This window comes from Felis catus, chromosome B3 (genome assembly GCF_018350175.1).
Source record: "Felis catus isolate Fca126 chromosome B3, F.catus_Fca126_mat1.0, whole genome shotgun sequence".
Lineage (NCBI taxonomy): Eukaryota > Metazoa > Chordata > Mammalia > Carnivora > Felidae > Felis > Felis catus.
The window spans coordinates 46,491,570-46,635,748 of record NC_058373.1 but is presented as its reverse complement, the minus strand read 5'-3'; the positions used below and the strand labels follow the sequence as shown (position 1 = coordinate 46,635,748).

At 41.6% G+C, this 144,179-nt stretch overlaps 1 protein-coding gene across 8 annotated transcripts; it reads right to left on the bottom strand.

The window, feature by feature from the left end:
* Window positions 1-24,869: 24,869 nt before the first annotated feature.
* On the bottom strand, window positions 24,870-125,308 carry ALDH1A2 (aldehyde dehydrogenase 1 family member A2). 8 transcript variants are annotated; one of them, XM_019832353.3, is made up of 15 exons: window positions 124,478-125,305; window positions 120,969-121,096; window positions 87,713-87,817; window positions 87,390-87,530; window positions 84,055-84,184; window positions 71,549-71,610; window positions 69,407-69,535; window positions 69,167-69,280; window positions 38,438-38,540; window positions 36,549-36,733; window positions 35,023-35,187; window positions 34,179-34,336; window positions 33,757-33,831; window positions 26,816-26,984; window positions 24,870-26,722 (listed from the first exon to the last, which is right to left on the bottom strand). In XM_019832353.3, the coding sequence occupies exons 4-14, from the start codon at window positions 87,462-87,464 to the stop codon at window positions 26,819-26,821; spliced, it is 1,362 nt and encodes a 453-aa protein (XP_019687912.3). In that variant the 5' UTR covers window positions 87,465-87,530; window positions 87,713-87,817; window positions 120,969-121,096; window positions 124,478-125,305; the 3' UTR covers window positions 24,870-26,722; window positions 26,816-26,818. The 8 variants fall into 8 exon arrangements, 7 of the variants coding, with proteins under 7 accessions (XP_019687912.3, XP_019687913.3, XP_006932563.4 ...); XM_019832354.3 differs by lacking the exon at window positions 124,478-125,305 and adding an exon at window positions 122,964-123,774; XR_002158345.3 differs by lacking the exon at window positions 120,969-121,096 and adding an exon at window positions 29,041-29,102 and having other exon boundaries at window positions 124,478-125,308.
* Between the last annotated feature and the right edge of the window lie 18,871 nt (window positions 125,309-144,179).

Here is a 144,179-nt window from a genome sequence, read left to right as displayed (position 1 = left end):
AGTAGCTTCCATGTCTCCTTACCTCCAACATTACCACATCTGTTCCCACTGACAGACCACATGCTGACTCCAGATCAGTTACAAGCCATTGTTTTCCTGAAGGTTTAAGAGAGCATCCTCAAACCATACCCAGTGGGAGTCTGGAAGTTCTGATTTAGGCTAACTTGTCTTTTGGGCTGGCCTCACACAGTCTTTGAGTAGTAGATCCTGCCCTACTCCTCCATTCTTGCTATCTCCTAAAACACCTTTGTTCCTGTTTGGGGGCTCCTTGAAAGTCCCATATCCAAAGCTGTTATGAATATTTGTCACCCCCCAAATTCCTATGTTGAAATCCTAACCTCTAATGTGATGGCAGTAGGAGGTGGGGTTTGGGGGTGATTAGATCTAGATGCAGTCATGAGGGTGGGGTCCTCATAAGGAGATTAGTGCCCTTATCGGAAGAGGAAGAGACACTGGAGCTCCCTCCCCATGTTCACGCACTGTGGACAGGCCATGTGAGAAGGCGGCTGTCTGTAACCCAGGAAGAGGGCCCTCACCAGACACTGAATCTGCCAGCACCTTGATTTTGGACTTCTAGCCCCCAGAACTGTGAACAATAAATGTCTGCTATATAAGCCACTCAGTCTATGGCATTTTATCACAGTGGCCCAAGCTGAGACAAAAAGCCAGTTGGCATTCCTCAGGATTCTCACACTCCCCATGGGAAGTCAGAGCCCCATCCTGTCCACCATGCCCCTGGCTCGGTGCTGGCAGATGCTAATGGGCCATTCCTCTTCCCAGGCTTCTCCCTGCTCAGAGGTACAGAGTGACAGTGACCGCTTCATTTGCAGTTTGGTCTTTATCCGTGGGGGACGTTCATCCCTGGCTTCTCCTGGAATCACCTGGGTCTGTGCCGCTGTGCAAATGAGTATTTTTTCCTAGGATGCCACATCGTGGTCTATGATAAAGCCTATTTTTTTTATTTACGTGAATTTGATTTTGTGAAAAAGCTCTGGTCTTTTTATGTTGTATGCACATTTGTTTTCTTCCTGAACCGTGTTCATTACAAAGAGTTCTCACTTGAGTTTCCACCCCCACATTAGCCGAAATTGTACTTCTCTGCCTCCATTCGGGGTGGTGGGCACCATCTTCCTATCATTTCTCTGTGATGCCCCCTGTTTCTCTCTGGCAAGTAAGGGAGGGTCTATTTCAGTTCTTCTCTGTGGGCATGGTTTTCCCTCAGACTAGAATATTCCTTCTTCCCCAGTTCCTTTCTCCAGCTGGTTTCTGTTTGTCTTCTACATCTCAGCTCAAAGTTCCCCCAGGGAGTTCATTCATTCATTCATTCATTCCTTACACTATACCATTTCCTGGGCCAGATACTGGAAATATAATAATGAGCCAAGACAAGCATGTCCCTTGTGGGGCTCACTGTCTTATAGGAACAGCTAGTCAAGTTGGTGGACATAGGAGTGCAGCTGTGATGAGCTCCAGGAATGCATTACTTGGGAACTGGACCTAGTTAAAGAGGTCGGGGAAGCTGTATGAGACAGCAGGAGAGACATAGACATTCCAGGCGGAGGAACAACCCATGGAAAGGTCATTTGTCAAGAGGCACAGCACATACCAGAGCCTGAACGAGGGCTGGGGTGGCTGGGCCAGAGAGTGCGACTGTGTGCATGATGAGTCTGGGGAGGGAGGGCAGGGCAGAAGATGCAGGGCTTTGTGGAATATGCTTTGGAGCTTGTTTTGATTCTAAGAGCAAAGACACATTGGGGTTGTACTTGTGGGATGGGGGTGGGATTAGAAGGGTAGAGGATGAGAGGTAAGGGATGGGGTGGCATAATTAGGTTTTCCTTTCAGACTATCTACCCTGTGTAGGGTAGATAGCAGGGTCCCCGTGGTGGGAAGGTAGATCTGGTGGGCAGGACTACAATGGTGTCTGCAAAAGGTGATGATTCTGCTGGAGACCAGGGCAATGGAGGTGGAGATACATAGGGAACAAAATCAAGAGGGTCTGGCAAGGGATTGGTCATGGGGAGTGTGGGGTTTGAGGATGACTCCTGGGTTATTGGCTCCCACACGGTGGGTGGGGGTGCTCTCTGAGATGGGTAGGACCCCAACAGGACCTGGTGTGGGAGGCCAGATCATAAGTTCTTCCTGTAAAACCACCCGGCACTTAGCACTGTTGTAATTAATCATTATCTGCGTAGTGATGTGTTCATTGTATGAATTTTCTGGAAATTATTATCTCCATGAGGGTGGGACTTGAATTGGTCTTATTCACCAGGAAATCCACAAGGCCTGACTTGCTGGCATTAAGCAAATGTTTGCTGAATAAATTAGTGACCATCTGCCTCACTCTATCTGCCCATGGGAAATCACCGTTTGAAACATTCACCATTTCTGTAGCCTCCATGCATCCCAAACAGAGTTTGTTACTAACTTCACATGTTGGAGTTGAAAAGCACTGGGCTGAGAGTCAAAAGATCTGGGTTGGAGTCCCACTAGTTATGTGCTGTGCTAGCAAAAGGTCTATAGACAACTCAGAAATATTCAGAAATATGTTTCCTCTGGGGTAGAGGAACCTGGAAGCCAGGCCAGTCAGAGTATAAACACGGTGAACCAAGAAGCAAAGATTATTGTTCTGAAGGTGTTAGCTCTAACACGTCCTTCAAAGGCTCATTTTATTTCATTTCATCCTTTATTACTTTTCAATTGTGGGATCCTAGAGGAAGTTGGGAATGGATCAGGGATCTCCCAGAAGGGGCTAAGTTTTCCCTCAGTAGTGGGGCTGCCCCAGAAGGAATTTCTCTAGGAGACATTTCCCCCAAGAGACATTTACCTCTCATCATTCTTTCTTTGGGAAGAAGTCGGATGTCAGAGGGTTCAGGGTGTGAGCATTGAGTCATGGAGGGAGGGGAGGAGCATTGACCCAGCCTCAGGAGTTCTGGCTGCAGACCCGACCTGCCCTATGACTAAGGACATGCAACCCCTGTCCCAGCAGGGCCTGAGTTTCTGCACATAGAGAATGAAGAATTTGCAGTACTTTAATGCTCATTCCCAGGGTGAAGCTGTATTTGAGGGCGTTGTCGCAGAAGCAGGAAGAGATGGTAGTTTACAAGATCAAAGTCAAGGTGGGATGAGGCTGTTGACCTGAGACATTAGGAGGCATCCGTTCAAATTTCCAGTTGCCTGTTAGCTCATCAAGAAGATGCCCCCTGAACCAATGTAAAGTAGGTCCCCCATTATTTCTTGTCATAGTGCCCTACTTTAGGAATAAACCATAAAAATTACACAATTTTAAATGAAGTATTATTTGTTTATGTTTTAAACATGTCTCTTATGTTTTAAACAGGGTATAAGTTTTATGAAATGCCTGTTCTATATGAACAGACTTTAGCACAGGGCCTGCCAGGCATGGATTAAGTGGAGGTCTGTTGGGTGGGTGGGTGGATGGATGGATGGATGGATAAGTGAGCATGGAAACAGTTTCCAAGCCTCAGCATGCCCTATTGTGCTGGGACATCTGCCTTCTCCTTCTTGATGAGTTGACTCCCTCTTCCCCCAAAACTGCTCTCCCTCCCTGAGGGAGAAAGACTCAGAGCTCCTCAGCTTGCTTCCCAGACTTGGCAACCAGACTCTTTTTACTGAATATGTGGCCGCCATCCTGACAGTCTTTGCTTTTATTATTAGAGGGTTAAAAATTAGGCCAATCCTGAAGATTATTTCAGGGGGACCGGCTGGCTCCCGATTTCTTGTTCGCCAGAAGTTTGTCAAGACCTCCGAGACTGTGGTTCTGACAGTGACAGCGGGCCCATTATTTGCGTCCTTAGGTGTCAGGCCCGTGCTGAGCATTGCCATCCATTCTCCCAAGCCACCCTGTGATGTAGATGCCATTCTTGCCTTCGTTTCCCGTATGTGAGAGCACTGAGGGGAACTTGCCCAGGTCACGCAGAGAGCAATGGGCTGAGCTAAATTTGGATCCAGAAGTCTCGGTGTAGACACCACTCCCTTACCCATTAAAATAGATTTCTTCTTGTCCTAAAAGTGTGTTCCTTTCAGTTGAGTTGGGCTCCAGCTGTGAGATTTCTATTCTAGGGTTCATATTGGGTCTCTAAGTAATGCCCGATTGCACAGTGAGCGGGTGTGGAGAGGGCTGCTGTGTCCCAGGGAGAGGAAATATTTTGATTTCTGAGTGTCAATGGTGCATACAAGTTCTGCAGATTGTCCTCCAGGGGTGACAGGCTGTGCTTTCAGGAAAGGCTCAAGTGTCCGCTCTGGATGCAATCAGCCCAGGAAGGAGGGGCAGGTGCCCAGCCCCCGAATGCCCGGTTTGCGCCTGGGCAGCTGTGGCTCCCACACCGTGGCTTCTCTGACAGAAGGCCTGATGCTGAAGGTGTGCTGCAGCCGAGGTCACCTCTTTCTCAGTGCGTGTATTTCAATTTTTAAAAACAAGGATAAAAAAGGAGCAAATTCAGGAGTTAAGTTCAAAAGCGTGCCAAACAGCAGACTATAGCATGCAGAGGATTGATGAGTTTTTCATACAGCACCATCTTAAAGTAACAGAAACACTCCCAAATTAGTGCTTTTAACCCTTTTTAAAAAATTGCTTGGATTAAGATCAAATCTTAAACAAGCCTGGAACCAATATGCTGTTGTTTCTTCTGTTTGTATCAATCTTACAGCTGTTGCTTTGCTAGGATTAATTTGTCTCTGAGGGGTTTCAACACTATCCTCCCTGGTGTATTTTCAGAGCCCATAATGTCATGTAATCGGGACCATGTTATTTTTGTCTGAATCTCTAGGAGTGATGTAAGAGGAAAAAGGAAACTAGCTAACTCCCAACCATTTGACCAAAGGTTAAATTAGTCTTGGCCTTTCCCCAGCTGGACAGAATGCTGCTCAGTCAAACATTTATTCCACCCAGCAGAATGGAAGTCCTCTTCCTTTCTCCCTGAATTGTTTTCCTTAGATATCCCTCCCCCATAGTGCCCCCAGGTAATACGGCAACATTCTCATGCCCCTCCCCTTCCCCACCATCTTCTTTTTGCACATTATGGGTCATTAGCACTGGGGTAAACTGTGTTAGAAAAGTCAGACCAGGTGGAAACAGATCCTGACGTCAGAACTGGAAATAAGCTTTTCCTTAAGAAAGGCTTCAAGCCATTAAGTGGATGTGAGGAGGATCCCCTGCTTGCCCCTTGGCCTCATCACTTGCGCAGACACCCAGTTTTGCCGGGATCTCAGAAACACCCTGATGACTCTGATTGTAGCTCCTTCTGAAGCTGCCACGCAGGGCAAGTCAAACACCCCACCCAAGCCTGGTAGTTGATCTTCTTGTAAGACACATAGACATGTTGACTTTCATTCTATCAAACTTACTCTTCCTGCAGTCACAGGAAGCTCTCTTGGGGCCTGAGGGTGGGTCTTGAAAAATTAACATCTCTCCATTGACACCATCTGTTTTGTGCTTGGAGACACTTCCCGGCAGGAGTTGTGGCTATTGAGTGATATGCCAGGCCCAGGGAAATAGTCCTGTTTCTTTTTGGTATTTTTCTTTAGCTGGCAAGCAGAAATCCATCCAGTGGCAGACTTCAGCTTTCTGAAAAAGTGTCTTCTCTTCCAGGAGTAGGGACACTGGGGTAGAGGAGAGCTGAGGCAGAGAGCCTCTGGTGCTAGAAGAACTGTAAAAGCAATAGCTAACACTTATTAGGACTTCACTAGGTCTGGGCCAAGTGCTTTCTGTGCATTGCTTCCTGGAGCCTGTGCAGTGATCCCAGGAGGCAGGTCCTTTTGTGGTCCCCATCTTCAGAGAAGGAAACTGAGACTTAGAGCTTGTGTCATGGGTCTAACATCACAGAGGCAGTAGGAGACCAGCCTGGGGTCGCTGGGACAGGCTTCTAGGCTGCTCCACACAACTTCCCCAAGAGTGGTCTGTGCACTGAGCCTCAGTTTCTTTCTCCCTGAAATGGGAACAGTAACATTTGTCTGTCCTACAAGGGTGCTTACAAGACTGGAGTGAGGCACGGCAGAGAAAAGAACAGCACTGCGAAGCAGCATGCAAATGGTTTTGCTTTTATTTTTATGGCTGAGAAATGATGAGCACCAGGGACCCACTGCCTCACAAGCTTCTGTTTGTGGTCCGAGCTTTTATAATTTGCAGGATAGTTTTTGGTGATGGGGGCCCATGTGATGGTGGTGGTGATATTTTAATTCTCAATGGATGAGTGTAAAAAAGTAGGAACAAGAAAACAGAAAAGGGATCTAAGAAAACAAGGGCCGCGTGGTGGCCAGGAGAGAGGAGACAAGATGTTTAAGAATCAACCCTTGATCAGTTATTTTCCCTCTCACCTCCTAGCTTGAAGTCCATTTGGTCATCCACATCCAATCAAATTCTGTCAAGCGCATTCTCCAAAGAGCTCTTAGATCTGATTTTTCTCCTTCCTTTCTGCCACTGTTTTGGTTCTGGTGCCCATCACTACTCACCTTGACTTTTCTTACCTTTTTACCTGCTCTCCATGCATCCAATCGTATTTTCTTCCTCCATTCTGCCATCAGAAATCTTACCCTTCAAGGGCCACACCATCTATCTCCTTAAAAAATAAAATCTAAATTCTGGGCATGAGTCCCTACCCTTAATGCCCTTATGACACAGACCCTGCTAGGACCTGCAGACTCAGGCAAATGACACCTTAGTCCTGTATTCCAGCCACACTGAACCACTGGCCACTGCCCGTGCATGACATTTACTCTATGCTTTTAAGATTCAGAAAGTGGGAAGGATGTCCTTCCCTTCCTTACCCAGCAAACTCCTATGCATCTTGCAAATTCCAACTCATGAATTGTCCTTCTGTGTATTCTGATGGCACTGTGTTTGAATTATCCAATAGTATCGTAATTATTTAACACTTGTCATTCTTCCTGAGGGTTTCTTAGCTGTGGGAGCTATTTATTAGTCTCTATCAATCCCCTGTCTTAGAGATAGAAGGTACTTGGTAGAAGCTGTCTGAAAGGTGAATGAACCTCTAATATTGGGGTTGGGTTTGTGTAAGATGGTTGGTTCTTCCTTCTTGTCTTTACTGAGTTCACTGGCCGTGTTCTCCTACAAATTTTATGATTTTTCCAATGACTGTAGAGAATGTATTCGTGCCTCATGATGTGGTATGGCTATTTCTGATTCTTCCTGAGTTGGGGAGGTGGGTGGTATGTAAAATATCTTAAAGCATGCAAGCAAAAAATGCTTTTTCAAAATGTGATGTTTATGCCCAAACAAACACTTTTATTGAACTCTGAAGAGTCTTGGAAAAGAGTTTGGTTCAGCGCAAGGTTTGAACAAAATCTCTGCCAGCAAATTAATCCAGGGAAATGAACCCCCACACCTCCCTTATTCTGCCCTTCTCATTGGTTTAACAAAAAGGAATGGAATGTCGTTGACAACACTGTGTTATCCCAAGGAGCGAGATTCAGAGCTATCCTTTCCATCAAAAAGAAACAATATAAACTCTGCAAGCTGAGGCATATTTCTGTTATTTTTTCATGAAAACCTATTCCAGTTCAGTGGGTTAACCACAGCTATTTTGGAGATACGCTGCATTAAGTGCACAGCCCCAAAGCCAAAATGTCATAGACGTTTTAATATTTTAATTGTTCTAGTTGATATTCATTGATATACATATATATATATGTATATATACATATATATAGATATATACACACACATATACATATGTATATATGTATCTGAATTTTCTCCACTAACCAGCATATATAATCATCTGAAAATAGAAATAGATTTAACTTCTAATTTTTACTAGTCTGACTACAAATGGGAATTAAGTCGTGTGTGGTCAAAAGCAACAGTGACAACTTGAGCCAAGTTAAAATGAATAACTTCCACAGAAAGCTTCTCCTTAGAAATATTTCTTGGGCTTATCCAGAATTCTAGGTAAAACCAATTTATTTTCTGGGAAGTTACTATACTAAGAATAGTTATCTGGTTCAGTGATTCCCAAACCCTAAATCCAGGATTAGCACAGGGTAGTGGACGTTTGAATCTCAAAAGGAGATTTTCACAAATTCCCAGACCCCACCCAGATCCATACTGATTTGATGTGTCTGGGGAGAGTCTGGAAAGCTGTATTTTGCAAAGCCCCAACTGATTTTGACGCAAAGCTGGGTCTGGGGTCCACCCTCACCCCTCCCTTACCTTGCACAGATATAACTTAAGGTCGCACCTTGGTAATTCTTTAAGTGGCAGCTGTGTCATTGACCCAGAATGTGTGTGGCAATACCCTGCATGTTGGGGTTCCATAGCAAGAGCCACAGACTCAATGAAAATGTGTTTGTCATTCAGAGAGCTGGAGTTTGGTGTTCATGGTTCAGTCAACAGCCTCTTCATATGTAAGTGATTTGTCACAGATTACTCTGGAGTTATTCTGTCGTGCAAGAGAACTGGAATGGCCAAAGTAAAACCACTCCTCAGCAGCCTCTGCTCTCACGAATCCTGAAGTTTTTCTCAGATCAGAGCGGGAAGGATCGAGGCTTTCAAGCGAGACTCTTCATCTGGTACAGATCTGGCCCATGCATCTAAATGCTAGGGCCTATTCTACAAGGCCAGCAGAAACCAGAGACCTCAGCCCATTCTCCATGCTGCAGGACAGAGCCTGCCTGATGGATAAACTCACTTGGGAAGCTCCTCAGGGGTGAATGGGGGTACAGTTACTGTAGAACACCCAGTAAGGGCTGGACCCTTTTATACTGAAAGCTGGATGAAGCAGAAACATAGCAAGTTACTGGAGGATGGCTCAAGTCCAGGGCAGCAGGTGACCACTGGACATCAAATCATGTCCTTCACTATGAATCATGGAGCATTTTAGAAGTCCTTCTTTGTCATCAGATATGCATAACAGATTTTAAAGAATACTTTAAATATTTAAATTATCCACACAAAAAAAATGGAGAAAAAAATGGTTTTAAAAAAATCATTCTGACTGAATGTACTATTCCCATCTAGGCAGAGAAAGTAATCTAATTTTGGAAAAAGATAGCTTAATCTTTATCTTCATCTTTCTTTTAGAGATAAGTTGGAATGGGTAGACAGAGATTTGTGTTTTTGCTTTGAAATTTTCTTAAATGTTTCTTTCTATTTGAGAGAGAAAGGAGCATGAGTGGGGGAGGGGCAGAGAGGGTGGGAGACACAGAATCCGAAGCAGGCTCCAGGCTCCAAGCTTCCAGCGCAGAGCCCGATGCGGGGCTCGAACTCACATATTTGGAGATCATGACCTGAGCTGAAGTCAGAGGCTTGAGTGACTGAGCCCCCCAGGGGCCCCTATTACTACTTTTTAATAGCCCCTTGATTTCTTATTATGAAATGCATTTCTCCGGAGGAAAGACAATTATAGAACTTGAAGTAGCACGAATCCAAGTGTTCAGCAGACTTACTCTAGTAGCAGAGACCATTTCAAAACCTCAACAAATTTTACAAGCTTCACCCTTGACCCAGGTATTTATTATATCTAGAGTTGTCTAGAGACAAATCTGAGAAGCATTGGTCTTCAAGGTGAAACGAACCTCAGCAAGGCCCTTATCCAGTCTGAACCTCAGACGAGGTACCAGAGCCCCGAGCGGCTGTGTCCCGTCTCACGCCACAGAGGTGCTGGTGGCCGTCTGGCTCTGAAGTCTGGGATCATGATAACGCGCTCATTGCGTGGCCCTTCCTCTTCAACCGAACAGTTAACCCTGCAGTGACAGCTTAAGACCCTTCTACCAAAGGAAACAATTGTGCTGCTTACATGTGTTTCCTTAATGCTGACAATTAACTCTGTCGTTGTATAGTCTAGTTTCAGTATCTTCTGTTTCTGCCCAGTCTCGAGAAATCGGCAATTTTTAAAAGAAGCCCTTTTCCTGTACCATGTTTAAGGCAAAGGAAGTATCTGAACGGCCAGCACATGCTCCATCTTTCTGTTTGGTAGATGTCAAGAACAGTGCCTGCGAGGATTCACCCCTTTATCTGGTCACCACCTTGTTCTCCGCTTGTCCTTCAGATCGGAGAACAGCTCAGAGTACTATCTTTTCACTCGGAGGAGACCCCATGGACTCCCGCCCCGAGCAGCTGTCATGGAGTGTAGGCAGTCACTGTCTTTCTTGTTTCCCTCTCCCTTCCTTCCTACTCTTTCCTTCTTTCTTTCTGAGAGTTTGCCCCACCCCCACCCCCTGGGCCAGATATCTGCAGCCTAAGGTGTATTGAGTGAATCCCACACCATGTGTGGGCGGCTGGAGGCTCCCCTCACACTTCTCCCCACTTCACCTCATATTGGGGACATTTGCAGTACAGCCTGCCACCGACGGGTAGCTCTTGCCATCTGAGTTGCCTTTCGCTGCTAATTTGGTATGCATTCTGCTAACAGCGCATTTCCTGTTTTTTAAAGAACTTAGTCTCTTTCGGTGGCTGCATTAGTACAATTTTCCTCAAGGCTGTGGTACTATCTTCTTTCCTTTTCCTCCTTAGCAGTTTTTCTGTGACGGTTGCTCTGATGGGCCGATGCCCTGGCTCCGGGGTCCAAGCCGAGACAACCACCCCATCCCCAAAGGGAATTCACTTCACGAAAAAGCTTTCGAAACAGGAGTTCTTGTCCGTGGCACTCACTGGTTATTGTTACAAAAGTGTCTGAGTTCTTTTTTAGGGTGGAGAATTTCAAAAACCTTTTTGCATACAAAGAGCTATTCCCTGACATCCACTGGCCTCACCAACAAGCCCCGAGTTAGGAGAGAGATGCTGAAAGTAAATCCCGTGTACCGATGCGATGCGTGTGCTCAACCACTGCTGGAGGCGCTCAGACGCTGCAAGAGGAATATATGTCCAACCACATTCTCCCATCCGCGTTTGAAATATGGTAGATCTGACCCAGAAACACAAAAATGCTCAGATGCTATTGTGAGAATCTGGTCGCCCAAAGTCCTCCAGGAGGCAGTGGGCTTCTGAGAGCTGGCTGCGTGGAGAGGTCAGGGCTCCATCTATCACCTTCACGGCCGCATCCTGAGCGGGGGTGCTTCCCGGGTGGGGGGTGGGCTCCGCTGGGCAAACAGGCATCCCATTTGCATTTCTTTGTTGCGCTGTTTGCATTTTGCACTTTACCACCTGTCTACCTAAAGGTAGAAGTTCATTAAAATGTCCTCCAGCCTGCGCAGTCCTCCTTCCCAGGACATAGGGTTTCCCTTTTCCCACAGGAATCTCCTCCCGGGCTCAGTCCTTACTTCAGGGAAGCCCAGGCAGCTCTTTTTCCTCCAGAAAGCAGAACTTTCCACTCAGAAGCTTCTCCTTTGTTTTCTGAGCCCCTTCTCCTTCTTCTCATTTTTATCAGTAGTTTATGTCTCCCTGGACATGCCTATCCCCACTCTGAGAAGCCTCCCTTGATAAACTTTGTGGATTAGAGTTAAGCTCTCGGCTCTATTCATATAAACTCTTGGATGGACAGTGGGTCTGACTGGATGCACAGCCAACACATCTCTACATTTGAAAGCTGAGCATCTTTGTGTTTCCAGAGACTTCTACCTGGAGGCAATGCACACTAACTCCCATAGAGAGGAGTACTTTCTTCTGTGTCCTCTCCAGATGCTTCTGGACCTATCTACAGATGACACCCTGTGAAGGGGAGCCCCTCACATAGTTCACCCTGTGTCTGGATGAGCTTTTGAAACTTTTCTTAAAAGTTTACTTGGTGGTCTGTATCAAGTTATATCTATCTGCCACACCAAACTAGTATAAAGGTGTAACAGTTAGAAACAATGATCACTGTTTCATAATGATACTTTGGACCTTTAATATATCTTGAGTGGAAAGATTTTTCTATAGGAATGGTAACTGGGGTGCCTGGGTGGCTCAATCGGTTGAGTGTCCAACTTTGTCTCAGGTTATGGTCTTATGGTTCGTGGGTTCAAGCCCTGCATCAGGCTCTGTGCCGACAGCTCAGAGCCTAGAACCTGCTTCTGATTCTGTGTCTCCCTCTCTCTCTGCCCCTCCCCCACTTGTGCTCTGTCTCTCTGTCTCTCCTTCATTCTCTCTCTCTCAAAAATAAAAAAAATTAGAAAAAAGGAATGGTAACTATTTTTTGAAAAGCATCAGGACGCATACTCTGTCAACTAGTCAAGGTACTTGAAAATGGTTCTGCCAGAGAATATCCGAAGTGTGTGCAGTTACCACACAAATGTATGTTCTCACAACAGATATTTTAACCTGTCTCTGTCCCAACTCCACAAAAACAAAAACAGCATTCCAAACTTTTTCATTGTTTTGGGGATGCCTGGATGGCCCACTTGGTTAAGTGTCTGGCTATTTGTTTTGGCTCAGGTCGTGATCTCATGGTTTTGTGAGTTTGAGCCCCACACTGGGCTCTGCTCTAATAGCACAGAGCCTGCTTGGGATTCTCTGTCTCCCTCTTTCTCTGCCCCTCTCCTGCTCACCCTATCTCTGTCTCTCTCAAAATAAATAAATAAACTCAAAAATTTTTTTTCTTTTTTTTTTGAAGTTAATTTTAAAGTTGCCATTTAATTTAGTAGAAAGTTAAGTCCTCTCTAAAACTCTCAGGCATACTACTTAAACTCTGAGTCTCAGCTTCTCCCTCTGTAATTTGGGGATAATGATGACACCTGCCTCACAGAGTCTTGGGGACTAAATAAGGTAATAAGTGAAAGTGCTCTGAAATGCAAATGTTGGTTGTGAGTGATTTATTTCCTTTGACCGGGAGCAAGAAGATCCCCATAATCACCATTTGCCTCTGCCCACAAGCAAAATATTCATGCCATGAGTCAAGCTTTTACTGGAGTTGTACTTTTCCTAAGGAAGTCTGGTGATACGTATGTAAAGAAAGAGACATTCACATTTCACAGGCACAGAAACGAGGCTGAGTCTGACTGTTTTTATGCCTTGGAGAATTTGATTTTGTATTCTTAGAGCACTAAGTCTTGGAAACCAATGGAAAGCTCACTAACTGTGTTGCTTGGACAAGCCATTGAATCTCTCTGGTCTTAGTTTCCTTACCTGTAGAAAGACTTTGGGCTAAACGTGGATCTTCCCAACTCCACTATAGGTTGACTTTTGCTGACCCGTTATAGGAAGGAGGGTAATAACAGTAAAAGCTACATTACTGACCCTTTCCGCATGCCATTCTGTCGGCTCATCTATCCGCACAACATTCTCACAATAACTACTATTACGTTTGTATCAAGGATGAGGAAACTAAGGCAAGACAGGTTATATGATTTGGCTCTATCCACACCAAGAAAGCCATGGAGCCGGGGTATGTACCCAGGCTGTGTGCATTTTCACCAGGAGTCTCAGCCACACTCTATGCTGAGATAAATTTTATCTATGTTAAATTTGTATTCATTTAACTTACCCATTTAAACAAATCTATGGACACGTTCTTAAAAGAAATGAAAACTTTCCTGATAAAGCTTGAGTGCCATTTGACAACCCCACGCCTATGCCAACCTCTTCTCCATAGGTAACCAGTGATAGACATTTGGCGTGAGTCTATGTCTTTTTCTATACGTTTAACACGATGCGTGTGCACTATGCACATATATGGCATGTTGGTGCGTGTGCCTTAATCTACATGGCATCGTGCTTCATGTATTGTTTTTGAATAGCTTTCTTCACTTAACATTATGTTTAAGAACATATTGTTTCCCCTCTTCCTGGTACATGGAAAGGAGCCAGTAGGTGCGGTTTATTCTCCGCAGAGCTACACCAAAGTATATTTAACTAGTATTAATGGCATCATGTCATTGTGAGTCTGCACTGTCATGATTACTAGTGAGAATGGGGATCTTTTCGTATACAGACTGAACTGGCCTTTTGTATTTATTCTTCTGCGAGTTACTATTCATATTATTTGTCCAGTTTTCTATTGGCTTGCTTTTTTCTTACTGAGTTCTAGGAGCTCTCTATGTATTCTGGATGCTGATGCCTTGTCACATATATTGCAAATATTGTCTCCTAGTCTTCCGGATGAATATATTTTTTAAATCCCATCTATTAAAACGCTTACCATGTTCTAGGCTTTGACGTGCATTGACCATAATCCTTGTAATGTTGCAGATTGTTACTCTCCCGCAGGTTCAGAGAACAGCATGAGCTGCAAAAGATAAGCATCTTGCCACAAGTCACACATAAATGGCAACACCAGTATTTGAGGCCTGCCTGTCTGAGTCCAGACCCGGTCTTACTACCACTCTTGATTTTATCTATTCAAACAGTTTCATGTGGCCAAACGCAAGGATCATTTAAAAAAAAATTTTTTTTAACGTTTATTTTTTTGAGATAGAGAGAGACAGAGCATGAGCAGGGGAGGGTCAGAGAGAGGGAGACACAGAATCTGAAACAGGCTCCAGGCTCTGAGCTGTCAGCACAGAGCCCGACGCGGGGCTCAAACTCACAGACCGCGAGATCATGACCTGAGCCGAAGTTGGCCGCTTAACCGACTGAGCCACCCAGGTGCCCCAAGGATCATTTTTTAAATATCAGGTCATTCTTAGAACACAACGAATTTAAACTTCTAAATTCAACTTGTAAGTTCCCCTATTGTCCGTTAAGGTCATTTGGTGTGGCAATATGCAAGCAGGCCCCGGAAGTATAAATGCAACCACGAAAGCTTTGCGGGTTGAAGCCAAGTCTTACTCATATGGTGCTATTGCTGCAGTGCCTGGCTTGCGGGGGCTCTCGATGAAATGAAAGGTTCTGACCACAGCAGGCAGAATTCTACTTGCCTGGTGTTGCCACCATGGAGGGACTTGCGTTCTTCAGTGTCTCTGGGAACGTGTTTCCACCCTGGATCCTGGGCTGAGATCTGTGGGTGGAGATCCACCTGCAGGGAGCTTCCTCTTCGGTTCCACTCGCTGCTCCTCCTGCATTCCAGAAGAGCAGCTTGTGGCTTTCAGTCCACTCGCCAGCCTGGCACCCTTGAGAAGCCTTGATCAAAACCAGTGTATCAGGGTCACAGAGCAAAGGACAAGTAGACTGTTGTACTGAGTTTCTCTTCAAGAGCCTCTCTCCCAAAACATGCCCACCTTCCTCCTCACAAGGTCCATTAGCATTTCAGAGGAGAGTAGGGTAGCCATCATTTTTATTGGCTGTCGTCGATGCCTGGCCACCTTTCCCTGCGTTTCCAAATCAGTCTTCGAGGCTCTACAGGCACGTTCTGCTTTGCTTATATACACTTTGGATCTACCCTTGCCTGATGGACAGATGTTTTCCTCTTGAGGCTGATCCCAGGTACTCTGGGTTTTCTCTTCTTGCTTATATCTGCACTGTTTTTTGTTTTTTTGTTTTTTTGTTTTTTTGTTTTTTCCCTAGAAGCTACTGTGCTAGAAGAAGTCTGTATGAGGCTAAGTAAGATTCTGGGCTCTGGACATACCTCTGAATCCTCTAACTGTGAGCCATGTAGCAAGTAAAAAAAAAAAAAAAATGCCTGATATGTAGATGGCTACATAATAAAATCAGAATGTTCTCACTCTCTGGTCCCTGCCCTTTATTCACCCTTCTAAAATCCTCTGTGGAAGCAGGGAGGTATTTAAAAAACTCCAATGTCACCTACTCTATAAAATTCTCCCCACCGCCCTCCCCCCAAACTCAGTCTAGCTCCTGCTCACCTATCAAAACTGACCACTTCCCTCCTCTGCCTTCTCACTGCAGTTTTTCTTCTTCCTGGTACAGCACTTATCCTATGACATTAGTGTGAGTGATTTATTTCTCTGTCTTCCACCTTAGAAGGTGGGCTTCAGAGGACCAGCTCCTCCCACCCTCTAGGTGTTCCCAGAACCTAGTACAGCGCCTAGCTCACAGGCAAGGAGCGGTCATCCTGCTGAAAGTATCAAGGAAGGATAGAAGGAAAAGGGAAGTCGGGGAAGCGGGGCTGAGTTCAGGCAGAGGGAGCAGGTGCCAGAGGAGCTAGGAACAATAGCCGTCGGGTCAGCCAGGCCTAGTGGAGGAGACAGTGGAGGGAGGACAGCGGTAATGGAGATGTGTGGCTGGGCAGAGGCCGGCAGGTGAGGGCCCCGACAGACACTCTACCTGCTCGCCTGGAAGGAGACTGGTCCCCGGATCCTGTGCTGCCACTTGTGATTTCTTCTCCAATCTCATCGCCATCAACGAAACAGGATTGGCCAAGCCCCTCATAGCGGGTAGTGCTGGGACTGAAGTGGAGCGTTGCCGATGAGGAGGCCGGCCGGCCGAGGGCAGGGCGCCAGCACACGGCCGAGACCAGAGCCCGGGTGCCTGCCCTGCGAGTCAGGGCCCTCCAGCCTCAGGGGGCTGCCCCTCAGGCTCCAGAGCAGGAACCATGACCTCAGGACCTCAGAAGATTCCACGCATATGCTCGCACACAAAGCCGGACTCACGGCCAGCTACGAGGCAGGCCAACTGAATTGGATGCTGAGAAACAGGAAACAACCAAGCCATGAAGTAAGCTGATCCGAGTGTTGAAAAGATAATTTGTCCAGAAACAGACCCCTGGTGAAGCTTCCCTGTGTTATTTATTAGCTAAGGGCAGAAGGCTGTGGAAGTGACGGTTGCTGGGACTATTACTGGGAGATCTTTAAGGCCATTACTGACTCAAGTATCAGGAACGAAGACGCTTTCGTCTCTAGAATTTCCAGCTCCTTTTCTGGGACGGTTTTTCAGACCCGAAATCGGTCAGCTTTGGGAAAAACGATCCCTATGCGTAAATTTGGGGTGCCACAAAGGATGGGAAGAGGAGGGAAAGAGGCAGGACCCACAGCAGAGCTCGAGTCTTCCTGGGTGCTGGGGAGAGGCAGGTTTTACTTGTCAAGTTTCCCTCCGGGGCAGCGCCGGGATCCCCACAGTCTTCTCCCAGCACCCCTGAAACCATGGCCGGGAGTTGGGCCTCTAGTGCAGGAGAAGCCCTTCCTGGCCTGGCTCCATGCTCGGGGAGAACTCAGCTCTCCTGTCCACCCAAGACGCACCAGAGCCCTCCCGTCCCTGACAGCAGTGGCCGTGAGCAAGACAAGGACACCAGCAAAGGCCAAGCATGGAAGTAAGAGCACCGTGTACGAGAGCCTGTCATAGCCCTACTGCTCCGTGAGGCGTGATGTTTTACTGTGTCTAAGCCTCAGTTCCCTCGTCTGCAGGGTAAGGAGGCTCTGGAGTAGACCCCCGTCCCCCCAACGCCTGTCTCGAGACGAGCTGCGCCACAGTCACTTGGGCCACATGTTAACAATGTCCATGGCATCTCGGGAAAGATACCAAGAAACCGATAAGGGGTGTGCTTCTGGAAAGAGGGCTGGGGACTACCAGGACAAGGCTTTGGAAGGAAATCTTCCCATACACAAATCCTCTTTCTTTTTCGTGTGTGATTAACGTTTGAGCTTTAAACCAAACACATGCAAACAGCTGTTCAGTAATAACCTGAAGCGATTCACGTTTAAAGCAAGACAAACCACACATACAGATTTCCAGGCCAAACCTCAGTCCCACTGAATCAAAATAGCCACAGAGGAAATGGAGCAGTGTTTTTAACCAATTCTCCAAAGTGAGTCTGATGCCAGGTTCAAGGACCCCTGCCTCTCCCCACCCACGACCCGTAATTTACAGATAGAAAACCAAGCTCTGAGTGGGGCCAGGATGGGGCCAAGTCATACTGCTGCTCAGAAGCAGAAACAGCAAAAAAATCAGATCTCCACACCATGACACCCTCACCCTCACCCTGCTGCGGCCCCCGGCGTGTTTCCCTCTTCATTCTACTTCTCTACGCAAGAAAGACTTTCCTCATCTCAGCTCCCTCGCCCTTCAAACCCTGCTTTCTTTAAGCTGATCTGGGAAACTGAGTGATGATGTGTTTAGTGGGTACTAATGGGCTAATGTGTTCTATTAAAAGACTCTGCTTGAACCCTTCTGGAAACATTTGCAATTAATGGCTATGTTTTACTTCTGTAAAGTAAGATTGGGGATTCAGTATAACAAGTTTCCAAAAATTCCATCCCAGGTGGTAGAGGAGAAAAAGCATCGGACTGAAGTTCTGGGCTGAAAGGTTTATTTACCGTGTGGAAGTCATTTCTCTCTTTGGCTCATTTTCTACATCCGTCAAATGAAGGTATTAGACTGGATAATCTCAAAGGTCCCCTTTAACTCTTAAAATCCCATTACATAACCCTGTCTAAATCTTCCCTTTCTGGCTAAATCTGTATCTTCAATGATAGGCACTAGAAAATACAACTTCCCCTTTGGAAAACAGTTGCCGGTGACCAGATTTTAATGAGGGTGGGAGGACCATATGTGGCAGGTTGGGGCATTGAGGACCAACTGCATACTTCAGGTTTTTCCACAGGCTTTCCTTGGATGAATCCTCTGCCCTCAGCCCTTCAGATCTGTTCACACCTTGGCATCCACCCACCAGTGAACCTTCCCTAGTGAGTAGCTGTGTCCAACACCCCCGGGCTCTCCCTCCTGACCATGGAGAGCCCTGGCCCTGCACAGTTTGGTGGCTGCGGGGACCTTCCTGTCTTCCTCAGCTGAGGACATGGATGTGTGACTCAAACTCACGTATAAGCACATCTTCCAAAGTCTTAACGACCTTCAAAATAGGAAAGAATTTAATTGGAGGGTATGGGAACTTCTCTCCTAGAGTAGGGCTTTAAAGGTTACCAAAACATTTCTGAACAATGTGTTGAATAGACAAGACTAAAACTGTGGTTTAGTTTCCTGAAAAGAATTCCTGACAAGCTAATTTGTTACAAAGTCCTTGATATCGCTGAGGGTAAGTGGAAAAACATAAAGGACAAGTGTTTCCAATATGTATGTGGCTTTGCGCATTAGTTTATTTGTTATCTTTGAGCGAGAAATGAAAAAAAAGAAAAAAAAAAGTCAAATCAGAATCCTGGGTCACCATGGCCCTTGGGATTGAGTGAATTTCCAGGGTGGTTTTATTTTCCTTAAGTTTTTTAAGGTTATCTATTCTTCTTGTGGGCAAGCCTTGTAACTAGTTTGGAAGAGTAACAGTTTCTTGTGGGAATGAAACAGACAAACAGAAGAAAGTGTTCTGGGCAGTTTTCAGTTTTGTTTTCTGCGGTCCTTTAGGCTTAGCTGATTGTACCAAGGCCTCTGCTTGGGAGAGCGTTCTTGTTTTCAACATCTGGGCCAAAGCAGCCCCCGCTCCTCTGAAAGGGCCTAGAATTTCAGAGGCACATTTTGTAGCTCTGGGGAGAGGTGAGGCCTTCCCACAGTTATTGCCCTTCCAGAGGTGTTACCATCGCCTTCCTGAGAACCTGGGCTTCAGTTTAAATGTTCAAACAGGCAGGTGACTCCCTCTAGCACACCTAGGCAAAACCCCTACCCCAATGTTATCGGAAGCAAAGATAACAACAACGATAATGTTGTAATAATAACCTCAACATAGCAAACACTTAGCACAAGGCAGCAAAAGCCTCTTCTGAGTTAGTAATTGCCTCCTTCACCAACATGGCCCCACTTGCTACCTGTTCTTTTAAACAAAGGGGAACTGGAACCACATCTTCTGTGGGACACAATCTCTAGATCTTGGTGACAGGGCATGCAGAATAGAACTGACTGGTCACAGACATGTGATTTTCAATGATTCTATCCTGCCATCCTTCCAGCATTCACCAGAGTTCCTGGTTCCAATGCCACTATTTAAGGCCACCAGAGTGCAGGTGTCCTCCTGCCTGGCTTCTGCATGGGAGCCCAAAGCCATGGATGTGCTAGACTGAACCTAAGGGACTGTGAAATTTATGACCTCTATGGGACTAGAGCTCTCCTGACTATGGATTTGTTTATTCATCGCCGCCATTTTTTTGAGCCCTTACAGTGGACCTCAGTAAGCATTTTACACACATCTCTTATTCCACTCTCATGACACCTGTGTGAGGTAGGTAATTTTATTACCCCCATTTTCCAGGTGAGGAAACTGAGAGCTTGGATAGTTAACAAATTTTCCAAAGCACACAGCTAGTGAGAGGTGGAACACTCCAGAATTTTGCTGCTTTGCCCGCTGGGAATCTCTTTATGTTACTAGCATAACTGTTACTAACAGTTACTAACTCCAATTCCTGGAATCAGAGTGTGTCAGATCTGAACTTAAAAGAGTAGTCATGTGGTGGGTGCATATCATGTAACACACACACACACACACACACACACACACACACACCCGTGGTCCCCAGCCTTTGTCTGACAAGCTCCTGTCCCCACCTCTCTTTGGCAAGGCACACACAATTAAGGGCTGGGAGTGGACATTGCAGCAGCCTCCGAGAGTGTTTGTGGCCATCACACCTCCCTCAGGGCCACTAGGGAACATGAGCTAATTGTATTCACAAGTGGCATCTGGAATTTATCCAATTTTACTCGAATTCTGTGTTGTTTATGAATGAACCTAACTTGGGAAATGGAGACTGAGATCTCAGCTGTTTAACCAACAAAACTTCCCTTGGGTTTGCCAAACTCTGGCAAACTTAAGAAGCACTATGGGTGCTTGTTCATTGCTGCTTGGCTCTCACGGGAATCTCTGAAAGTTCTCCCTCTAGGTCACCAACCAAGAGGAACTGGGAAACGTTCTACATTATCCTTCCATAAATTGGATGTATCTGCTTGGAATTAGAAGAGGTCTTCCCAGAGCCCTGGAATCACTGCGTTTGGCTCCAGATGGGATGGCTCCAGACTCCTGGAGGAGTCTATTCTTTGCAGCTCACGAGTGCTTGGGCTTAGAGTACTTTTTATCCTGCTCATAACATAAAATAGGAAGCCTATGGCACATCTCTGAAGCAGACTGGGGAAACCGCTTCATAAAAGAAATTCGGCAACTCGAGCCCACTTGATAATAACATCTATTTGGGGAGAAGGAGAGGAGGGACAGGGACCTGCTCTTGAGAAACAAACCAAAAAAGCAAGGCTCAAAGACCCTGAAACCATGAAGAGGCGCTCATGCTCCAGCAGGAAGGGGGCCCAGGCTGGGCTGGTTTCAGGTTCCTCCTTGCTACATAGATAAATGGCCAAAGGAAACATTATCTAAGCAGTTTCACATCAAAGGCTACATGGCAAGCCGATCTTCCTGTTAATCTGGCCAATAACCAAGTGAGAATTAGACCATGTACGTGTTTAGGAAGAGGGCTCATGCCGTTCTGGACTGGACTTTCCCATGCTCTCACTCCCAGCCAGCACCACTGAGGAGCAGTTGTTGTGTGAGACATTCGGGGAGGCACCGGCAGTCCGGCCAGAGCCTGCAGGCCTCATCATCACCCCACGCGGCGTCTGAACAATGTGTCGAATACACAGGACCGAAATCTGGGGAACGGCCGGAGCTACGTGCATCCCCCTCGGTCCTAGCTGACTTGAGGGCTGCACGTGTGGCCCAACTCCAGGCAAGGCGGCCTCCCCGGAGACCCGAGGAATCCCACTCTAGAGAGTCAGGGTCTGGGTGGTGGCCTTAAAGCTGAGTGAGAAATGACAAATTCTGGTGTCCTACGGATTGATCAGCAAAGCAACAGGGTCACTTTGTTATTACTTTTTGTAGCTTAGAGCTGTGTGTGTGCATGACGCTTCGGAGCGACCGAAGAAACTGACCATTCATGATGTTTCATCCCCGCACGGCATGGTGCGAGGACCACCTAAGTGAAGGGACTTCCCCAAAGACACACACAACTTCCTGTAAAGGGACTACAAGGGAGGGCTGCTGATCACTTTTCTGACCCTCTCATGCAACGTGCTTTTCCCCACACCGCGTTGCTAGTTGGCTGTCACTCTGGATTACCAACAAGACGATGTGAGAAAGGGTCTGTGTGATCCTTCCGTAAACTGGATGTATGTGCCCGGCAAGGAGTTACAGTGAGAGAGCAAAGCAGACGTCCCACAGTTATGGTTATCCTGTTAGACTGGAAGCTTCACAACATAGGAGCTGTGCCTGGCTGGCTTTGCACCCCAGCATCCATGCCAACGCCTGGCGTCATAAACATTTGTGGAGGGAAGGTGATGGAAGACAGGGGAGTGGTTTCTTAGGGTCAGTGGTCTGCAGTGTTAGCTCTTTCCTGATCGGATTAACAGAGACCCCTACAAACAGTGAGAGCACCTTGCAGAATGTGTTACTTTCCAGGCTCATTCTGGCTGCACTTGTTTCCCACTGTTGTTTTCTTTTCATTCCATTTTTAATTCATGCGATTTTATAATTGTTTCTATTATTCCTAGTGTATTTCAAGCACTGTGATTGACTTTAAATATCTTGGGGATATGTGTCAACAGCCCTCTCCCAAAAAATACCCTAGAAAAACTAATAATTACATAAACACACGTAACTGGCAATGAACATTTGTTCTGCCCTCAGCTGCAGAGAATGCAGCCAGGATGGCACTAAAACTGTGAGGAGACTTTCCCCAACAGTCCCGCTATGCCTCCTCTCTAGGCCTTCCCCAGCTCTACCCACTTTTGGACACTTGTTCCGAGGCCATTCTCCCCCTCCTGACCTCAGCCAGCTAATCCAGCTCTAGTTTCTTCTAATCAAAGGGGGCAAGTATCGAACGGGAGTTCACATCCTCTGTTTCCAGGGGGCTCTAGTGCGGATGAGAGCGCGGAGCAGGATGGAGCAGAGCAGGGCAGGGCAGACGTAGACAGACGCTGGCTGCTTGGTTACGAACCCGCACCACGGCTCAGGAGAGGCGGGGGCTCTGCTGGCTGCTGAGCACCGTGGAACTCTGAGAGGCCTCCCGGCTCACGGCATGAAGCGTGTGCGTGGCAGTGGCTGCTTATCACCTCTCTCGACTGACGGCCACCACCAGCCTCCACTTTGTAAATGAAGAGATAAATTCAGAATCCCTTAACGTGGGGCTCCTCAAACCATCAGGCTCTCAAGCCTTTGGCTGCCTGCCCTCCTTGAACGACATGGGACGACATGGTTTCCTCCCAGTTCTCTGACTGCTGCCTCCATTTTTTTCACTCGGCTCCTCCTTGGCCCTGGTTGTTTCTATTCTTGCATTCTCAGAACCATCGCTTTCATGGTCATGGCCCAGTTCAGTTTCCCGGGCCAGGTTCCAATCTCTTATCTCCTCCACCTGCCTGCTCCTCTGGCTGGATATTCCTTCATCACCTTCAAAATTACATGTCCAAAGCCTGATGTCAAGATCTTTCCCTAAAACTTTGTTCCATGTTTCAACTTCTGCACTGATGGCACTGCCATTTCCTTGTCATCCGGGCTTGAAGATGTACTCATTTACTTTTCCTTCTTTCCTATTCATTCACTGAGTTCTCGTGACTTCCCCACTGACTTGTTTCCTCCCTTTCCATCCCCTGACCAAGCTGGGATAACGCCACACTCATCCTGTAACCAGTCTGCTTCTCTGCCATCCTCTCTGCTCCAGACCAGCATGCTCTAACCACCGCTCGCTCCGTCATTCTCCAGCCCCCATACCACCAGGGACCCCATTTTCTACTACAGTACCTGGAGCTCTGGCTGACCCTCAGGGCCCTCCACATTCTCAATGCTCCCATCTCCTCACAATCACAAGAGCATACCTCTGCCTCACCTCTGCGCCTGTGCAGATTACTGCTTTTACCAAGGACTCCTTCTCACTCCCCTGCCTACTGAAATTGCACTCCTTCCTCAAGCCCAGATCAAAGCCCACCTCTTCCGCTAGCTTCTCCCGGAGTGTCCTCTTTTCTTGGGCATCTTCTTATTTTACTGTAGTCTAGTGTACTTACTCTTTCTGTTCTTTAGTCCCTACCTTATGATTTTCTTGCCCTTTAGGGTCTAAAATGGCATGAAAAAGAATGAGATCATCAATACGAAGGCGCTGAGAGTGTTTTGGAGGAAAAGGTATAATGGAAAGCTCAGGGATTAACAGTAAAAAAACGTACAGTGGTGATGACAAGGATCGAGTGTCTCTGTATTAGTTTCATTACTGACATTTGTAATGCTGTCTTTATTTGCCTTTATATTGATACCATAAAGGGATGAGGTTTGAGGATCTTTATGCTTTGAAGAACCATCAAATTATGTCTATCTTACTCTGGATTCCCATTATCTAGAAGCTCCACAGTGCCAGCTTCCAAAGGACTTTTCAACGATGACTCTATGCCCATCTGGTTCTCATTTTCTTCCTGGTGACTGAAAGTAATGAACATGAAGTAGATTCATAGGGAGCCTGCATCTTGTATTTCAGAATACACCCCAGTGCCCTGGGGACTGCGCTCCCCAGGTTCAGTTTCCTCCTCTGAGGGACGAGATCTCAGCAGTCAGGAGAGCAGCACGACTCTCTACCCAGTCTGATCCCCTTTGTGGCCAAGTCATCAGTTTTTGCTTTGTCTCACATGACTAGGGCTCAGGTGAAGATTCCAAGCGTTGGAAGGAGGGGATGTGCAGGTCTGAAGAGTGGAAAGCACTCCCCCAAAGCTCAACTCTGAGAACGCAGAGCAAACAAACTCTAGCCGGTAATACAGTCACCATTCACAGCTTCCTTCTTACAGCTGCCAAAATACTGCGTCAGGTTGTCAGCTTTTGACTTCATTGCACCACAGTAAATAAAAATAAAACCACTGCCAAATACCATCAGCAACGCGAGCTCTGTCATGTAGCCGTGACGGCGAGGACGAGGCCCCGAGGCTCCTTTGCGTTTTGAATGAAGTCATTTCCCAGGCTTCATAAATGATTATACTTGTTTGCCACACAAAACTGTATGTATACACCAATTCTGAATTGTGTCAGAAAACAAGGGTCTTGTTCACTTTACTGCATTCTGTAAAAATACTCGCCCAGCCTTCTGGTCAGTAACCAGAGAAAACAGCCCGGCTGAAAGCCCCAGCCACTGAGAGAAGGACCCAAGTGTACTCAGTATGACACAAAGATTTATAAACACAGCCAAATAACCCCAAGGAGTACACAATATAAATGCTTTATTGCTAGCACAGAGGTTTCTTTTTAAGTAAATTAAAAGAAATAAATCTTCATTTTCACATTCTATACTGCAGTTGAAAGGTAACTAGCTGGTTAATGGATATGTTCACTTGGACACAAGCTATAAGGAGAGCATGACAGTCACATGGAAGGGCTCAGAGATGTGGCGTCTCTCAAGGCATCGGGCCACTGAATGCACTGCCGTTCGTAAATAACAGCGAGGAGGGATTTCTTTTAAACATCATGAATAGACAAGACTTATAAATAGAAACCCGGGATGGTTAGAAAGCAGAAACCCATTAAATACAGAAGGCTATATATGTGTTGGCCATATTCCACGTACTCTAGGCTATGTTTGGTACTTTTAAATAAATGATCTCCATCTACGTTACAGACCGGACTGACTTCGGCAGCCAGGAAAGCGGAAGGAGGAAAGGAAGGTGATGCTGTCCATCAACCGGTGGATGCGGTGGATGCGGTGGATGCGTTGGAAAGCAGGAGAGGAGGGTGTGACTGGAGGGGAGAGAGGGGCACCGCTTGGTGCCTCCCCCTCAGGAGGCTCCTGGGGAGGCTGGGAGGGAAAATGCCGCGTGGACGTGGACGAGCCGCTGGACGAGTCGGCGGAGGTCTGGTGGAGCGTGGCAATCGTGGCACGCTGCAAGTCTGCGAGTGACACGGAATCTGCAGGCTTGCTCAGGTTCTCCAGGGTTACTGCCAGTGGATTTAGGGCACGATAGGCCAAAGTGACAGCCAGAGCACTGGGAGTAGCAGTGCTGGGGCAATGGGGGGCGGGGGACAGAGGCTGAAGAGTCCAACTGCAGAGATAATTCACTTAGTAAGAATTGTCAGCCAGTACTGAAAATGAAATTATTTCTGCAAGGCCCCCAGCATTACCTTTTACCAAATTCTTGAGCCCAGCCATTCGTTTCTGGGTTGTTAAGATAAGCTTTGGAAAAAGATCTTATCAATCTATGAAAAACAACCCCCCCTGCCCCCACCTTATTCCAGAATCACCCAGAAGGAAGTAAACACACGCGCACCCACACGCCCCAAAGCCAAGCAGCCAGATCAGAAGTTGTGAAGTACATAGGATGATCTCCAGATCTCCATCTTCCTGCTCTTTTGCTCGTGTTATTTATGGATGTAAGAAAGCCAGACTGGGTCAGGAACGTCCCCAGTTCTTGCTTCTTGGTACATCTGCAGTGTACCAGCTCCTGGCATTTTCAGTCTGGTCTGGCTCTAACTAAAACCATTTCATGTTTTGCTTTGAAGAAGTGGATAACATGAAATGGTAATTTGGCTGCAAAACCTTGGAAAATTGTTCCCGGCCCAAACATCTGCCCCAAATGAGCTCAGCTGAGATCTCCTTGGAGGGGTGGGAGGGATGGGTGAGCAGAGAGAGGCTGGAAAGGGGAAAATGAAGACAATGGAAGGACAACCTTCCCTCAGGAGGAAAGTTCTTTGTGACAAAAGGCGCCAGCCCATCCCTCTGGAGAGATCGAAGTCCCTGACAGCTACTCCTCTGCTCTCCGTCCCCTTTCCCCAGTATTTGGTATTATTCAGGTGAACCCTTACAGAGTGCCAGGAAATGGTGCCCACATGGTCTGCTTTCATTACCCACTGACTGGTCTGGCCTACGTGTCATTGTTTCACTTTAAATAAGGACCAAGTACGGACTTTGGATTCCTGAGAGCCGGGCCCCCCAGGGAGAGCAGAGAGGGAGAGTCCTGCGGGATGGCCTCCACCTTCCCCCTTGGCCTTCTTAGGAGTTCTTCTGAGGGATCTTTACTGTCACCGTCTTCACCTCCGAGTACTCTCGCAAGCCAAACTCCCCCCTAAAAGGCAGAAATAGGCAGTATCAGACACCAGAGGGCTGGGCGGCCCGGCCTGAGGGACGCCAAGAGTCCCGAGAAGAGGAGGGTTATCACCTGCTAACAGCAGGCCCTGGGTTTCCATGTAGAAATGTCTGATGAGTGGACAGCCCAGCTCTCCTCTGAGGAGCCACAGAGAGCTGTCATATCCCGAGCAGTAACCGTTTCTTGACGGCAAAGACTGATTGTCTCCACAACATTGCACAGAAGGGTGCAGCACTGCCACCTACTCAGAGAAACAGGCATGTGGATTAGCCTGGGCCAGCGGTCACACAGGCCCTGAACTGTGCCCCTGGGTGGGCACCGTGGACAGCAGTGGACCAGGCCCAGGTCTCTGCCGCCGCGTCTCTACCGCAGGCAGCAATGGCTCCTGGGGACGATGGTGTGCCTTCCTCCTCTAAAACCTGCTCCTGCCACTGGACACCCCCTCATGTGTGTTTTCCAGTTGCTCCCCTAGAGATCTAGTCTACTTTAGCTGAAAGAAAAGCATGAGATTTCCGGGCTGGGATCCCCTCTGTCTGATGTTCTAAATTCCTTTTCACTGGACCTTAGACTTAACAAATGGAAAGGAAGACCTAAAGGCTCACCAGGGAAGAGCACAGATCACCTGCAACGCTTAAAAACAATCCTGATACAAGCTGCCCACATGCCCACAGAGTAAGGGCAAAGAGGCAGGAAATCGAAATAACTGACAGAAAAGGAAGTGGTAGTCAGCTGGTTCCCCAAGACTCCGGGGAAACGTTTACTGACTGGGAGCTGGGTCACCTGCCTCGGTGGGGACAGGAGATACAGCCCTTCCCAGCCCTCCAGTCACTCAGCTTGGGTCTCCAACCACTGTCTTCAGGATGCTGGGGTGTGGCCACGTCTCCTGGCCACAATGTTCCTTTTCTTCACCTGTCTGTATTCCCTTCTCATTTCACTTCATTGTCACTGCCCTTTCCCCCCCTTTTTTTTTAAATCTCATTGTAAAATGAAGCACATTCTATTTTTTTTCCATAAAAAAAGTTCAACTTTTTTTCTTCTATTCTTTTTAAAGTCACTTCTCTGGGGTGCTTCTCCTGGCTCTCTCATAAGAACTCCTCTCTCCTCCGTGTTCACAGCCTCTACCACAGCCCCGTCGCCTGCAACGGGGCTGCCTGAGCATCTGTCCCCTCCCATGGAGCTGTATCTTACTGATCCTGCTTTCTGCTCCCCCCCCCACCCCCCCCACCCCCCACTGCCAAGCCTAGAGTACAGCCTACAGCTCAGGCTCAAATACAGCACTTGTGGAAGGAAGGAAGGGAGGAAGGGAGGAAGGCTTCTCCCCATCCCCTCTACCCGGGTGGATATATCGCCTCTGCCAGGAAAAAATAAAAGAACACTTAGAGATGCATTTGAATAAGAAAATATTAATAAAGGCTGTCTTTAAGAAACAGTCATGTGTACAAGATACATTACAGTAACTGGGCTTAACAACCAAGAAACGATTCATTCTGCTTCCTTCCAGGAATTCCCATGCCCTCACAAGGCTCCAATCGCTTTGCCAGCAGCAACTCCCAGCACCGAGGTCACCTGAGTTGTTACGGCCACCGCCTCCCCACCAGGACATCAGAGGCAGCCAAGGAGAGACCAGGACATGTGCGCTATTCTCTTGTCTGCATTGACCATCTTGCTTACAGGAATGAGAATAAATTTGGGACTGTCCCGTGCCATTCAGTGTAAGATTCCCTCATTAGCTCTTTTCAGGCCCTGAGTCTTTATTACCAGCTCAGCTCTGGCTCTTTCTGGACTTTTTCCTGCCCTTGGGCAATTCCGAAAGTGTCTCTTCATCACAGACATCATCTGCCTCCTGTTTGAAGTGAGGTTACTCCCTTCTTGTTTTCTGACTTGTGCACGCACATGGGGCAGACCCTGAACCACTGTCCTCCCCCTCAGACCTCTAAGTAGGTTGTGACAAATGTAAGAAAGTCTAGAGTCAGAAGCGTGCTGGTGTGGTCGCCTTCGAGTGTGGCTGTTGGGTCCCATAATCTTTGGGTGCGTGATGCCATGGAAAACCGTCCCGGACTGGAGGAGCTCTTCCCCTGGGTCCTGGGGCAGCCGTCTGCCACCATGGTCCACACACAGCCCACTCTGAGAATGAGGAGTGGGCTCGAATCTGCCAGAACACCTGGAGCTGGGGAATGCCAGCTCAGCTCTGCCATTAAGTGGCTGTATGACTCCAGGCGAGCCACCACTCCCACCCTTCTGGTGCCCTGTCACCTCACGGGCAGCAGTTCCCGAACCCCAGCAAACATAAGGATCACCTTTGGAGCTTGCTTCGTTGTAGATTCCTGACCATCCCACCAAAGCTTCTGTCTCAGTAGGTCTGGGGAGGAACCCAAGAGATTATGCTGCAGGTTATTATTTGAGCCACCCTTTGAGAAACACTGATGTAAAGTCTCTGAGAGCCCCCAAGCTTCTCAGAGCTATTTGACCACCTCATTCCAGGGTTTTTCTCTCAAATTTGCTTAATCCAGTTAAATTCTGTGGCACACAGGGTTCCACGGGGAAGGAAGCTTCAACCACACAACAGGGCAAAGGCAGACACATTGTCATTGATCTCTCTGTGTGGTCGCCTTCATGGCTCCACAGTGTGTTGGGGCTCAGGCACGCTGAGATGCCTGTATCCCTACTTCTGAGCCAGACTAGGCTACATTCCCTAACGTGAACCAAACTTGGCCTACTTACAGGTAAGGTAAGATGTTACATTTTGGGGTCTCTCAGCCAGACATTTTAGAAAATCACTCCTAAAGCAAAAAGGGATTTCTGTTTAGGATGTATCTTTCCCTGCTCTTTTCCCTCCTACAGCAGCATCGTTCAGAGCAGGGTCTCCAGATCGCCTGCATCAGAATCATTCCAGAAGCCTGTTAACACTGCAGCCCCTCAGGCCTCGCCCAGACTTACTAGAGAGGGGGTTCCCATATAGGCATGCCCAGCAAGCCCCTTCTCTGACTGCAGGTGACTTTTGGTGCACATGCATGCTGTGATGCAAACTTGGGAAGCCCCGATTTAGAATACCCTAATAATGCATCTCATCTTCAAAGCTGTGTCCTTAGTTTTTAAAATGTTGAGGCTCACAGCTTTCCTCCCACCCCCTTAGTTTGTGACATGTATTTTATAGCTTGTCTCAGGGAAGCTTAAATGAGGAGTAAGGGAGAGGACAGGAAGAATGAAAGCGGGGGGAGGGGTAGCTGCAGGCCAGAATTGAGGTGAGCTCGGCCCTCTCTCCGGCCCTGGGAATCAGTGGCCAGCCTATCAGGTAACCTGTAGAGGGCAGTCCTCCACAGCTCTCTGTGTGGGCGGTGGTGGGTGATGTGGGGGACACCTCAGGGGTTCCCACAGCTCTCCTTGGAGTTTGTCTCTAGAAGGTGCTACTTCTCTTCTCTGTGTCTCTTACAAGTGGGCAAGGAGGGGCCAGGAACCAGAGCCACATGAAGTTTGCAAGGCCATGAGATAAACACTACTGTCCAGAAGAAGGTGAGTGGAGTTTTAAGTGAGAAGGAAGGATGGGGGACCACGAGAGGCCGGGTTCGTTGGCTTGAAACTTTTGTGACCACTCTACGTCATTTAAAGAAGGAAAAAAAAAAACCCCATGTTTTGGGAGCAAGTAGGGACAAAGAATCATATAATTTAGACAAGATGAAGGGAGTCTCATCAAAGGGCACTGTTTCCTAATTATTTTTTAACTGCACTGGAAAGGCCAAATCATTATAGCACCAGGAAGACAAGTTGAGAAAGGCTGCTTTTCAGTCTCCTGGGCCACTGTCCTCTGTGTGGTTCTGACACAGCCAAACCATTCTCTGGACCATCTTTCCAGGGGAGGGGAAGGTTTCTAATGGGGACAGACTAGACCTGGACAATGTCACAAGCCTTCATCCTGCCCATGCTGAGGGCCAGGGCTAGCCTGGGACAGGCTCCATCAACCAGTGATTATTTATTATACTTTATGCTCATGATTCACTCTCTCAGTGATCTGTAGCAAAACAGCGTGAGCAGCATTCCCAGAGCCAGTGACTGCCCCAACATTTCGGAGGTGTGGAAAGCACAAACACAGAAGCAGTACATGAAAGGACAGGCTGAATACATCTTGAGAAGTGGAAGCAGAACGTTAAGGCCATAAGCAAGTTAAGAAGAGATACCCGGAGCACATGAAGACTTTATGAAAGCTGAAAAAATACTAATAACTGAGCAAACAATTCTGGTTCTGGCTATAAAGCAAGTGGGAAGTACTGAAGGCCAGAAGCAAGGTTCAGGCAGGAGCCACCTCTCCCTGGCATTTCCAGAGATAGAGCGTAAGCTGATGATACTAGCTGGAACTCAGGAAAAGTTCTGCCACACTTCTGAGCTAAGACATGTATTAAGAAAAAGAAGGATCGCCTCCATAGCACTCATCTACTTGACCAACAGTGATGACAACAGCTAACATTTCAGAAGGTCTGGATGTCTGGGATACTCAGTCCTACCATTTAATCCTCACAGAAACCTTTTGGGGTAGGTGCGGTGATTACTCCCATTTTATAGATGAGGAAACAGAGGTTTAGTGAGATTAAGTGATTTGTCCAAGGTTGCACAGGCATTAAGTGGTAGAGCCAGCATCCATCTCTGAAGCAATGTGGTACCAGAAACTCTACTCTTCGTCTCAAAGCTATGCCTGACTTACAGTGGAATGGCCAAGGGCTAGAAATGACCAGCTAAAGTATGTGAAGCATGTAAATCCTCTGCACTGGTCTTACAGGTTCACTGTACTTGGTCGAAAAAACCACACTTCTTTCTCCCCCAATGCCTCTACTCACTCTTTCCCCACTGTACCTTGCTTTGCCCCTTAACCCTGAAAACATACTTCCCTCTCTCTGTCTAGTCAAATGTTCCTCTCCTTTATAGGTCAATTCAAGTCTTCATATTTGATCGTATCTAAAGGTTTTCCAGACTTCTACAGTTCACAAGGATCTCCCCCCATCCCTAAACTCCACTATAACTTTACAGTCTTTTCTGGAATTCTTTGGATTCTTTCAATGTTGTAGATTAAATTTATCCAGCAAAATTTCTAGTGCCTTAATGAGCCACATCTTCCCCCACAGGTCAAGCACAACGCTTTGCACATGGTATATGGCTCAATACTTTTAGTAGACTGATTATGGACTAAGCATTTACTCACAAAAGGATGCATTTAAGAGTGGCAGAGGGGAACGGACATGGAAGATGTCTCCTCTTGTGAATCACAGGATTTTAAAAACATGGAACCAGCTGCTTTCAAAAGGAGGGAAAAATTTTTTTTGGATGGGGGGAGGGGGTGCATCAGCTTAGAACAACCCTGGCTATCATTTACCCTTGGAATGCTGCTCAAAAAATCCATTTATAAGGGCACCTGGGTGGTTTAGTCGGTTGAGTGTCCGACTTCAGATCAGGTCACCATCTCAGAGCTCGTGAGTTCGAGCTCCACATCAGGCTCACTGCTGTCAACACAGAGCCTGCTTTGGGGATCCTCTGTCCCCTTCCCACTCTGTCCCTCCCCTGCTCACTCTCTCAAAAATAAATAAATCTTAAGAAAATCCATTTATATATGAAGGCTGCAAATAAAATCCCCTTGAGTGTAGGTTTTCTTTGTTACAGTCCCATTTTTCAGGTCCTTTGCTTTTCAGGAGGACTCTTCCCCACTCTGATCTGATCCCTGAAGACTGTCTGTACCTGGCCTGGCTGCTTCCTTGGCTGGATATCATGGGAGCCACTTGAAACCTACGTTCAAACCTCACATCTGCCACTTACTGGCTGGGTGACCTGGACAAGCTGCTTAACTACTGTAAGCCTCAGTTCCCCGTCCAAACCATGTGGATGTGAGGGGTTAAGTGTATCACTTCCATTTCATCATCGTGAAAGTCGAATGAGACAATGTTAGGAAAGAAGCTAACATAAAACCAAATACAGAGCAGGCATTTAATTAATGATATCTACCACGACATACTTGCTGTTTAGGATGTATCTTTCTCTGCTCTTTTCCCTCCTACAGCAGCATCGTTCAGAGCAGGGTCTCCAGATCGCCTGCATACTTGTAACCGGTCTTCCTCCTCTAGTCTTTGCCAGAACATCCTCTATATGCCAGAAATTTTGGCCTGAAGTCCTTTGATATCTCCTCAGCTCCCATAGAACACTTAAGCCCTCTGTGACTGGGTTCCAGCCACCCTTCCCACTTGTGTCTTCAGCAAGCCCCTTCTTGTCATCTTATGTCCAAACCTGTGGTCCCAGACTCAGAGAATCTACAGAGGCCAAGCAGGTGACATGAGCCAGTGGACTGGGTATGTGTAAAATGACTGACCACCAATATTCAGCCCCCAGAAGCCACAGGAGTGGTGGGGAAAGAAACAGATTCCAGAGCTCACAGCTGTAGTGATTTTGCTATGGGGGAATGAAAATAAGCAAGAAATCTAGATTTTATGGAGAGCCTCTTCATTTTTGAATGCCAGTTAAAGATTTTAAAACGTTGTGAGGCAAAACAAAACATTTCTGCAGGCCAGATTTGCCCTTGGGCTGCCAGTTGGTGACCTTTGTTTCAAACACACCAAACTCTGGGACGCTCTGAATTTGCTGTGTCTTCATGCCTGTGTTCCTGCTACTCCCTCTGCATGGGAGGACTGCCCCCCACCCTCCAAAACTGAAATGTTATTTGTTCTGTGAAAAAATTAATGGATTCTTTCCTCAGTACTTGCAAGATGTGTGACACGCTTCTATTAATAAAATAGCCCTTATTATATGAAATAGATGGTGCATTAATTTTTCTCCATTCCCACTTAAGGTAAGGGAGCTGTGTTCTAGTCATCTTTGTAGCATGTAGTACAATGCTTAGCCTATAGAAGTATGTGCTCAACAAAATGTTTGTTTAATGAATGGATGAGGGTAAGAGAAATCAACAATTGTGTGACTACTCCTCTATGCTGGAATCTGCAATCCCTATTTCTCTGCAGGCACCAGCAACTTTGGACACTTACATTTCTCTCCCATTTCCAGACATCTTGAATCCCCCAAAGGGGCTCTGGGCATTTAAGGCATTGTAACAATTGATCCTAAGGGAAGAAAACATAGTACCGTTAGTGCTGAATTCCACTTGCACAGAAATGGTACCACTGGCATAGTATTTCCTTTAAAAGTTTTATTTTTTTTAATTCCTTTTTTTTTTTTTTTTTTTTTTTTTACATACGGAAGATGTTTAATCTAAAATTTGCTTTAATTTCCCGATCTGGCCAGGAATGGGTGTATATCCATTCTCGGGGGGGGGGAGTTTCCTTGCCTTTGGTATTCCCATCCCCCCAGAGAATGTGCTTACTTCACTCAGGTTCTGGAGATTATAAGGTCCCCACACAGCCACTGGCATGCGTTACGGCTAGAACAATGACGCTGACTCTGATCTTACCAAACAGTCCCCGCCTGCATTGCAGAAGACACCGTGAGGGCCTTGTTGATGTCATTAGTGAAGACAGCTGCCACAAGTCCAAAGTCTGAGTTATTGGCTCTTTCGATCACTTCATCCATTGTCTTAAACCTCAGAATCTCCTGAACGGGGCCAAAGATCTGCAACAAAATCATTTGACCCGACACAGGGCTGCTTTGCCAGCACCTTTACAACTGCTTTCCACATTGCAAAACAAGTTTGCTCTGCTTTCATTATTTAAACTTCATTTCAGCTTAGCAGCACAGAACTGTAAAATAACCTTTGGCAGAATAGGATTGTACATGTGTCTAACCTTAGAGTTTGTTCAGGACCCTGACTCCTCCACCCTCCCTGGCATCACTCGATTCTACTATTAAAGCTGCCTTCTCCATGATTCTCCAGACACTGCTCCAGATCTCAGAACTGCTGGTCTGGACTGTTGGCTGATGTGCTCCTGGTTCCTCTCTCACACGAACGTGAGGATGCTTGGGTGCCTTCTCCTTCCTGGGGAACAGCTTAGTAACCTACATCTGAAGGAACAGACCTGTTGCAAGTGTATTACTAAGGCCAATGATTGGCTTTATGGTGACTGTCCTCTGGACTAATAATAACTGCAATCATTTAGCAGGTCACCTGGCCTCCATCTAGCTTGCTTGCCTTTAGATTTAACATTTTCTTGAAAGTGAGATTTTTCATAGTGATGTTTATAGCTGTTACTGAATATATATAAAATATAAAGAGCTAAAGCTAGAATATCATGTACTAGAAGTGCTCTGGAAACCATTCCAGAAAGATGTGGCTTTTGTTAGAACCCCACATTGGATACCTCCTCCTTGGCAATCCGCATATCATCGGTGACATTGGAAAACACCGTGGGCTCTATGAAGAATCCCTTTCGGCCCAGTCCTTTGCCTCCACATTCCAGCTTGGCACCCTCTGCCACACCACTCTGGATGAGTTCCAGGATCTTGTTGTACTGTTTCTTGTCAATCTACAAAAGAAATTTCCTAATGACTCCGTGTAAAGTAAGTGGGTTCTCAAGAATCTCTCATCTGCGATTTTGTTTCAAAGCTCCATGATATCTAGTCCTATCACATGGAACTGCTGTCACTTACCCATTCTTCACCAACAAAACATGTGGTTTTTTTATGGTTCCACCCAGCATGTTGGGAGCTTCAGCAAATTACTGCACTGATGACAGTGTGAGAGTGCCAAATCAGAACTATCAGACATAGGCCATGTTTTCAGATGATAGAGAACTTGGCTAATTGATTAGTCACTGTTTACAAATGGGGGAAAACTGACCTCTACATCCAAATGAACAGTTCAGCAAGTTGTACTGATACTAAAAAGATGAAAACAATAGGTGAGCTATATGGCGCCACACATCAAATCCTATTGGGAAATATTTTTAATTGGACCTCCTATTACACCCGAAGAGGAAAAGATCAAGTCCAAAGAATGAGGACTAACTTTCTATTCCATAAAATAAAGTCAACCTTGCTCCCCAAAAGTCATAAGTATCACTCAATTACTATGGTTAAAAACCTAAATTCACTTGGGTTTAACTGCTCATCAGTCATCTTTCAAACGGTCCCCCAACCTAGGTGATGTTGTTACTTATCAGGAAGACCCACACGCTAGAGATCTAGATGCAATCTGGTCCAAATAGCCTTTACAAATTCTCGGGCTCTATCTACAGTTTAAAACCAGAATTCTATATGGAAATATGCCTTCATGATTGTGGAGAACCTGCAGGGCCAAATAGTGTGGACTGCAGGGACTTTTGTGGCCCTCCCCACCCCATCCCACCACATGAAGCATTCAGGGTAAGAGAGAAACATAGAGCAGAGTGGAAAGGAGATAGCCCTCATTTCCTACACATTTACAAGCCACATGGGACCTCCCCAAAGTAGGTCAGGTTGGTGGAGAGATTCCTCAGCCACTGAAGAAGGATATGTGGCTTCTGGGAAAAAGAGATGTCCACTCTCCCTGACAAAGGCATTTGTAGAGGGGTCTTGAAGGCCAGTGATTACCACTGGGTCTCAGTTCTCAAGGTCAACATCCATCTTGTCATGCACAGGTCTTTTTTAGAGCTGAGACACTCCAATTTACCCCCAAAGTTCAAAGTATCCTTAAGGCAACCCTAATCCCTTAGTGTTTCAGGGATAAAATTTAGAAAGGAAGAGAGAAGTATGAGAAATAAGAATGTCTCACCAGCTACATTTCTAGCCATGAAGACAAGGTGGAAGAGTAAGGAGGAAGCAGAAAAAAGAAGTTGTTTCTGGGGTCCCACTAGAGTGTCCAGTGTTCGCCAAGGATTAAGAAAGCGGATGTTTATTATTTCTCTACCTGGGGTCCCTGCTCAGTGGTGGGATCAAAGGGACTCCCCACTATGCGCCTCTTGGCCCGCTCCACACTTCTTCTCACAAACTCCTCATAGATGGACTCCTCCACAAAGATGCGAGACCCCGCGGTGCAGCACTGGCCTTGGTTGAAGAACACCCCCTGGTGAGCCTGCTCCACAGCATAGTCCACTGCAAGAGGAAAACAGCCACGTCCTCAGCACTAGTTCTCCTGCGGAGGGGTGTGTCTACAGAGTCACCTCCCATCCCTCTCCCCAGAGCCCTAGGTATAAATGCCACGCTCACCGCAGAGCGTATGGTGAGTAGGCAGCACCGGGCAGAGCACTGGATTGAGAACGCAGCTTAGGTGGAAGTTCTAACTAGACCCTGATGTTACTTGCTATGTGAACGTGGACAACTTCACTTCTTTGAGCCTCTTTCTTCTTCTGTAAAAAGAAGGACTGGACCATGTCATCTAGAACAGGGGTCTCAAACTCCAGGATGCCAAGGGGCTAGGCAGATAATGTAACGGTAGGAATCTGCCAGCTACTGAAACGATCTGATGGAGGCTCAGAAGGAAAGACACTACATTTGGCTGTTGCTCTGCGTGAATGTAAGCCACTGGCTGCCAGATGGTCAATTTTAAGAAAAAACAGAAGTCAGTATTTTTAATGTGCAGTTTTTCTTTTTTCAAGTGCTGTGTGACATTTAGACAGGTAAACATATGTATGCCTGCATCCTGTCTATGGACTGCAACGTGCAACCTTACCCTACAGAACCTTGTAGCTGTATGCTCAATTTGTATTTTGTTGAATTAATAAGCTACAACAGAAACTGATCTTCTTGAAAGTCACCAAGTTTCCTCTATATTTACATGGGATGGTGTAATGGCATAAAACTTTTTCATGTCGTAGCGTATCCTTCAAGATAGGACTAGTAAGTATGGTGTGTTAGTTGCTAAATGACTGACTCCCATCAGTCAACCAGTGGTGTGAGTGGACGGCCTACTCCCCAAGAGAAATTTAGGTGTGAGAGTTGTGATCCCTCGGACAGCCAGCATGAAGCCGATGCTGAACTCTCTGCGGACTCCAAGCTGGGGCTGAGAGTCAGACAAACTGCTTTCTGATCTCTCCAGTGATGAAAGGGAAAGCAGCTGCGCCTGGCAGGATGGGAAGAAGAAAAAGAAAGAATGAAAGAGACTTTGGAATGGCATTCCCTGGAAAGCTTTTCTAAACAGAAAGGCCACACCTAGGCAGGATGGACTGCATGGCATCATGCCTGGAGACATGGGATTTCCTAGGTTTGCTGCTCCATGCTGCCACGGAGTCCTACCTCCAAGGTGTAATCACCTGACGGAGGTCCATTCATACGGGACTTACCAAAGTAGGTTGTCATTCTGGCTGAAAGTCATGGAAGCAGCAGAGGATGGGGGCACTAAACAGAGAAGGGGTTGGGGGTCTGGGGAAATGTTGGCAGGCCTAGTGAACTAGTATTTTTTTAATGATCTGCAGAGCCACCAGGCACAGTCGAGAAGTTTCAGATTTCTTGCATCTCGGCAGAGAGAGGGTATTTCAGCCATTCGGAGGCTTAGGCCACTCCCCTTTGCACTGCACAGCCCTGAGCAAGCCTTCATCTCTTCTACCCTGCTCTACAGCATCACAGAGTCAAAGCAGCTCATTAGTGTCCAGAAAACAAACTCTGTTCAGCTGTCAACTGACAAGCGTTCTTTCCCAACATTAGTCTATCTGCTCCTTAGAAGGAAAGATCCACATTCTTCTACTTAAGTGCCCCTTAGTCTCCCAGATCCTCTTCTTAGTGTCCTGTCAAAGTGGAGATACAAAGAGGGCACCGGAAGGCAGTGTGCTGGCACATGTATGAGATCTGTGGGTGACTTACAATCAGCATCGGCAAAAATAATATTGGGGCTTTTCCCTCCAAGTTCCAGAGTTACTCTCTTCAAGTTACTTCTTCCAGCTGCTTCTTGGATAAGCTTTCCAACCTGAAAGGAAAGGAAATGGAGGAAGGTTTTGCACACCTTGCAGCTGAGACAGTCAGTGGCCAAGCCAATTCTGGGCAACAGTAATTGATCCTGCAAGGCAAACTAACCCAGTGGAGGCGGCAGGAATAACTCCTGTGGTCGGGTTGGGCGGACGAGATACAAATCAGCTGGGATGCAGTTTAATGTCTGTGCTGAAGTGAGTTGGAAGACTGCTTTAGTTTCATGATGGAAGGAGCATGGAAAGAGGGTTTAATCTGGAATCTTAATCACTGGTCTCCAAAAAAGCCAACTGGCTCCACATGAAAGACATGATACATGATGAATGTAAAACAAAATCTTCATGTATTTAAAAAAAATGCCACATATGACTTTAATTACAGGGCTCAAAGAAAATATAGATGTTACACCTTTGCCTCTGCCTAGGTCTAGAGTAGAAGAATTCCCGATGGCTGAAGAACTGTCTATACTGTGCAATACCTATTTACCTAGAAGCCAACCAAACAATAGGCTGAGTTAGAGATAGCATTTACCATGGTGTAAACTCACACTTCCAATGAAACTGAAAGTGTCAAGATGGAAACAGAAGAACACACTGCCTCAGTGATAGAAATGCTGTCCACTCTTTCAGAGTCTGCCTCAGCTGAACAGTGTTTCCTTGCCCAAGGGAATACCCTCCCGTGGGTGGCCTATCCACCGATGGCAGCAGGGGTGTAGAGGCCCTTGCTCTCAGCTCACCACAGGACAGCTCTGCAGGACCATGGATGCTCCGCCATGCTGCATGTGGTTGGCGGACGTTGTCAGGCCTGCACTGCAGTTCAGCTTCCCCTGTGCCCACTCCCCTTCAGCAGCGATCCCTAATACATAACCTGCCTGGCAAACTCCATCTCAGCAGCTGCTTCCGGAGAACCTGACTCGTAACAGGGTGCTACTCTACTATCAGGGTAGAGGTCACATTATGGGAAATACCAAGTCCCCAAATTGCCCATATGGGCAGTTTGCTCTTGTTGGGATCAAAAATGCTACTGAATTCTACTGAAAATAAAATATTTTAAAAGCCTGGAGAAAAGAAATGCTAAATTTGAGTCCCTCCAGCCTCTTGTTGAGATCTTCAAGTAGGACTAACAATTCCTCAGGCAGGGTAGTCATGGTTAAGAGAAAATGTTCTGGAACCTGGAAGTTTTCTACTGATTTTATTGCTTACCAACTGTTTGACCTTGGAAAATTTATTTTACTTCTTGGAGCCTCGGTTTCCTCCTCTGTACCTGGGGCTAAACATAGTATCTACCTCAGAATTCAGTTGTCCTGAGGATTAAGTGAAGATATTTCGTCCTTAAAACCCTCCTCGTACACAGTGTGCCCACTCATGGTAGCTACGTGAAGGCGGGAGAAGCCAGGCCACTCTCTTTCCATGTTCAGTGCAGAGCAATGGAGGTGATCGTAAGAGGAGCTACTGCTAAGACTTTCCAAAGCAGGGCTCCCCCCTCCCTGCCCCCACTTCCCCCAAACTGCTTACGCTTATCAGTTGCTTCAGGAAAATACTGGGGAAACTCTCGGACTTCCTTCAGTTGCCAGTATTACTCACTCACTGGATTAAATGCTTTTATGTTTTTATTATTACTCTACCTTATGGCAAAAAATTTAGAAAATGTACTTTCACTCCGAGGAAACCTAACCATGGGGGAAAAATAGTGATTTCTCTGGAAGAGCTAGAATTGGTGTTTCTTAGTTTACAGGACAATGCTAGTTTCCAAGAGGTTAAGAAATACTGACATCCGGCCCTAAGATTAATGGGCAGGCATCAGCCCACCAGCCAGATGGTGCCTCTCCTGCCGTGCCAGTTTGTCTGTCTTCTACCTCAAGGCAAACTCCCTAGAAGACAGGCTAATAAAGGCCCTGTTCTCAGGAAAACATGCTTCCTCTTCTTCAGGAAGACAATGTATGTACACAATGGAAAGGAGAATCTGGCCCTCTGTTCTGGCAAGAGGACAGCGGTCAGGTGAAAACCGTGACTGACGCCTGAGATCCCTAGCTTGAGAGGGGAAGCCTTCAGAGGAGGACAGCTGGGACAAGAGCACCATGGGGACCCCCCGATGGCTGTCCTCTGTGACTGATGATTCTCCTGAGGAATTCGAGGGTTCTTGGCTCTCTCTGCCCTGAGGAATCCATGTTGATGATGACTCATCTTTAAGTCCAGGAAGATAAACAGACGAGTGCTTTCTCAAAGAAGGCAATCACTGGAATTCCCGAACTTATTATTAATTATATTAGAAAATGAACGTTTACTGAGCTGATCTATGTCAGACATTTACATGTAATTAGCTCATTTAAGTCGCTCAAAAACCCTACATAGTAGATACTATCTCATTTTAAAGATGACCAAACTTACGAGCTGGAAGTCAATGGATGGTACCATGTTACCCAGCAGGTGGGCTGGCAGAGCCTGTCAGACCCCAGGTAGACTGATGCCAGGGCACGAGCGTGAATCACTCCCTCTATGCGCCTCCCTCTCAACTTTCCGCCTTCCTTTCTGTATTTCCTGAGCACCTAATGTGTGCCACTCACCACCAAAACTTTGTTCCTGAACTCCTAATTGTATCCAGGTGAGTAGGAATATCACCTTTTATAGATACAAATGATGATCACAAACCATCAGTTGCAAAACTGACATTTTTGCCTTCAGAATGACATTAAAAAACAAGCAAAATCAAGGGGAAATCATGGGTTTCACACACAGTAAGATGCTGAATAAATGTTTGGGGTTGGTAAAGAGAGTGCGGGCCCAGCTGGCATTGCATTTCTGTTAGCCCTACTCCTGACATTAATCAAAAAGTTCTAGGGGCTGGTATTTTTTGCCACTAGGAATGTTGTCCAGTGATTATTTTCATGGCTATGGTAACTATACAAAAACCTTGCTCAGTCTATGGTCATCAGAGAATACCTAAGAATAATTTTTCCTGTGTCAGTGCTTTGCCAGCCTTTCCTTAGAAACCAAATTTGTGCTAAACATTGTGAGGCAAATCTCAGATGAATAATGCCTTTCCTCTTCATCTTTGGAAGAAGGTCAAGTTGCAGCTCAGAGTCAAGAAACAACTGAATGTGTTAGGCCACGGGAGAACCATTCCCATCTGGAGGGGCCTCAGGACAAGACACTGAGGAAATGCAGTTTTCACCGATCCCCTTCATTCAACACACATATTCCTGGTTCTCCAACTTCGTGCCGGGTGCAATGCTGTACCAGGAAGGACCTCACAGCTAAGAGGACTCCCACACAAACCTAGCAGGTGCTCACTAAGTGCAGCTTTACAGTCCACTGGGACAAAAATCTGGGTCAGATTTAATATTAGATAAGAGTGGACAGAATAATGGCTCTGAGGTACTTTGTTATAAGCCAGAGTCAGAGCTCTCCCTCCGGTCTTTATCCACAGATTAGGGCTTTGGAGAACACGTTATTACTCATGAATTCTCTCCGCGAGTGGACACAGGTTAAATGACCGCAAATGGGAGGCACTCCTCATTATCATTACCAAGAAGGGGAAAGAAGTGACGGAAAGGAAAACAGATACAAGTCCAAAGCAAGAGATTTTTTTTTTAGCAAGATTTTCTTAATAAGGAAAAGTAATATTTAAAAATCAAGTGTTCAAGTGAGAATTGACTCCATGTCTGCTTATAAAATTTGACAGGTCCCGTGCAAACCGGCCAAAAATACGACCTGTACAAAGCCCGTACAAGGGTTCCCAAAATTAGAATCTACACAGTTAGACAATGTCAGAAAGAACAAAATACAGACACCACACAAGGGCCTGGGAGAGGCAGTGAGTAGTACTCCTTGGGAGTATGTGTGACCCTGGTCACGGTGAACCCCTGTATGCAGGATCAGAAGGCAGAAGTGCACGGAGAGGTAAATGGGGCCACAAGACACACAGGTCTTGTGAGTGGTTAAAAGTCAACTCAGTAGGGATAGATTTATAAAACCAAGTCCTATTCTGATCAAATAGGCAACATCTCCCACCCCATCACTGACAGGCTGGCTAACTGCAACCATATTCAGGTTTATGGATTACCCACAGGTGTCAAGAGACCCAGGTACTACACACTGGCATGGTGCCCAACTTCTCCTTCAATTTGGGAGTGACACTTTGGCTCCTGAAACCTCAGTTTCTTCATGTGCAGAATGAAGGCACAAGCCAAGTAGTTCCTCTATTCTTAGTACTCGAGTTGGCTGGAAGGGTTTTAAAAGACACATAGGGCTCCCGGAGCCCCTGCCTGTATTTAGAATCTGTCCACCGTTCTTCTGCATTTTTCTTGCTTATGGAGCAGAAGTAGCTTTTCATCAAAGCATGCAGCTGCACAGAATGATAGAAAAACCTGATTTCTTTTTTTTAAGTTTCCTGGACAGAGGTCATTATGAAAGAGTAAGTGATAGTGTTCCAGCCACGTGGTTTCTTAACTTTGCATTCCCTGTAGTCAGCTGTATCTGTGTACCCCAAACAGGCAAGAGCGGGAAGGGGGGGCTCCCCCACACATATTGGAACTGGGCTCATTCTCAGCAGGAATGTTGGCACAGATCGACTCTGACTCCCATCCATGTTTGGAAAGGCTTCAGGATTGATATGAGGAGTATCCCTGGAAGAGCCACAATGTACCAGAACACGTTCACGGCAATGTGGCAGGGTAGGGAAATGCAATTTGGTGCTTTGCGAGGGAAAGGATTCCTCATACAGGACAAAAAAGAACACAAAAGGCCTTTCCCTGCCCTCTTTATTTAATGCTGCTGCTCCCTGAACAGTGTTCCTGAAGCTGAGTAAACTTTTTACTAATTAGTGAATTACATCTATTAATAAGGGTGGATTCTTTCTCAGAGACATGCCTCCTTAAAAAAAAAAACAAAACAAAAATCTCTAGTACAGAGTTCAGTAAGCTGGTTGGAGGATGCCTGCTTTTTGGAATATATCTTCATTTCTTAAATCTCTAACAGATCGACTCTATGGCTTTTTCCCTCCTCCCCTTATTTTTCACTGTTGTGTTTACTGGCTAACTATGATGGAGACAGGAATGACAAAAATATATGTCATTGGATATTTCTTGCCTTTCTGAAATACCTAGAAAGAACAGGCCAAATCAGTCTGTTCAGATTTCTACCTGAAAGTAAAAAGACTAAAACAGTTAAGCAGTTCCTTTAATTTCAGTGACAACAGCAATTTCAAAACTGTCAAATTCCAATTATGAAAACCAACATGGCCACTAACAACCAGTCCTATCGCACCTGTCCCTCCAGTCACATGAAACCATATGCCCTTGCTGGAACATGCCTCTGTGTGTTTGTCCAGACGGTTTCATCTGCTTAAAATGTCTTTCCTCCCCTTGCTTACTTGATAAAATCATTTTTCCTGACTTATTTCTGCCACTTCCTCTGTGAAGCTAGCTTTCCAGACCCACCCTCCCCACAGGTCTGGTCTCTGATCCAACAAAACTCTCACACTGTTCTTAATAGTTGTCTTCCAGCCTGAATTCGTGAACAGAGAGACTTTACCTTCCTACCTACCTACCGGACATACATATGGAAGATTTTCCTCATTTGTTGGGTCACTGCACCAGAATATGACACCTGTTCTAGGAGGTCTCTTGGAATCAGAGACCATGTTAGAGAAACAAGTGAGAGAATACAAGATGCTTGTGTCCAAGGTAGTCGTACTTTGCCATAACTAGCAGAATAATCTTGGGCTTCCCTTTCACTTATCTTTGGCTTAAATTTCCTCATTTTTAATGAAGGGAATGACTTCATCTAACATTGGCTGTACCGCTCCTAGAGCACTTAAACACTTTTTCTATATCTGGGCTCTACCTCAAGAGATTCTGATTATTTTACTCTGGATTATTTGTAAAAGTTCCCAAGAACGTTCTAATTTGCTGCTAGGGTTAAGAACCTTTAAGGGCACTGCTCCCATACTTGTCTCTAACCTTGCATCATTGGTTCTATTTTGCAATTGTTCAACATTACTGTTTATTGAACACATACTCTGTACTGCTTGTTCTCACAAACATTACTTTACTTAATCTTCATCCATTTCTGTGAGGCAAAATTACCCCCCCCCCCATTTTATAGCTGGGGAAAAAAAATGTGACTCAGAGAGGTCAAGAAATGACTTGCTGACAGGCATCCACTGAGAGGCGGAGCCAGGACTGGACTCAGAGTGCCCATACCAAGCCTAGGGTTCTTTCTGCTCCACTACGGCTTCCCTCTGTGGTTCTTACTTCTCTTCTCCGATGCTCTCCTGGGGATTAGGTCCCCTTTGCTCAGAGTAGAATTCTGACAGCTAAACACTCTATCCACAGCTAACAGATATTCCAGATCAACTGTCTGGGATACTTAGCCATCCTTCTGTTAACTACATAGGACTCTCCCTTTGTATTTCAGATAACTAAAAAAAGTCAAGATTCTGGTTGTTTTGGTTTGCTTTGATAGGAAGAATCGTGGAGTACTCAAGTCACTGGTACTACATTTCCCACTAACCAGGTGAACTGAATGAAGGGATGGGCATCATAGGACCTGCTCATCATCACCCAGAGCTCCAAGGAGAGAAACCCCTTGCAGAATAAATAATCTTGGCGAGCAGGCAGAGGCCACAGCATACTTTTTCTTATTCTTCAGTACTCAAGTTTTGATTTAAGAATTAAGAAAAGGAAAAGAAGATACTTTAAAGCCTGTACATCCAGGTGCTTTTTGACACATTCAACTGGTATTTTTGATTCAAATGCTGGATGGTTTACTAGTAGACCCCTACAATCTTAGAAGGAGGCTCATGAGCTTTTTTTTTAAAAATAGACAAAACGATAGCAGGGCAACTCCCCCACCTACAAAGAGGGGCGAGGCTACAAGTGGAAAGAGCTGACCCAATTCATTACTCAAGCCGCAGCGAGGGTGTCTACACCATGCATTATGACATTCATCTCACTTAGGAAGTGAAGGAGAACCCCGGCTGCGTAAATTAGAATCAGTGATAATACAGCTGTTAGCCACAAACATTTGTTTGGCACGAATCAATCTGGACTCTCCTGTAGTTTGCTTTGATGGTCTCTCTACTATCTTGTTGACTAATGATGAAATCATGGTTTGTTAATCTAACTGAACAAAGAAAACACCACACCAAGCAAAGTGCAAACTGCTTTCCTGTACTTTATTGAGGTTGTTTATTCACTCTGTGTTTATAAGAGCCCTTTTATATTCACTTATTAAATATTTACATGCATTGCTTATGTATTTAGCTGCATAAGGAGAAATTAATCCTATCTTCCATCTGAGTAACTCTGTTTGTTTTTCAAAGGCCTTTTGCTGAAGTAAAATGGCAAGCAGCCACCTCAAATAAGCTTCTTGTTACTGTTGTAGACATTCTGTGATGTACCAGTAAGTCACTTCTCCCTAGGGTAATCATACCAGGGGCCATGTTCAAATTCATATTTAAGTGACATGTTCCCTCTGGAACAATCTATATAATTTCCCAAGGAGCCTACGAAGTTAAAAGAGAATAGATGGATAAAGAAGTAAAAACTGATGAAAGCAAGCTGAAAATGATTTGGGGAATTATGTGATCACTTGATTTGCCTATAAAAATTCTCTACCCACCACCATTAATATGGGGAATTATAAGTTGGCTTTCATATTCTAGACAAATGCTTCTCTCTCAGGTCTTCTATTATCTATCTGTCAAAGATACTACTCCAGAAAAGAAACTAGGAGATACTCCAGAGGCCATAGCAGTAGTTCCCCTCTAAGTGAATGCAAATGCCTTTCTAGAGAGAGAAATATCAAATATAGATTTTGTCATAAAAACTTAGTGAAATGTGCTTTATGCACACTGCAATAGGCTACCTCATGTTGTGAGTATTCCTAAGAACAGAACACTTCACATGGCCACCTTCCACCTCATTCTCTTTCCCGAACTTTTCTTTTTCTGCCTGTCTGTGTGTCTCTCTCTCTCTCTCAGTTCCCTCCACTGAATATTGGCATCTTTGAAGATTACGTATTTAGTTTTTAATGCTCTTCCTGTTAAGATGGAGAATCTCCTATGTTATATTATATAAAGCTACAGTGACCAAAAATAGTGTGGTATTGGTGAAGGGACAGACACACAGATCAGTGGAACAGAACAGAGTCTAGAAAGAGCCCCATACAAATATGCACAACTGCAGCCTGAGAAAGGCACAAAGTCATTTTAGTAGAAACAAAGACCATCTTTTCAAGAAATGGTACTGGAACTAGTATTATCTACAAAGAAGTTACTTCCTCACTTTACCACATGCACAAAAATTAAATAAAAATACATCATAAACCTAAGTGTTAAACACAAAACTATAAAATTTCTAGAAGGAAACATAAAAGAAAATCTCTGTCATGTTAAGTTAGGCAAAAGTTGCCTAGGCATGACACCAAAAGCCTGATCCAGAAAATAAAAAAATAATGAATCAATACACTGGATGCCACTAAAATTAAGAACTTCTGCTCTGCAAAAGGCACTGCTGAGAGAATGAAAGGATAAACCACACACTAGGAGCAAATATTTGCAGAGCACAATGGACTTGCATCCAGAATACACAAAGAATTTTTAAAATTCAACAATGAAACAAACAACAAAACAGTAAAAAAAAAAAGTGGGCAAAGATTAAAACACACTTCAACAAAGAAGACACACAGATGACCAACACACACATCAAAGAGATGCTCACCATCACTCATCACCAAGGAAATGCAAATCAAAACCACAACGAGATATTACCTCACCTCTATTAGGATGGCTACTATAAAAAATACTGGAAATAACAAGTGATGGCAAGGATGTGGAGAAAAAGAGAACCCTTCGGCACTACTGGTGGGAATATAAATTGCTGCAACCATTATGAAAAACAGTATGGAGGTTCCTGAAAAACTTAAAGATAGAACTACCATATGATCCAACAACAATCCCACTTCTGGGTATCCTTCTGAAGAAAACAAAAACACAAACTAGAAAAGGGATCTGTACCTCCATGTTCACTGCAACATCATTTATAATAGCCAAGATATGGAAACAACCTGAGTCCACCAATGGATGATTAAAGAAACTGGTATATATTAACACTGGAATATATATTCAGCCACACAAAGGACTAAAATCTTGCCATCTGTGACAACATGGATGAACCTCAATGACATTGTTAAGTGAGATAAATCAGACAGAGAAAGAAAAATACTGTAGGAACTCTCTTATATATGCAATCTAAAATAAACATATTATATATTTATATGTATGTATATATGTGTGTGTGTGTGTGTGTGTGTGTGTGTGTGTGGACTCTTCCAGGACCATAACTGTCAATATGTATGCACTCAGTGTTTTAGCTACTGTGCTTTAGAAACTAACATTACAGTGAGGAGGGCCAGAATCCAAAAATTTTAAATGTGCAATGGAAACACCACACAAAACCAACTAACTCTATATACAAGCACACATATGCACAAGTGATGTGATCCTGACAATGAGAAAAGCTCCCCAACAGATGCACCAAGATCACCTATAAAATCTGAGTGAATTCAATTTCAATTGTGCCACATGGTATGTTATGTCGATCTACCTCATGATAAGGTATGGGCTGATAATTACCTAATTTCAAATACTGTTAAGGATAATTAATATATACAATGTCTGATTTCATCCCCAGCCCAGAAGAATCATTTATTAGCCAGCAACAGGGTAATTGTATAACAGGATCTTACACAGATATTATCTAGTTTAATGCTCATAACTGCTTGGCAAAGTAGGTGTCACTCCCCCCTTTTTCTAGAAAACAGGCTCAGAAAGCTAATGAATAATCAGATGGAACTGGCATTAATTACATATCTGTGAAATAAATTTGTAGCAAAATTTTCAAATGGGCTTCTATAATTTTAAAAACCTTTAAATAAATGTGGTGCGTAGTCAAAAGTTCCCAAGATATACATATATTTAAAAAAACCACTATGTTGAGATAACACTATTACATTTATTAGGATGGCTAAAAATAAAAATACTGACCGTACCAAATGCTGGAGAAGAGGTAGGGGAGCTGGAAATCTTAGACATTGCTGGGAGGAATGTAAGGTGGTACCACCACTTTGGAAAATAGTTAACAATTTCTTAACCTACCATACAATCCAGCTATTCAATTCCTAGGTATTTATCCAAGAGTTAAGGAAATACACACACACATACAGATGCACAAAGAGTTGTACATGAAATGTTCACAGGAACTCTAATTTGTAGCAGTCCCAAACCAGACATAACCTAAATGTCCACCAACAGGTGAATGACGAACAAATTCTGGTATATCCACAAAATGGAATATGACTCAGGAACAAGAAGGGATGAATTACTGAGATACACAACAAAACGGATGGATTTCAAAATTACTGTGTGAATAAGAACAGCCAGACAGAAGAGTATATACAGTGTGTTACTATTTATATGAAATTCCAAAAAGTGCAAACAATCTACCATGGCAAAAAGCAGATCCATGCCTGAGAATGGGCAGGGGGTGGAGGGCAAAAAGAGGCGATCACAAAGGGCCAGCAGGAAACTTCTGAGGGAGATGGACTTGTTGCTATCTGAACTGTGGTGGTGGTCACAGAGGTAGATACATATGTCAAAATGTATCAAGTTGTACATTATGTGCAATTTATTATGTATCAATTATACCCCAATAAAGCTGTCAATAAATACACATTAAACAATGAAAGTGTTATTTTATTAGAGCAATTATGTCATACATCTATTTGTTGTCGTTTGGGAACTGTTGGGGGGAAAATTATATTGAATCTACCGGACTATTTAAAATATGATTTAATGGTTTTAATTAAAGTCAAATGCCTTAGGAATAAATTAATTACATTTTAAAATAATTGGAGCTTGACAGGGAAAGAGAAGTGAAGAGAAAAAAAGAAACTTAAAGGAAAGCAAAAGGTGGTGAAAATAAAGAACAGATCAGAGGACAAAAGAAGAGATTACAATTAGAACTAAAAAGAGGCGGGGCACTTGGGTGGCTCAGTCAGTTAAGCATCCAACTTTGGCTCAGTTCATGATCTCACAGTTCGTGAGTTCAAGCCCTGTATCAGGCTCTCTGCTTTAGATCTTCTGTCCCTCTCTCTTTCTCTGTCCCTACCCCCTGTGCACCCACTCTCTCCCTCTCTCTCAAAAATAAAAGTTAAAAAAAAGAAAAGAAAAAGAGGCAACACGAGATAATAAGTCTCAATAAGAATGAAGCCACCATACTCACTACAGAGGTTGACCAGTTCTCATTTATCTGCACAGAAGGCAGGAAACAATCATGATGCTAAGGACTCACTGGCCAGATAAGGGAGGGGTGGGCACTCAGGCAGCAGAAACAGCACATACTCAGTCACAGAACTGAAAGACACGGCCCGTCTCGGTGTCTGCAAGCAGTCTGGGAAGGCTAGAGAAAGGGGAAGTTGTGGGGCCAGGTCATGAACCAACTTGTCTGTTACCTGAAAGAATTTTGGATACCCAGGTAGAGATGTTTACTCTACAGATAGAAACAGAAGTCTCAAGCTCAAAAAAGTGGTTAATAATTACAGTGAGCTATTTCAAGGACATATTCTGACACACTGTGTTCACTCATAGGATTATTTCATATTGACAAATAAAAAATTAAATGGACCAATTAAAGTTAGTACAAATGAAAAACCTTTTGTACTGATGGTCTTATGGGGAAGGAAGAATTAGAGTGGAAAATAAATGATGGTTAAATTCCAAGTTCAGAAACCAACATTGATGACTGAAATGAAACTTGCACCTTCTCTTAGGAATAGTGCTTTTCTTTTAATGTTTATTTTTGAGAGAGAGAAAGAAAGAGTGTGTGCAGAAGTGGGGGAGGGGCAGAGAGAAGGGGACAGAGGATCCAAAGAGGGCTCCATGCTGACAGCAGCGAGCCTGACGTGAGGCTAGAACTAACAAACTGCAAAATCGTGACCTGAGCCGAAGTCGAAGTTGAATGCTCAACCGACTGAGCCACCCAGGTGCACCAGGAATAGTGCTTTTATGCAGTAAAAGCTAAGTCAACAATATATATATATATATATATATATATATATATATATATACACACACACACACACACACACACACACACACATAAAAGAAGAAAATGTGACCAGCTAAGCCTGCAGTGTCAAATTTTCCATGAATTCATCAGCTGATTCTCTGGGTTCTCTTGAACAGCCACTGCAAGGGGCACATGATGATGCCATGGCCTTGGAGCGGGGCTGAACCTAGAAAACCCTCTGGGGAACAAGCCTGGAGCATAGAAGAACTAGCAAAAAGAGGGAGGAGTAAGCAATCTTGCCGATTGTCAGTTCTATGCCCTGTGTGCCAGGGAAACCCCAAGGTCATTTGTAAAATAAGGAGTGACTTAAGGGCATCTTTACTCCTGCAAGGAACACAGTAGAGGATCAAAATACTTACCGATGTAAGAGGACTTGGAGTTCTAAGATTATCAAAGTCCTCTCTTTCTGGCAGCTGGCAAGCCCATTAGCACCCTTCTGGGCTCCAGGGCTGCTCCAGCACACGGGGAGCAAGAAAGAGAGAAATGTTGCTACACACAGATTGAGAAGTGGCAGAGGAGGGCCTGGATTGCTACATACTTTCCTCTTATGACCACCTCTGCTGTGTCCCAGAGGTTTTGGGCTATGGTGTTATCATTTTCATTGGCTTCCATGTACTTTTTTAATTTCCTCTTCAACTTCTTGGTTAGCCCATTCGTTCTTTGGTAGGATGTTCTTTAGTCTCCAAGTATTTGTTACCTTTCCAGTTTTTTTCTGGTGGTTGTTTTCGAGTTACACAGCATCATGGTCTGAAAATATGCACGGTGTGATCTCAGTCTTTTTGTACTTGTTGAGGGCTGATTTGTGTCCCAGTATGTGATCTATTCTGAAGAACATTCCACGTGCACTGGAGAAGAATATGTATTCTGCTGCTTTAGGATGAAATGTTCTGAATATACCTGTTAAGTCCATCCGGTCCAGTGTGTCATCCAAAGCCATTGTTTCCTTGTTGATTTTCTGATTAGATGATCCGTCATTGTTGTAAGTGGGGTGTTGAAGTCCCCTACTATTATGATAAAATTATCAATGAGTTTGTGTTTGTGATCAATTGATTTATATATTTGGTTGCTTCATGTTGGGGACATAAATGTTTATAATTGTTAGATCTTCTTGGTGGGTAGGCCCATTAATTATGATACAATGCCCTTCTTCATCTCTTATTGCCGTCTTTATTTTAAAGTCTAGATTGTATGACATAAGTATGGCCACTCTGGCTTCCTTTTGGCGACCATTAGCATGACAGATGGTTCTCCAGTATGATTTGGTCACACTAGCCTTCTACCCCTTTTTTCTCTCTCTTCATCTTCTGTGATTCTTATGATTCAGATGCTTTTCCTTTTTAATGAGTCACTGAGTTCTTTAATTCTTTATTTTAATTTTTTAAAATGTTTTTAAACATCTAACAGTAAGAGAGACAGAGTGTGAGCTGGGGAGGGACAGAGACAGAGGGACACACAGAATCTGAAGCAGGCTCCTGGTTGTGAGCTGTCAGCATAGAGCCCGATGCGAGGCTAGAACTTGTGAACCACAAGATCATGACCTGAGCTGAAGTCAGACACTTAACTGACTGAGCCACTCAGGCACCCCCCTGGCTTTCATTTCTTCCTGCTCTTTCTTTTGGGGTGAATTCCTTCATTTTGTCATTTTGGAAGATTAAAAGAACTAATAAAATAAAAAATTAAAATTAAAAAATTAAAAACAACACAAAACATCAAATAAAAAACAACAACAAAAGCAACAAAGACTACAAAGGACCAGAGAACACCACCAGAAACTCCAACTCTACAGGCAACACAAGGCAATAAATTCCTATCTTTCAGTACTCACTCTAAACGTCAATGGACTAAATGCTCCAATCAAAAGACATAGGGTAACATAAGAAAACAAGATTCATCTATATGCTGTTTACAAGAGATCACTTTAGACCTAAAGACTCTGTCAGATTGAAAGTAAGGGGATGGAGAACCATCTGTCATGCTAATGGTCGCCAAAAGAAAGCCAGAGTGGCCATACTTATGTCATACAATCTAGACTTTATAATAAAGACGGTAATAAGAGATGAAGAAGGGCATTGTATCATAATTAATGGGCCTACCCACCAAGAAGATCTAACAATTATAAACATTTATGTCCCCAACATGAAGCAACCAAATATATAAATCAATTGATCACAAACACAAACTCATTGATAATTTTATCATAATAGTAGGGGACTTCAACACCCCACTTACAACAATGACGGATCATCTAATCAGAAAATCAACAAGGAAACAATGGCTTTGGATGACACACTGGACCGGATGGACTTAACAGGTATATTCAGAACATTTCATCCTAAAGCAGCAGAATACATATTCTTCTCCAGTGCACGTGGAATGTTCTTCAGAATAGATCACATACTGGGACACAAATCAGCCCTCAACAAGTACAAAAAGACTGAGATCACACCGTGCATATTTTTAGGCCATGATGCTGTGTAACTCGAAAACAACCACCAGAAAAAAACTGGAAAGGTAACAAATACTTGGAGACTAAAGAACATCCTACCAAAGAACGAATGGGCTAACCAAGAAGTTGAAGAGGAAATTAAAAAAGTACATGGAAGCCAATGAAAATGATAACACCATAGCCCAAAACCTCTGGGACACAGCAGAGGTGGTCATAAGAGGAAAGTATGTAGCAATCCAGGCCCTCCTTAAGAAGGAAGAAAGGTCTCAGATACACAACCTAACCCTACACCTAAAGAGCTGGAAAAAGAACAGCAAATAAAACCCCAAACCAGAAAAAGACAGGAAATAATAAAGATTAGAACAGATATCAATGCTATAGAAACCAAAATAAAAGGAGAACAGATCATTGAAACCAGAAGCTAGTTTTTTGAAATAATTAACAAAACTGATAAAACCACTAGCCAGTTTGATCAAAAAGAAAAAGGAAAGGACCCAAATAAATAAAATCAAGAACAAAAGAGGAGAGACCACAACCAACACAGCAGAAATAAAAACAACAATAAGAAAATATTATGAGCAATTATATGCCACTAAAATGGGCAATCTGGAAGAAATGGACAAATTCCTAGAAACATATACACTACCAAAACTGAAACAGGAAGAAATAGAAAATTTGAACAGACCATAACCAGTAAAGAAATCAAATTAGTAATCAAAAATCTGCCAAAAAACAAGAGTCCAGGGCCAGATGGCTTTCCAGGGGAATTCTACCAAACATTTAAGGAAGAGTTAACACCTATTCTCTTGAAGCTGTTCCAAAAAGTAGAAATGTAAGGAAAACTTCCAAATTCTTTCTATGAAGCCAGCATTACCTTGATTCCAAAACCAGACATAGACCCCACTAAAAAGGAGAACGATAGACCAATTTCCCTGATTAACATGGATGCAAAAATCTTCAACAAGATATTAGCCAACCGGATCCAACAAAACATTAATAAAATTATTCACCACGACCAAGTGGGATTTATACCTGGGATGCAGGGCCGGTTCAATATCTGCAAAACAATCAGTGTGATTCATCACATCAATAAAAGAAAGGAAAAGAACCACACGATCCTCGGGACCCCTGAGTGGCTCAGTTGGTTAAATGTCTGACTTCAGCTCAGGTCATGATTTCACAGTTTGTGAGTTCAAGCCCCGCATAAGGCTCTGTGCTGACAGCTTCGAAGCCTGAAGCCTGCTTCAAATTCTGTGTCTCCTTCTCTCTGTTCCTCCCCCACTCATGCTGTCTCTCCCTCTCTCCTTCAAAAACAAAAACATTAAAAAAAAAAAAGAATCACACAATCCTCTCAACAGATGCAGAGAAAGCATTTGACAAAAATACCACCTCCTTTCTTGATAAAAACCCTCAAGAAAGTAGGGATAGAATCATCTACCTCAAGATCATAAGAGCCATGTATGAAAGACCCAACACTAATATCATCCTCAATGGGGAAAAACTGAAAGCTTTCCTCCTAAGGTCAGGAACACAACAGGGATGTCCACTCTTGCCACTGTTGTTCAACATAGTATTGGAAGTCTTAGCCTCAGCAGTCAGACAACGCAAAGGAATAAAAGGCATCCAAACCAGCCAGGAGGAGGTCAAACTTTCACTCTTCACAGATGACATGATACTCTATATGGAAAACCCAAAAGATTCCACCAAAAAAACTGCTAGAACTGATCCATGAATTCAGCAAAGTGGCAGGATATAAAACCAATGCACAGAATCGGTTGCATTCCTATACACAAATAATGAAGCAACAGAAAAAGAAATCAAAGAATAGATCCCATTTACAATAGCACCAAAAACCATAAAATACCTAGGGATATCTAACCAAAGACGTGAAAAATCTATACACAGAAAACTATAGAAAGCTTATCAAAGAAATTGAAGAAGACACAAAAAAATGGAAAAAGATTCCATGCTCCTGGATAGGAAGAACAAAAACTGTTAAAATGTCAAAACTACCCAAAGTAATCTACATATTCAATGCAATCCCTATCAAAGTAAAACAAGCATTCTTCACAGAGCTAGAACAAACAATTCTAAACTTTGTATGGAACCAGAAAAGACCCTGAATAGTCAAATAATCTTGAAAAAGAAAACCAAAGCAGGAGGCATCACAATCCCAGACTTCAAGCTATACCACAAAGTGTAATCATCAAGACAGTATGGTACTGGCACAAGAACAGACATTCAGATCAGTGGAACAGAATAGAGAACACAGAAATGGACCCATAAACGTATGGCCACCTAATCTTTGACAAAGCAGGAAAGAATATACAATGGAATAAAGACAGTCTCTTCAGAAAGTGGTGCTGGAAAACTGGACAGTGACATGTAGAAGAACGAACCTGGATCACTTTCTTACACCATACACAAAAATAAACTCAAAATGGATGAAAGACCTCAATGTAAGACGGGAAGCCATCAAACTCCTCGAGGAGAAAGCAGGCAAAAACCTCTTTGACCTTGGCCACAGCAACTTCTTACTCAACACGTCTACGGAGGCAAGGGAAACAAAAGCAAAAGTGAACTACTGGGACCTCATCAAAATAAAAAGCTTCTGCACAGCAAAGGAAACACTCAGCAAAACTAAAAGGCAACCGACAGAATGGGAGAAGATATTTGCAAACAACATATCAGATAAAGGGCTAGTATCCAATATCTATAAAGAACTTATCAAACTCAACACTCAAAAAACAAATAATCCAGTGAAGAAATGGGCAAAAGACATGAACAGATACTTCTCCAAAGAAGACATCCAGATGGCCAACCGACACATGAAAAAAGGCTCCACATCACTCATCAACAGGGAAGTACCACAAGAGATACCACCTCATACCTGTCAGAATGGCTAACATTAACAACTCAGGCAACAACAAATGTTGGCAAAGATGCGAAGGAAGAGGATCTCTTTTGCACTCCTGGTGGGAATGCAAACTGGTGCAGCCACTCTGGAAAACAGTATGAAGGTTACTCAAAAGATTAAAAATAGAACTACCCTACGACCCAGCAATTGCACTATTAAGTATTTATCCAAGGGATACAAGTGTGCTGTTTTGAAGGGGCACATGCACCCCAATGTTTATAGCAGCACTATCAACAATAGCCAAAGTATGGAAAGAGCCCAAATATCCATCGATGGATGAATGGATAAAGAAAATGTGGTGTATACACACACACACACACACACACACACACACACACACACACACACACAATGGAGTATTACTTGGAAATCAAAAAGAATGAAATCTTGCCATTTGCAAGTATGATGGAACTCGCAAGGATGCAAGGATGGAACTCACAGGTATTATGCTAAGCGAAATTGGTCAGAGAAAGACAAATATCATGTAACTTCATTCATATGAGGACTTTAAGAGACAAAACAGGTGAAAATAAGGGAAGGGAAGCAAAAATAATATAAAAACAGGGAGCGGGACAAAACAGAAGAGACTCTTAAATATGGAGAACAAACAGGGTTATTGGAGGGGTTGTGGGAGGAGGGATGGGTTAAATGGGTAAGAGGCATCAGGAAATCTACTCCTGAAATCATTGTTGCACTATATGCTAACTAACTTGGATGCAAATTTAAAGAAAGAAGTGGCAAAGGAGTCTCTACGGTTCTTGTCCATGAGATATAGCTTCAGGCGACAGGAAGAGTCTCAGCACTTCACGGGCGGACTATAGAAGTGACATATTCTTCTGAGAAACATAATCAAAGCATAACTCTGGCCCCCATGGTAACAGTACCCCTGCGTTCAGTGAGTGTTTTCCCCAATTACCAATACTGCATAGTTGTGTGGTATAGTATAAGCTCTTGGGAAGTTTTGTAAACTTCTAAATAAAATAGAGGCACTTTTGTTGTTTATCTTTTGAGAAGTTCATGGGTGAAGGGAATGCTTTGGATGTCTTTGCTGTGCTAAACTGATTTTGAATTCATTTGTTTTCCCCCTTCAGGTGCTTAGAAGAGCTATCATCGTTGGAATGAAATTACAGACAGAGCAGACACTGGGAGTGGCGGCTGTCAGTTCACACAAAGTCTTCCCTTGCACAGGTTAACAAACTCAGGGCTGTAGTTGTTTTCTTAAATGCATCTAGGAACATGTTTTGGAGTATGATCCAACTATTCAAATTATGTATGAATCACAGTGATTCCTGAAAGCTAATGAACATAAGAACCACTAGAAAAGCTTATCAAAATAAGAATACCTAGACCTCATTTCCAAATAATCTAACTTAGAAGCTCTTGGGTGGTGCCCAGGAATCTACATTTAAACAAGCCTCTCGGCCCTCCCCCAATGCCCCCTCTGCATCCCTGCAGGTGAGGTAGTCCTTGAAGAGCTACTGGAAAGCAATGGTAACCACATTACACTTCGCTGTGAAGAAATTCTCCCTGCACCAGATTTTTGTTCTGGCCAACACAGGATGTGGGAGTGGCCCGTGCTCCAGACCAGTAGCAGAATCAGGAGTTTCTTAACAGGTACTAAGTGTCCTTTTCCGGCACTGCTCTCTAAATCAACTACACTGTTCCACTTAAAAAGAAAACAGGATTCAAAATCAGTTTATCCAAGCAAGCATTTGAGTGATCTTTTCAAAAAGTAAAATAGAACAGCAAAAACAAACAAACAAAAACCTCACATTTATTAGAAGACAAAAATATTCATAAACTATAAAAGCTATAAAACAAACAAAAGGAAAGTAAAACTGCCAGAGGACAGTAGGATTAGTTTTCGACAGATATATTCTTTGCAAATGGAAGTTTCGGATTCAGCTAATATTTACTGAGTTCTTACAATGTGCCAAGCGACAGGACTGGAACTTTCAAATGTGTTATCTCAATTGGTCCACAAATAAATATGTAAGGAGTTATTATTCATAGCCCTTCTTAAGAGATGAAGAAATGAGAGGTCAGAAAGACTAAATAATTTGCTGAAGGTCACACAGCAGGAGATGTGGGATTGGATCCAAGGTTGGTTGAATCCAGCCCCCTTCTCTTCTACCCCACTTTCCCAAGAATAAACTGTTCTATAAATTTCATTTAAAAATAATAGAAAACAATGACAGCTAATATTTACTGATCCTTTACTAAGAACTACGCCTTGTCCTAAACACTTTACATATACTCACTTATTCCATCCTCACGGTCCATGAATTAGATACCATCATCCCTTATCTTCAGACAGGAATGTGAGAGCTGGAAGGATAAAATACTAACACATACTGCGAACAAATCCACACCATCATTATAGAGGTTTAAATTATGTCCAGTGTTCTGATATGGATCTGACAGATCTTATTTAATCTTGATTACTTTTAGTATGGCTTGAAGACCGTGCTTGGATTTTCTTGTTGTAAAAGGGATTTCCTCTGTTTTATTTTTAAGAGGCCAAGTATGGTGTTATGATGCAGTGTTCTTTCAAGCTTTCATTTAGCAAAAAAGGAGTACTTTATTTTCCTTTAAGAGGTTCTAAATAAAGGACTGAAAGAAATTAACTCAAGCTGAACTACATACATTCAAGCTGAACTAAAGTTTCTAAACTAATGTAAGATTCTGGAAGGAGGTCTTTGTTATCATTAGACTGATTGGATTGATTACTAACTGTTTGGCTTAGTTATTAACTTTGCTTTTGATAAACCACTGGATAGCTTTGCAGAAGGAAATTAACCTGGCCTGAATACAGGTGAGAGTAACACAATCTAAGCAGTAGAAAGATGATTTATGAGAAATAGGTATAGGGGGAAACCTAATATTTTACCTAGCTTTTGCACACTTTTGTGTCCTTTAAATATTAAATACTTCCACTAGGACACTGGGATTATGGGTTTAGCAGTCACTGAACATCTGGTGTCCAGTGTTGGCTCACTCTACCAAGTGTTTGGGGCACTAGGAAATCAAACACACACCACTTCTCAATGTGTCCCATCTGCCATGATGTAGGTTCTTAGGACTGTTTTTTTTACCCCCATCTCTAGAAAGCTTTTCACTTCCAGAAGAGACTGTTAAGGATACATACTGAATTAGTATAAAATCTACAGCTCTGGAGTTTAAATACCTGTTAAAAGTCAAGCTGTCTGAAATGACAGAAAAATGAAAACTACATTTGCTTTTGAGGGAAACAGTGAAACCTAATCTCCCATTTTACACCATGCCAGCAAAACGTGGAGCGAGCTTGTTCAAAGTGCTGGTCCTTAATATCAGGCTTGGGAAATGACCCTGAGAATTGAATGGATACCAGTATTTGTTGATTATCTGCCAATAGCAAGTGACACATTACTCACAAGGGTCCCCGCAGCTGGGGCTGCTTTCCTCCAAGTCCTTCTTGTACATCGGTCCCCGTATGACTATCATTTCATTTTCTTCAAAGAGAAAAGGAAGACAGACCTACATTTCTCTGGGCTGTGAATACTAACAGCTCTGGAATTAAGATGTAGCATTATCTTTTTCTTAAATTATTATCAATCAATTATTGTTACCTTTGAATGAAGCTACTTTTCATTTGAACTTCAATATCTTGAACTAATGATATTGTGATGGTGTTGAATGGTAAAAGATGCTGGCTACACTTTTGAGCACAGCATAATCGTCATCATCACCTTCTGGCTTGGAGAGTAAGCTTTTTTCTCCCCTCAAATTCAGTCTTTATTTTTGGGGCTAACAAATATTTATAATGCATGTTGACTACACATCAGATACTACTTGAGGTAGTGAGAAGAATGCCTAAGATCGACTCTAAAGAGACCTCCACCCCAAAATCTGCATCTATGGCCAGAAAGTGTCATCTGAAACTAAAGCTAAAAAAAGTCAACACAAAAGTGATAAGCAAATATTTGAGTTCACCCCAAAAGATTAAAAATGAGTTACCTATGGGACAAAAATAATATACAAATATTCTATACCAAACACACCAAGGGCTTTTCCTGAATCCAAACATCTTTAGGATTGTATTCTTTAGACTTTCTAATTGTATCAGCTTAAGTAAAGAAATTGATAACCTCACTGATTATAATATATTCAATTTGAGGCAATGAGGATGAAGATAAACTATGAGAATAAGTGATCTGCTGAAATCTAAAAGAAATCAAATAATGGTATCAAATTAATCAAAAGATGTGACAGATGCTTCTGCTTTTGGTCGTAATGGAGTAACTGGCACTGGACTTGTCCTGCTACTGAAAACAACTAGAAAAGTATGTGACACTGCTTTCTCCAAAGTGGACATGAGGCGGTATGGGACTATGATCCTAGAGATAAGAGAAACACGTAAGGGAAAACCTTTCTGCCAAGACTTTCTCGACTGCAGCAGGGGGTGGGGAGACCAAAGGAGAACATGGTGGTCTCACTAAGTTGATGATAAATATCAGAGTATACAGGGGCTGCAGTGGCTAAAATGTGAGGGGCTTAGTACCAGAGGGAGAGAATGAGGTCCAGAAATCTGAACAGGGGGGTCCCTTGAGTTCTGGCTGAATGCTAAGCTGGGAATACATAGGGTGAGACTCCATTAGACTGAATAAAGAAGGAAGACCAGGTCATCTGTATGCTGAATAATTCCCAGAGTTCATACAGGGCTGGGAGACATTGGAGTTCAGACCAGCTAGAGTGGAAAGACCTTGCTGAACACCAGGAGCATTTGGCAGAAGCTCCAGAAAGATCTCCATTTAGTAATCTTAGTAAATTTTAGTAGTTAGTAAAAGATAAAGTAGTCCCAAAACAGCTTAAAATTGTCAAAAAGGTCAAGCTGTCCAGCAAGTGACTTAACCATTTGTCAAAAAACAAACAAAAACCCCCAACATTCTTTAAAGAAAGACAACAAACTTCACATGGTAACAAGCCTTTCAAAAATTAACAGACATGCTCAACAAATGGTGTTGGGGAAACTGGCCGGTGACATGGAGGAGAAGGAAACTGGACCACTCTCTTACACCATACAGAAAAATAAATTCAAAATGGATGAAAGACCTAAATGTGAGACAGGAAACCATCAAAATCCTAGAGGAGAACACAGGCAGCAACCTCTTTGACCTTGGCTGGAGCAACTTCTTACTAGACATGTCACTGGAGGCAAGGGAAACAAAAGCAAACATGAATTACTGGGATTTGATCAAGATAAAAATCTTCTGCACAGTGAAGGAAACAATCAACAAAACAAAAAGGGAGCTTCCAGAATGGGAGAAGATATTTGCAAATGACATATCTGATAAAGATTTAGTATCCAAAATCTATAAAGAACTTATCACACTCAACATCCAAAAAACAAATAATCCAGTTAAGAAATGGGCAGAAGTCATGAACAGACACTTTTCCAAAGAAGATATCTAGATGGCTAACAGACACATGAAAAGATGTTCAACATCACTTATCATCAGGGAAATACCAAATCAAAACCATGATGAGATACCATCTCACACCTGTCAGGCTAAAATTAACACAAGAAACATCAAGTGTTGGCGAGGAAGTAGAGAAAAAGGAACCCTCTTGCGTTACTGGTAGGAATGCAAACTGATGAAGCCACTCTGGAAAAGAGTATGGAGGTTTCTCAAAAAACTAAAAATAAAACTACCCTACTACCCAGCAATTGCATTATTATCTATATACCCAAAGGATATACAAAAATACAGATTCAAAGGGGTACATGCGCTTCAATGTTTACAACAGCATTATCAACAATAGCCAAGCTATGGAGAGAGCCCAAATTTGTATCAACTGATGAATGGATAAAGCAGATGTGGTATATATATATAATGGAATATTACTCAGCCATCAAAAAGAATGAAATCTTACCATTTGCAACAATGTGGATGGAGCTAGAAGGTATCATGCTAAGTGAAGTAAGTCAGTTGGGGAAAGACAAATACCATATGATTTCCCTCATATAGGGAATTTAAGAAACAGATGAACATATAGGAAAGGGGGGGTGGAAAAAAGAGGAAAGAAGGAAACAAACGACAAGAGACTAACTAGAGAACAATAGAGATAATAATAGAGAACAAACTAAGGGTTGATGGAGGGAGGTGGGTGGGAGATGAGCTAGATGGATGATGGTTATCAAGGAAGGCACTTGTTGTGATGAGCACTGGGAGTTGTAAGTAAGTGATGAATCACTGAATTCTACCCCTGAAACCCATATTGCACTGGATGCTAACTAACTGAAATTTAAATTTAAAAATAATAAATAAAATGCTATGGCAATAAATAAATGAAGAGATCACATGTTTAAATATTAAAAAAATTAACACTCATGGGGTGCCTGGGTGGCTCAGTAGGTTAAGCATCTGAATTCAGTTCAGGTCATGATCTCACAGTTTTAAAGTTCGAGCCCTGCATCAGGCTCTGTGCTGACAGCTCAGAGCCTAGAGCCTGCTTTGGATTCTGTGTCCCTCTCTCTTCTACCTCTCCCCGACTTGTACTCTGTCTCTATCTGTATCTCTCAATGTTTTAAATAATGTTTTAATGTTTTAAATAAACATTAAAAAAATTAACACTCATGAGAAAAAGCAATATGTATATATATATGTGTATATATATATATATATATATATATATATATATATATATACATTTAAAGAAAATAAATATATATTTAAAAAAATAATGGTTGAAAATTTCCAAATTTGATGTAAACTATAAACTTATAAAGCAATCTATAAACTCATAGGTCCAATATTTTTCAATGAGCCTCAACTAGGAAAAAGAGACAAAGAAAACTACACATAATAATCCAATTATTGAAAACTAATGAAAAGAGAATATCTTAAAAGCATCCAGAGAAAAACATTATGTACAGTAAAACTAAGATCATGACTGCTAACTTCTCATCAGAAAACGATGTCAGAAAAAAATGAGAATGACACCTTTAAAGCATTGATAGTCATAAAACAAAATAAAATTGTCAAATAAGAATTCTAGATTCAGGAAAAGTCATTAAAAAAATGAAAACAAAATGAAGACATTTGCAGACAAAAGCCAAGATAATTTGTCACTGACAGAGCTGCACTCTAAGAAATGTTTAAAGGAAGATGGTAACACGGAAGGAAAATGGTATTGGAAAGAAACCTGGGCCTACACTAAAAAAAGAAGAGGGCCAGAAATGGCAAGTTTGTGAGTAAATACAAAATAATTCTGTTTTCTTGCTTTGAATATTTTTTTAAAGACAGCTGTGTTATCAAAAAGTATATAACATATGTAGTAGTAAATTATAGGAAAACAGCATAAAAGGATGGTATGAGAAGTGGAAGAATTCTGTTTTACAGTCATTATATTATGTATGAAGTAACAATGCTATTTAATGATAGGCTATGATTAAGACACATATTGTACTTACTAAAGCAATCACTTTAAAAAGAGGTATAGCTAATAATCCAATAGAAGATAAAATGGAGTATTCATTTCATCCAATAGAAGGCAAAAAAAGGAGGACCAAAGGAACAAAAAAACAGCTGGGACAAGTAGAAACCAAAAATCAGGATCGGAGACTTACACCAAACCACATCAATAAATCTTTCACACTTGATCTTAGCCAAAAGGCCGAGAAGCGATAATAAATCTTTCATATTAAACAACAACAACAAAAAAACCCCAACACAGGAGAGTACATATTGTATTACTCCATTTATATAAAATTCTAGAGAAATATAAAAAGGATCAGTGGGTTGCCTGGGGCCAAGGGTGATAACCACAAAGAGACATGCAAAATCTTTTTAGAGTATGGAAATGTTCTGTATTTTGATTTGGGCGGTGATTATGATGAATTTTGTGTGCATCTGGTACTTAAATGGGTATATTTTATTGTGTGTACATTATACTTCAGTGAAGTTTTTTAAAAAGTTGAAAAAAATCTTAAATGGCAATACAGAGATTTGAACTCAAGCGGCCCAGAAACAAGTGCTTACGTTCTTGCTGATATCACTAGGCCACTTCTTGTCCAGTCTGAAGGATTAGGTCATGCGTCAATTTAACTTTCTGATACATGATGTTGTGACTTTAAAAACCCTGCATGACTGACAGATAAACGAAGAGATTTGCCTGATGTCCCAGATGAGAAGTCAGTCTTGCACAGAAAGCACATGCCCTCAATATTACACACAGATAATGCAATGTCAGTCAAAATTTCAATGAGAGTTTTTGGGAGGAAGGCAAAGTGTTTAGAAAATCGATTTGAGGGTGCCTGGGTGGCTCAGTCAGCTAAGACTCTGATTTCAGCTCAGGTCATGATTTCATAGTTTGTGAGTTCGAGCCCCACGTCAGGCTCTGTGCTGACAGCTCAGAGCTGGAGCCTGCTTCAGATTCTGTATCTCTCTCTCTCTCTCTCTCTCTCTCTCTCTCTCTGCCCCTCCCCAGCTTGCTCCCTGTCTCTTTCTCAAAAAATAAATAAAAAACAATAAAAAATTTAATAAAAAGAAAATCAATTTGAAATTTTACCTGAAAGAACGGGAAGAATAGCTAAAAGGTTTTGAAAAAACAAATCAGAGGGTATCTTGCCCACCATACTGCAACATCTTTCAAAACCCTGTAATTAAGAGAATCTGGTGGGGTGCCTGGGTGGCGCAGTCGGTTAAGCGTCCGACTTCAGCCAGGTCACGATCTCGCGGTCCGTGAGTTCGAGCCCTGCGTCGGGCTCTGTGCTGACAGCTCAGAGCCTGGAGCCTGTTTCCGATTCTGTGTCTCCCTCTCTCTCTGCCCCTCCCCCGTTCATGCTCTGTCTCTCTCTGTCCCAAAAATAAATAAACGTTGAAAAAAAAAATTAAAAAAAAAAAAAAAAGAGAATCTGGTACTAGTGAAAAAATAGACAACATTTTGAGTCCTAAAACAGAAGCATGTATATAAGGAAATTTATCATATAATGTTAATGTTGTATTCAAATTAGCTGCAAAGGGATAGAGTATTTAATAAGTGGTGTTGAAGTAACCAACACTCATTTATAAAAAAAATAGTCAACATCACTGGTCATCATGGAAATACAAATTAAAAGTACAATGAGGTATCATCTCACTCCTGTAAAATAGCTAAAATAAACAACACAAGAAACAAGTATTGGTGAGGATGTGGAGAAAGGGGAACCTTCTTGCACTGTTGGTGGAAATGCAAACTGGTACAGCCATTCGGGAAAACAGTATGGAGCTTCCTAAAAGAGTTAAAAATAGAACTACCCTAGGATCCAGCAATCACACTAGTAGGTATTTACCCAAAGAATACAAAAATACTAATTCAAGGGGATACCTGCACTCCTATGTTTATAAAATAGCAGTATTATCTACAATAGCCAAATTATGGAAACAGCCCAAGTATCCATCCACTGACGAACAGATAAAGAAGAGTAGGGGATGTGTATGTATGTATGTATGTATAGGTATGTATATATAATGGAGTGTTACTCAGGCATAAAAAAGAATGAAATCTTGCCATTAGCAACAGCATAGATGGAGCTAGAGAGTATTATACTAAGCAAATTGAGTCAGTCAGAGAAAGACAAATACCATATGATTTCACTCATATATGGAATTTAAGAAACAAAACAAAGGAGCAAAGGGGAAGAAAAAAGAGAGAAAGAGGGAGAGGCAAATCAAGAAAGAGACTCTTGGAGCCTCCTGAGGGGCAGCTGGTTAAGTGTCCAACTCTTGGTTTCAGCTTAGGTAGGGATCTCAGGGTTAGGAGATCAAGCCCCACCTCAGGCTCTGTGCTGAATGTGGAGTCTGCCTGAGATTCTCTCCCTCCCCTGCTCATGTTCCTTCTCTCTAAAAAAACAAACGACAAAAAGAAATGGATTCTTATAGAGAACAAACAAAGGGGATGGGTAGAGGGATGGGTTAAATAAGGGATGGGGATTAAAGAGGGCACTTGCTGTAATGAGCCGGGCATTGTATGGAAGTGTTGAATCACTAAATTGTAGAGCTTAAACTAATACTACACTGTATGTTAACGAACTGGAATTTAAATAAATAATTCAAAAAATAAAAAATAAACAAACTTAGGTCTCATCTTTCATTACACGTGCAAATAAATTCCAACCAAGTTAAAGATTTAAACAAAAACAAAACTATAAAAGAAAATATTAAGGATCATTTGTATAATCTTAAAAGGGTTTCTTTAAAGACAGCCGGAAACCCAGAAGCCATGAAAAGAATGAAAGATATGACTAGAGACAAATTAAAAACTTGTGCAGAGCAAACACTTCTATTTAAAAAGAAAATAATAAAAGCAAAGAGAATACATGAGAATATTTGAGAATATTCGCAGAGTATTTGCAAATCCTACAAGGAACAAAAGATTAACATACTTAATATATGAGATCTTATAAATGAAACATCACTCTAATGCATTTTTGGTAATAAGCAAATCAAAGCATAAACATCCTTTTATTTTATAATTTCACTTTTAAACTGCATCTAGTAGAATGTCTAATATGTATATGAACAAAATTTCACTTAGATCTCCAAAGATTTTCATTTCAGTGGTCTGTATAATAGAGAAAAAAAAGTGAAAAAAAAAATCCAAAAAACTGAAATGTACATTAGCAAGGATTAATTAAACTATGATAAACTGATGCAAGAGTATTCCACTCAGCTATTAAAATGAATAAAAGAGGTCTATGAGTACTGACATACAAGGTGCCATATCTCATTTTATATATTACGATCTCATTTTTATTAAAAAAAATATATTACAGGGGTGCCTGAGTGGCTCAGTCAGTTAAGTATCCAACTCTGGATTTCGGCTCAGGTCATGATCTCAGGGTTTGTGAGTTCAAGCCCTGATGGCGCAGAGTCTCCCTCTGCCCCTACCCCGTCTCAAAATAAATAAACTTACAAAAATACATTATACTAGAAAGCCCTTAACTGACTCAATCAGGACCGCCGATTGGTTAATATAAAGAGGTTGAAGCAGGGAAAGATCCTTAAGTATTTCATTTTAATTCATTCTCTAGTTTTTGATATAGAACTAAGAACTTTAATTATAGGTTCACCTGTCCTTTCTGATGAAACCATACTCCTAAAATACTGTTTAGGGTTTCTGGTTTCAGTTTCCTTAAAGTGGAATGAAGACTGGGGTGCCTGGGTGGCTCAGTCAGTTAAGTGTCTGAGTTGGGCTCAGGTCACGACCTCACAGTTTGCGGGTTCGAGCCCCGTGTAGAGCTCTGTGCTGACAGCTCCGAGCCTAAAGCCGGTTTCAGATTCTCCCTCCCTCGTTCATGCTCTGTCTCTGTCTCTCTCAAAAATGAATAACATTAAAAAATTAAAAAAGAAATTTGAGCAAAGACTTAAAAATATTTGCAAAACGATCTAGGTGCACATTCTATCTAGCATATTTTCCCCCAATTTTTTTATTATTGCCTTGCCCAGTCCTAACTGACTGCAGTTTCTAAGGCATCTAGCTCTTAGCAAATCTTTTCAAGACACTAGACTTAGTTTAAATAGGAACTATATTTTCCTTTCACACTCACAATTTGGTTTACATATTTCATTAAAATTGCGAATTACTATAATGAGTACAACTAGAATAAAAGGTTTGGAAACAAGATTAACTCTTTACAAACAGAAAACTCAAGATTCTCTAAGTTAATATTCAGGTTTATTAACCAATCTCTTACGGACATTTTTTGACATGAGTCAGTTTAACCAAGTATCATTAAATGCGCTGATATAATCAGGCCCCTAGGCCTGTGCCATCCAGCGTGGTAGTCACTAGCCACATGTGACTACAGGGCACTCACACAGTGGCTAGACTGAATTGAGATGTGCTGTAAATGTAAAATACATGCCAGATGTCAAGGACTTTGAACTGAAAAGAGCATGCAAAATACTGTGACAATGATGTTTTTATATTAACCATAAATTGAAACGAGTATTTTAGATATACTGGGTTAAATAAAATAATTATTAAAATGAATTTCACTTGTTTCAAAAATTTTTAAGTGTGGCTAATAGCAAATTTTTCATTACAAATGTTGCTCTCACTGTATTTCTGTTGGGTGGCACACTGTTCCTCGAGATCTACAAACATGCTTTATTCAAAGGTGGTGTCATCTGGGAAGTTCTACTTGAAACAATGAATCAGACTCTCTTTTTTATTATCTCTATTACTTGAATCTAAGACACTGGTAGTAACATTTTATAAAAAAATTTTTCTAAGCAGACTTATGACTCCGTATCAGGGGTCAATAAACTATGGCCCATGAGTCCAACTTGGCCTCCTGCCTACTTTAGTAAAGCCTGCAAACTAAAAACAGTTTTTGTGTTTTTAAATGGTTGGGAGTGGGAATCAAAAGAAGATTAATATTTTGGGATGTGTAAAAATTATATGAAATTCAAATTTCACATCTATAAATAAAGTTTTATGAGCCCGTCACCATGCTCAGCTTCTACATTTCCTACAGCTGCTTCATGCTTTACAAGGGCAGAGTGGAGTAGTCGCAACAGAAACGGTACCACCTACAAGGTCTACAACATTTACTAGCTGGCCTTTTCCAAGAGAAGTTGTCTGACCCCCTGCTCTTTACCATCCCTATGGCTCGTGGACATAGTTACAGTTGCCAATGGCACCTACAGGATGTGGTGAAATAATGAGGAGAGAGAACTGTGTTTCCATTTTAATCTCAACTGGAGCCTAGATTCCCAGCTTCTTAACCTGCTTCTGCCATTAATGCTCTTGACTCCAAAAAGTGTTTAGAACCCCAGCTTCTGGGACAGATTTTGTTTGTTTCTTTTTGCCTCTGGTAAGTGTTCCTTTTATTTCAAAATATAATAGGGTTCCCCACCCCTCCCGGGACAGGTTTATAAAGATGGCATCACAGAAAAAAACACTCAACAACCTGCAACATCAAAAGACCAACGCACAACTTTGACATTCGCGAGCATTCTAGCTATGATACCAATGCTGCCCCTTTGAGGGCTTGGGTACTCGCTGCTCTTTTGGTGTCCAGCCTGTAGATAACATACCCAGTTTTCTTTCAAACCCTCTACTCCTTTGCAGGACTGTTCCTTGACCCATGGTTTCTCAGGTACCTACCTCAGTTGACCCTGTGAATGCAATCTTGTCTATGCCAATGTGAGAAGCTATTGCCGCCCCAGCCGTTGGCCCGTATCCTGGCAAAATATTGATGACTCCCGGCGGAAAGCCAGCCTAACAAAACAGAATTGGAGGAAACGTGGCTTGTGAAAGCTGATGAAGCACATTAAATCGGCTATGCTCCAGTAGGCCCCAACTACAAGGGGAGTGGGAGCCACTCCCAAGGTTGGTTTCTCTTACCTCCTTGATGAGGGCTCCCATGTAGAGCGCACTGAGTGGTGTTTGTTCTGCTGGTTTAATAACTACTGTATTGCCACAGCAAAGAGCTGGAGCAATTTTCCAAGCAAACATCAGCAGGGGGAAGTTCCACTGAAAGGAAGAAACTCAAGGTTGATAAATGAAAAAATATTCCTCTACTGTTTTGTTTTCAAGCTGTGACTGCTCAGATTTCTCAGACGAGGCCTCAACATAAATCTTGTCCCACCACCAAGTATCGATGTTCGGATATTTTAATTACTTCATTAAGAAGAGAATAGGACCGACCTGGAAAAGCTTTCCTTTTCTATTGGGCAAATTATTATATCCCAACTTCCCAACTACCAAAAGAAATCTCCTGGCGAAAAGGGAGTCTGAATTTTTTCTTTGCTTTGTTTTGGCTTTTCATTGCTGTCATTTTATGTTTTTAAAATCGGATTTTGGTTCCAGTTAAGTACTTGTCTATGAAAACTCTCTCTTGCATTTGTGATTTTTTACACCAGGAATTTCAGACTGGCTTCAGAGCTCTTCAGTGTGGAAGAGTGAGATGAGAAACGTCCAGTTGTGAATTATATTTAAGTTAACGCGTATTTCAAGGTAGCGCCTTTTCTTTATAGACATGTGGTGTCACAAAACATACACAAAAGAAAGCACACCTACTGATGAGGATGCAACAATTTTCATTGTCTCCCTTCTATTGCAAAATAAAACTAACAGACACTGAAAAATATATGTTGAGTATCTGAATTGGGGGCCTAAAATGGTTTAAAGGGATTTTAAAAGCATATTAAGCTTGTATTGTCATAAGCACAGGGATGAACCTCAGTACTATCAGGTGTCATTGATAGTTTCATTAAGAAAGAAGACAGAAATCCTGGTCCCCTGCTTCAGCCCTTGACCACAGTGTGTTTCTGCCTGAAGCATCTCAGCTGCCACCCTTGAGAGATTCCCACTGGCCCTGGCAAGCTTGCAAAAATATACAAGTGTCTTGCCTTCACCAAACACCCAATTTCTTTTCCCCTTGGTTGTTTATAAACTTGGGAGTCCACAGTGATGTTTTAATTCCATCTACAGTATATAAATCTTGGAGTGCGGTAATTGAGCCTGAGCTGGCTGACAAGTGGCTCTTGTCCTGGCAGTGAAAGCTGGAGCCCCAAGAGTGTGGGGAAGGGCAAGGCGAGCAGGTTTGAGTTCCCGCAGTTGAGGTGACAGACCTCACCCCTGTTCTGATCCAAATGGGATTACCCTGGGTGGCACAGGAGCAGCAGAACTTACACCAACCTCTCATTTTCTGTTCCATTCTCTAATAAATTTCACAGAAACCCACAGCTTGCAGATCAGTTAAAAAAGTACTAATACCTCTCAAAGATCTTTGGCCCCCAAAGCCAAAGATTACCTTCTCCTATATTTTGAAAAGAGAAAATTTCTTGTCTATGCTTTAAGAGTTTAATTTGAGCCTCCCCTGAAATCCTTGCCAGAATGATTACTAGTACTGCTGGAAGATTCGGTGATGTTTTGTACAGTGCCAAGGCTGTGTATGAGAGAAAGGGGGAAAAAAAGACAATGTTTAATGTTCCAATCCAAACACTAAGCACTACATCTATTTCCCTTTACAAGACATACAACAGCCCGGCATGGTTTCAATTATGACCGTGACGTTAATTGTACTGCTGTGTCTTCTGTACAGTCTTCTATCTAGATTCTTGTGAAAAGAAACAGTGGGAAAGAATGGGATTAAAAGACCATATAAAACAATATGCCTGGAAAGATGGTGAGTCATAGTTCTAAAAAATAAACAAGCAAATATAACAAAGCATTAATTTTCCATAAGCAGAATGGACATCCATAACCAAGGGCAGGTTATTAATACACTGGGCTTTGCTTTGCTTATTTTAATCATGAGAATTCCACGGCTTGAGAACTCAACTCCTGGTAACGGAGCCGAAACCCTATTAACCTGTTCAAATAAGCATTTGCAGGGAGGCTGTTAAAGATATGTCAACAACATGAGCTCAGTTTTTTTCCCCCAGTAATGGAAAGCACACCTCCTGAGGTCCATGTTTTATGTATCTCTAAGAGAACTGGTTCAAATGAAAATAAATATGAGGCGTGAGGAGATACACTCACCGGGATGATCTGTCCACACACTCCTATGGGTTCGTGTCTTGTAAAAGTAAAATAATCTCCATCTGAAAGAAATGAGCAGGATCACGACAAGAGAATTCGGATTAGGAAAAAAAAAAAACCGCAGAGGGAGAATTTGGGTGGCAACCACAAAACCAGAAATAAAGTTGAGAAAACATCCTACTCAACCATATAGGAAAGCTGGTAGAAGAGCTTATCACTTGGCCTGGGGTAGCTCCAGATATGGCTCCTGGACACCCAGGGTACTGATGAGGGAACCTTAAAGGCGAAATGAAAGACAAGTTTATGACACTAGAAACAGTCTTCTGAGGAGGTGGGGGGAGGGGAGAGAAGATGGGAAGAGGGGGGCTGGGAAGTAGAAAACAGTAAGTTCTAAATTTTATGTTAAGTATTAAAATGATACTTAAATGGGGGTGCCTGGGTGGTTCAGATGGTTGAGCGTCTGTCCAACTGTTGGAATCGGCTCAGGTCATGACCTCACAGTTTCATGGATTCGAGCCCTGCGTCTGGCTCTGCACTGGCAGCACAGAGCGTACTTGGGATTCTCTCTCTCTGCCCCTCCCTTGCTTGTACTGTCTCTCTCTCAAAATAAATAAATAAAACTTTCTAGACAATTAAAAAAAATTAAAATGATACTTAAATGTAAAACAGTTCTTTAAAAGCTGAGGTACCTTAACATTTTAAATAACTTTCTGCACTATTAAAAAAACAAAAACAAAACTAAGTTAACACGTTACTGGGTAAGTTTAAAATGGCAGGCAACTAGAAAAGGTGAGTAGTAAAAGTAAGGTCTTTTTTGTAACTCAATCCAGGTGTCAAAACAGATTTTCTGGGCACTGGGGAGGCCAGACATCTTCAGGCATCTTTCAAGAAGTCAAAAGTCCGCTTCAAAGAAGATTCCATCAAAAACCCAAAGACTCTGCCCTCAAATTAGCCATGGAAATGAGGACAATTTAATAACCTTATTTTCCCTATAGGAGCAATAGGCAATTGGAATAATTACCCAGGAAATCCAAACCAAATTTTTCTTTAGAGAAATGCCATTATATTTATCTGAATTATTTTAAATGGTTAATTGAAATAACCAAAGAATGGCTTGCTTTTAGCATATGGCTCTTCAGTGCTGGTACTGGACAATGTCTTTGTTTTTCCCTCACCTGCCAACCCTGTGGCCACTTCCCTCATATTTGTTTTCTGTCTCAAAAGTTGTTCCCAGTAAAGCGAAGACCCTCAGTTACTACTCGTGACGAACACTCCTATTAAGGATGAAGTAGGGACAGGAGTGTGTGGGTTGGGGGAAGAGAAAGAACGTGATGGTTTATCATTGTCTCTCAACACAACTAAGCCACTCATAGTTCTCACACAGAATTGTTTTAATTAAATACAAAATTATGCATTTAAAAATAATTGAAGGTCTCTCTCCCCTGAACCTCGTTTCCCAGAATCTGCAGCAATCTGTTGCTTCTGGGTCTTTTCACAGAACTTTTTTTCACATACAAGTATATACAGCATCCTTTTATTTCTGCCCCGCCTTTTTAAAAAATATAAATGTGATCATATTACTCACAATCTTCTGTATTTTTTCTCATGTGTTTTCATATATAGCTTACACATCTTTTCAACTGCTGAATGCTATTCCATTGGCACACTGCATAACCGTACTGCTGTGAACTGTCCTGAGGGGCACAGAAATTGCTTTCCCTTTAGGCTAATATAAATAATGCTTTAAACAGGCTCATTGTATATGATCTTTGCATATCTGGAGAATTGCATGATTAAAGTGAATATGCATTTTACATTTTGATAAATACTGCCAAATCACCCTTCAGAAAAGTCACACAATTTTTTAAGAAAATCTTTAAAAGCTTATTCTTAGAGAGAGAGAACACACGAGCAGGGGAGGGGCAGAGAAAGAGAGAGACACAGAATCCGAAACAGGCTCCAGGCTCTGAGCTGTCAGCACAGAGCCTGACGTGGGGCTTGAACTCACTAACCACAAGATCATGACCTGAGCCAAAGTTGGACGCTTAACTGACTGAGACACCCAGGTGCCCCTGAAAGTCACACAATTTGTTACTCCAACAACATGGTATTTTTCCCTATCCTTCAACATTGTGATTTTTCAAACATTTTAATTTCAGTCAACCTGACAGGTGCAAACTGGCAACCTGTGTTGATCTGTGACGAATGGTAGATATTTGGCTTGAAAAGCTTTTCATGTTTACTGGCCATTTTCAATTTTTTTCTTTCCGATTGATATCTTTTGCCATTTTTCTATTGGGTCATTCAAGCTTTTGGTTATTTGAAGGACTCTACATATGTATATTAAGGAAATCAGGTCTCTGTCACATGCATATGTGAAGTTTTTTCCTAATCTGCTGCTTGTCCCTGAATTTTGCTTTACATATCTTGATTCAAATGGAAGAAATTAGGAAATATGCAAGCATTCAACAACTATAGAAATTACTTTAGAACATATCTCCATTAAAACAAAGAATAGCCCAAAGGTGGAAACTGCCATTGGATGACAATAAGTCTGAGTGATATTTTAAAAATCAAATCAAATATCTTAGCTTTGCATGCAGACAACTCAAGAAGTTTCAGATATCATTCTTTTTTTTTTTAATTTTTCAATGTTTATTTATTTTTGAGAGGGAGGGAGGGGCAGAGAGAGAGGAAGACACAGAATCAGAAGCAGGCTCCAGGCTCTGAGCTGTCAGTACAGAGGCCAACATGGGGCTCAAACTCACAAACTGTGAGATAATGACCTGAGCTGAAGTCGAGCCACCCAGGCGCCCCCTCATAGACATCATTCTTTACAAAAGTGCAAGTTACTACCCTTCTTCAACTTAAGATCTCTGAAAAGGTTTTTTTTTTTTTTAATATCAATACCTTTTACTGCTTCACTTCTCTGTGTGTATGGAAGATATAAATATGATGCCAGGCTCTTCCTCCTGGAAGCTTTTTCATGAGGAGCAATAACCCTTATCAAGAGGCTAGAGGGATTCATTCACATGGAAATCCTTCCCAACTGTAATTTGGCCAAGGTGATGGCTTCGGATGGATAATCACAAATGACAGAATCAGTGTCAGGTCAAGAAGGCATGCGAATGGGCTGAGAAGATGGGAACCTGAACTAAAGGACAACACAGGCGTTTCCGGGGGCAGCACATGTGGGAAACTGGAGAGGTTCAGATGGAGCGTGTCCCCCTCTATATTCTAATGACTGGAGAATTTAGTTGTATTCCTTACATAATTTTGAAAGTTACTGAAAAAATGAAAGAAGAGAAAAAAAGTAGGCAAAATCTTACAAAGCTGGCCTCATAAGGAATTGAACTTGACTCTGTAAGTGTGTCCCAGGAGAAACTGAGTTATGGGGAGTGAACACTTCTGGGATGAACTGTCCACAGACTTGACATTTAGCTAAAGGCTGGCACAAAGAATGGACTAGAGAATCTTCTATCCCCACAGCTCCTCTAAGCAGGAAATAAAGAAATAAAGGGTATTTCGGTGCTTGAACTCTTCCTCAAAAAATCCTGAGTGAAAGACATAAAGGGGCCCTGGCCTTGAGCTCAGTCTGTATTCTCATCTGGTTAGTGGAAGATAATTCTGGACACCCCTAGTCTGACCTAGGATGCCTGGCAATCGTGAGAGCTATGTCTTCTAGGTGGGCCCTTGGCTAGGGCTAGTGGCACCACAGGTCCTTCCAGCACTATGACCCTGCCCTGAATCCCACCAAGCTTCTACACTGACGTTACCCAAAGGCCAATCACCTGAGAGACACCCTCATAATTTCTGTCGCATCCAAGTATCACTTACTCTATTAAAGGTTTGTTAAATCAGCTTTTAAAAATATGTAAATAACTACTTGTTAGACTCATCTTAAAAAAATCTATGACACAACAGGTTTCGTGAGCTAGCAATATTTACTTCAAACCAAGTAATTCAGATAAAAAATGTTCACTACTTTACTGTGTGGAATCACCTTGCATGCTCCAGTGCCAGGTGGTATAGCCCATCGTGCTTCTCAGATTTACATGTGTACATGAAGAACCTGGAGAGCTTGTTAAAATGCAGATTTTGAATCAGTAAGTCTGGGGCAGGACCTGAGAGTCTGCATTTCCACAAGCTCCCAGGTGATTATGGTGCTTCTGATCTACAGCCCAGGCTCCAAGTGTATCATGATGACTTATAGCTGCTTTATAGTTGCTGAGTTCATTTCTATTTACTCGCTGTTTGCTTAGCTCTGGTAACTCTCCTCATTTGCTTGCAAGGAGTTTAAGTGGAGGAGAATCTGATCCATCTTTTTAATATTTAAAAAATACTAAAATAAGAACAAAACACATGTATTTCTATAAAGCTTTACAAACTATTTTCACATTCTTATCTCATTTCGTGCTCAAAACAACTCTATGGAAAAGATAGGGCAACAGTTATTATCTATATTTTCTAAGTCGAGAAAAAAAATGACACACAGTGGTAAGGTCTATAGTGATTTAACTGGCTAAACTGTGGCTTCTGGACTTGAATCTGGGTCATCAGACTTGCAGTTCATTGCCCTTAGAAACATTTTAAGACTTTCCTGTGAACAGAGTGTTGGATTTAGACGGGTATCACAAACCACAAAATCAAGAGTATGATGTGATGTCATGGAGTGCAAATGAGGGGGAAAAGACAATGCTTTTGTGAAGAGTGAAGAAGATTCTGTGGGGATTTGGTATGTGGACACAGAGAACTCACATAAACTCCAAGAGGTAAGATCTAAAGGGAACACTGCAGTGCAACACCACGCCCCCTGAGATGGGGCAGCCCAGCACTGAGTGCCTCTCTCCTCTTCATAGAAGCAGAGTCAACTCAAAGGGGTCACAGTGTTACTTCTCTCTGTCTCTCATATTCCTAAGAGGGTACACACCGAGAACTCTTCCCTGCCTAAGAGAAAGGAACAGCCCATTTTCCCACCTTTTATGTTAATAATGTCCTCTAAATCTGGCAAGATGACTTAAAAAGCTGTTCCCTTCACTTCTTTAGCTTTGTGCTATAAAGTGCTTCAGCTTGATAGAGAAAAAAAATCGCCACCCAAACTCAGATACTCCGTTTTAAGGCTACGATGATCTTAGGTCTTCTTACCTATATGGGGTATTACAGAGAGAGCTCAGACTCAGCGAGAAAGGGCTGTATTTGATGAGAATACCAGAAAAACGTTCTGAGCCAACAAGTTAGAACATAACTATGGTGCAGAAAACTAAAGAAGAGAGGAGATACCAAAATAGAAACACAAAATCACATGCATAGGAATTTTATCTCTCAGCCTCTTTTCTATTGCACTCAAAAAAGTAAAAAAAAAGACAGAGTAACAGGTACTTCTCTTAGAAGTTTATTTTAGGGGAGCCTGGGTGGCTCAGTTGGTTAAGCGTCCAACTTCAGCTCAGGTCATGATCTCACAGTTCATGAGTTCAAGCCCCACGTTGAGCTCTGTGCTGACAGCTCAGAGCCTTGAGCCTGTGTCTCCCTCTCATGCTCTGTATCTCTCGATCTTAAAAATAAATAAAATATTAAAAAATGTTTTTTAAAAGTTTATTTTAAAACACACCAAGAGGCAACTTCTCTGACGTGTTTTTATATTTGAATGTTTACACCTCATGAAGAATATAAAAATCTTACAATTAAATACTTTATTATACCATTAATCTGGGTGAACTATGGATCACATTTTACTGACAATGTTTAGACTGAGCCATTTCTAGAACTGTATTAAGAAAAGTCTTTGGCCTTAGAAATGAGAAACAGAATCAGCCTCTTCTGTATTTGGGAAAATATCATGCCACTGTTCTATGTTCTTTGATGGGAACTTGTCTAATTACACAGAAGAGACAGAAATTATTGTTACTTAGAACAACTTTATTATTTGTATTATTCCTTCAGAGTTATCATTACCTATGTTTTTATTTAAAAAAAATTTGTAATGCTTTTATTTATATTTGAGAGAGAGAGATAGAGCTTGAGCGGGGGAGGGGCAGAGAGAAGGAAACAGAATCTGAAGCAGGCTCCAAGCTCTGAGCTGCGAGTGTCAGCACAGAACCCGATGTGGGGCTCAAACCCACAAGCAGTGGGATCATGACCTGAGGTGAAGTCAGATGCCCAACTAAGCCACCCAAGTGCCCCTATCACTACTTCTTAGGGCAGATTTTGTCATTGCTTGAAATAATCTTTTTGTTTGTTTGTTTTTGTTTTTGTTTTACAGAATGTTTATTCTCATAGGAATATCTGCCACTGGCAGTCTCTACATGAACTACAGTATGTTTAGAAAATCTGTATTGTCAATAAAATCATAAAAATCTAAAATGTGCCAGAAATTGAGGAGAAATTTATCTAATAGAGACCTCAAGAACTAGATCCCAGTTACAATACTAAGAGTATTTCAAGAACTGCAGCAAATTTTATATACCTGTTAACACTAAAAGTGAGTTTATTTAATAGCATAAAAATATGGAACACAATTCAGCGAATGGTAGGTCATCTTCCAATCTCTAATCTGGGTGCACAGTTACCTTTTGAAGAGCTGGTAACCCCTCTGATGATGCCAGGATTAAACGATTAGAGCAGGAACAATGAGCTATTCCATCATGTGCCCTAGCAGATACCTATGTATTCTGACACTGAAAAGACCTCACTGAACATTTACAACTATCATGATAAGCCCTATAAATGCCTACACAATCACTGAGACTTCATGCTAGTACACAGCAGTGTTAACGCTATTCTTCCGGGAGTCTGCTGGTAGCTTCTCAGGAGTCAGATGAAGCGTTCCTGAGTTTGTCATGAAGATATCTTAACTCCACCACGACACTATTATGCACTCTTGAAAAAAAGATGATTTCTCTGGACCTCAGTTTCTCTGTCTGAGAAATGAGCGGACTGGCCTTGGGGACCAGGAGGTCTTTTGTAGTCAAACCTCCTCAAAGAGGCTACATGTGAGGCAGACTTCATAACCTCCTGTCGCCAGCAGTTCAGGTACCACTGAGGACCCCGCTTCTCCTCAAGCTCAGTGAGTGAACAAAAGATCTCACCATATGCATGCTTTGTATGTGCACACTAGAGTCAGCTGTTGAAGGCAACACCTTACGATTTGAGTCAGTGCCTTGCACATCTGTAGCCTTTTCTTTAGTTTAAAAGGTAAAACTGATGGGGGGGTGTAGTGGACAAATAATTACATATGATCTGGGTGGAGTTTTTAGCTTGTTCTAATGTATCATTAAGGTCATTTTGATGTCAGGATTCAGCTTGAAGCACGGACTACATTTTCCCTGCTTACATATCACAAAATCAATAAAACCAACAATTGTTAAACAGAGAAAAATCGTACGTAGTGCAGATCAATTAGTCTCCCCCAGTAAACTGGAAACATGCTTGGATCATTCCTCCATCACAAGGAGTCTGTGGACATGAGAAGAAGCAGAGGATTTTGATTTAGGTTAAAAATAACCAAAATGGGGAAAATAACATTTCCCCTGCAGGGCTGCTATGAGATTAGAGATGATATAATGGGCACAAAGTGATCAATAAATCACAGTAATGATTATTATTTATCAGCATAATTAGGAGCTGCCATAGTAAAAGGGTCAAAGCACAGGATTTATGGTCAGAAAGAAGAGCTCCGTTGAATACCACGGCAGGAAATAAAAGCCAGTGCTGTCAAGTGAACAACACTGAGACCCTTTGTCAATCACACTGACACCGCACAATTCTGTGGTAATGTCCGACCGTGGGCCTTGCATGAGAGGGAAGAGAGAGGGATGGGAGAATCTCTCGATTCAGAGGGAGAAAGAGCTGTCCAGTGGAGAGTTCAAAGTGCTAATGCCATAACCCACTTCTCCTCTTCCCAAATATTCTAAGTTACCCTTCAGGGGGAGGGGAAAAAGCAGGTCCTTGTTCTAAGTACCCATTATATAATCAAAGTGCTCCTTGTAAAACACAATTTGGTTCAAGGCATTTGTCTATTTCAATGTGTGACTCACCATTGCTGTGATAAAACTTGCAGCATGGTTTACCAGGCCCCAGAGCCCCAGGGTCTTCTCAACCCAGCTACGCTTTCAGATCCACTACCGCACCGTACTCTCCTCCCTCCATGCTCTGTACAGGCTATTACCACCACCTGTGATGGCCTCTTCCATTTTCACTTACGTGCCCACTCATCTCGTACGTCCCGCTTCCCTCTCCAGGAAGCCTTACTACTGGCTGAATTGCCTCTCCAGTGGAGAACTTCATGCCTCCATAGCTGAATGAGCTACACTATATCGCAACTGTTCGTCCATTGGCTTGTTTTCTTTACTATTCTTTGAACATCTTACTTACTCACCTTTGTATCTCCAGTGCTTTATACAAGACATGAAACACAGCAGATGCTCCCAAACAAATAAAACACAACAAAACAAAAAAAATGAATGACTGTATGAAGCAAAGAGTGAATGACTGAGAAGCTGAAGTTGTTATCTGATACAGGAGATGAAGGAAGAGCTCTTCCCATTAGCTGGCAGATTGTCCTGCCTTCCTAAACGGGAAGGAGTGAAAGAGACAATAGTGTAATTCCTCCTGCTCTTTTTGGTTCTCATGCTTTAGTGTCAGAGATACTAAACTGGATGAACCACAGAATATCCTTCAATGAAACTAAGTAATCTTATATTTTTGAGATTAAAAAAACACTTTCTGGGGCGCCTTGGTGGCTCAGTTGGTTAAGTGTCCATGTCTTGATTTTGGCTCAGGTCATGACCTCAGGGTTGAGATGGAACCCCGCACCGGGCTCCACGCTGGGCACGGAGCCTGCTTTGGATTCTCTCTCTCCCACTCTCTGCCCCCCCTCCACTCGTGGTATCTCTCACCTGTGCAAGCACTTTCTCAAAAAATAAAACAAAACAAAACAGTTTTCCAGTTTACTTCTTACAGGTGACCAGAAAGAACTGTGCTTTTCATTAAACTGTGTTTTTCACTCCCACATGTCCTCTAGAAGCAACGATTTGGTATTTGCCGATTCAGTGTGCAAGCCGACGTTACATAACATAACTACCATGAATAACGAGAATAAAAAGCATATTGATCTAAAAACCTTCAGAGGGTTAAAGACTTCACCAGGGTGACTGGCCTCTTCATCATCCTGTCCTACTGAACCAGTCTCCATAAGAAGAGGGACTCCAGTAGAGACCTGGGTTTGAATCTCAGGCCTGCCACTTACTAGCCATGTAACCTTGTTCAAGACACTAAATCCTTGCTGTCTCATTTTCTTATCTGTAAAATGGAGTACCTTTTAAAACCCAAACTGTTGGGGCGCCTGGGTGGCGCAGTCGGTTAAGCGGCCGACTTCAGCCAGGTCACAATCTCGCGGTCCGGGAGTTCGAGCCCCGCGTCGGGCTCTGGGCTGATGGCTCAGAGCCTGGAGCCTGTTTCCGATTCTGTGTCTCCCTCTCTCTCTGCCCCTCCCCCGTTCATGCTCTGTCTCTCTCTGTCCCAAAAAAAATAAACGTTGAAAAAAAAAAATTAAAAAAAAAAAAAAAACCAAACTGTTTCACAGGGATCATACACAGAATCACATAGGTCCTGGGGGTGAAATAGTTTACACAATCAAGTACTGTGCAAATATGTATTATTCCTTTATGTTGTAATTCCAAATGTAAAATTAAGGTATTTCACAGAGAAATGTATGTAACACAATGAAGACCTCATGGTTAGAGACTAATAACCTTATGTTCTAGATTTCAGTGGAAAAGCCTGAGAAGGGACAAAACCAAGCTGATGATAAATTATGGAGTTACAAATGACAAGCACAAAAGGATTGACTGAACATATCTGAGAATAAATAAGTGAATAATAATGACCCCTCCCCCTTTTCCTGATTTTCCCCTATGCTCTCCCACCCCGGGTTCATTCCAGCTAGAATCCCTAAGTACTGAACTAGCCAGAGGGGCCTATGAGCAGAATTCTCAGTATCCTACAACAGGCAAGCTCAAATGTACCTAAACCTGGAACAGAGAGGAAAGCTGCCAAGTTCATGTTTGCCTCCGTCCTTCCCTCATCTGCTTGGAGCACCACAGCCAGAGCTCTTACATCTCAGATCCCCAGCCTCCTAGGGGTACTGCCTTCTCCTGACTCCCTTGAGAGTCACGTCACCTCTAAACACACTTTAAGAAAATACAGGGAAACTAAAAACTACTTAGCATATAAGAAAATTCCTCACTTTTTTCCTTCACAGGCTGAACACCAGTGTGTGAATAAAAGTGAGAGGGACTTCTGTGAAAGCCTTTTCTGAGCCCTGTATTCCTAACTCCTAGGTCAACATCCTCAGGAACTCCAAAGAGCATCACATGAAAACAGTGAGGCTTATACACACACCACCTCTTGCCAGATAGAGTAAAATAAGGCATCAAACATCAGAGACTCGATAAACCTCTATCTTATCAAGGTCTTCTCTCCTAAGAAAGAAAAAGACAACCAAGACATTGTTAGGCCAAATAGAGATTTATGTGTACAGCCTTCTGTTTTACCTCATTTCTAAGATTATTTATAAGTCATTAAAAAAGATATTTAAATGCCCCAAACACATTTTGTTTTAATAGTGAAACGGCGAGGGGAGGGCATGCAAAAAAACACCAGGGCCTTTGGTCTTGTTAATTTACATTTCTGCCTTGAAACAGGAAAGGCCAGCTTAAAAAGGAAGACACATGTCCTGTTTTTAACAAAAATTGTAATTCTCAGGCCCTCCAACAGATATGCTCACACTACCTAGTAACCCTGCTCCACTCAGGCCATTCCCAAATCCTGCCAGCGATGCTAGAGAACAGGAATTCTATAAAATCTTCACAGACAAAACTGAACCAAGAGCCTGACATTCCCTAAGAGCAATCTTCTCCATACTGAACAAGGAAAACCTATGGGTGGCAAGGAAGAGTGTCTGTAACTGCAAACCCATTTTCTAAAGGCTAACATTCCACATGTTACTGTATATCATGGAGGTAATTTTAAAATAGACCTTTGAAGTCTCATCTCTGTCCCTTCTCCACTCTTACTGTGACTCCTCCTCTTGCCCCATGCCTAAATGAAGCATCCCAACAGCCACTGGCTGGTGCCAGTCTCTGTACCCTCTCCTCGCTGCTCGAGGCAGAGAACCAGCCGCACAGGCATCACCTGGCAGCTGGTTAGGAATGCAGAACCTCAGGTCTCACCCCAGACCTAGTCCATCAGAAACTGCATTTGACAAAGACCCCAAGTGATACGTATGTGTATCGAAGTTTGAGAAGAACTGCTCTAAGCCCACCGCACAATCTGCCGGCCACCCCCGTTCCAGGTAAACCAACCCCTTGGCCTGGGAAGGGCCTCAGGGGGCACTCCAAAGTGCCCAGCCCTGCTTTCCACACTTCCTAGGATGCACACGGAAAGCAGGCTGTTTTCCAGAGAACCTAGGTAGAGGCCTGGGCACGGTACTTAGCAGCCACCAGGAGCCACTGGTGAAGATGTATTTCCTGTCCTTATGTCTGCTCACCACTACCAACACCCTCACATCTCCTGCAGTCATTCCCTTTCCTGTCCTACCTCTTCCTCCCAGTATTGAAAACGGACCAGCTAGTGAAGTGATTCACCAGGCTCTAATGTCAGAATTTTGGCTCTACAGCTTGCTTGCTGGTGAATTAGGAAAACTACTTAACTTCACTAGCCCTCAGTTACTTCCTCTGTCAGTGAGGATGCTCTAATAGTGCCTTCCCCTTGGGCTTGCTGTGAAAGCTCTCAATCTGGCATTTGGATGGCTGGCACCTCATGTGCAGATTGGGACCTGTCCACTGACTTAGTCTGCACATTCGCCCTCTCCTTTAAAGGACTACACCACTGACAGGCAAGGCCACACAACTCAGCACCTAACTGTAACTCTCCCATAGAGATCTCTGTGCCGCTGGTTTTCTCTCCTAACGAGGATCTTAAAAGAAAGGATGGCTGTTGTGTTTACAGATTGAAAAAGTAATTCATGCTTATTACAGAAAATACAGAAAAATATAAAAAAGAGAAATAATTTATCCACAATCTCTCCTCTAAGAGACAATTGTTAACATTTAGAGTGTCCTCTTCCAAATAAGTAGATCTCACGGTCAGGAAGGAAAGGACCAAGTCTTAATGTCCTTGATAACTTCCCCGACTTCCCCACGTCCAATACCTCTCCACACTCCCAGCACCTAACGTAGCACAGTGCTGAGTACTTAGCAACAGACAAACCCATACGTGTGCCTCAGCCGACTGCTGTAGTGACGTAAGTGGCTTGTCCCTGCACTTATATGTACACTGTCTACATACAGAAACAGGAACGTTGTCAGAGTTAGTGATGTAATATGTTTGGTTCATCTGTAATGTGTCTGACACGAGTTGCTCCTATCTGCATTCTATGGGGCTACTGTTTGTGTTGGATGGTGAGTGTGTTTCTGGTTTCCCTTTCGATGTGCTCAGATTTCACTTACCTACAGGAATGGTCATCCCGTGAATTTTATCAGCCCAGCCTGCGTAGTACCGAAGAGTTTTGATGACCCCCTGCAAATCCACGTAAAAAGCTTGCAAGAACGGTTTGCCACCATTTAGGGATTCCATGGTCTGTACGAAAAGAAATGGAGAGAACTTTCCAGTGACACACAAAATAATCTCTAGAGCAGAGGAAAATGGAAGAGCGAGAATGTGAATGAATACGAATAGTGATTCATACCTGGTCAGTTCTGATTTCCCAAATGAAAAGATTTTTTAGTACTGCCAGTTTAGGTAAGTCTCTAGTAAAAACCACAATGAATATGGATGCACATGTTTTTGTGCCTGTGCGTCTCCAGTAACCACTATCCAAATGCATAAGCACAACGTTTCTTCAACTAACGATAAAGAAATGTTCTGCCTGTCAAACCAGCTTCTGTTATATTAATGATCAGAGCTGCGTGGGGATGTGTTGGAGTCTAGACCAGTAATCTGAATCCATAAAGAGGAGCAGGGACATGGGCCTTTATGCAACTGATGAGAATATAAAGCGTTTTCCACCGCTGCCAAGACCCCTGCTGAGAAATGGAATATCCACCGTGCACAGTGACTTTATTTATTACCATCAAATAAACAAGAGCTCCTCTAGGGAAGCTCACACTTTAACAACTTCAGGGCTGCTTTTTGGTAAATATTTATGTTAACAACCATTACCTATTAAAAGTGAAGTATCTGTTCCATTGAATAAAAATAGACATATTGAGCAGTTGTAGATTATAAATGTTTCTATTTGAACGAGGTGTTCCTAAACTGCTTGAATTGTAGCAACAACCATAAAAAGCCACATGGACACACTGAAATGAGAAAGGAGTATTTAGACTTGAGAAATATTGAAGGTGTTACAAGTTTAATGAATTAAAAATAAGCAAAAACATATGTTTATAATCTCATGTCCTTCTCTGTGAGGACACTTTATTACTCATACTGGTGTGAAAATGATGTGAGCGCTGACAAAACTAAGATGGAAATATTCTCCATTCGATGACATAAAAATACAATCACTTACAGGGCAACATACCCACTCACATGGGTAAGGATCTGATGGGACTCACGTGCATATAAGATAGGACTCATTTTTTTATATATATATGAAATTTATTGACAAATTGGTTTCCATACGACACCCAGTGCTCATCCCAAAGGGTGCCCTCCTCAATACCCATCACCCACCCTCTCCTCCCTCCCACCCCCCATCAACCCTCAGTTTGTTCTCAGTTTTTAACAGGATAGGACTCATTTTAAAAGATCCCATCACTTATCACTGTACATTGGCTCACCTTTACCAACGGGAATCCAATTATTTCCCAGTACTTTTGAGAACATGTATATGTTCAGGAGATGGGCATTATGTTTTCCAGGCAGCCAGCACAGAGCCAAGCTCCACACAGTATAGAGTGAAGTGCAGTCAGTCACCAGAATCTGAGCCACCTACATGGTCCCAATGAGCTGTTGACAACAGCCAATTTCACCTGAGGGTTGCCAGCCCTATGTTTATTTTCGATTAATTATATTTACTTGGATGAGGTGTTAACTTCATTTTCTGGTCAGAAGCTCCCGTCTATTCCAGAGGCTATCTCTTATTAAAAATCACTCCTCCCATGGCCTGAGGAGTGTTTAAAAACAGAAATCTCATTTAAGTATAATGGCAAAAGGGAACTGATCACGGTGAGGCATATGTCCGAAAAAGAATGGCATGTGAATTTTATGACATGAAAATATAACTGCAGTATGTGTGTATGTGTGTGTATATATATATATATATATATATATATATATACACATATGTGTATATATATATGTGTGTATATATAAATGTGTACACATATGTGTATATATATATGTGTGTATATATATGTGTACACATATATACACACACACACACTCTAGTCTAATGTTGTAAATACTGTATAGATTTCACTCAATTAGACACTTACAGACAATCTATATGCCCTCTCTACCTGACCATTTATGTCCCAGGAACACAAAAGAAGTAAAATATAGTCCTCACGCTTGAAGAAATCATAATCCAGTGAAGACATAAGCCTGCAGACCACCATTTCCCCCCAAGTGCTCCAAAGAATTCAGTTTTGCATGATACTGATAGATTAGCCAGAAAAATAGTGTTGAGGCTTAAACAAATCTGAGAAATAGTGACTAGGGCTTTTCCGAGTCTCTAATAGGTCAGTGTCTTGTGAACATCTGAGAAGGAGCTACTTTACCCGGAACAAACACCTTTATGGCAAAACGCATAAACACCTCACTGGAACAGTCTTCCTTGAAGTACCAGATTAGATAATGTTTTTATAGAGAAGTAAATGTTACAGGGGCTAGAGTTCCAAATAATCTCCATAAAGGATTCATTTTTGTTCCCATACTATGAACAGATCCTGGAAGGGGATGGCTAGAAGAATGATGGCAGCAGTGACACTGAGGAAGGACATAAGGCTTCCCCCTCCCAGAGCAAGCCCAATTGTGCTCTGTTTTCCCACGTGAAGGGTAGGATACAGTGTTCACGGTTTGAACGTCTGACTGAACAAGGACGCCCTAAACGTTAACTGATCAACAGTGGGTTATCCAGGAGGAGATCCCTGGTGCACAACACAGACATTCCCAAATGGTTCCAGTTTCAGGCAGTTCATATTCCCTAAGAAACGGACTTTTATTTTATAAATAGCAAAAACAAACAAATACAAAAACCACTAGGAGAGAGGATGCTCCTTATGTGAGAAAATGATTTAGCGAAAGACAGTTGCTGTCTCCTGCTCTCTCTCCTATCCCCTAGTTCTAGAAAGTGGCAGAAGAACAAAGGGGGCAGAAGTGCCTGAGAGGCCCTCTGCTTCTGAAGGATTCTCTTTAGTCAAGAGAGGTTAACTCTGGGGAGGTAAAAAAACAGTCCTATTTGATCCTCAAATGAATCATTTGGTGTTGGTTTTCCCTAAGCTTCACAGTGACTCTCCTGCTGCTTAACTGTTTTTGTTTTGATTTGTCGATTGAGGGTGGGCTAAGGTTGGAAAGAATGGCAAGAACGTCCTTTCTAGTCATGGGAAGCTATGGTTTTGTTCTTCAAAATTTACTAAGAAGAGACCCTCAGCTAGTCTTGCACCTCCCCATCTGATCCCAAAAGCCAAACACCTCTCATTTTTCATGTGTATTATGTTCTCTTCAGCTTGTCCCCCAAGTTGACTTCACACCACATTTTCAGAAAGGCTGAGGAATCTACATTTCAGTGGAGTAGTAAATTTAGGGTAAAGACTTAATGTTTTTTTAGGCTACTTACTGCAAGAACTGCCCTGTCTCGCTCCACCAAGTCTGCAAGCTTATCCAACAGACGGCCTCTTTCTGAAGCATCCATCCTTCTCCACACTGAACCAAGAGAGAAAGCCAGGCGGGCTGCCTGCACTGCTTTGTCTATATCTGCCTGTTAGAGAGGAAGAGGCACAACTGAAGAGAGAGAACACTCCAAATAAAGGAAGAACCACCTGCTTCGATGAAAAAGGTGATGAATGAACGTCAGTGCTGGCGTCTGGGGAGGATAAGCTTAGTGCTCTGTTGTCTGAAGGCAGTTATTTCATAGGGAATCTTTTTCTAAGAAAGACATACCTTGTCTGCTTCTTGAACTTCACACACCTGCTCTCCTGTGGCTGGATTATAGACAGGGAACACTCTCCCGCTCTCTGAGTTCTGCCACTCGTTGTTAATAAAAATCTACGGAAGTAGACAACAGAAGGGGATTGGTGAGACACGTGATAGGAAGCCAACCAATGGTGAAGGATTATGGAAGTGCCATGGTAGTGATATTTGTTCTATATGTTTGTTGACACGTAAGTATAGAATTTGAAGCATTACAAGAGACCCTTAACAGTATGCAGTCCAGCCTCTCCCCAAATTCAGAAATTTCCTCTATGATATTTTTATCTCAAGTTTATCCAAAGATTAAACATAGTTCTTACCTTTAGTGAACCTGCCAACCAGTGAGGGAGTCAAACAAAGATGGAAGCACAGAGTCTCACATACATACAAACAATACACAAAGCTGAGAAAATATTTACTGACTGTCCGAACTCTGGCCAATATCCAAAAGGAGCAAATACCATGGAACAAACTGAGAGTCACCACGCTTTAGATCCTAGTTTCTCTCTCAGAGGCATAAGTAACTTCACAGGGAACTTGAAGGGTGCTGAAATAAGTAAGCATTCACTTAATTTATAGTCAGATCCTGAACTGTGCAATGACTCTAACTGGTGAGTTAAACAAGTTACGTGTGTAAATCCAAGTTAGATTTCTTCCCCTTTGCTGGGTAGGCTACACGACTCAGCAAAGGGAAAAGGCCTGTCTTTCAAACTGGTCTCTCAAGAATTTCTTAAGAGTCTTGGTTTCCTTATAAAGGAAATGGAGATTATATTAAAATGGCAAAGAGACTTATAGTTAAAAAAAAATATTCAAGTTAGTATCTCAGAAGATCTGTAAGGACTGAGTTGAAGAAAAGGAGAAAATATAGGCAAAGAAATGTAAAAATTTTTATTGATATTAGAGAAACCCAAACAAAATGTTTGGACTATAACAGCTCAAAGAATACACAAAGATATTTTACTCTATAAAATTTATAGCATTACCATGAAAATTTCTGAAGCCAGAAGCCATCAGTCAATTTAGAACAAACACAAGGATAAATTGATTTGTTATTGTCTGCCATTTTAGTAAATCACAGATGAGGCTAAATGAAGACATCTAGAATTTTAAATACTAAGTTCTAGATTATTCCAAAGCTTTATTTTGCCTTGATTTGATAAAACAATGAAGCCTATGTTTCCCCTTTTTAAGACAAAAGAGAAAAAAGACCTTAAATCTGCATAAGCACTTAATTCAAAAGTAACAAGCATAAACACAATGGCCTTGTAATTGTAGAAATTTTAAGTGTACGATTTATAAACATGCTTTATAATTTACAACAATTTGTAAACAATTTCTAAATGTAATGTATTCATTTATTCAATAAGTACTTAGATACTCCTAGACCTAGGACAGGCAAAGAGGACTAGCAGTGCCAGCCCTCCAGGGTCTTACAGTCTCTAGTAACTCACTAAATATTCACAACCTTAATGGCAGAATTTTATTACCACTACCAAAGACGAAAGTTGTGAGGATGGGAGGTTAAGAGTCTGATGAAGCAGGTTCTCATTGTGGCTCTGACTAGTCCACTGCTCCTTCCAGTGTTATCAGAGTCTGCGGGATTGCTCAGTCCAAAGAAACGAGTTCGTGTCCAAGCCTAAATTAGATCTATAGTTCTTGGACTCCTGGTCTAGTTCTCTTCCCACTCCATGTAACAAACTTCCTAACAGTTCACAGTTGATCATATCTGCACACTCCTTTGAAACACAGTATGACCTCCAAGGTAACAAAGGACAAAAATTGAGAGGTTAGTTTCACTTCTAGAGCATTATCAGTCTCTGATAAAATTATCTGATAAAATTATCAGTTTAAGGAAGAGGGGTCTTGCCAATATGCCTTATTCTCTTTATTCACAATTTGACAGAGACTTAACCTTTTTAATCCAATTTTAGTTTTTAAGTTTCTTTACTGAGCAGTTCTAACTATCTGTAAGAATTGAGATTTCATGACCTTTATTGATTCTTAGAGGTCTTCCAAAGATCAAAGAGAAAAATTACTTATTTTTTAACAGGATAAAACTCATTCATTCTCTTACTGTTTTCATTTAGGTGCATGGATCATCTTATAAATATAAGATACACTACAGGACCTTAGTGATCTTTTGCTATTTTGTCATCCTAGGAATTACTTCATCATCACTCAATTATTTCCAACCATGCAAAAAAAAGAACAAAACAAAAAATTGTGGAACTGCCATAGAATGAATAAATAATTACAACTATTTCATCATCCTTCAGTTTTCATATTGTGTTGTCCAAACTAATGCATCATCTTTTGAAAGCACATAAAAGAAGTCTGGAGACACCATCTTTGTCATATTCTTTTTAGATTTCATTGAATGCATTTAGGAACTCAGAATTTTTCATTTCAGTCCATCATGAGGTAAGAGAAGATTACAGAGAAAGATATTTCACAACCATAAATGAGTCAGAAGATGAAGGCAAAGAGAGAGAAACACTGGAGACTCTACTGATGAGGGTGAAGTTGACAAAGCAAAAGTTTGGACTATTTTCTCAAATTCAGGAATTAAAGAGCAAACAAGGTATTTATGAATACACCAAGAAAACATGATATTCTAACTCAGTCATTTAATAGGACAGAGTTAATTATTTAGTATTTTGCAATAAGAACCTGGACCACCTTGTTTTGCTAAAAGGATATGTGATAATTCTTTTATCTTTTATGGTATCTGTGTGTAAAAATTTACTTGATATGATTCATAAGTGGACAAATACTGAAGGTAGGTGTATACACAAAGGTGACTAGAGGACACATATTATGTAGAAATAAAATTTTTCATTGATCAATCTAATCTACGTTTAAATTAGAAATTTAAATTAGATATTAAAAACAGGGGCGTCGATTGAGCATCTGACTCTCGATTTTGGCTCAGGTCATGAACTCACGGGTTCATGGGATTGAGACCTGTGTTGGGCTCTGTACATTCAGCACAGAGCATGCTTCAGATTCTCTCCCCCTCTCTCTCTGCCCCTACCCCATGTACTCTCTCTCAAAATAAACAAACTTTTAAAAAAACCTAAAAATGGAAACATCCTGTAATTATGGAACACAAAGATAGCCATCCTCTTTAATACAAAATTATAAACACTCAAACTTTTCAGTAGCATTACATTGGGAAAATGCACATACAAGAACCAGAAGTAACAATAAGCTGTAACCTATTAGAGATATGTTTAAAATCTGGAATCAGTATTTATGACATGAATATTTCCTGTTTCATACATGATGGCTGATAAGCAGATAGTTAGATTCAAAGGCCTTTTACCCATTCCTGGCCAATACCTCTAAATATCCAGGAAAATATGGAAGAATAATTTGGTTTGCTATGTTTAAGTTCTAATTTTGTGGGTTTCACTATTACTACTGCTGTACATTTTTCATAAAATAACTTAAAATTTTAAGCATACAAAGGATCCAACAGACCCAGATGGTAAATGTGAGGACTATTTTTCCTGGTATGCTGAAGGTTAAAATATTTGATTTTTACTAGGTTATTCTTTTTGTAGACCTAGCCTTATGACACTTAAAAAACTTGTACTGATAACTTTGTTGGTACACCGACTAGCAAATACCTCTAATACTTGAAGATTTTCAGCTTCTCTAGGCTATTTCAAAAATTTTGAATACTATATCAATAGTTCTTCCCTAACCAGGCTCCCAATGGCCAATACTGACATAATTTAAGCAACAAAATAGATAATGATAGCAATGATTACTCATAGAATGAAAAAGGCACTCAAGAGCCCATAATGATACAAATTATTTTAATGAATATATAAATGGGGGGATAAGATGAAGTTCTGCTTCATAGGAGAATTCCAACTAACAGTTGTGAAGGAATGGTGGAATTAGATAATCACCATTTGTCAAACATCATAGTAGTAATTGCTGGAGGCAAAATCATCAGTGGATGATAAAATTGGTGGGTAAAAGTATAATGAAAAATTGGATGTTAATGTAGTCTCAAAGTATATTCCCACAAGATACTTCCTAATTACAAAGGGAAAAATAGAAACTTTATTAGAGAAACTTGACAGACAGCACCTTAATCAAGCAATCAAGGTTAACATCACCAGTAATGCAACAAATGAATTGTTATTAACATTTTATCTGCATGTCCTACCAATAATTAAAAAGCTGTGTTGAAATCTCTTGCTTTGGTTGTGGATTTGTCAGTATATCTCTTACAGTCTTCATTTATATCTCTATAAATTTTAGGTTATTTTATTAGTGAATATAAAATGATTTTTGTACATTATCCTTATATCCTATAATTGTTTATTAGTTCCAGAAGGGTTTTTTTCTCTTTTTTGTGTGTTTGAATTCTTAGGGATTTTCTACCTAGACAATCATGTTATTTATGAACAGAGACAGTTTTATTTCTTCCTTCCCAGTCTATATACATGTTATTTCCTTTTCTGGTTTTACTATATTAGGTAGGACTTTCAGCACAATGTTCAACAGGAGTGGCAAAAAGGGGTTTCTTGTTCCTATTCATAGAAAGCATCTATATAATTTCTTGTCATTAAGCATGATGTCAGCAAGAGGTTTTATGTAGGTATTTATCATCCAGTTGAGGAAATTCCTTTATTTTTAGTTTGTGGAGAGTTTTTTTTTTTTTTTTTTTACCATGAATGGGTGTTGGATTTTGTCAAATGCTAATTCTAAATGTACAGATGCTATCGTATGAGTTTTTTTCATTAGCCTGTTGATGTAACAGATCATAATAAATGATTTTTGAATTCTGAACCAGTCTTGTATACCTGGAATAAATCCCACTTTGTTGTGGTGTATCATATACTGTTGGATTTTATGTGTCAACATTTTTTACAGTATCTGCATTTATGTTAATAAGAGGTATTGGTCTGTAGTTTTCCTTTCCTGTATGTCTTTATCTGGTTTTAGTATTACAGTAATGCTGGCCATATTAGATGAGTTAGGGAGTGATCCTTTTGCTTCTATTTTCTGGAAAATACTACACAGAATTGGTATGTTTGCTAGAAATCACCACTAAAACCATCTGGACCAGGGGCATCTGGGTGGCTCAGTTGGGTGAACATCCGACTTCAACTCGGTCATGATCTCAAGGTTCATGAGTTCAAGCCCCACATTGGGCTCGCTGCTGTCAGTGCAGAGTCCACTTCAGATCCTCTGTCCCCCTCTCTACTTGCCCCTCCCCTGCTTGCTCTCTCTCTCAATAATAAACATTTAAAAAAATGTGGACCAGTGCTCTTTTATTTTTGGAAGGTTACTAATTACTAATTCGACTTCTTAAATTTATATGGGCCCATTTAGGGTTAGCCAATATGAGTTTCCATCCTTGGTTCCCACCACCAACTATTCTTTTTTTGTGCATCTCTTAGGTCAACCTCCTGAGAAGAGCACTTGGTTGGTTTCAGAACATTTTTTGAAGCACCTCCAGATGTAAATGAAATAACTACCCTTGGGTCCAAATATATGTAACCATAAAGAAGAAAGCCACGTATGTTTGAAGCCATTAAAGGGCCAAGTTTGGGTCAAGATCATTTCTTTTCAAAAGAACCATGGAGAGGCGGGCAACAAGTGATGAATATCTCAGGAGTGGGTGTCAAGTTGGTAGGTGTTAAGATTTTAAGAATTTCTGTATTTTTAAAATGTCTTTGGTATTAGTATCTGGGTAATTCTGGTCTCAAAGAGTAAGATGGAAAGTATTCTTCTCCTCTCTTCAATTTTCTGGAAGAGTTTTCGTAGAAGTGGCATTATTTTGTCCTTAAATATTTGATAGAATTTGCCGGTAAAAGTATCTGGGCTTGGAGTTTTCTCTGTCAAAAAGGTTTTTTAGCTATGTGTTCAATTTCTTAAATAAATACAGGGCTATTTATCTATTTCTCCTTGTGTGACTTTTGGTAAAATCTGTCTTTCAAGAAATTGACCCATTGGAGCATCTGGGTGGCTCAGTTGGTTAAGGGTTTGACTCTTGATTTTGGCTCAGGTCATAATCTCCTGGTCATGAGATCCAGCCCAGCACTGGGCTCCATGCTGAGCGTGGAGCCTGCTTAAGATTCTCTCTCTCCCTCTCCCTCTCCCCTATGCTCTCTTTTTGAAATAAAAAAAAAAAGACAGATAGATAATTTGCCCATTAGTTATCAAATTTGTGGGCACAGATTTGCTCACAAAATTCCTTTATCATCCTTATAATGTCCATTGATGGTCCCTCTTTCATTTCTGGTATTCAAAATTTATGTCTTCTCGCTTTTTCTCTTTGTTAGACAAGCTAGATATTTATCAATTTTATTGACCTTTTCAAAGAACCAGTCCATGGTTTTAGTGATATTCTCTATTGTTTTCTGTTTTCAATTTCACTGATTTCTGCTATAATTTTTTATTATTTTTCTTCTGCTTGCTTTAGATTTATATAGCTCTTCTTCTTCTAGTTTTCTAAGGTAGAAACTTGGATTATTTCTTATTTTCTAATATATGCAACTCAATGCTGTAAATTTTCCTCTACCATTTTCACTGCATCCCACAAATTTTGGTAAGTTGTATTTTCATTTAGTTTAAAACATTTTAAATTTCTCTTGAGGCTTATTCTTTGATTCATGTGTTATTTAGAAATATGTTCTTTAATCTCCAAATATTTTGGGATTTTCCAGTTTTCTGCTATTAATTTATAGTTTTACTCTATTGTGGTCTGGGAGTATTTTTTATATGATTTCTACTCTTTTAAATTTGTTGAAGTGTGTTTTATGGTCTAGAATGTGGTCTATCTTAGTGAATGCTCCATATGAACTTGAGAAGAATGTGTATTCTGCTGCTGTTTGATGGAGGCTTACTTTACTACTCTTAGAACTAATAGCAGCATTTGCTTTTACAGAAAACCCAGCTTTTGCATTTTCCTTCCGTTCCCAACTCATTTTAATATCACTATTCAATTAATCAATATGTTAAAATTAATGTATGCATGGATAGCTGTTTCAATTACATATTGTAATAATATTTCGTGCCACACCGTATAATAAAGCAGAAAAAATGAAAGGCAAAAAGGTTGAAAATAAAGTGATATTGTCTTTTTTTCTTCAGACATGATTGCCTGTCTGGAAATTCCTAAGAAATCTACAAAAAAAACGCTGAAAGTATAATTTAACAAAGTCCCAGGATATGAGATCAATATACTATCAATAAATCATTGGGAAATGAAATTTAAATGCATATATTTATACACACACATTAGTTCATGCAAGATCTGGTTGCGCTGCGACAGAAGGGTCCATTACAGTATATTGCTTACCTTACAGCCAGAAGTGGAAATCCTGGGCAGCAACTTTTGGCAGCAACTATTAACCCGTTAAATTATGTGACTTTAAAAATTATACTCTAAGAAAGAGTTTCAAGAAGAGTTATGGCTCTTAGTTGCAATGTAACCTCCTCACAAAATTGAGGGACCTGCAAAACTCTCTCCCAATCCTCCCCTGTAGAAAAAGATTCGATAGAAAACAAAACAAAACAAAAAAGGTGGAACTAACAGAAAAAGGAAGAGCTGAGCAGAAATTTGATTTTGCAGGAAAAAAACTGCCAAATGTTCATTGAAAGCCTATTTTAAGGGCACCTCACTGGCTCAGTTGGTGAAACATGTGATTCTTGATCTCAGGGTTGTGGGTTCAAGCCCCACACTGGGTATGGAGATTGCTTAAAAATAAAATCTAAAAACAAAAAAACCAAAAAAACAAAAAAACAAAAGGCCTACTCTAAACACCGAGTTGTTTTAGATTCTACTGAAAACCCACAGAAGACATGTACTCTGCTCTCTGCTGTCCTGGAACTTATAATTATGTTTCAGAGACAAGATTCCTTTCAGGAAAGTTAAATAATGTAAGGCACTCTATGATTTAGTGCCAAGATGAATGGTAGAGATAACCACTGCAGGAGTGTACCTCAGAGAAGGGAGAGAGCGGTGTGGGCTGACATGTTAGAAGAACACTTCAGGAAAACAAGAAATAATGAGGGAGTATGACCCAGGGTAGGGAAAGGATAAGGTAAAGGAAAGAAATTCTATCCCTAATAAGATGATTCAGCTGGCCCGATCTACCCCTCCTCCTCGACTTCAGCTCCTCTCTGAAGATTGTCTGATACACTGGTTTAGGAAGTGTGACAGAGAAGGAAGAAATCCAAGTTTAGCTGCTCTCCTTCCCTCCAGGAGTCCCCAGACCCTAGCAGCAGCTCCAGGGGTTGAGCGCCCTGGAAACCCAGCCCCAGCCTCTACCGCGGCACTGGCTTCAGAGTAAGCAGGGTGCCTTCCAGCACGCAGGTCCTCCAAACCACGAAAATCCAGAGAGGACATAGGTCAGAAAGCCGGTCACACTCACAGAAAGAAGGGAGACATGAGAAAAGATTCTTTCCAATGTTGTAAATTGACACATTAAGAGAGAGCTGTGCCTAAAAGGAGTGAAAAATACGGCAGAGGATACAGGAAGAAGAAACTTTGAAAAGATATGGAAAATGAATACTGAAAAAAGTAGTGTTAGAAAACAAATATTTTTTTAAAATGTAGTTGTTAGAATTGAAGAGTCTGAGAAAAATAAGCCTTACAGATTTCCCACTGAGAAACAATGAATCGAAAATGGAACCATGATGAAGAGAAATGGGGGTAGTGGGAAAAGAAAACGTTGAGACAGGGAAGATAGAAAGAGCTGGAACTCATCTCCTATGAACATTCAGGTGTTCAATATTTTGAACTGTTCAAGACTGGATAACTAGATTTCTTTCCTTTTTTCACATGAAAATACAGTTAGAAAAAGCATTAAAGCAAGACCAGCCAGAACACATACAGAGCCCCTGGCGGAGAACAATTTGAGACCCAGCCATCGATTTGCGTCATCACAATCCTGCTATTTGCAGACACGTCTTGGGTTCGTGGTTTTGGTCAATACCTGAATTTCACTAGTAGCCCACGGAGCGGAGAAGGGATTACACTGTAGGGGAGTGGTGGTATTCTTGGGTAGCATAATCCGGAATCCTAAGTATGTGTACTTGGGCCAAAAGGTTCTCAAAAGCCAAGCAAACAATTGCAGAGATAAAGACAAGGAGTCCCAGGCAATCAGTAAGGACAATTTTGTTATAAAAAGTCTAGTCTAAACACAGCTGAACTCAAGAGGATGAGTCTCTTAAGATGCAGGTTTCCATGGACTCTTCCTGTTAACACCCTCCCATCCCATCTTCCCTTCCCTTATCTTCCTCAAAAGTTTGTACTAAGTAGGTGCTTAGTGCCTGCTAGTGTCTCCTTAGATTTCCGGATTTTCTTTCTTTTCCAGGATGAGCAAATTACGTCTTTCAGGTTAAATATACCTGTCTGTCTCCAGTATATGATCCCAAGGGTACAAGAGGGCTAAAGGGGTACTTGCGCCAGACATCCCAAAAGACAAAGGCCACTGCTTCCATGTAGCACGTCAACCACCAAATAATTCTTTAAAGAGAAAATAAATCATTCCAATGACTGACTCACTTGTAGAGAACAGACCTGGCTAAAACAAACTCAATTATATATCATCAATCCTACCTACCCCACTGCCCCATGATCCCCATATCTGAGAATGCTCTTGACATCTGTTTTAAGAAAAGAGTAAGAAACAGCCAACTGGTCTGAGCCGCCTTATCAGAGTCACATTGAATTACAGCATTTGTTACTCTGTTGAAGCAACATGGCATTAAAGCCAAGTGCACACCAATGTCAGTTGTGACATATTCCCAAATCGGAAGAAACTATACTTGCCATCAGTGTTGTGGTAGAAGGCAATGGGAATTGCTACTGGTAATGGTTAATGTTCATTTCTTCCTGTTCCACTTTCTATAAACAAGGTAATGCCTATACAAGCTCATTACTGTAAACTGAGCACATTTAAATTGGCAGTAAAACCAGAGTATTTACTCTAGTGCACATATAAAGTGCCTCATCCAATGTTTTGGAAATGTTTCAAGTTTTGAAACCAAGCAGCTGGCAGCTTTACAAGCCAAACCTTACACTTAAATCACTCACTCTGGAAAGTTTTTTGGTGTCCCGTGTCAGGTAGTACCATTCAGCAGACGTTCATTCCCCCACCCCTTGAATTCTTTTGCAATAAATTTGCATTCACAGGGCTCTTATAACTCTTCCAGCACCATAGACTCCAATGGCTGTTGATTAAATGTATATATCCTGTGCATTTAATCTGACTTACATTATGGCCACTTCGTAAAAATGCCACAGACTGGACAAGCGATGACACATAGCAAGAACCTGGAATCCCTGCAAAGCCTCAGATTAGGGTTTTTTCTCCTTCTTTATTAATAGTGACCATTTTGTGGTCCGGCTCTAAATCAGCAAAAGTATTTGACAGCAAATGCTCCTATCTATGGATTATATATAACCCGTCCTACACACCAGATGAAAAAGGGATAACCCTGGGAAAGGAAGGGCTTGTTCCATGTAAATCATGTTACAAATTGGACAACACCCAGAGAGTTCATTGTTCAGCCTCAATTGTGAAGGCCGTTCCCATTTACTATTCTCCTAGAATCGATGTTAATTAAGGCGGACTGAGACCATAAATCAGCCTGGGAGTTTTACAATGTAATTCAGCATTAAGCATATATATTTAAATTAAAAGTAACTGATTAACCACTAGAGTTTTTCCAGAAGTGGCTGGGGCCATTTCTTTATAATAAAGACACGTCACCTTTCATTTTTGTAAGGGGAGAGCATGAAAGAAATACTGTATTATCTTCTAAAATGGTGAATAAGGCTGGTAAGTGACTCATGACACTGGTTATTGGGAGGAGGCGCTGGAAAGAGAGAGAGAAGAACAGGAAGGAGAGCTGCATGGTGCGGGGCAGCTGGCATCTTTTCTCTACCTCCCTTGAAGTCGTGGGCTCTCCCTCTAGTCACAATCATCCATTACCCACCTACCATTCATCAGGCTCTGCGCTAGGCACTGGGGGTGACAGAAATAGGTAAGAACCAGCGCCCGCCCTTCAAGTGAGCGTTCGGCATGGCAGAGGGCAGGACTGTCACAGCAACGGATCTAATAACAGGACATGACAACAACATTCAAAAGGATTTATGGAACACCCACTAGGAATACGCTTCAAAGATACTATACTTTATGTTCCAACTTTATAAAACACTAGCCCGGTAATTTGTGTGCCTCCAGGAAACCCAACCAAAGAGCTACACCTGCCTGACAGAAACCAGGAGAACATCCTTCTGAGAACAGGACTTGGGCTTCATCAAAAAAAAAAAAAAAAAAAAAGCAGAAGAAACAAAGTAATGGCTCTGTGAACCCACAGGGGAAAGACAGGATTGTCTGATGAGTAAGTCCTTCAAGAGCTGTGCTAACACAACCCATCTACACATGCCTCCCCACACAGTAAATATGAAAACCACGTGCAGAGAGTGAGCCTGGGAGAGGAATTTGTTTTAACCCAAAGTACATGGATAACACATACTCGATGAGTAATTCAGATTTATTAACATTATTAGATGACCACTGTATACCAATCATTTTTACTATTTCATTTAATCTGTGTAACATACCTGTGATGTAGGTATTTTCCTTCTAGATGTGTAAATAAAGGCTCATGTTACAAATGCAAGTTTATACTGCAAATAATGTACAAGGCAAAAGCTTGAATGTAGGTCTCTAAATGCTAAGTACAGAGCTTTTCCATTCCTCATAACATTACCGGTTCCTACCTCCCACCGTCCCCAACTCTACTAGACTACAACTTTAAGTGAAAGATCTATGTTCAGTTAGGCCAAAAGCAGCAAAAAGAATATAATTAGGACTTTTCCTGTAAAGTCAGAATTGAAAACCCAACCAATCAAGCGAATAATAACAAAAGTTAACATATAAGGCTATGTTCCCAGCACTGTTCTAGACACTTTACATATATTAACTCATTTAATACTCAAAATTATCATCTGAGGTCAATACTATTATTATCCCTGTTTTACAGACGACAAAGCTGAAGCTCAGAGATATAGAGGAACTCACCCACAGCCAGGCATGTGGCAGAACTGGGACTCAAAACCCACACAGTCTGGCACCTTCACCCTCAGCCCTGGACACTGGTATCTATAACAGACTGGCACTCTGATGTCACTTCCTGCATTGCTACATAACCTTCAAGTGGCCATCTGCACTGTTCCAAAAGAAATAAACATGCTTCTTCCCCAAGGGGTAGGTTTCTTCATAGTCTGGTCCCAACCAACACTTCTGGTCTCCTCTCCGGCCATCCCTCACCATGTATCTAAGCAGGAATAACATCTATAGGACAGTATCATCCATGACAAACAAGCAGTGACAAAATAACACCACGTTTCCCATCAAGGATATGTCCCTATCTAAATGTAGAATGGAGTGTGTGCCTGTGGAGAAAACCAGACTGGTCTTGCATAGACCAGTGTCTTACAGTGTGCCATACAATGAGGAGCACAAGCATTCAAAATCTGTGGATCTAAGTTCCTCCCTTTGCCCCCCTATACTTAAATCACACCAAAAATGCTACGAATTGTTATGAATGAGGATCTCTGAGCCTGCTGTTTCCTCCCTTCTTTACCTGACACAACATTAGAATTTTAGTCATCTTTCAAAACTCAGTTCAAGGGGCACCTGGGTGGCTCAGTTGGTTAAGTGCCCGACTTGGGCTCAGGTCGTGATCTCACAGTTCATGGGTTCGAGTCCCGTGTTGGGCTCTGTGCTGACAGCTCAGAGCCTAGAGCCTGCTTCGGATTCTGTCTCTCCCTTTCTCTCCGCCCCTTCCCCGACTCGTGCTCTGTCTCTCTCCCTCTCTCTCTCAAAAATAAATAAATATTTAAAAAATCACAAAAAAAACCCTCAGTTAAAATACTTGATAAAGCTGTCCCAAACTCTTCAGAGTTGTCTGATCATTCTCTGACTTCTGCCTGTGTATCACATCGATGTATAATACTTTACATATGTCCCCCACTTAGATTGTGGGCTCCTTAAGGATAAACACCATGTCACTATGTCATCTTTGTTTTTTGATCTCCAGGACCTAGAAAAAGAATAGTGAAATGGTAGATGCTCAGTAAATATTTATATGCATTTGTATTACCCAAGAAGCAAATTCTTTTTGTCAACAAAAACCAAAACAATGTATGTTTTAATTCCAGGAATCAGATCCTTGGAATCCTAGAACCGTTTCTATCTATCCAGAGAAGCAGGTCCCCAGTCAACACTGAATACTACCTAATACTGGATGCTTCCTACTTCTTCTTGTCTGGATTGAAGCTACGCAACAGTTTTCCTCTAGAACATGGCTTTGGATAGACACTGTGACACCAAGATAATGAAGTTATTTACTTACCTAAGAAGATTGCAGAACCATGCACCTTGCTAAAACTCTTTAGGATAAAGGTGGTTCAGAAGGAACCCTTTTACTCTGGGGGCACTAGATAATGACACCGGAGTTCTCAGGAGGAACCTGAAACCCAGAACTGCAGTCCCTTCATCTCACCACTGCCAGTAGTGTGGTTCATTATTTAACTATGCTTAGGGGCTTGTTTATAAAGGGACATCATTTTCGTGGTCTTATTTTCTATTACAGCAAAAGGAAGAGGGGGAGGAACAGTGCTTGCGTTCTGTTCTTGGTTTCAAACTAAATGTTCAGCTAGTCTCCTAGCTTCCCCAACCCTCAGTTTCTTTATCTATGATAAAGAATGATGATTTATCTATAATAAGTGAAACTTGGTAACTGAAGATAGGCTAATCTATGGCACTTGTGATAAAACTTCTGTCCAGCCCCTTGACAGATATTGATAATCAATCACAATATCTTCCAGTTGAATTTCTGAAAACTTTTCAACATGGCATTTTAGAAAGCTACTGCCAACTGAATGGAAGATGTCCCTGAGGACGTAAAAGTTCTAACTCTGTGAATCTGACGTACTGGCCACAGAACACATATGGCCACCAGTGGGCGCTCAATAGGAAAGTTTATCAGAAGTTCTGGGACACCGTAGGTTTGTCTTGCTTCTCCAAGTGCATGCTGACATTTCTATAACCATTTCAACAACACCTCTCTATGTCCAGAGCAGAGTCCATCCTCTGGGTTCAAAAGTGGCGGTCTCCTTTTCCAATTATGTCTAGCACTTGAACATGTAACTGATGAACTAGAAAGATACCATTTTGAAAAAGCACAATTTGGGTGGAAAAAAATCCTGCAACAAACATTTTAAAACTTAGGCAAGCTCATCACCAAGCACAATTGGTAACTGCCCACCTTCCCCCCAGTCTTAATGCTTGTTGTGAAACTATGAGGTTCGACACGATCATACTTTACCAGCCAAATCTTACTAAAGGATCACTTTAAAAGACACTAATGGGGGGCACCTGGGTGGCTCAGTTGGTTAAGCATCCTACTCTTGGTTTCAGTTCAGGTCATGATCTCACGGTTTGTGAGTCTGAGCCCGCATCAGGCTCTGTGCTGACAGCACACAGCCTGCTTCAGATTCTGTGTCCCCCTCTCTCTCTGTTCCTCACCAGCCTGCGCGCGCTCTCTCTCTCTCTCTCTCTCAAAAATAAACATTAAAATTTTTTTAAAAAAAGGAACTAACAAGTGAGTATCTTTTTCTTGCTCTAAATATAGTTAGTGGAGGCTGCTTGGGTTAGGAAGAGAGAGATTCACAATGCTGGAAGGGGCCCCAGATATAATGTATGCAAATGAAAAATGTTACTAAATAAATTTCTCAAAAGAGGCCAATGACTTGCACAAGGCCACATACCCCACTAGTGGTAGAATAATAGGGACTGGAACCCCCATGTCCTGATTCCCATTCTAGTGCTTTTTCTAAATTTAATCTGTGCTAATGTTTCTTTGGAAAGCAAATTTGATGGTTGACCAGGGAATCAGAGCAGCCTCACTGCATTTCTTCCACAAGGTCTCTTAAACATTACTCTGCACAAGGAATTTTGCTCAAGTCCCTTTTTTCTTCAATACAATCAATGCAGATGATAGCGAAATAGTTTTTAATTTCCTTTCTTGAAAGCAAAACGTGTTAGGGAAACAGTGGTGATTTACATTCCTAATGTGATTCTGCTTAGAGATGAGGTCCTGGGATATTTTCTGCAGCCTCCTGAGGTGCAGAAGCAGGAACTTCTGGCAGAGAACAGACAGCAACCTGACTATTGTGATTTTCAGATAATAAATTATTTCTTGGGCTTATTAAAGAACAGCTTTGTGCTCTTACAACAACAGGGCTATAGGGGCGCCTGGGTGGCGCAGTCGGTTAAGCGTCCGACTTCAGCCAGATCAAGATCTCGCGGTCCGTGAGTTCGAGCCCCGCGTCGGGCTCTGGGCTGATGGCTCAGAGCCTGGAGCCTGTTTCCGATTCTGTGTCTCCCTCTCTCTCTGCCCCTCCCCCATTCATGCTCTGTCTCTCTCTGTCCCAAAAATAAATAAACGTTGAAAAAAAAAAACACAACAGGGCTATATTTGAGGGTACAGGAAGGATACTTCAAAATCATCCTAATGACTTCCCACAGGCCAGTAGGTCTTGGATAAGAAAAGAAAGGGAATGGCCAGCCTTGACTGATTTAGGAGCTGGTTAAATTTCACTGCATCAAAGTGATTCCTTTTTCATACTTTCCTTTCTCCATAGAATCTAGGTATCCACGGCTGAATAAGAAAAGGGCATCAAATGCCAAAATCTTTATAAAATGGTCACAGCTGTTTGATTCACAGTCACTTCTCCTAGCTAAGGGAATTAACGTAAAAATTCATGATGGCACTCTGTTAGGGACACTACACACAAGCCTTTGGGGAAAAAGAATCTCTAAGTGTAATTCCCTCCTGTAAATATTTCATAACATCCTAGATTCTGGGCAAGAAATGTCATTTATTTCCCCACCTCAGAAATTTTATCCCCTTCCTGAAGGAATGTGTTTAAGAACTCTAACAAGTACAATACTACAACAAAGTCTTCTGCCAAACATTAGTGTCCTTTTCCAGGGCACCTGGGTGGCTCGGTTAAGCTTCTGACTCTTGATTTCTGCTCAGGTCATGATCTCATGGTTTGTGAGTTCAAACCCTGCATCTGGTTCTGCACTGACAGTACTGAGCCTGCTTGAGATTCTCTCTCCCACCCCTCTCTCTCTGCCCGTCCCCAGCGCATGCACGCTCTCTCAAAAGAAATAAACCTTAAAAAAAAAAAAAAAAACTGTTCTTTCCCAAATCTGAAAGGAACAGGTATCTCAGTGTCCAAGAAGGGAGGTCTGAAATATGAGTGGAGTACACGGTTGTGTCTCTGCATTAAGACAGTAAGGACCATAACGACAGGCTTTCTGAAAGCCAATTCAATGTGACTGGGCTGGTTTATACTTTGTTGTTGTTTGTTTGTTGTTGTTGTTGTTGTTTTCCAAATAAGACCATCAGGATAGCAACATGCAAGTCTGTTCTCTCCTCAAGACAGGTACAGAGACTGAAGTTGCTTAACGTATTCAATCATAATGATTAAATGTCATGAAGGTTGTGTCTATATGCAAAATGAAATAGAGATATAAGGAAATTCACTGAGGACTGAGGTGATTAATCTTGCACATATTCCTTTATTTGCCTTATAGAACAACCAGAGTGGAGTGCCAAGAGCCAAAAGATCTCCATGTAAATACCACTCTGCCTTTTACCACTTATGCAATCCTGAGCCATCTTTAAATAGACTCTCAAACTCTTTGAGCTTTGTTTCCTTCTCTGTAGGAACAGAAATAAGGCTCGTCCACCTTGCAGGGCTGTTGTACAATTAAGTGAGATAAAATGTGACTGTGCCTGAGGCTTAACTGGCTAGGATGAACTTTCTTCCCTCTCAAAGATCCTTGAAAAGAGCTCTCTTGGCTTCATTTGGTTTTCTCCGTACTCTAATAGAGCACTTAACATGCAGTCAGTGTTCAAAAGACATAATGGATCATACTCCTGGGACAGAAGTGAAGACGGACTTCGGATTGGCTGTCTACAGGGATCCGACCCATCTAACAGTGGCTTTACGTGGTTTTCTAAATCTCAGTAGTTACGTGGAGAAAGACCCCAAACAGGGAACTTAACCACACAAGCCAAGCCACATCACTTGGCCACTTTTGCACCAGGAAGATAACAGAAGACAAATCAGGCTTGCCACACTTTGCAGCCCACAGCAAAGTGGCTGTGACAATACAGAGACGCTGCCATGAATTTTCTAATTGGGGAATCTGACCCCCTGAGGAATTCTGAAGCAGCAGGCTTTAATAGGAGTTAGGTGTAAATAATTTCCTATCCTCGATGAATCTTTGACATAAAGCTGTCATGTTTTATTTCAGTAATAAAATGTTTTGTTTTTTTAATAGTAAATGCTTCAAATGATTTGTATTTAAACCCTGCAGTAGATGGTGCCTTGGAGAGTTGAATTTTACTCGGCTTGCCACTAAACTGCTTTTGGTTCATCAAAGGAGAGTACCAGATAACAAATCAATAACCAGAATGATGTATCTATAGAAAAAAGTTCAATTACTTTTAATTGAGCAGCATAAGGAAGTAGTTTAAGGACTTGTCATATGTTGGTTATCTCCTTTTACATGACTATTCCATTGTTTCTGCGGATATACTGTACTTTAAAGAGATTTGTGGACAACAAAGAACACACAGCATGATCATTTAACTGTACAAAATTAAATTTCTATTGTAATGAAAAACTGTACTGATGACCACTTCAGTATGCTACTCTACAAAGCTAGTAGGCTTTTGAACATTATAATCAAAGGTAAAAAGGTGATTTTTAACTTCAATGAAAAACATCCCCATCTTCTTTTACTTCTAATTAAGAGGCTACCTATATAAAGTAAAATAATGAAGCAAATATTCAGAACCATCCTGTTGAAACATTTAGGTAGGTAGAGCAAAAGTGGTTCTGTTGACTTCCATTTTTTGCTCTGTTTCACGCCAAAACATCTGGCTAAAAAGTGAAAAAACACCCAAATGGCATTGTATAGGAAAACACCTAGATGATTGATCGCATTTTGCACTTTAAAGTCAGTGTTTTGATATTATAGAGACACGGCCTTGGTTCAATAGGTGTAATCTCTTACAGGCAAAAGCATGGTTTCATAAAGCTTTGACAAGGACTAACTTACCAGTTCTAATTTTAAAGTAATTAACTGTTTTTTAATAACTGACCCAATTTGTATTCTCTGAACCCCACTTACCCTGAGTCCCAGGCTAAAAGGCAGGAAAAAGGAAAAGTCTTCACTAGGAAAGACTGCAATCTTGACTTTCAAAGTATGCAGACAGCACAAGGTCAGAAGAAATGAGAAATGAGAGGCAACATTTTAAAACAGCTTTAAAATATTAATCTAAAGCGATTGTGCCAGAGTATTTTAAAATTAAGGTTGTATGCCCAACACATCACACTAATGTGCGTAATTACATGAATTGTGTTAATCCTGGAAACAAATAAATTATAACATGAGCAGTGAGGTAGCAGAGATCCACCCAGCTTTTCAAATATCCATCTAATCTCAAGGTCTGTTTCTGAAAGTGAAAGGACACTGATGAGAGCCCAGAGACAAAAGGTCATTCATTAGTCATGTTCCCCAGAGGACAGTTCAGTTTGGGGCAGCCTTCCAGGAACAAGGCTAGATCTGAATGAACTGGAACGTGAGGGAAGAGGTGGGGAAGGAGGCTGGCCTCTTTCTCCAAAGGAGGCTGATTGGATCATTCAGATTAAAGAGCTCTGGGGTTACCTGTGATACAGATTAGGGAAGGCATAGGGTTCCATTTGACTCAGGATTCCAAGGGTCATATTCCAAGGGCAGGATATTTCTACCACAGACTAAATTGTGGCAGATAACAAACGGTTATCATATGACTGGTTTGACTAGCACCCAGGTTGAATCTCATAAAGGTCCTTTTTAGTCTTCTTTCATCGCAAAAATGGGCAAAGGTATCCTAAAATCACGTTCTGCCTCCTCATTTCTCTCCTGCCATTTCATAATGGGTATAATTCCTATGTGTATAAAGATTCCTAGATGGCGTGACTTGGGTATGGCATTTAAATTTTCTGTGGCTCAATTTTCTCATCTGTAAAATAAGATAATAAAACCACCTTGGGATACCTGGCTGGTTCAGTGGGTAGAGCATGCTACTCTTGATCTCTGGGTTGTGAGTTCAAATTCCACATTAGGCGTGGAGCCTACTCAAAAAATTAAAATAAAATAAAATAAAATAAAATAAAATAAAATAAAATAAAATAAAACCTCCTCATCCAGTGGATGTAAGAATTAACTAGATTACTGCAAAGTCTGGAATAGTGTGTACTCAGAACTTCTAACTGATTCAGATTCTGAATGTAAACAACCAATTCAAGACAATTTATTAGTGCTCTTAAAAAGCTAGTCACTGATTGTTCTGTGTTTACTCATTCATTTACTCTTCTCTCCATTGCTAGTAACTAAGATCTCTTGGAGAAACCATCAGAGACAAACAGGGCGAAAGGATAGGTGGAAGAAGGTAACGATGGTGAAGGCCATCCGACATATTAACTGGTCTCCTGTAATTTCTGATTGCTACTCTCTTCTGACTACCATAAAGACAGGTCAATGCAGGCTGGTTCACACATCCCAGGGTTTCCTGGGCGGGAGAGGGTCTGAGCGGTGGTGTGGGAATGTCCTTTCAGAAGAGGAAACTCAGCAAAGGGCTTTCATGCCGTCCTGTCAGTCTTGAGAAAGCAGGAATGTAACATGATTTCTTTTGTCTTGTGCTTGGAAACAAATGTTCCTTTGCCTATCTTCTCTAGGTTTAATTAGTCTTCTGTCTTTCTCAGAAATCAGCCTGTTCATTTGCAAATGGCAGACATCAGAAAGGCTAGTGACTATGAGTGTAGGTGTTGGGGGGGAAGGAGGCTGAAGTGTTTATTTTCAAAGCCACAGGGGTCCCCATTTGAAAAAGCACCCAGCTTATCTCAATGTTTTTGTTTGTATGATTTTGAATTAAAAGGTTGGAGCAATTCATTTAGGAGATTAAGCTGTCTTTACAATGAGCCTAACGGCCCTATTTATTCACTAGTATCGTTAAGGTTTTTAAAAAAGGTTTTCTACTACACTCTTCATTAGTGCAACAATTTTTAAAGATTCCTTGAGTCTTTGATTTTTAATGCCAATTAATTTTACATTAAAATGATGTTCATTGCTGGTCGCCAATAAAAATCACAAACCATATGTATAATAACAGTTTAGGGTTGACAGTTTTAGCAAATGAAATACAGGATGCCCAGTAAATATCAATTTCAGAAAAACCAATTAAATTTCAGTATAAGTATGTCCCCAAATCACAGGGAAATCATGGTGCATTCTTATATTTAAAAAGTATTTGTTACTTACCTAAAATTCAAATTTAACTAGACGCTGTATATTTTATCTGGCAACCCTACCAGGTTTTCATGGAAATTGTACAAGCTCCACAAATGCCAAGTGGAAACTAGGAGAAACTCCATTTCATTACTTTATTATTATACTTAAACTCGCTTCTTGCAGAGCTCAACTTCATCAGTCAGAATAATACTCCCCAGTATATGAACAAATAAACGGATACCTTGGGAAATCAAGTGAATTGTGACTACAGGATGGGACTGAGTTCTAACCACCAAAGGCCATTCATTTATGGTAATTTTCTCATTGTGAAAAAGTGAACCACAAAAGGGACAACTGGTATCTTTAGCTGAATTAGAACTTAATGTCATGAACTACTACATATAAATGCCAATGTCATCTTTCATTTATGTTACAAAGCAAACATCCTATGCAGAGAGAGGCTGAAACACCCCAGCGCCCATCCTAAAGTTGAAGAGGCCTTTGAAACAATAAATGAGTGATTTCTCCACACTAAACATTTGCTTGTGACAGTAAACAAAAAGCAAGCTGAATTTTATATAGCACAATCATTTTCGTGTATCTGTTGATGCAGTTAAAAGAAGAGAGCAATTACTGAATTTTTTCTTTCAATTAAAATTATAATTATTGCCCTTGACTCAAATCTTAGCAAATACTCTCAAATATAATTATATCTATGTTGTACATGATTAAATTCTTCCTTATTGCTCTCCACCCTTACAAATATGCGAAAAGATCTGTGTGACACCTTCCTCTACCCCAGGAATTTAATTGTAATATTTACAGTAATTAATTCCTAAAACCCAAGTTAATAAAATGTGATAATGAACTAATAAACCTAACTGTGCATAGCTTATAGAGTCAATTTCATTACCCTAAAGCCACATCTAACATTTAGGAAGACAGATTTTTTTTGCAGACCTCAAATCGCCTTAATTTTTCTTTCCTTTTTGTCTTTCTTTTTAAATTAAGGCACCTTCTTGACAAAGGAAAAAAGGAAAGGAGATGTCAAATGAAAAGCTCAAATTAACCTTCAAATATCTAATCAAGAAATCCCTATTTGCCACTTAAACAAGATATTAGAAAAATCTTGCTAGGACTTAATTTTGAAATAAGCTCGCGTTGGAGGTAAGTCTTGCTAACAATTGAAATTGCTAAGAAATGCCACCAAAAGCCGCCACTTGACCCAGAATTCCTCTCCAAGAAAAACTAGCCATAACTACATGTGGGACCTTGTATGAGAAACTGCCAGAATGTCAACTTCATTTGCAGTGGCCCCATATGGCCTGATCGCTCTCCCTGGCATGATAAATCACTGGCAGAATCCTTACCTTCCTACGTTTGATCTCTGCTCAGCAAGATGTGGTTTTGATGTGAAGAACTCCAGATCTCTTAGGTCAGAGACAAATAGCAGTGGCACTGACCTGCAAAGTGCTAAGTCTCTATTAGACTCAAGTGAAAAGCCATAGGCTTCTGACAAGCTCCCTCGCCACAGACTTTACTCGACCCACCGTGGTTTTCAAGAGCTCAGCCTGACAGAAGAGCTGCTGAGATGGCTGGGAGGAAATGCCAACAAACCTTTTCTTTCTACCACTATTACCTAGTATTAAAATCAATCTTCTCTAAGATTTGAAGAAGGAATTCTCTTGGGAGTCACTGGTCTGATTTCTAGTACTCTAAGTCTTTAACGAACACAATGTTTTTTTTAATTTCCGGTGGCTCTTTATGACACTGTGAAATCATTCATATATGAAGAATCATGAACAGATTTCTGTGGACTGCTTTCCGGTAATTATAAGGAAATCCTTGGGAAAATATTTTAAACATTGCTTCGAGTGAAAATTTGGGGTCCAAGAATAGGGGTTTGCAAATAGACGTACAAACAAGTTCAGTATTTTCCTTCTGATCCTTATAATCCCAGGTTTGGGCCCAGGAAATGAAAGAATTCTGAAGGGTCAGGGTGGGGTAAGGAACTCTTACAGCTCTTTTCCTCCAGTTCTTTTCATAAGTAGGTGGATTAATAATACACATCTCATTCTACCCTATGATTTTATAAGTAATAAAACTGATGTCCAAGGAATTTAAGTAACTAACCCAGTATCACAAAGCATTTTCCTATTCCCAGAGCCTAATATAGAAGAGAGTACTCAATAAGCTATCCAGTAATCTGTTAGTTAATTCCATGAATCTTTATCATGTGCCTACGTATACAAGGAACTGTTAAAAAGCATACATTAGTGGCAGAATTGGGCTCATTCTGCTTCCTTGTTCATTACTCCACAATGTACCCTAAAGATCTTCTGTTTCAAAGAAAGGGGTAGGTGAGTGGGACTGAAGGAGGGAAGTTTTTCAACCTCAAGTGTGTGTGTGTGTGTGTGTGTGTGCGCGCGCACACGCGCGCGTGTGTATATATATGTATGTTGCTCTCACTAGAAAGTTATTCATTTCAAAACACTTTATCTGGAATTCACTTTCTAGCTGTGGTATTTTGTCTATTAGTCACCATGCAAATGAAATCACAATTTTATTTTCTAGTGCTCATTCACTTATTAATTCACTCAAACACAAAAATATGTGGACCACACTTTGTGTCAAGACCACCATGATAACCGGCTTTTATGAAGATTCAAATCCAGGAAGGAAACTAGTCTACACATCAAGCAAAAACTGGATCCCTTACTTTGGCATTGTCAAACACACAAGTTATTTAACAGTAATAATAAAAATGAAGATCTGAAACAAGCCTTAAAAAACCACATTTGAAAGACTTCTTGCAACAAGTTCAGAAGCTATTTGTTATTGTAAAAATAACTACACAGTCATTCCAAGAATGGTAAGACTAAAATTAGTATAAAACTTTAGTTGGCTGAAGTGATGAAGAACGCTGAGAAAGCAGTGCGCTATCACTTTAACAGCTGCATTATCTCAATAGCCGCCCCCTTTACACCACTCACAATTAGAGACACTCATAAATAAGCCCCTCATTAGCTCGCTGGAGAACGAAGTTGGTGACTCTGCAAGTGTTCATTCAAAGCAGAATGTTTGGTTTATTTTTTAGCTAAATGTAGTTTATGTACCCGTGTTTGTACGTACACGTCTATACTAAGTGTTGAGCAGTAATCTCTCTCCTTAAGTCAGATCATCAAGAGTTCCAAAAATCACTGTTTAGTGTACTTCTTTTCCAAGCCTTCTCTTTTTCTCTGTTGGAATTCCTGGTAACGATACCAGAATGTGGGCAAACCTCATTAGTCTCCCTGCTGTTTACAAGACAGGATTTATGTTCAATGTGCTGAACACAAGGACACACATCACTAAATGGCTCCAACTACCACCCAGGCTCTAATCTGAGAAATTTTTCACTCAGTACAAATACCTATCGGCACGGAGGAACACGGAAGAGCAATTACGGTCAACACATGTAGTCTTTTAAGAGTACACCAATAAATACCCATTTGTGGAGGTTAATTTAATGCAACCCAGGCTCTTATCTGGAATAGTGTGTGTCACCAATTCAATCCATTAAGTAATTACTAAATTCTCAGGAGGGCTCACAGAAGTCAAATGTGGTTATTCCAGGTTCATTGCTTCTGGTGTCCCCGAGGACCATTCGGGCCAACAGCTGGAAGAGCTGACTACAAAGGTTCCCAGGCATAACTAGACATTTTACGAAGACAGGTAAATGAATCTGACCAAGGAATGAGGGTCATCAAAGGCTTGCCTGACAGAAATACTTAGGGAGGCAGAAGAGAAGCAGAAGAAAAGAGAAAAAGATGGAAAAGGTGAGAAGGGGTAAATCTGAGAAGTAGAGGAGAAAGGGAAATGCGTTCTCTCTAACAGTGAAGACAGAGAAATCGGAAGACTACTGGGTTTGGCTTAAAGGAGACAACTTGTCAGGAGATTCTTTAGATGGGATTTTTGAGCCATTTACGATAAAACATTAATCGTGCATTCCAACCACCACCCTCTGGGCACTGAAGTTCTGTTACAGTATAAACACTGCATGAATTTCTGGGGTCTACTGTCTATTTCTCTATTCTGCATCCCTGCTGAGGCTACATACAATTGACAAATCTAATCGGAGTAAGATTCCAGTTGGAGGCTTTAAGTGGAAATGACTGCCCATAAAAGGCAAGGTGGAACACATCCACCTAAGTCGTTCTGGCAAGTGTCTCTACCACATAGGTTATAGTCAAGTTACACAAAATGATGGCCCATGGAAAGACAGAAAGCATTTGGAGCGCCTGAGTGGCTTAGTCGGATAAGCATCCAACTTCGGCTCAGGTCATGATCTCACGGTTCATGCGTTTGAGCCCCACGTCGGGCTCTGTGCTGACAGCTCAGAGCCTGGAGCCTGGCTTCAAATTCTGTATCTCTGTCTCTGTCTGCCCCTCCCCCACTTGCATACCGCTCTCTCTCAAAAAATAAATAAACATTAAAAAAATAAAATAAAGAGGAAGCATTAGAAAGAATATGAAATATATTCGTTTTCAACAGTCTCATCATACTCACTGCCAAGTAAATCTGAAGAACCATAACAAATAAAAGCACTTTTTGAACTGAAAAAAAAAAAAATACAAACAAGCAGGTGTTATTAAGGGCAGTATATAACTGCCCAACCAGTGGAAATCCAAAAACGCAGTTCTTTACCACAGCCTGAAGAATCACACCTAAGTATTGATTATATCAAATCTCTGTTTTTCCTTTTTTTTTTTTTATTTTTTAAAATTTTTTTTTTCAACATTTTTTAATTTATTTTTGGGACAGAGAGAGACAGAGCATGAACGGGGGAGGGGCAGAGAGAGAGGGGGACACAGAATCGGAAACAGGCTCGAGGCTCTGAGCCATCAGCCCAGAGCCCGACGCGGGGCTCGAACTCACGGACCGCGAGATCGTGACCTGGCTGAAGTCGGACGCTTAACCGACTGTGCCACGCAGGCGCCCCTGTTTTTCCTTTTTTTAATGAACACTTTCACTTTTATGTCAAGTTGAAATTGTTACTAATGGTAGCTCCCATACCTACTGTGACTAAGTTGGGGATCCACAGTCATAGAACTGGGCTTGGGATTATCCTATACAACACTCAGCAGAGCATTAGGCTGAGTTCAAATTTTACTGTCTTTGTCGTCGTGGTTCTTAAGCTTGTTACTGTTGTTATGAGCAGAGAAGGAAGAGAACCAAGTCTTGGAATTGAAACCTACTAACTCTTGAGCCTGAAAAATTTGTTTAACTTTAATATGCTTGACTTTCTCACTTACATAGTGGGAATATTAATATAGTATCGGTATCACAGGTTGTTGCAATTATTAAATGTAATCATATGGGAAAAGCACTCTGGAAATTATAGTATTAATAATAAAAGGAACTATCAGTAGCCAGTAATGATAATAAAACCTAACAAGTATTCATTCAACAAACATTTCCTAAGCATTTCACTATACGGCACTGAGCTAGATGCTTCAGAAATACTAAGATGAATAAGAGTTTATAATCTAATAGTGTAGGAACAGGGAGTTACACCAAAAAATATAAGCATACAAGGCTAAAACTGTACCATTCAGGAGTAGTGTAAACAAGTAATATGGGCATTCAGAGAATGTAGGCTCATCCCCTCAAAATAAGTGTGGGATCGACAATGTCAGGTACTATGTAAGCAAGAGGCACAAGAGGGCTAGCTCCAGTTTTAAGATTGGAGAATTTCATTCCTCCTCAGGTAGCTTCTTTAGAGTTAGAGATCAATAACGTAGAAATCCAAACACAAAAGTGAATGTGTAACACCAGCTTTGAGTTTAAAACACAATGAGTTAAAACATTAACGAAATATAAAGCAATGTTATTTTCAAGCCTGGTGCTAAGGAATGACTGAAATTCTCTAAGCTAACACAATGAAGCACAGTATGGAATTAGTCATTCAAGGGAAAGGTCCATCAGAAATTCTTTCTCACATTATGTTAGCTGTCATCCCTCCAGTTTTCTCCAGTCCTATAAACAAATAGCACACAGTGAACCTGGTAATGCCCCTTCAAAAAATGAGTGGTGTGTGTGTAAGTGTGTGTGTGAGGGGAGGGGAACAACGATAACCAACATTTGAGCACTTCTTCTGTTCTAGGGAGTATAAGAAAGGTAGGGAAGTAACTCTTGACATGGAAAACTTACAATGATCATATCTCATTTTATGCAATGACTCCTTAAAGGTAGGTTTACAGAATGCCCTACTGTTGTTAGTTTAGGGAAACCAACAAGTACTAAAATCATCCACCAAAGTAGGACTAATTTCTGATATTTTCCCATTACAGAGAAGATCAGGCTTAGAGAAAAATCACACATTCTGAACCTCCTAATATTATTCCAGAATTGCACAGAATATAATTCTGAAAAATTCTTTACACATTAATATCATTTGCTTTTCTTATATGTTACATCATTTGTCCTTAAGATTTACCTGTGTCCTTATACATAAACAAATAAAAATGGGATTAATTACAGGTAGACTAAGGCACAAATGACAAAGGTAAATTTTTTAATAATAAAAGTAAACTTCAGAAGACTATGTAAAAGAATACCTTGAAAAACTTGGAATAAGAATGGATTTCTTTAAAAAAGACACCAAAAGCACTAACCATAAAGAAAAGATACAAATATTCCTCAGAGTTCCTGGGTGCCTCAGTCGGTTACGTGTCCGACTTCGGCTCAGGTCATGATCTCACAGTTCATGAGTTCGAGCCTCCTGTTGGGGCTGCACTAACAGCGCAGAGCCTGCTTGGGATTCTCTCTCTCTCTCTCTCTCTCTCTGCCCCTCCCCTGTGTGTGTGTGTGTGTGTGTGTGTGTGTGTGTGTGTGTGTGTGTGAGTGTGTGTGTAGGTGTGCGCTCTCTCTCTCAAGTTAAAGAAATAAACTAAAAAAAAAAAAAGAAATATTCCTATTTGCATTTAAAACTACATGACAATTACACTAAAAAAGAGAAAGAAAAAGCACAAGGGGGCAGAAATTTTTCACGCTGTATATAACTGTCAAAGAATTATAATCCCAAGTACATAATAAAAGGCTACAAATCATTAAAAAAAACATACATATGCAAACAGAAATGAGCAAATGATACACTAGCCAACTCACAGAGGAGGACAGCCAAATGGCCAATACACATATGAAAAGATACTCAACCTCACAAGAAATCAATGCAATGCAAATTCAAATAGCAATGAGATACCATTTCACACAGACTGGCAAAATTTCAGAAGTATGAGAACTCCGTATTTCTGAATGGAAGTGAGGTGACGATAGAGAGTAGCAGATACTTTGATACCTGCTGGGGGTAGTGGCAACTAGTGTAACTGTGTTGGACAGAAATTTGGCAATCCCTAATTAAGATGCAGATCCACATACCCCTTAAGCCAGCAATAATATCACTTCTAAGCATACATCCTAGAAAAGTCTCTCACCCAGGCAAGTAAGGAGATATGCTTAGGAACATTTAGTGCAACATCACTGTAATAGCAAAATGCGGGAAGTATCTTAAATGTCAATTAGAAGAATGAATGAAAAATTGTAATATATTCAAGGAATGGAATACTCTGACAATGAACGAATGACAATGTAAGCATTGCAAGTACATCCAGTAACACGGAGGAATCTTGAAAATAGCATGCTATGAAAACAAAGCAAACTGCAGCACAGTACCCTTTGTGTAAAAAAATTTAGCATGCAATGCAAAACAACAGTACATATTGTTTATGAGTACATGCAGGTGCATAGATACGAACACCTATGAACACCTATGAGGAAGATACATGCCTCTGAGGAAGGAAGGGGGAAGTAAAGAAGGGAATGGAGGAAAGCCACAGGTGGAGTTTCAATGCAGTATTTCTTTAAAAAAGAACAGAAGCAAATACTGCCAACTGTTAAGAGATAACAAATCTAGGTATAGTTATACATGTTTGTGATATTGTCTGTAATCTTCTACAGGCTGAAACATTTCATTGTCTGTCAAGTATGTCCTACGAAACAGCGCTATTGGTCTGCAGAACCTGAAACATCTCTTTACCTTCTGAATACTCATGGTGCCTTCAGGACATTCATCTCAAGCATTTGCACCTTCTATTATGCACCATGTGTGTATGTTCTCACCCCCTACCCAAGTGGGAATCCTCTCCAGCCTCTTCAGGGCAGGCCCCACAATCTATGTGGTGTTTCGTGCCAGACAGTGACTAACAATGCTTTGTACACAAGCAGTCCTAAATAAATGTCAAATGAATAAACAAATTAATAAATTCAGACAAGCAAAAGGGTAGCTCTGGCTATAGTTAAAAATGACCTCGAAATAATAGAGTTAGATACCCTTCCCTGTGAAAATCAAGTTACATTGGTATGTTGGGGATCAGACTGTAAAATACAGATGAGCATTGCAAGTCACTAGTTTCAGGTTTTGCTAGGGAATTTAACCAGTCATACTGATTCCTGATCTCCCAAAAAAGGATTCAGTGTAAAAGTCAATTTCTACACCTAGGGAAGTAAGACTTTAAGTTATCCTATGTAGATTTCTATAGATATTTCCTAATTTTATCTTATCAGGCAAGTTCTTATTTCCCCTTTCCCTTCCCACCCTCAACACTCCATCAATACACACACATCAGCCCAGAGATCTGGTGTGTGTATTGTTTGTGGGCACTGGGGAAAGAGGGAACCAGGTTACATCTGCCTGTTACTAGGTTTACTTAAAACCACAATATTTTGCAAGATCCACTTACCCGGAGGTAGATTCCATCATACATGTGGGAAGAGCCACCCACTTATACCACTTTTTGTTTGACTAAGTTTAAGAAGTCCCTAAAAATGACCTGGCGCAAAAAAAACAATCCCTAAGAGTCAGTGGACTTGAAATCAGAAGACATAGGCTAGAGGAATGAAAAGTATGTACAAGAAAATGTGTAAAAATATAATCTTTAATTATTTGGAAATTTCCTCCTTATATTTTATAATCAATGAAGATTGGAAAGTGTTTGGCTACTCATGATATCCTAAATTCTTTGTAAATAAGAGACAGGTATGTCTAGTTTTTAACTGGACAAGAGGTTTCATCTTTCCAGAGATCTAGGAGTAAAGCAACTGTGACTCCGGCTCTCCAAAGGTCAGATTGTGACGAGGAAAGGAAACAGAGCACATAACTGCTTCTGGAGGTACCAAGGCTGAGCTGAAGTGAGAAGAAAAGTTCTTTCTACAATAAAAATTAAAATGTTCACTCACAGACATTCTAATTTTTAACCACATTCTACAGAGGTCAATAACCCCTCGTGTTTAGCCCCAGGGAAATTTTGTTGAGAGCCTAGCAAAAGTCTAGGTGGTGAAGCACCCAATTATTATTCCAACTGGAATTTTCAAAGGCTGGAAGTATTTCCAAATCATGTGACACAACAGAGCTGTGCTGTAAATAAACTCACTGAGAGTTAAGATTTTGAAGGGAAACAATGTAAACCTGGCTTCATCTTTTTTATTTTTTTTAATGTTTATTTTTGAGAGAGAGACAGAGACAGAGTGCAAGTGGGGGAGGGGCAGAGAGAGAGGGAGACACAAAACCTGAAGCAGGCTCCAGGTTCTGAGCTGTCAGCACAGAGCCTGACGTGGGGCTAGAATTCACAAACTATGAGATCATGACCTGAGCTGAAGTCAGACCCCTACTCAACTGAGCCACCCAGGTGCCCCTTTAATTTTTTTTAATGTTTATTTTGAGAGAGAGAGAGAGAGAGGGAGAGAGTGTGCGCACGTGCGTGCATGGGGGGGGGGGCAGAGAAAGAGGGGGACACAGAGTCTGAAGCAGGCTCCAAGCTCTGAGCTGTCAGCACAGAGCCTGACTCAGGGCTCAAACCCACGAACCATGAGATCATGACCGGAGATGAAGATGGACACTTAACCCACTGGGTCACTCAGGTGCCCCAAACATAGCTTCATCTTAAAGACCAACAAACAAGCAATGGAGAAATGCCAGAGGTAAGAAATCCCTAATTTGGATAATCTCATATATCTGAAAGGTAAAATGGAATGGAGCTCAAAGATAGATCTGAAAAAGCAATTAAAAATTATCCAAAGTCGGGACGCCTGGGTGGCTCAGTCGGTTAAGCGGCCGACTTCGGCTCAGGTCATGATCTCGTGGTCCGTGAGTTCGAGCCCTGCGTCGGGCTCTGTGCTGACAGCTCGGAGCCTGGAGCCTGTTTCAGATTCTCTGTCTCCCTCTCTCTGACCCTCCCCCGTTCATGCTCCGTCTCTCTCTGTCTCAAAAATGAATAAACGTTAAAAAAAAATTAAAAAAAAATTATCCAAAGTGACATTATGGCAATCACTTCTATATGCATCAGATTTGGTGTTTGAGGGGAAATGACTGGTTTTGAAATGATTTGTTGCAGCAAATAAAGAAATTAATGAAATGCTAGAAGGGCTTTCAAAATAGTCACTGCATTTTACTTTCTGGAAGCTGCCAAACTGGGCAGTCAGAACCAATGAAGAGTCTCTTTAGCTTTAAATTATAGGAACAAAGATACCTTCCCATTTCTAAAAGGTATATATACTATCTGAGAATGTACTCAAATGCTGCCATACCTCCCAGATTTATGTGCCAAAGACTTGGCAACACCTTTGCCCAAACTACTTAAAATGCCAGAAACGGTTGTCTGCCATCTGACAATTAGGGCAAGCCACCTGGGTGTACTGAGGCATATTAATGCCAGATTTCGCCACAGTGTCAGATATCTAATTTGATTCTTTAAAAACCGGCTGGGAAATTGTTTGATTTAGTGACTTTTTAGTAAAGAGAAGACCTTAGTAGAGAAACCGCCAAGGGATCTCATTTGATGGAAATGTAGGGAAAACATATAAGGGACCCACAGCTACTCAGAATATTAAACTCTCATGGCTAATTAAAATAGTAAACAATGGCCTGTCTTGTAAAAACCTTACTGACCATACAATTCTGATCTTTCTTAAAATGGGCCTGCATTAATTTGTAACTACAAATGTAAAAATGAAATGGAATTAGCCCTTGGCTAACTATCATTATATGTACTTTCACACAGTTTTTCATTTAGCCCTCACAACAACCCCTTGTAAGTACATATATGACCAAGGTTTGAACAAAGACCTACTTTAACTCAGAGCCTTTCTTTTTCCAAATCAAGAACTTACAAACTTTTTCTAAAATATAGGCCATATAGTCTCTGTTGCAACTGCTAGACTCTAGCATTGCAGTCTAAAAGTAGCTCCAGACAATATATAACTGAATGAGTGTGTCTGTGTTCCAATAAAGTTTTATTTACAACATCACACAGATAGTCTGTAGTTTGTTGACTACCACAAGCTGTCACTGAGATAATTAAAGCAGACAAAAATATACACCAGTATTTCTATTTCATTATCCGACTGCGAAAGACTAGAGACAGAAGTGCATATGTTGGTATTTGAGATGTTTTTGGTCTGCTCATATTTGAGATGTATTTGATCACTGTGCTTGTGTAATGTAACAGAGAACTTATATTATGCATGCCTGGCTTCTCTTAAGCCTTGCTGCAAGGAAATCAGACCTCACACACAGAACAGGCCTCTCAGAGTATCTTCTACCCTCAAATAGAAAATCTATTATTCCTCATTTTATAGAAATAGACGACAGAATTGCCTCAGCAAATGATGATTCCATATGGTAGCAGAATCCTGTACAGAAGGCATCAGGGCAGGACTCCAAGAGAATTATCTATTTCAAGCCCTATAATAAAGTTGTTTAGCAATACAGATCTTTTGCAAATCTGAGGTTCCTATAAACATGAGGTGTTATTCATAATTTATGATAAAAACAATCTTGATTAGAGATTTGGAAACAATCAGACCCACACCATGTTTTAAGAAATAATCTCTGCAAGGCACCTGGGTGGCTCAGTTGTTAAGCATCCAATGGCTCAGGTCACGATCTCACAGTTCATAGGTTCAAGCCTCAAGTCTGAGCTGTCAGCTCAGAGCCTGGAGCCTGCTTCAGATTCTGTCTCCCAGTTTCTCTCTGCCCCTGCCCCGCTTGAGTGCTTGCGTGCTCTCTCTCATTAAAAAAAAAAAAAAAAAAAAAAAGAATCTCTGAAATAGGCAAGAATCTGATTTAAAAAAAAAAGTAGAACATAAAAAGTAGTTAATTTAAAGTCAGGGAATCAAAAGCCACATGATGTAGCTTCTTCCTTAGAAGAGTAGACCAGCACATATTCTCCCCATGTTTGCAACAGAAAGAACACACACAAAAAATAAAGATGTAAACTCTCTCTCTCTCTCTCAAAAGAAAAAAAAAAAAAAGTATGTTACTGTTAGGAAAAGCGAAGTATATTATGGTCAGGAAAGATCCATCAGTTTTTTAAAAGTCAAGGCCAAAGTCTTTCTTATCAAGTATTTCTACTTCTTCCTATTCACTCTCCTTCAAAAGGTTTTGCAAGGATCAGATATGGTACACATTAAAGTGCTAGGTAAACTATTAGACCCTATAACCAATGTAAGTGGCATTATGTATTTTTTATCATTATTTGTTACTACATTGATCAACCGAACTACTGCCATGCTGACAATTTTTGGCGATCAATCTTTCTAATAAGATCCTAAGCTCCTGGAAGGGAGATGCCCAATTAGCTTAACAGGGAACACTGTTGTTAGGAATACTAACAACACTCAGTGGTCACCCAAACATCCTTTGGACAAAATTGAAATTGACAGCAGAAAATAGAAAATGTTCAATAATAAGATTTTAAATAAACAAATAAATAAGTAGAAGTTACCCAATGCACATTTGCTCTGCTTTTCAGTTGTCTTTTATTTTTTCTCTTCTAGTTTAGTAGTTTAGTAGGTTAGTACTCCATTAATGTTCCTTTCTTCCCTCTGTTCTAGCTCCTCACAGAATCAGATGCTGGAAGAAAACACAACCCTTTATGTTACTGTCAATTATAGGCATAAACTGTCACTGAAAAAATGCTCAACACAGAGACAGCACAATGCCTCTGCGTGTGTGCACGTGTGTATAATGGGGATGTGGCAGTAGAAAGAAACTAGTAAAGACAGAAGAGACATCTCGACAGAGACAACAGACAAGGTAGGGGTGGGATAAAGACAGAAAGATTCCAAAGACCTTCTGGGAATCTGGAAGAAATCTCCCCTGCAGTTAAGGGCAGTCGGTAAAGTGCTAGCCTTAATTTTACAACGTGTGAACTCTGATAATATATTCAGCCATACAAAGTTTGAAAAACCAGACTGATGAAACAGAAACAACTCAGAAAAGTTTTAATTCATAGAAACACACCTAAAACCAATCAGATTCCTGCAATAGCTGGTAAGCAGTCTTCTGAGGATCCGAGCAGGAGAGTATACGCTGTCTTGGCCTTAAAGTGGTCACCTCGCTACTTCTTGTTGGTAAACTTAATGCTTTCTTGACTAATGCAGTCTTTTCTTTAAAACAACAACAACAACAACAACAACAACAACAACAACAACACCCCATATTCCTTAATAAGGAATCATTTTTAAAACCTGGGATCTAGATTGCTGCATTAAGGAAATAAAACTAGATCTATACCAATGATGGTATTGCCACTGATCATTAGTCTAAATCGGGTACTGGAACTTCAGACAGGTAGGCTTATTTTAAGAACTAAATGTAAAATCACTACAAGAGCACAAGTTAAGCCCTTTCAGTATCTATGGGGACTGAACCGTAATTCTGGAGTATTTTCACTGGACCTTTGACAGACAAAGATGTAAGTTTTATTTCTAATAATCTCCCCCACTTCCCCCTTCATAAAAAATGAAAAATACATAAGATCATAGATCTTAAATGCAAGATCATAAATGCAAAGTTTTCTAAATGCATGCAACTTGAAATTCTCATAATCTGACATTTACACGTAGGCAGTGGCTTTATGTTGGTCCCCAAATCACATTTACAAATCTTATCGTGATACCCTTAAAGATGCATTCGTTCAACAAGACAAAAATGATGAAGGATCCATCTTGTTTATCCTGCACGGCTTTGTGACACAAACATGGGATTTGTTTCCTATGTGTTCTTCAACAAGCCCTCCAGCATAGTAGTTCTTTAACCATTACTCTTTCAAAAATCCCTCTCATGAATGTGGTACTACTGTTCTAAAGGACGAACTGTCATTCTACCTTGTTCATTCTTCTGCTTGAAATTACCAAGATAATATCCCTCACTTCTGATCATAAGTGAGTTTTTAAAAACCTTTCCATGGATCTTATTTTTCCTTTTTAAGTAAAAAAACCATTAGCCTCAGCTACCAAAAGAGCAGATTCTGCTCTTCACATTAAAAAAGCTGCTCACCAAAGACGCTTGTGTCAGAAAATTTAGAAGTCTCACTAAAAAGCTGGGGGGTGGGGAGTAAGCTGCTGGGAATCTTCACAGATACCTGATTTAACAAGGTTTTGTGAAAAGAGCTTGCCTTTAGATTAGCATTACTCAGTGTTTATGAGGGTTGTTTGTCAAGCCAAAAATAAGGCGCCTCCTCCCCACAAATTAAAAGAGTCAAGTTTCGATCCATTATTTCATTTCTGATTGTTTTTCTTTGCAATAAGTGGGAAAGTGGATACTGGATAAAAGTCTCCTCCGAGCTAAAAGACTCCACATTAAAGGCTTCATTTAGCTATAAATCAGTTGTCTTTCCTACTGGGGGAGAACAAGAGAAAAAGGGAGCGGGGGTAGCTGGAGAAAAAAGAGAACTGGAAGAGCTTCCAAATTAAATTCCGAAATACCTACTGCATACCTAAAACTCCTTTCCGGGGCTGTGAGGAAAATCCCAATGAAAAGCTAAGACTAAAATCGAACCTTCCAAAGTATGAGAGTAGGGTCCCGTCTCACAGGGAGATCCTGAATCTTAAGATCTTTAAAGAGGGGCTGGAGAGGTTAGCGACCCTCATAAAACAAAGCGTTTATGCTGTGTATTTCCCTGCTCCTTCCCAAACCCAGAGATGTGCCACGCACTGGCACTATTGTTATGCAAACAATGCCTAAATGGCTGTAACCACTAACGACCTCCCATTAAAATGGCTTTCAAAAATTTGTCACACCATCTAAAAAAGCCAACAGGTACATCAAATCCATCATGAATCGGGCACTTAGAACACGAATCACCTTGATTTGCATCCTAAAACTCAATGCAAGTAAAATTTCAAAATTCGGATATTTAAAAAATTTCTCTTTCAACCATTAAGCCAGAACCAAACAATACACTTCTCAACAAATTTAGTTTATCCTGTAGTAAGAATGATGGAAAACAACTTTAACCGTATTGTGTGTCTGGGAAACGCGCTTTGGTTTATCGGGAACAATTTGGGGTAGAAATCAATTCAAAGTAATAGAAAAACAAGAGAACTGTAAAATGAGCTCCAAGGAACATGACATTAAATCCCATCTTTCTCCCCCCACCATGTTATAACTTTATAATCACCCCGTGTATCTAATCAATATATTTTTTTCCATGTGGAATTCGTAGAAAGTGAATTCAATTCCCATTAATGAAGGTAGCGCATGCGTATCCTTTTTTATACGGCCCAGCAACAAATCCTGCTTGGCAAACCCAAAATGTCAGGGTTCGTTATAAAAAATGATTTCTTTTCAGTCTGAGAGCGAGCCCGTTAATGCACACCAATTTCGAGAGTTTCTGCGTTGTCCAGCAGAACTGCCACTGCCTACAAATGCCGAACGAAATGCCCAAGCCGGAGGCGCCGGGAGGCAGCGTCCAGGTTTCGGCGCGATGCGTTAAGGGCGGCCCGAGCTTCGCGCGCCCTGTCGGCCCCTCCCGAAAAGCCGCTCCGCACCGCGGGCTTCCGAGGACCGAGCGGGGACTAGCAGCCCAGCGGCCCCTGAAGGCGCAGGACCGCTGGGAAAAGCGGCCGGGTTGCGTGGCCCACCTGGCGGGAACCCTTCTAACCCCCATGAGTCGAAGCGGTGCCGACGCCTCCCCCGCGACAGTCCGGACCCTGAGAATCGGATCAGGAGGCAGCGGCAAACGCGGCGTGGGTGAAGAGCCGTTGACCGCGACCCCCAGCGCCGCGTTCAGGTTGGGACGAGTCCCCGAGGCTTCCCGAGTCCCCGACAGGCCTTCGGAAGCCCTAATCCCGAGGACGGGGCGTCCCTCTGCTGCGCAGGGATGAGAGGCTGGCCCCGGACGCCCCGGCCCCTGACCCCGTCACGCCGCCCTACTCCCCTAACAGATCAGGGACGGAAGGAAGGTTCTAGAAAGCCTCGGTGGACGGCAGGTCCTCGCCGGGCGCTTACCTTGGTGTACTTGATTTCGAGGTTGGGCGTGGGCGACGGCAAGAGGTGCAGGGACGCCATGAGGGCGGCGGGGTCGGCCTTCACCTCGCCGGGCATCTCGATCTTACTGGAAGTCATGGTGGCGGGCCGAGGTCTCGCTCGCCCGCGGCGTGGGCTGTGCGGGCTGTGCGCGCGGTCGGCGGGCCGGGGGCGCGCTCGCCTGTATATAGGCAGGTGTCAAGCTGGGGCTCTTCTTATTGGACGTGAGGGCCGAGGCGCGGGGGGCTGGTCCATCCTACCTAGGACGCCCGGGCGCAGCCCCGATTTACATAAAGCCCGCCGCCCGCGTTGCGCGATCCGTTCGCTCCGCGCCCACGGTCAAGTGCGCCTGGCGACTACCTCGCCCGCGGGGACAGGCCCAAGCCGCCACCACCGCCGGCCTCGACGGCCAGAGCCCGAACCGCGCTGCGGCCGCTCGGGGCTCCGAGAGCGGGACCGGCCTCGCTCCCGTCCGGGCGGCGGCGGTGGGGGGCGCACCTTAGCGGATGTCGGGCGTGGGTCGTAACCCCAGAAGCCGCACCGGCGGGGGCTGACGCGGTGCGTTGGAGTTAGCTCTCGGAGCTCAAAGGGCGGCTCTTGGGGCGCCAAGCGGGCTCGGCAGAGGAGGGGGTGCGTCAGGGGGCCCTCCCTCTCGCGTCCCAGGGCCCTTCTCTCCCGGAGACCCCGGGGGCGCCCTCCGCTCTCTTTCTTCGGGCAGGCGGCCTAGCACACACCCACTCCCCTCAACGGAGCCGGAGGTGCACCGCGGCCGCAGGGTCCTGGTCAGGCAGTGATGAGTGCGAGTTCCTCGCCCCACACTTAAAATTAAGTATCCCCGCCAGGCAGTCGACTCCGCGCGGCCCTCGCCCAGCTTTTTCCGCCCAGCTGCTGCCCTCTGCCGGCCGGGACGGCCCCGGGCGGTCCGCGCTGCGCCCCAGGATGAGGGCGTCGGTCCTCTGAGCGAGTTGGCGTGTTTCCTTGGCCCCTCTGTCTTTCTTCTGGGATGCCCCCTTCTAGCCCTCGTTCTCTTCGCCCCCAAATAACTCAAGGATATACTTGTTTTGTTTTTCTGTTGTTTTTCACGCCAACAGGTGAATGTCCCTCCAGACATTGGGTTCCTCGCTTTACTGCCCCTTTGGGTTTGAGCTTCTGTATTTATACCCCTTTAATATAGATGTTTACCTAGCTCCAACAGGCCTTCTTTTAGTTTGTGGGATCCTAGAGGTCAGCATATAGGTGTACGTCAAGAATCCAGAGATTCCATCCCAGAATGGGCTTTGGGCTACGTGGGCCAAATCTGGGCTTCAGATAAAAAGACCTTTATAGGTCATGTCTGCTCCTCGCTCCCAGTGCAAGCTTGACAGGGGCCTACTGATTCTTATCTTAAATGCCATTTTCAAAGCCCTTAGAACCTCATTTCTTTGGCTGTTAAGGGTCAGCCTGAAGAAATTTCCCCTTGGATACTTTTCCTAATTAAAAGTGCCTAACACTCAGTGCCTGAATGCTAACCAACAGTAGAAAATAGACAAAAATATTTCACTTTAGTATTAGGTCTATAGAAATAAATTCCAGCCTCTCAGAACCCAAAGTATCTACCCAAGTTTACGTGAGTGAATTACCTCAGCCTAAGCAATAGGTAGATCTCAATTCACAGAGGATCGCTATGGCCAAAAATTGTATTTTAGTTGACAGTATATCTTCATGAGCTATAGTTTTTTTTTTAAGGCTTGGAGAGTTGGAGATACAATTGAGGAAATAAATAAATAAATACATACATAAATAAATAAACGAAGTCCAGGAGTTAGTTGGGGAGAGGGGGAGAAGATAGTAGCAAGGGGAATCAATGGTGCTTGTGGAACAATTCTGCAAACATGTTTTGCAAGGTGCCTTACTAGAGTTTGGGTTACAAACAAAATGGATAGCCTTTGCCATCAGTGGGCAGGAACCCTTCCCCACAGGGAGGTAGATCACTATGAGGGACTGTGGGAAAAAGTTACAACCGTATGATCTGGGACTCTACTAAGGAAGAGGTCAGCTCTCTGGGAATGCTGACCTTGGAGCTGGGCCTTAAAGGAAGAGGTGGAGAGCGCCTGGCTGGCTCAGTCAGTTGAGCATCCCACTCTTGATTTCGGTTCAGGTCATGATGTCACTGTTTGAAAGTTCAAGGCCCACTTCGGGCTCTGTGCTGACAGCACGGAGCCTGCTTGGGATTCTCTCTCTCCTTCTCTGTCTGTCCCTCCCCTACTCATGCGGGCGCTCTCTCTCTCTCTCTCTCTCTCTCAAATAAATAAATAAATAAATAAATAAATAAATAAATAAATAAATAAATGAGGTGGAGCTTCCTTCCACAGGGGAGGAGAGTACAGAATAGGTAGGAGGGTCCACAAGAGCAAAGGCATAACAATTGGAGAATGCTTTGGTGGAAGGTGGAGAGAGAGGCATCAATGTGGCTGGAGCAGCAGCAGATGAGGCTGGCAAGGCAGTTGACTCAAGGTTGTAAGGACCTTAATTCTTGAGATGCTAAGAAACCATCAAAAGAGGGGCATGTGGGTGGCTCAGTCAGTTAAGTGTCCATCTTTGGCTCAGGTCATGATCTTGAGGTTCATGGGTTCGAGCCCTGCATCAGGCTCTGTGCTGACAGCTCAGAGCCTGGAGCCTACTTTGGATACTGTGTCTCCCTCTCTCTCTGCCTCTCACCTGCTCGAGTGCTCTCTCTCTCTCTCTCTCTCAAAAACAAATACACATTTAAAAAAACCTCAAAAGATGTTGAGCATGAGAAAAGGGGAATCTGTATAATTTAAACAGATAAATGAATACTGTCAGGAAAGACTCACAAAGTAGGAATAGTTGAGGTATATTCTTCTCAAAGCATGAGACAGACTTGTTCATCCCTGAGGCATCTCTTGCTTGTGGACTCTAGTTCTAGCACTGTGGCTGGAAAAGCTCTCCCAGGGAAGAAACAGTATGATGGAAGTATTAGCATTCATTACACAGTGAGGTAGAGCAAGTAAATAGATCCCTCTTCCTGGAAATACATATCAAAACCACAATGAGATATCACCTTACAACTGTCAGAATGGCTAACATTAACAACTCAGGAAACAACAACAGATGTTGGTGAGGATGCAGAGAAAGAGGATCTCTTTTGCGTTGTTGGTGGGAATGCAAGCTGGTGCAGCCACTCTGGAAAACAGTATGGAGGCTCCTCAAAAAACTAAAAATAAAACTACCCTATGACCCAGCAATTGCACTACTAGGCATTTAGCCACGGGATACAGGTGTGCTGTTTTGAAGGGACACATGCACCGCCATGTTTATAGCAGCACTAGCAACAATAGCTAAAATATGGAAAGAACCCAAATGTCCATTGGTGGATGAGTGGATAAAGAAGATGTGGTATATATATATACAATGGAGTATTACTTGGCAATCAAAAAGAATGAAATCTTGCCATTTGCAACTGTGTGGCTGGAACTGAAGGGTATTATGCTTAGTGAAATTAGTCAAAGAAAGACAAATATCATATGACTTCACTCATATGAGGACTTTAAGAGACAAAACAGATGAACATAAAGGAAGGGAAACAAAAATAATATAAAAACAGGGAGGGGGACAAAACAGAAGAGACTCTTAAATATGGAGAACAAACAGAGGGTTACTGGAGGGGGTGTGGGAGGGTGGAAGGGCTAAATGGGCAAGGGGCATTAAGGAATCTACTCCTGAAATCATTGTTGCACTAATTTGGATGTAAATTTTAAAAAATAAATTTAAAAACATAAAAAAGAGATCCCTCTTCTCCAGGCAGGAAAGAGATCTCTAAGCTTTTCCTCATAAACAGTTCCAAAAGGTCTAGTGCATTTTTATCCAATTCAAGATGGGGGACAAGATTCAGCAGAAAAGAACAGTGAATTATAATTACTTTTTCAGCATATGTTTTCTTTGTTCCTGTTCATAGGACTTACTCTGCTTTAACTCCCTTGTAAGGCTGCTTTAACCTCTCTTCTCACATTCTTAGTCTTCCCTTTTCTTCTCTTTCCTTCACTATCTTCTTATTTTCTCATTTTCTCTTTGGATTTCACAATGGTTAAAGTGGCGATCTTCCCCACCACTACCTTTTGATATCTAGCATTTTGAATTTCAGTCTTTTCCATGATTTGGTTAAGAAACATTTTTTCCCACCCTTATAATGTTTCCTTCTCCCACCCTCTCCCATCTGTAATTATTTATTGTTTAGGATACATGTTGTTTATAAAACCCCTTGCACAACGGAACACAGGCTACAGCATGATCTATTTCCTTGTGAAAACAATTTATTAGGCCTGGTGGAGCCAATATCCTGGAGTTGTAGAGGAGAAAAATAAATTCTTGCCTCATATTTCCTCACCTAAATAATAGAATGCAAAGTTGTAATTTTAAGGTATTTGCCTTATGTGAGGTTTGATTTTTTTTTTTTAAGGTATGAAACCAGAGCAATTTAGGATTTTTTTTTTTTTTGCAGTTATGCAGGAACAAATTGAGAAACATGCTTTAGAAAATCAGTGAAGGAAACCAAATGGAGCACAAAGATTCCTCCCAACCAAGGAACACTTTTGGTTTTGACAATAACAATGTCCAGCTTGAACTCCGAGCTTCCACATTCAGGGGCTATCGCAGCCTCAGGTGGCCTTGCTTAATTGCCTTCCTGTTCCCATTACTAACCATGATGACAGCCTACCTTTTCTAACAGATATACTCGCATTTTAATTTATCTGCAAAAATAAATCACACATTATAGCATTTCTCTCTTCCGGGTTAATTGAATCAGTTCCTTAAATGTCTCTAAGTCTAATGATTTAAAAGGCGCACATTGTTTGAAATATTTTAAAAATTAGGGGCCTTGGGTTGTATGCAGAATGATCTCAGTGCTTATTTCAGATATAAGTGTTTCCTAATGATCTCATTCATCTCAAACGGGATATATGCTCAGCTACTTTATTTAAAATGTTTCCTGAAAACTCTAACAGGAAAGCTTAATGCAAAGTATATTTATAGAGAAATGGTATTTAATTTATTTAAAAAAATCATCTAAAGAACTTTACATGTTTTTATCCAGAAATGCCTAATGAAGTATTGTAGACCCATTATAAATACTTCTGTAAAACAAATTCACTTATATTTTTATTTAACGTGAATATTAACTTTTTATTTAGGATCTAAACACTCATTTAATTATCCTGTTCCTTCCAACATTTAGAAGAAAAGAGGCTGAGATTGTGGCATTTATTAACCATAAAAATTCTCTACATATTAAGTCCTTCATACCCCAGTGTGGCCTCTGGTCACTGTATTCTATGAAAAGGGGTATTTATGGTTGCAGGGATTAGATTCCTAATTGGTTATGACTCCAAAAATAATATTTTGATACAAAACACACTTCTTTCCCTTTAAAATATATCCTCCACCTTTTGGGAGCCTCGAGAGACTATTTTAAAAGTGGAAACTAGATTCGTCTTTGTTGTAAAGCCCAGTTCTACCTCATATATGTTTTAGAGACTTCAATCTAGGGGCAGGGATGAGCTCAGCACTTTATCAATAATCAAACTTAACAGGCACAGGGAGAAATTAAAATCCCAGCTATGCAGCCTTCTCTGCAAGGCCGGAGGAAAAGGGCATTAGCGCCCTCTGCAGTTGATGGCATGTATGTGCAAATGAATGTGAAATGTCAAAAAGCAATAGTGTGGCTTTAGTGTATTTTATCTGCTACTGATGAGATATGTTTGGAGATGTTACAGTTTTAATTTGAATTAGGTTGGAGGGGGATGAATCTCAGAATGCAGAAAAATTTAAAGCTGCAGTTAATTTAGGAGAGGGACTTTCATTAAAAAAGCTTTTGACTTTTAGGGAAAGAATGGTAGTGTTTATTAACCAAGTTTACCACAGAAAGTGAAGTACTTAGACCCCTACCGTCCTGCTCACGGAGTAGTCCAGAGCATGCAGTATACCACAGCAAGTCATATGGGTGTGTCTCAGATTGGAAGCAGCTATTTTATCATGGGGAGTGAGAAAGGGTTGCTCAGGGTTGCACGTTCCAGAATTTTTTTTTCTTGCCCACATTAAGTGCTTACTTTGTAATTAAGTTAAGTTGGCTTTTCTGTTTTCCTTTCATGTTCCGTAATTTGCGGTTTTGCTTTTACTTTTAAAATTCCTCACATCTACGCATAACTCTTAACTGCTATGACTTCCTAGCCCTTCCTAGGGCTCTCCCATTCTTAAACATAAGCTCCTTCCCCAAGTCTTTCTGCCCTTATGCGGTCATTCATCCAAAGGGTCTTTGTTCATATAGAATTGTCACATGAACGTTGATGATATCTGGGACAGGGATCCGTATTCATGTTCACTAGAAGATGAGGTAACTGAACAGTCATTGTCTCTCTCTTTCACATGCTAGAACAAGCCATTGAAAAGACAATGAGGAACACTTTAGATGTCTTGACCACAGAGGGGGAATGCCACTTCTTTCTTCCCTATCACCCAGTTCAATCTGTGAAAGCACAGGGCAAAAATGGGAGGCATTCAGAGCCAAGACACTGACATCCAATTTGGATATCCAGCCCCAAACCAAGAGGACAGATCTCTTGCTTCAGGCATACATATTCCCCCTTTCAGGGCATCTGGGACTCCTTGGTTGCTGGTGCTAAACATAGATTTTTCCTCCCTCTGTCAGTCAGATAGCTCCATTTGAACAAATATTTACTGACAATACATTATGAGCCAAGCATTGACATGGAATCTATGAAGAACAAAAAAGAAGTGTGTGGAATGATGGGGAGGCTGCATCATTCAAGGGCCAGATGAGACAGGAAAGAAGTCAGACGATACAGTGTAGAATAAGAGGGAAAGGTGGTGGCAGACAGGCAACAATATATTCACAAATACTTTTATCAGCCTTTTCATGGACCTCACACTCTTCTAGGTGCTATGGGGGTTATAAGACACAAGTGGGAAAGATAATAGCTTCCAAAACATGGGCCCAAAAGGAATTCCTTTGGCATCTTTTAGTGTCAAGCCAGCTAATGGGTTGTTGTTGGTTTTTTTTTTTAGTTTTATTTGTTTTGAGAGAGAGAGAGAAGGTGCACATGTGAGCGGGGTGGGGGCGTGGGGACGGACAGGGGACAGAGAGAGAAGAGAGAGAGAATCCCAAGCAGGATCCACAGTGTCAGTGTACAGTTTGACGTGGGGTTTGAACTTAGGAACTGTGAGATCAAGACCTGGGTCAAAATCAAGAGTCAGACGCTTAATAACTGAGACCTCAAGCACCACCATCCCCCCAGCTAGTGTTATTGGAGAGGTTAAAATAGCTATTTGTAAAATTGTAATTCCCAAAAGCAAATACTCAGAGCTGAGATTCCTCCCACTTCCCAAATCCAAGTTAAAGGTCCTCAAGTATAAAACCTTTTGGTACAGACCTAGCCAGAAGAGAAAGTAGAGGGACCAAGGGCAGTTGATCTTTCTCCCTCACTTAGGAAGAAAAGAAAGTGTGTGTGACATTAGGTCATATATCTAATGCTTCCATACCTACTGTGGATTGATGTTGTCACCTCACTTCTTCTTGGTTGGTGGTGGGAGTGGGTGGGGTCAGATATTCATGGAATAGTCCAATGGTTTTCAACCCAGCTTCCAATTATAATCATTTATGGTGCTTTACAAAAATATGGAGGCTGGGTCCCACATCCAAAGATTTCAGCGAGTCTAAGGTAGGGCCCAAGGCACTGCTATTTTTAGCAAAGCTTCTAGGTGTCTATTAAGGCACAGCCTATTTTAAGAACCACCGGTTAACCCACAGAAGGTTAATTCAGAGGAGTTACTTGAATCCACTCTGCCACCTCTGGATTGGAAAAGTGGATTCCATGCCTCCTACTCTGTAGTGCTCTTTGATTTGCTATTTTTAACTTACTATTTGAAAAACACATCAAGCCTCAAATGGATTGACCTTTCTGCTAATGTATTTCACCTAAATTAACAGAGGCAATTAACTAATTTATATTGGGATTGTGCACTTTCCAGTTCACATTTATCAACTCTTAAATGCTCGATCTGGTGTTGCAGTTTAAATTTTTTATTATTACCCTTTAAATCTGAAGGAATGTCTTACATCTAATTAGCCAAACTTACATATTCAATTAATAGATTCATTACAGGCTAATGAATATGGAGGCTGCACTAGGGTAACATCTGCCTGCCAGTTGAAAGGACTCAAACTTTGCTGCTGCTATGAAAAAAGGAAAGTCTGCTATAGAAGTGAAACAACTTGAACTCGCAGTTTTAACATTTCTGTGCGCTATAATACCTGCAAGGAGTTTTAGGGGCCGGCTGACGTAGGAAATGCAATATGCGGTCCAGAGATAACTGCCTGTCCAGAAATATGGGAATCAGAATCGCAAAAGAAATACACCTCCACAGACCCTTCTCAGTATGAAAACTGTGCAGCTCTAGATTTTCATCTCAGGTCATCTAGTTTTTCTAACCTGACTTTTTCATGAAAAATGCTTAAGAAAATAAACTCTGAGAAAATTAATACCACAAATTAAAACAGAATTTTAACTTACTGTAATATTCTTTAGGATCATTTTAAAATCATGGGATTTTATAGATTTGAAAATATAAGCAGACATTATTTTGGGAACTGGATATTCCAGTAATATTTGAATTCTAGGTAAATCCAGAGATCTAAAATGAACTTCCGCAATATTTTCAGTTATTAAAATTCTGGTATTTTATTTCTCTGGCTAGGAAAAAAATAGATATTTTTAGTAATTATGAAAAAGCCACGAGTTTCAGGAAAGGTGGCTGAGAGCTAGAATTCATTTGAAAAACTCTTTTTAGAGATGGCAAGATTGTGGGGAAAATAATCAGAACTCCCTTCCCAAGCATGTGATAGGTCCAACATTGGCAAGAATTGAACAAGTGACTTTGGACTCATGTCTGTGACGTGACAGTAGGAGTGTTTCAGGACATGTGCATGCTACTGTATTGGGGCATCATAAGTCTTTTTTTTCTTTTTTCACTTCATACTCCTTACATTCAAGCTGCCACTTGACTTATGAGAAGGACCACATTTCTTACTTTCAATTACAGAAGTGCGTAGTCCCAATGTCCTTGCTATAGAATCAAGTACACATTTGTCAAATATTCTTAAAGTGAATTACTGCGATATTCATTATGTCTACTACTGAAGAAAGTTTCTAACGTGCCTAGCACTGGCCAGACTCCCTGGGCTATGACAAAGAAAACCTTAAAGTCTGGTCACACCTCAAGGAATTCATAATTTGATCCTCAAAAGGAAAATCTCTATGATTGACAACACATATACCCAGGCCCACAAGATTTACCGTGTTTCAAGGATGGCTTATTCTCTTCAGTATCTGAAAAACAGTGCCTGTGTGAGTAAATCTTCCCCGTGTTGCTCCCAGTAGAAGAAACACAGGGGGGACAAAAGGCACCAGGTCTGCTCAGGGGGCCTGGAAGGAGAAAACATAAGCAATACCTGGGTAGGAGGGATGTCTGTCTTGGTACCCTTGCTATTGAGGGCCCTGATGTTACAAGTACAGAAAGAGCAAATTTAATAAAAATACCCAGGCACCCAAATCATTCAGGATCTAGCTTTCAGTGCCGGTGAACCCTAGACATCCACTGTCACCACTAACACAGTTCAGGGCCCAAGAAAATGCTCTTCCTCATCCCTTGTCCTGTGTCCTGAAAACAAAAGAAAACATTTGAATGCTGGAAGGTTAGTGTGTTAAGCATCGTCATCATTAACACACAGGCAGGGTCTGAGCAGTGCAAATGTGGAGATGAGGAAAAGGACAATTAGCTAACTTGCCAAGTCCTTTTTCTCAGAGAGTATGAATATAACAGGCTTCCAAAGTAGAAGTATTTCCCAAGAGGGCCGAGTGTCCGTGTTCTTGCTTCTCTTTGTATTCCACTGGGTGGCTTTTCAGGTAGTCACAAATTAACATGGTATTCTTATCAGTTGTGTGTGTTAACTGGGATATTTTGCAATATTAAATAATTTATAATACTATAAAACTTGTATATATGAAGGTCTAGAAATAACATACATAAAGTATGATATTCTTTATCTTGGCAGCTAGACGGACACTAAACTCTAGAACTTCTAATAGTTACATTTTTTAAATTAAAAAAAATTTTTAACGTTTATTTTTTGAGAGACAGAGACAGAGCACAAGAGGGGGAGGGGCAGAGAGAGAGGGAGACGGAAAATCTGAAGCAGGCTCCAGACTCTGAGCTGTCAGCACAGAGCCCGACACAGGGCAAGAACTCACAAACTACCAGATCATGACCTGAGCTGAAGTCAGACCCCTGACTGAGCCACCCAGGTGCCCCTATTTCTTTCATTTTTAATTCCAGTATACTTAGCATAAGAGTTATATATTAGTTTCAGGTGTACAATATAGTGATTCAACAATTCCATGCATCACCCAGTGCTCATCATGACAAGTATACTCTTTAATCCCCATCACCAATTTTACCCATTCCCTTACTCACCTCCCCTCTGGTAATCATCTGTTTGTTCTCTATAGTAAGAGTCTGTTTCTTGGTTTGCCTCTTTCTCTGTCTTTTTTCCCCTTTGCTCATTGGTTTTGTTTCCTAAATTCCACACAGGATGAAATCATGGTATTTGTCTTTCTTTGACTTATATCGCTTAGCATTATACTCTCCAGCTCCATCCGTGTTGTTGCAAATGGCAAGGTTTCATTCTTTTGGAATCATTATTTTTGGAATATTATTTTGGAATAATATTCCATTGTATATATATACCACATCTTTATTCATCTATCCATGGACACTTGTGCTGCTTCCATAATTTGGTTATTGTAAATAATGCTGTTATAAACATAGAGGTGCATGTATCCCTTTCAATTAGTGGTTTTGTATTTTAGGGGTAAATACCCAGTAGCGTGATTACTGGCTCATTTTAACTTTCTGAGGGATCGCCATACTGTTTTCCACAGTGGCTGTACCAGTTTGCAATCCCACCAACAATGCAAGAGGGTTCCTTTTTCTCCACAACCTCGCCAACCTTGTTCTTGTGTTGTGGATTTTAGCCATTCTGACAGGTGTGAGGTGATAGCTCATTGTAGTTTTAATTTGCATTTCCCTAATGATAAGTAATGATGCGTGTATTTTCATGTGTCTGTTGGCCATCTGGATGTCTTCTTTGGAGAAATGTCTGTTCATTTCTTCTGCCCATTTTTTAAATTGGATTATTTGGTTTGGGGGTGTTGATTTGTATAAATTCTTTCTACGTTTTGGATATTAACCCTTTATCAGATATGTCATTTGCAAATAACTTCTCCCATTCTGTAGGTTGCCTTTTTTGTTTTATTATTGTTTCCTTCGTTGTGCAGAAGCTTTTTATTTTGATGTTGTCAATAGTTTATTTTTGCTTTCCTTTCCCTTGCCTCAGGAGACATATCTAGAAAAATGTTGCTGTGGCCAATGTCAGAGACATTATTGCCTGCGCTGTCTTCTAGGATTTGTATGGCTTCAAGTGTCACATTCAGGTCTTTAATCAATTTTTAATTTATTTTTGTGTATGGTGTAAAAGTGGTCCCATTTCATTATTTTTTAGGTAGCATTATTTTTTAACTTCATTCTTTGCATGTAACTGTCCAGTTTTCCCAACACCATTTGTTGAAGAGACTGCCTTTTTCCCTTTGGATTTTCTTTCAGCGAAACAGGGGTTTTCTGTTGTGTTCCTGACCTAGGTGTCCCTGTTTGTGTCGGTACCATACTGTGTTGATCACTACAGCTTTGTAATAAAACCTCAAGTCTGGAATGGTGATACCTCTAGTTTTACTTTTCTTTTTCGAAATTGCTTCGGCAATTCAGGGTCTTTTGTGGTTACATACAAATTTTAGAATATTTTATTCTACTTCTGTGAAAAATGGTGTTAGTATTTTGATAGGGATTGAATTAAATCTCTGGATTGCTTTGGGTAATATACACATTTTAACAATATTTGTTCTTCCTATCCACAAGCATGGGATGTCTTTCATTTCTTTGAGCTGTTCTCAATTTCTTTCATCAATGTTTTATAGTTTTAAGAGGATAGGTCTTTCACCTCTTTGGTTAGGTTTATTCCTAGGTATCTTATTATTTTTGGTGCAGTTGTAAATGGGATTGTTTTCTTGATTTTTCTTTCTGCTGTTTCCTTATTAGTGTATAGAATGCAACAGATTTCTGCGCATTAATTTTTGTATCCTGTGACCTTACTGAATTCATTTATCAGTTCTAGTAGTTTTTGGTGGAGTCTTTAGGGTTTTCTATATAGAGTATCATGTCATCTGCAAATAGTGAAAGTTTTACTTCTCCCTTACCAATTTGGGTGCCTTTTATTTCTTTTCATTGTCTGATTGCTATGACTAGGACTTCCAGTACTATGTTGAACAAAAGTGGTGAAAGTGGACATCCTTGTCTTGTTCTTGACCTTAGGGGAAAACCTCTCCGTTTTTCCCCATTGAGTATGATGTTAACTGTGGGTTTTTTGCATGTGGACTTCATTATGTTGAGTCTAATAGTTTCATTTTTACAAAAATATTTTGTGAGATGTAATTATATTTAAAAAAAAAATTTAATGTTTATTTATTTTTGAGAGAGGGAAAGAGAGAGAGGGAGAGAGAGAGAGAGAGAGAGAGATGGAGTATGAGTGGGGGAGGGGCAGAGAGAGAGACACACACAGAATCCGAAGCAGGCTCCAGGCTCTGAGCTGTCAGCACAGAGCCCAACACGGGGCTCGAACTCACGAGCTGTGAGATCATGACCTGAGCCGAAGGTGGACGCTCAACTGACTGATCCACCCAGGCACCCCTGTAATTATATTTTTTTTAACTGGATAATTTTATTCATAAGTTTGATACTCGTTAATTTTAATTTCTATTTTGTCTTTTTAATAGAAAATTTTAAATAGCTTAGAGAAAACTTCTGAAAACATCTATGAGAAATATTTTACTATTTCTATTTTTATTTAATTCACATTTCTGATTAAATATAGTAAAATTTGTACACTTTAAATATAATTCCTTCTTAAAAGAAACTTTAAATCACTGCAGGCAATATCATCAAATTATGTGAAATCTTGGTTATGACAATATAGTGATTTTGATTAAATAAAGGCAAAAGCTGCATTTTGCATTTTGTGGAATATATAATATATATAATTTATGAACCATGCAAGTCTTTATTTTATTAGTTACCCACACATTGCTGACACATCAACAGAACACTTAGACATACACAATGATCATGAAATTCAGTAGTCTTGATATTTTGCTGGCTTTCAGCCAAATAAAAAGTATAGCTTTCTATATTTAAAAATTTTGCCATCATGAAGTTCTATTTGTTAAATCAGAAGAGAACACTATATTTAATAAGTGGTAACATTGGATAAAAATTGTAAAATATTTAAATGTATGGTACTTGGGTCTCCATTTGTCCTCTTTATCTGGACTCAATGCTATTAGGGGTGGGCCCAGATATAAGGAGTCGTTTTTCTCTGTGGGCTTAAGAGACTGATGTTTCTTTGTGTCCTGATTCCATTTGACTTCTCAGAGACTCTTGGCTAGTTGGCAACTGTTTTCTTTTGTTAACTATCCTGTGATATTCCCCTTGTGTATTTTTAAACTTTTCTCTGAAAAGGTGTGTAAAGTATTCCTAGAAACACAATTTGATTTTGAACTTAATATGTTAATTGACTTTTTTTCCAGTGGTTTTCATCAACTGTTAACAGATTGAATCAACCTTGTAGAGATTTTCTCTACCTTGTGATCATTGTTTTCCTTTTTCTATGTTCCCTATGCTGTACTTCTCATCTCCATTACTTACTTATTTTATAACTGGAAGTTTTTACCTCTTAATCCCCATCCCTATTTCACCTGTCATCCCCACCAACTTCCCATACAGCAACCACCAGTTTGTTGATTGTATTTGAATCTGCTTGTTACTATTATTACTTGTTTATTCTTTTGTTTTTTAGATTCCACATGTAAGTGAAATTATGTGGTATTTGTCCCTCTCTGCATGATTTATTTCACTTGGATTTTTACTCTCTAGATTCATCCATGTCATTGAAAATGGCAAGATTTCATTCTTTTTGATGGCTGAGTAATATTCCAGTGTGTGTGTGTGTGTGTGTGTGTGTGTGTGTGTGTGTGTGTGTATGTGTGTACCATATATTCTTTCTCCATTCATCTTTCTACATTTGGGCTCTTTCTACAATTTGGCTATTGTTGATAATGCTGCCATAAACATCGGGGTGCATGTACCCCTTTGAGTCAGTATTTTTATATCTTTGGGTAAATACCTAGTAGTGCAATTGCTGGGTCATAGGGTAGTTCTGTGTTTGTTTGTTTGTTTTAACGTTTATTCATCTTTGAGAGACAGAAAAAGACAGGGCATGAGCGGGGAAGGGGTAGAGAGAGGGAGACACAGAATCCGAAGCAGGCTCCAGGCTCCGAGCTGTCAGCACAGAGCCTGACGTGGGGCTCTAACTCACGAACTGCAAGATCATGACCTGAGCCGAAGTCGGACGCTCAACTGACTGAGCCATCCAGGAGCCCCAGGGTAGTTCTATTTTTACTTTTTGAGGCATTTCCATACTGTTTTCCAGAGTGATTATACCAGTTTGCATTCCCATCAACAGTGCACAAGAGTTCCTTTTTCTTTATGTCTTTGTCAATATTTTTTATGTCTTTCCCTTTTAATATTAATCATTCTGACAGGTGGGAGATGATATGCCATTGTGGTTTTGATTTACATTTCCTTGAAGACCAGTTGTGTTGATCATCTTTACATTTGTCTGTTGGTCAACTGTATGTCTTCTTTGGAAAAAGTTCTGTTTAAGTCCTCTGCCCATTTTTAAATCAGATTATCTGGGGGTTTTTTGGTGTTGAATTTTATAAATTCTTTATGAGTTCTGGATAGTAACCCCTTTTTTGATATATCATTTGCAAATATCTTCTCCCATTGGTTAGGCTGCATTGTCATTTCATTGATGGGTTCCTTTGTTTTGCAAAAGCTTTTGATTTTGCTGTTTATTTTCATAAGTTTTTGTTTTTGTTTGGAAAAGGCACTGGATCAGGATTCAGGAAACCCAAATTCTATTCCTGAATATTCCTTTGGTCACTCTGTTTTAGCCATTGAAATGTTCCCTGCTTCCCCCACTAGAAAATGTTTATGCTAGAGAGACACTTGGGTGGCTCAGTCAGTTAGGCTCTTGGTTTTGCTCAGGTTATGATCTCATGGTTCATGGGATCGAGCCCTGCATTCTGGCATAGCGCTGGCAGCCAGACCCTAGTCTGCTTAGGATTCTCTCTCTCCATCTCTTCCCCTGCCCTATAAGCTCGTGCTCTCTCTCTCTCTCTCTCTCTCTCTCTTTCTCCAAATAAATAAATATTTAAAACAAGAAAATGTTTATGCCAATGTGAGTATAGCCTCATGAGAAAGTGTCAAAGTTTGTATTAGGAGATCTGCATTTTTTTTAAATACAAAGGAAAACAATAGCAATTTTCTATGTTACAAAGTCATTCTTAAAACTGTGGAATAAAGAATTAGGGTACAGTTGAACTAAACAAGTTGTGGTATATGTGAAATATGTGACTACATTCCATCTTCATAATGCAACAAAAACAACTGCAGCACTATTGAGAGCTGAGGGCTATAAAGAAGCATAAAGCATTGCCTCACATGCAAGAGCTCTGTGTTCAAGCCAGCAGGGAGCGCAGTGGTGCCCTACCAGGTGTGCAGTGCTACAGAGATCAGAAGAGAAAGTAGTTATGTCTCTCCGGATGGCCAACAGGCACATGAAAAGGTGCTCAACGTCGCTCCTCATCAGGGAAATACAAATCAAAACCACACTCAGATATCACCTCACGCCAGTCAGAGTGGCTAAAATGAACAAATCAGGAGACTATAGATGCTGGCGAGGATGTGGAGAAACGGGAACCGTCTTGCACTGTTGGTGGGAATGCAAATTGGTGCAGCCACTCTGGAAAACAGTGTGGAGGTTCCTCAAAAAATTAAAAATAGACCTACCCTATGACCCAGCAGTAGCACTGCTAGGAATTTACCCAAGGGATACAGGAGTACTGATGCATGAGGGCACTTGTACCCCAATGTTTATAGCAGCACTTTCAGCAACAGCCAAATTATGGAAAGAGCTAAATGTACATCAACTGATGAAGGGATAAAGAAATTGTGGTTTATACACACAATGGAATACTACGTGGCAATGAGAAAGAATGGAATATGGCCTTTTGTAGCAACGTGGATGGAACTGGAGAGTGTTATGCTAAGTGAAATAAGTCATACAGAGAAAGACAGATACCATATGTTTTCACTCTTATGTGAATCCTGAGAAACTTGACAGAAACCCATGGGGGAGGGGAAGGAAAAAAAAAAAGAGGTTAGAGTGGGAGAGAGCCAAAGCATAAGAGACTCTTAAAAACTAAGAACAAACTGAGGGTTGATGGGGGGTGGGAGGGAGGGGAGGATGGGTGATGGGTATTGAAGAGGGCATCTTTTGGGATGAGCACTGGTTGTTGTATGGAAACCAATTTGATAATAAATCTCATATATTAAAAAAAAATAAAATAAAGTAGTTATATCTCTATGGGAACCAGAAGAAGGATAGCATTTGAACTGTATCTGCATGGTAGGGCACATAGGCAGGACTAGTATGGTGGCAGGAATACTGAAACAAATTTTGGAAAAGTATAACATAACTGTAGACCAATGGTAAGGACAGAGCCTAGATGATAAGCTAAGAAATTGATTTAGTAGAACAGGGAGCTAGAGTAACTCCCCCCCCCCCACCTCCTCACACACCTCTTTACATGAAGATATTACCTGGGTTATATGGTAGCAAATCCTAGAGAAGAGTGATGTGTATGTTATTGCCATTCAACATTGTAAATAGCCAGGCAAAAGCAGATAAAGGTCCAAAAGGTCTACCCATGAATCAGAGGATTCCCAGGTATAAGGCAAATTCCTTGGATCATAGGAGGGGGAAGCAAGGTGATGAACAGGAAAGGCCTGGAGCTGTTGCTAAGAAGGAAGTAGGGGTCACTTACACTTCACTGGCTACAAAACCTTGCAAGGTGCAGACTGGTCTCTGTGTTAACCCTCTCCTCACCAAGTTTTGTATCTTCTAGCTCACTACCATTCTCTCTGTCCTGCCCTTTTTCTCAACCTCTAATGTTATTGATTTTGTCCTGTTCCTCTTTATCTCTTGAATAGCAAAGGTTCTACACTGCAAACTTCTACACTGACAAGAATGAATTTCAGGTAAAATTAAGCAAGTGATACCATGTCAGTTCCTGTGGGATGTGGGAAGGAGGAATGCTCTGAGCTACTGATAGGAGAAATGGATGTCTGGACTATTGTAATAATTTTGTCCTTCCTGCTTCTGGTTTATACCACCCTTCATGCAGCTGATAGAGTGATCTTTCAACATACCAACCATGATTAGGCTACTCATTTCCATAGGGGCTTCCCAGTGCCTGTAGGAGGAAGCCCAAACTCCTTGATGTGGCAGTAGCTGCTCAGAGCTGTGACTCTGGAGGGTTAATTGTATAACCATGTGTAAGAGAAGTAGACTATTCATTCAAGACCAACAAGAGAACTCGAGGTCATCTAGTCTGGGCTTTCCTAAACTTCTCTCATCAGTCATGAATGTAATAGACTCCTGCTGCATCAGTCTTCCAAGGAAAGTCCCAGGAGTGTGTGTTTAATGACTGGAGCTCTCCCAGAGCATTCTTATGATCAGGTAGTTTGGGGAAACAGTGATAAAGCCCATCACCTTTTACACCAGAAGCCATATTCCAGAAAGGAGGGACCAAAAGGAGGAGAGTTGTGAATGAGACTGTAGACCTCATGATAATGTCACCAGAGTATACATGCCAGAGCCTAATCTCAGGTCCACCTGGGGGCTCCTGTGAATGTATGATCTTGGCATGTAGAGACTTTTCTCCCACTCCTGTCAGTCCTGTGGGGCCACAGCAGTAGCAACTCTTTGGCAACAGTGGCTGGGGAAAGTAGTGGACGAGCAGGAGGAAGAGAAAAATCCTAGACTGCATTCCCATTGAGGAACCAGAATCAGGTAGATTTTTGCCCCCAGCTTCTAGTTGTTCAGAAGCAGCTGAAAGTAAGCAAGATTTGACTGAGTACAGCAGAATTTGTTGCTGGTATTTATATACTTAGCTTTTTGCTCTTTTCCCCTGCTTGCCAGTGCTCTCACCTCCTCATCCCCCCAGTGAGTCCTTGTTCTCAAACCTTTCTTCTCTAGATACATCGAAATGGCTTTGTTGTCATCAGCCGTACTTTGAGGCAGTGTTTTGCTTTGACCAGGCATTTGTACTACCCATCGTTCTCTCTGTCTCTGTCTCAGTTTAAAAATATAAATTATTTCAGGCAGCAGTAGAAGCCAAAAAAAATAATTGCAATAGAAGGTCAAGAAAGCCACCTTGCCCCTGAAATGGTAATTTTCCACAGGTTGCCTCACAATTTTCTTCAGTCACTCAACTCACATTTAATGGATGGGACACTGTGCTAAGCACTGTGTTGAATATTTGGCAACCAGAAGAGAAGAGGGAAATATGCAAATAATCATAATAAGTAACAGGGCTTTGTCTTCTTCTTTGACTTGCTCACAGTCTGATGAGGATAAAAACTCAACCAGATAGAGGCATCTGGATGGTTCAGTCAGTTAAGCATCTGACTCTTGATTTCAGCTCAGGTCATAATCTCAGGGGTCATGAGATCGAGCCCCGCATCAGGCGCAGAGCCTGCTTGGGATTTTCTCTCTCCCCCTCTCTCTGCCCCTCCCTTATTCTCTCTTCCTCTTTCCCTCTCAAAATAAATAAATAAACATAAAAAAAAAAACTCAACCAGATAATACTGTAAGCACAGATATGTATAACATACATAGGATCCTAGGGAACAGAATAGTTAATCTTTTGGGGGCATGGGACAAGAAGGCTTTACAGAGATACATTTTAATTTGGACCTAAATCATCAGAAGGTTTTTACTATGAAGGTAACAGGGAGAAGGAAGGACATTCCAAGTATAAGGAGTGGCATATACAAGGGTACAGGGGCAGGAAAATTTTGTCACGTTCAAAGAAAAAAACTAAGCAAAACAGAAGGTCTGTATGGAAAGTGTAGAGTGAGTGGCAAGGAGAAGGAAATGATGCTGAAAAGGGTAGGTGGGAAGTAAAGGGTCTACCATGTGGCAGACTGTATTTTTCAAGTGATATACTTTTTCAAAATGACTTCACCAATATATATTCCATCCCACAGAATCTACGTTCCTCCATCCAGAGGTGAGGGCTCTGTTCCCTCTCGTCGAAACTGGGATACCTTTATAACCTTTCTGACCAATAGGATGTGGCAGAAGTGATGCCGCATGACTTCTAAGTCTTCTTCTAAGGCTCGTTTATAGAAGACACTATGACTTCCACCCACTGTGCTTCCACCCTACCCTCCTCCTATTCTTCTCCTCCTGCCTCCCTCCCTCTGTTTCTGGACCCTTGTCTTTAGAAGTCAGCATGTTGTGAGGAAGGCCAGGCCAAGTGGAGAAGCTAAGTGTGGGTGTTCTGGCTCCTGGCCCCAGCTAGGGCTCAGATGT

Bases quoted from the DNA above. Each gene is read 5' to 3' on its own strand.
- ALDH1A2 (XM_006932501.5), bottom strand. From the start codon at position 124,594: ATGACTTCCAGTAAGATCGAGATGCCCGGCGAGGTGAAGGCCGACCCC. The intron at 84,185-87,389 runs GTAAGTAGCCTA...CTTTTCGTACAG, and splicing joins GAGACAGGGCAGTTCTTGCA to ACCATGGAATCCCTAAATGG. The intron at 33,832-34,178 runs GTAAGATCAGAG...TTCTTCCCTTAG, and splicing joins ATGCAGGCGGGGACTGTTTG to GATCAATTGTTACAATGCCT.